Source organism: Conger conger, chromosome 1 (assembly GCF_963514075.1).
Source record: "Conger conger chromosome 1, fConCon1.1, whole genome shotgun sequence".
NCBI classification, from domain to species: Eukaryota; Metazoa; Chordata; class Actinopteri; order Anguilliformes; family Congridae; genus Conger; species Conger conger.
This window is the reverse complement of record NC_083760.1, coordinates 12,343,097-12,453,246: the sequence shown is the minus strand read 5'-3', so window position 1 is coordinate 12,453,246 and position 110,150 is coordinate 12,343,097. Positions and strand designations below refer to the sequence as shown.

The following is a 110,150-nucleotide window of genomic DNA, read 5'->3' as shown; positions in this document are numbered from 1 at the left end:
TGATAACATATAAGGCTTAAAGCCTTGTTAAGAGAGGGAAAAAAAAAAAAAAACTGGACTGGAATGGAAAACAATCAGGGATGAACATTGAGGAGAGATTTATATTCTACAAAGACATATTTGATCAATAAATTAATCCTGTTTCTGTATAGTGTTAAAGGTGACAAGGTTTACTCACAGTGTTGCACAATTGGCATTATCAACCTTGAATAAGGCAAATACTTATTGCATGAAATAATAGATTTAAAGAATCATACTTGTTCTAAATGAAATAATATACCAGGTCTGTGACTTCATACTTCAAATATCTTTTTTTCAGAAAAACTTAAATTAAATTCAGGAATTGAAATAATTTGCAACTACTGGTGAGCATTCTTGAGCATGCGAAATATACAGGAACCGATAGCGTTCCTTGTGTTGGAGGGGGGACATATCAAAGTGTGCACAGGAAGTGTATCGCAATGAACGCGTCGTTTGAACGCGAATGGTGTGTAGTAGCAAGCTGTTAGCTTTATACAGTTTTCATTGCATGCTTACCGCCAACAAGGCTATATGTAACTTTACGGGGAGAACTTGAGCTCGTCAGTGTAAGTTTCATTATCGCCATATTTGATTCGTTTGGCCTTTGAACAAACAATGTAAAACGATATGTAAAGTTATAACTACAGTACATAGTTAGCTAGCTAACTGGTTCTGATGTAGTTCACTTGCTTGCTAACTTCATTTCAATGTTTTGAAATTAGCCTGCTAACCTGCTACATAGCCAACAGGTGTGTGTAACGTTACTTCTATTGATGCAGCATAGCTATTTTCGTGAAATGTTAAAATTGTACACATGATAGGTTGGTACAGCTATAGCTAGCTACCCAGCATGTTAGCTAGCTGACCAACCAACCTATCGAGCACCGAGGATAGCACATGTAAACTACAGCAAAAGTGCATCTTGGACGCGTTAGCTAGTTAACTAGGAGATGTTGGAAAGTTGCTTCATAGCTATCTTGTCAGTAGATGGAATTTCACCATTAGTGTTTGAGTCTTCAGCACACATTTACTGAGTTTCTTTGATTTCAGAACGTCTGTTTCAGAAACATGGAGAAAGTCACTTACATGAAGAAGACGTCTGCGCCGTCGGTTTCCCAAATCAATGCAGAATATGTTACACAGGTAGCCCGGCTTGCAGAAGTTATTGGTGTTTAACTCTCTAGTTCCCTCCTTTGAGCGGTGTCTGTAGTGGTAATTGTCAGTGTTACCAAAGTGCCCAGTGTTTTACGGAGTTGCCATCTACTGTATTGACATTGATTAATCAGTCATTTGAGGCCTTGATTGCATTTGTGATGTATTAGAGAAACTTGTTTTCTTTTTTTCCCATTGCTGCTAATTTGTCATGGTTTTTCTTTTTTTAAAAGGGACGTGACACATTTATTCGTATATGTAGTTGAAGTTAGCTGCAAGTTCTTGATTGTGATGTAGGAAATTTAACAACCTGTAATTATTTTAATACAGCTGGCAAATAAATACTGGGCGCCTCATTCGAAGAATAAACTGCCCTTTGATCCAAAGGTAGGTTTATTCATTTATTTTATTTATGGTCTGTGAGTGTGTAATTGTTCCAACACTAATGCATGGTGATTTGTCCTTATGCAGGTCATGGAGGATATTTATCAGAAGGAAATCCTCCAGTCCAAGTGAGTGAGCCTTCAGAGAGATTTCCACACAGGGCATGAAAATAACCTTTGTCACCGACTGTCCAGAGTAATTTGTGGATTCTAAAACAGCCGCATTACCTTTTTACAATATGATACAATTTGAGTGTTTACCTGCCAAAATGGCTACTAGAGGGATTACTATTAGCCACAATCAAAATGCTTATAGTATTTGGCTGGTGGTGGGTATTCATTTTACACACTGTGCAGTAGTTATCTTCAATTTTGGGGCACTGTAATAATAGGCGGCATTAGCTCAGGAGGTAAGAGCAGTCGGAGGGTTGCTGGTTTGATCCCTGCCCTGGGTTCGTCAGTGTCCCTGAGCAAGATACCTAACCCCCAATTGCTCCTGACGAGCTGGTTAGTGACTTGCACGGGAGCCATTTGCTGTTGGCGTATGAGTGTGTGTCTGAATGGGTTAATGAAAGGCAGTCCATTTAATAGCCCTTCTATTCTGTCACTATTTCTGTTTTTGATTAATGTGGAAAAAGATATATTGCTCTTTCTGATATTGTTCCCAGGTTTGCAATTAGGAAAATCATGCTCCTAGAGTTCAGGTAAGTGTCTCCATCTTAAATGTGTTTTTGAATTCTTGCCTGCTAAATTACGACTGGAAAGCAGGGAATTGACATGGAGTCTGTGCTGTATCTTAGTCAGTACCTGGAGAGTTACCTGTGGGTGAACTACACTCCTGATGTGTCCAGCTGTGGCTATCTCATGTCCATCTGCTGCATCGTCAATGAGAAGTTCAGAGAGAATGTCCCGGCGTGGGAGGTAAGAGGTGGTGTTCTCTACGCGGTTTTGCTTGACTTATATGGCCATGTTCTAAGCTAACGACAAGGGAATATTTCATTGTAATGAATGCAATTCTGTATAGTGTTAACCTAATTTCTCCACTTACAATTACTGACTATAATACAATTAGATTTGTTACAATAGTAACGAAATTAATCAAGAAAATCAATTTTGATAGATCTCAGTGCTTTACAGTGAAGGTGGATGTCTCCAACTGCTGTGTGTGCGTTCGTGTGTGTTTTTTGTAACTGTTAAAAGTTGAAACCGTTAATATTGTTAAAGTATATATAGTTTTTAAATGGCTACTTAGACCTTTTTTTGTAATTGCCGTTTACCTACTTCTCCCAGCTCTTTTAATTCTTTTCTATTTAATGTATTTCTGTCCAACCATTTCCACCGTTTTTGGTTTCCCAGGTTTTTAAGAAGAAACCTGAGCACTTCCCGTACTTCTTCAAGTGTGTGATGGACGCGTCGCTGATGGAGGAAAACGTCAGCCTCTCGCTCCGAGAACAGACCGTGCTGCTGCTCTTCCTGGATCACTGCTTCAACAGTCTGGTGCGTACGGGAGCCAACTGCGGCACTGCGGCTGGGCCTGGGAGCTCGGCCTGTGCTCCTGAAAATGCCCAAAACTAAAATAGTCTTACGAGTTAAGGTCAAGGTTACCTGCATCTGTATGATCAGGTGGCTGCAGAGCACAAGCAGGATGCTGCTTTCCCGGTATTATCTACATTAGTTGAAGTAGTTTCTTCCATTAGAATAAAAATATGTTTTATGAGAGAATTAATTGGAATTATTTTCGATTTACTTCCATCATTTGTGAACGCATGTGCCCTTCTCTTATGTTGAGTTGAGAGATTTGAGTTTTTCACTTTATTCCAGGTGATGGCCAGATTTGGTTTAGCCTGTCTTTTTTAATGAGTGAAAATTACTGCATCTAATTAATTGCATTTTACATGTACCCATTACTTTCTCTGCAGTATCAGCCAAAATCCAAATGTCATTTGTGTCATACAGGACTCGACAGTGCTCCCATTTTAGGAGCATTTGCCCAAAATAATTGATGTGTGCTAATGGTGGAAATAATTTGGGAGCACATCTATTAACTAGGATGCATTAGTGTGTCCTCCTTGGAAAGAAATGTTAGCACAGAGCCCTGATAAATTTAGAAATCCCCATAATAATCATAAAATAACCTCATGAATTCTGCAGCCATCCCAAAAGACATTTAAGTCAAGCTATAAATAAGTCTCAGTGTCGCATGCTTTCTGAATCCTCCAAGTACAGCAGTTAGAGTTCTCATTAAAAGGAACCCAAGAATCGTGTTGTACCCATGGTGAAAATGTTTTCTTCCACAGGAAGTGGACTTGATCCGGGAGGAAGTGCTGAGGCTGTTCTCCCCGCGCATGTGGATATGTCTGATACCTGTAAGTGGGGCTGAGGTCTTAATAAATTTCAGTGACAAATATCTGCAATGTAATATTTGGTAAAGGAACCGATAGTGTTCCTTGTGTTGGAGGGGGGACATATCAAAGTGCACAGGAAGTGTATCGCAATGAACGCGTCGTTTGAATGCGAATGGTGTGTAGTAGCAAGCTGGCTGTTAGATTTATACAGTTTTCATTGCATGCTTACCGCCAACAAGGCTATATGTAACTTTACGGGGAGAACTTGAGCTCGTCAGTGTAAGTTTCATGGTCTTTAAAATTTTATATTCTGGGCATGTTGAACAACAATTTTAGGGTATAGTTATTTAAGTGTGTATCTGTGGCTTAAATATCTCACTTGGTGTCCCGTGTTTCATGTGTGCGGTGTGAAATGTGCAGTAAAGTTTTAAGAGTCCTCCTGCATTTCCCCCCTAGTCCCGACTCCAGCAGGAACTGAAGAAGGTTCCCAAGCTGCAGAAAGTGTGGAAGTCCATCAAGAAGAATTATGACAAGATGGACGAGAAGGCCGCAGCACAGTAAGGCCTGACCACCACGGCCCCTCCCGTGTGCCTTTTCATTCCTGTTAAACTCCAGTCCTGGAGGGCTGCAATGTCTGCTCCTTTCTGGTGTGTTTCACCACAAGGGATTAATTTCATTGGCTAAGTCCGCACTCTGTGTTCTGAACTTCTTATGATGATTTGAAAGGAAACGAATGTCTGCGGGCACTGAGGTCCTCCATTACTGGACTTTTGACACCCCTGGTTACTTGAGGGAAAGAACCCTTGATTATTAATTGCATATAATTTGTTTTCCAGGTCTAATAAGGAAAGGACGTTCCTTTCCTTACTCATTAAGAAATTCCTCGGAGTTCTGATGTCCATCTCGCCATCCGGTAGGTTTGCTGATTTAGGCTTTTATAACTGCTGAATAAGAGCATACGTGTCATAGGTGAGGGGAAGCTATCCATCACATCACATAAATACCAGCTCTTTCTGTACAACCGGGTGTCTAGTAATGGCTACTTCTGATTGGGATATCCGTAATTGCTCGTGCATTGTTTTGGTGCTGCCTGAACAATGTTTCAGCTTACACATTGAACCATGTGGTTACGCAGCCAACACAAAACAATCTCAGTATGTTGCTGCCCTGTAGTGGAAATGTTCTGACATTCACAAACATTCCAGTAATGGTGCAAGCATGTTTTGTCTTAGCTGGATTCCTACACGTCTTTCATTGTATGTTCATTTGGTAGTAAATCAGAAGACATTTGATTCTGTGCGTATGTACAAAATGTCATTCCCCCTTCAGGAATAACATTTTGTCACACTTGTGTCAGTGTGAGCATTTCCATCTTTGCTGCTCCTGTCTCCCCATACCCTTTGCGCTTTTAGTTTAGTATTTATTAGTGATGTGACGCACCTTCGAGAACCGTGGACACAGCCACAGGCGACCCACGGCTGTGGGTAACAAAGTGCGACATGGCCGCCCCCCTCCGCAGTGTAAGAATAGACCTGCGGTCTGACGCTCGGCGGGGGGAGGTTCTGCTGAGAGAACACTCTGATCCGTTCCGTCAGCGGGACACGAGACGCCCGGCGAGGACCGGTATCCCAGCATGCCTCTGCCCAGAGAGGGAGAGACAGGGCGGGGGTCTCGGTCCTGCGGTCGCTCCCCGGCTCAGCGGGAGTGCTCGGCAGGAGACCGGGTCCGTGTCTACACTTGTTTGTGTCACACGTCAAAGTTCAGACCGCCCACCTCCTGACCCTTGCCATTTCGTTTGGTGTCTGCTGTTGGTAAATGGGGGTGACATCAGCTCAGTAGGTGAGAGCGGTCATCCGGCAGTCGGAGGGTTGCCAGTTCGATCCCCTGCTCTGGGTGTGTCGAAGTGTCCGTGCGCTCCCGCCAGCTGGTTGGCGCCTTGCATGGCAGCCTTTCGCCGTGCGTGTGTGCGTGCGTGTGCGCGTGTGTGCGCCTGTGTGTGTGTGTGTGTGTACTCGTGCGTGCGTTTGTCCATTCACACAGTCCTGTGAAGCAGCAGGTCTGAGCTCTCCTCTCTCTCCTTCAGGGCCCGTCTCCATGGAGAAGGTGCATTACTGCGAGAGGTTCATCGAGCTCATGATTGACCTTGAGGTAGGGGAAAAACACATCCATATGTTTGTGTGTACGTGTTGAATGTGGAATATGTGTGCTGGTTTCGGAAGGTCAGATTAGATGTTACCCGTCTTTGTGAGTAATGGGTGTGAACTTTCAAGCGGCCCAGCTAAAATGATGACTGATTTGTATAGAATTACTTCACACAAACCTGATTTTTGCTTTAGACTTAATCCTGTTAATTAAGGGGATGTCGATTATTCTGGTGAGAAAGTGGCACCCTTCTGTCCTGCTTCACACCCTCCTGGATGTCCTGATGTGAAACCCTACACCAGGGGCCCCCAAGCCCCCACTGCCTGAGTCCAGGATGGGGTCGGATGAAATTGTTTGTGGAAAAAAAATATGTGAATAGTAGGCTACTAAATGTCAAACATCACAACAACCATTGTCTGTTTTTATGGTATTTGTTTTTCACTGCTGTAAAGCACTGTGCTTTATGCTCAAATAAAGCTGTGATATTATCACCCAAATATAATACAGCGATAGGGTGCAAGAGGTCATGGTATACCTCTAATATAGTCATGGCTAAGCAGTGTTGTTGGGCATGAGGTGTGTTTTTTGAACATTCATTTGGGATCCCATCAGAAAAAGGTTTGAGACCCTCTGCATTCTACTATTCCTATAGCATCTGAAAGGGGATGTAGTGTCACTGTTCTGCAGTAGTCAGAAGGGTCCTCATGTTCTCTGTCTGGTGTGGCAGCCTGGCCTTTCTTTGATTGCAGTATGCAGCCCCCTGAGAAATATGTGAGCCGTCTATGAAATGTCTTCTCGTCTTTTTATTCAGCTTGAAGCAGTTAATTCTTCCCTTTGCAATCTGAAATGTTTTTGTTGGGAAAGCTTTTCTTGGGTGTTAATGTGATTGCGTCAGCGGGTTTCGCACCTGGTAATCCATCCATAGCTGACTGAAGATCATTGAGAGTATCTCTTCTGGTTCCTTCTTTTTCAAGTTCAGGTTCTGTGGACTACTACTGTCTCTTTTTTTATCCCAGCACGAATCGGTCTAATGTCAAATGTGGGTTGTCCATAACAAATTAAGCTACCAAGTATTGGAAGGTGTGACATTTTCTGACTTAGCCAAAGTTGTTGCATAATACTTACTTGTACAAACATAAGTACACTCCATTTATAGTTATGGAGTGTGTGTATGGAGGTAGGGCAAGTCCCATCATTAACCAATAGTAATGTCATCATAAATTTAAAATGGGTGTTCAGGTCCAGGAGTTTACATGTTCTCCCCGTGTTTGCGTGGGTTTCCTCCGGGTACTCCGGTGTCCTCCCACAGTCCAAAGACATGCAGGTTAGGCTGATTGGAGAGTCTAAATTGCCCATAGGTATGAGTGTGTGAGTGAATGGTGTGTTTGCCCTGTGATGGACTGGTGACCTGTCCAGGGTGTATTCCTGCCTTTCGCCCACTGTATGCTGGGATAGGCTCCAGCCCCCCTGCGACCCTGTTCAGGATAAGCGGGTTAAGATAATGGATGGATGGATGGATGGATGTTCAGGTCCATCTGTGGTGTTGATTTCCACCCCTGTGTCCTGGCAGGCTCTCCTCCCAACACGCCGCTGGTTCAACGCCCTGCTGGACGACTCACACCTGGTGGTCAGCTGTCACCTGTCCAACCTCACCCAGAGAGAGAAGGAGGGGCATCTCTTCTGCCAGGTGAGAAACCATGACTCCGGGCTTTCATGTACATCTTTAATACGGCAGGGCTTAATGCATTGCAAATACTTGACGAATATGTGCTCACCTTGCAATTTCAAATTTGTAAAGGGAGTAAAGATTACATTCTGTGATACAGCTCGTGTGCATTTGCTCTAAGAATTGTCTGAGGTAACTAATGCGGTATCAGTAACAGACAGCACTGAAATGCCTGCATTGCAGCACCCTCATGCATCTCAACTAAGATCACTGCAGAGATCTACCTCGTTGCATACATATGTCCTGTTGTTTTAGACTGTTGTTTTAATTGAGTGCGTAGATGGCTATACAGATACACTAGGCTTTGGACGTGGAAGTAGTTTAGGCTGTGGGCTCTGGACCTCCCTGAAAAGCACAGCACAGTACCACACTGCCATGGCGTACACACACGCTTTGTACATTCACCTTACTTATGCCTATGCTAATGGTATGTGACGGGTACACTGGCTTTATCCATTCACCCTGCTTATGTCCGCGCTAACTAAGCGCTAACAGTATGTGACGTGTACACTGGCTTTATCCATTCACCCTGCTTATGCCTGCGCTAACTGAGCGCTAATGGTATGTGACGTGCACACTGGTTTTATCCATTCACACTGCTTATGTCCATGCTAACTGAGCGCTAATAGTATGTGAAGTGTACACTGGCTTTATCCATTCACCCTGCTTATGCCCGTGCTAACGGAGTGCTAACGGTATGTGACGTGCACACTGGCTTTATCCACGCGCCTTGCTTATGCCCGTGCTAACAGTATGTGACGTGCACACTGGCTTTATCCATTCGCCCTGCTTATGCCCGTGCTAACGGAGTGCTAACGGTATGTGACGCGCACACTGGCTTTATCAATGCGCCCTGCTTATGCCCGTGCTAACCGAACGCTAACTGCGCGTGTCGCGTCTCTGCAGCTGCTGGACATGCTGAAGTTCTACACGGGCTTCGAGATCAACGACCAGACCGGGATCGCCCTCACGGAGAACGAGATGACCTCGCTGCACTACGAGCAAATCACCTCCCTCCAGGTAAACACCTCCCTCCCTCCCCAGCTCAGGCTCGTTCCGGTCCCGAGCGCTCCGCTCCGCGTGTTTTAACTCCACCTCGCTGCGGTCTTTGGGGACCGCAGACGGCGTCCACGTTCATACCAGAATCGGTCTCTCATCAGATCCGCGGGCTGATTAAGACCCGCTCCGCTGGGCACGGGTGACCGCACAGGCAGGTGTCGGGTTGATAAATTCAATTACGGAAATGGAAAAGGTTGTTTGCGTCACGGCCGCCGTTGTGCAGCGAACGCGCTGCACCTGTCTGGGCTGACTGTAAGCCAAGTTTAAATGCAGATGAGCCGGAGGTAATGGGGGAAGGTGATGAATCGCTGGGTCGGCCGCTGGCACGCCTCTCTCCTCCCTGTCGCGTGTGTGTGATTTATCTGAGCGAGAAGAGTGCTGATGTGTTCATATCTAGGGCTGCCCCCCGCTAAGGATTTCTTTAGTCGCTAGTTTACTTCCATGTCCACTAACTAGCCTTAGTCGCTAGTTTGGAACGGCGATTCAACTTGCTGTTCAGATTTTCCATCCTATATTATTGACTTGTGTGGATATATTTGGCCAACAGAAAATGTACTGGTCAGCTATTTCAGCACACATTTCGGCACCAAGCCAGTGTTTTCCTCAGGAATATTAAACATGCTTTCATGCGGTAGTGTGTGTGATATATCTGAGAGAGGACAGCGTTGATGTGTGTCTGTGTGTTCCAGAGGGCCGCTTTCGCACACTTCCCAGAGCTGCAGGACTTCGCTCTGTCCAACGTGGCAGCGGTGGACACCCGGGAGTCCCTCAGCAAGCAGTTCGGCCACCTCAGGTACGTCCACGTCTCATACCCACACACACACACCTCAGGTATCTATACCTCTCATATGCACACACACCTCAGGTATCTATACCTCTCATATGCACACACCTCAATTATCTATACCTCTCATATGCACACACCTCAGGTATCTATACCTCTCATATGCACACACACCTCAGGTATCTATACCTCTCATATGCACACACACCTCAGGTATCTATACCTCTCATATGCACACACACCTCAGGTATCTATACCTCTCATATGCACACACACACACCTCAGGTATCTATACCTATCATATGCACACACACCTCAGGTATCTATACCTCTCATGTGCACACACACCTCAGGTATCTATACCTCTCATATGCACACACCTCAGGTATCTATACCTCTCATATGCACACACACATCAGGTATCTATACCTCTCATATGCACACACCTCAATTATCTATACCTCTCATATGCACACACACCTCAGGTATCTATACCTCTCATATGCACACACACCTCAGGTATCTATACCTCTCATATGCACACACACCTCAGGTATCTATACCTCTCATATGCACACACACCTCAGGTATCTATACCTCTCATATGCACACACACCTCAGGTATCTATACCTCTCATATGCACACACACCTCGGGTATCTATACCTCTCATATGCACACACACACACCTCAGGTATCTATACCTCTCATATGCACACACCTCAGGTATCTATACCTCTCATATTCACACACACCTCAGGTATCTACCTCTCATATGCACACACCTCAATTATCTATACCTCTCATATGCACACACCTCAGGTATCTATACCTCTCATATGAACACACCTCAGGATCTATACCTCTCATATGCACACACACCTCAGGTATCTTTACCTCTCATACCCACACACACACCTCAGGTATCTATACCTCTCATATGCACACACCTCAGGTATCTATACCTCTCATGCACACACCTCAGGTATCTATACCTCTCATATGCACACACACCTCAGGTATCTATACCTCTCATATGCACACACACCTCGGGTATCTATACCTCTCATATGCACACACACCTCAGGTATCTATACCTCTCATATGCACACACACCTCAGGTATCTATACCTCTCATATGCACACACACCTCAGGTATCTATACCTCTCATATGCTCACACACCTCGGGTATCTGTACCTCTCATGTGCACACACACACACACCTCAGGTATCTATACCTCTCATATGCACACACACACCTCTGTTATCTATACCTATCTCATGCGTACACACTGAGTATCTACCTTTCATATGTATGCACGCACCAGGTACGTCCACGTGTCGAACGCACACACACCTCAGGTATCTACACCTTTCATATGCACATCTTATATACAAACCCTGCCCTGCTGTATCCACGTGACATATACCTTCACAATTTGAGTGCGTCTTCATCTCACGCGCACACCAGCGTGGGTCTGTCCACGTGACGTGTAGGTGACGCAGCGTGTTTGTCCGTGTTCATTGTGGTTACTCAGCTCGGATGTGTCCAGGTCTCACGTGCGCGTCTCGCGTGGGCCCATGACTCAGGCAGGAGCTGTCTGTGTGGTACTCATCACCGCGTCACGAGTTCAGGCACGCTACGGAAGCGTGCGGCGTCACTGACCCGTTCCGCCCTCCCGCTGCTCCACCTTCACATCTGCTCTCCCGGTGTTGAGCAGATGTTTCGGCCCCTCTGTTTATCGCCGTTTCATAAGGGGTGAGGGGCGGGGAGGGCGTCTCTCAGAAAGCCCTCGCATTTCCACCTGGCCTGTCTTCACACGTCAGGGGCCTTTACACCCAGTATGACTGGTCCACTGTGGTTTGTGTTTCAAGTCCCGCACACAGTCGCATATCTGGAGGTTTTAAATGGTATTTGGATCTGGGCTCTCTGGAGTTGGAGTGGAAAGCCATGGCACCTGAGCTGAAATGTGGTTTCATGTTTGGTGTGTAGCTGTCATTAGTCGTGGTTTTGTGTTTGGCGTGTAGCTGTCATTAGCTGTGGTTTTGTGTTTGGCGTGTAGCTGTCATTAGTCGTGGTTTTGTGTTTGGTGTGTAGCTGCCATTAGCTGTGGTTTTGTGTTTGGTGTGTAGCTGTCACTAGCTGTGGTTTGGTGTTTGGTGTATAGCTCTCATTAGCTGTGGTTTGGTGTTTGGTGTGTAGCTCTCATTAGCTGTGTTTTGTGTTTGGTGTGTAGCTGTCATTAGCTGTGGTTTTGTGTTTGGTGTGTAGCTGTCACTAGCTGTGGTTTGGTGTTTGGTGTATAGCTCTCATTAGCTGTGGTTTGGTGTTTGGTGTGTAGCTCTCATTAGCTGTGTTTTGTGTTTGGTGTGTAGCTTTCATTAGCTGTGTTTTGTGTTTGGTGTGTAGCTGTCATTAGCTGTTGTTTTGTGTTTGGTGTGTAGCTGTCATTAGCTGTTGTTTTGTGTTTGGTGTGTAGCTGTCATTAGCTGTGGTTTTGTGTTTGGTGTGTAGCTGTCATTAGCTGTGGTTTTGTGTTTGGTGTGTAGCTGTCATTAGCTGACCTCAGATCAGCTCAGGTGACGGCCGGATGCCATCCCTTCCTTTATTTCGGCACTGCTTTTCAGGGCAGGGTGGAACCGGCCCTTTGACACTCACGCGGGGGCGCATTGTCCTCAGTGGCACTTTTACGGGCAGACACGAGGACAGCCACTCGCCCCGAACTCGAAGTCAGCTTTTTCGGGGCGGGGTAGGGCAGGGCGAACCCCGGCCCTCGGCCGTTGTGGGTCGTCCCGTCCGTGCACCGCAAGCATAAAACTGTGACACGAACATCAGTCACGACGGAGGCCACAGCTCACGACATCTGTCACGGAGGGGGCCCCCGTCAGAAGCACAAAGCGCTTGTGTCATCACGAGTCCGTTTGATTAGCCCGTGCCCCCGTGCGCGGCCGCCCGGCTCTGTGAGATGCAAACGGGGTTTGATTCCGTAATCCTGCTGCGCCCGTGCCTTTTGCCACCCTGCTGACGCCGCGCAAAACGCTGCATCAAAGCGGTCTTGACGGCTAATGAGCGGCGAGGGACAAATATCCCGGAGCCGGTTCGCATTTCGCAGACGTTAAAGTCGCCGTTGCCTCGCCGTCACGCCTGTTTGGACGCGAAAACATCCTGAAGATGTTTGGTGAGCTTCGGAAATCGAAAATCTTCTTTTCTCTCTCCCCTGCAGTCCCAACACCCTCCACCGGGTGGCATCGTACCTCTGTCTCTTACCAGAGCTGCCTGAAGGACAGGACACAACCCACGAGAAGGAGGTCCTCCTTGAACTTCTGGTAGGTGATGGAAAAAAGGTCCTCTGATTCAGCAATGCCATTTTCTCCTCCCGTAACGGCTAAATAAAGTGTGAAATCAGTGTTTAGTCGTATCGTTTGTACACAAAACGAGTGTACAGCGTAATGGGGTTAGGTTGTCTTATTAGCGACCGGTTGTTCGTGTCTTTGACCTTGAAATGTATCTACTGTTGAGGTTTGTCTGGTAGTGGACAGCAGCATTTAAAAGGACACCAGAGCAGGTCCCGGATTAAAGTCCGCTTAACCCCCGGTCCCCACTCCACCCACTGTCTGCCGGACCCTTGCCCTAATTCACAGGCCTTCCCACATTATCATCAGGAGTTAAAATGGCTGACCTCTTTTCGCTTCATGATGCACTTGGGCCCCTTTTGACCTGCTGAGGAGGAGTGCACAGTAATTAACTCAAGATATTATTTCATATTTCATGATGGTGGGGCCTGAATTTGTATGACCTGGGTTGCCCTGGGCAGCTGTCATTGTAAGGATTATGCTCTTGTGTGTGTGTAATGTGGCAAATATCACAGCAAAGCAGAATGCATACAACATTTATAATTAAGATTTCTAATTAATCTCCAGACAATAACTTCATGGACTGGTTGCTGACATTGTTTTCAGTTCCATATTCATTTCACTCGTTTTTTAAAATGAACCTTGGCAGATGGCAGTGTATATTTTAGTTTTGTGAAAGATCTTGCAGGTTACGGATACAATGGTACGATGATACTACAATGGTAAATGCAGTATATGCACTTGTCCAGGGCAACTATACTAGTGTACTTTGCATATCATGTAATTATACAGCTGGATATTTATTGCAGTTCAGGCTCCTTGTTGAAAGTACAGTGTGATTTGCAAGCCCAGGCTAAGTTGCCGGTTCTTCAAGGCCCTTTAAAAGATGTGTTTGAGGCTGAGTTCTCCTGGCTGTTGGGCACTGTGGAGGCCAGAGCTGGATAATCACAGACCCACCTCACATCCGGCTGGGCTCTGAAACTGACCCTCTGGTCACGAGCCGTCTGTCCTGAGCCCAGCCCAGTTCAGCAGTGTCTGAGGTCTGCCCCGGAGGTGTGAACGTGTGCGCTCTCTTTCTCCCTCCCTCCTCCCTCTCTTTCTCTGCCTCTGGCTCACTCTGCCTCTCACTCTCTCTGCCCCCCTCTCTTTGCCTCTCTGCCTCTCTTTCTCTCTCTCTCTCTCTCTCTCTCTTTCTCTCTCTCTCTCTCTCTCTCTCTGTACCCTGTCTTGCTCTCTCTCTTCTTCCTTCTGTCCCTCTCTTTCTCTCTGCTTCCCTCTCTCTGCTTTCCTCCCTCTCTCTGCTTCCCTCCCTCTCTCTGCTTCCCTCCCTCTCTCTCTCTCTCTCTCTCTCTCTCTGTACCCTGTCTTGCTCTCTCTTCTTCCTTCTGTCCCTCTCTTTCTCTCTGCTTCCCTCTCTGATTCTCTCTGCCTCTCTCTGCTTCTCTCTCTCTCTCTCTCTCTCTCTCTCTCTCTCTCTCTCTCTCTCTCTCTCTCTCTCTCTCTCTCTCTCTCTCTCTCTCTCTCTCTCTCTCTCTCTCTCTCCCTCCCTCCCTCCCTCCCCCCCCCTCTCTCCGCGAGAGGGATGATGGGACTGGGGAGGGGATTGGGCGCAGAACTCATTTGCGTAATTATGTAAATCTAAATGAAAATCGCTGTAAATGAAATATCTGTAATCTCTGCCTTTGCTTGAGAAATTCCAATTACAGTAATGGATGCGAGCGGGAGCTTTAGCGTGGCTACCTGAATCCCTCCACAGCCACGTGCTCACGCCGCCTCGCACTCTAACGTCGCCTTACCGTCCTCCTCTCCCATCCTGCTCTCCATGTTTACGTGGGAGTACAAATCTGTGGTTACTATTAGTTTTACTGATAGTAATGCTCCCCCATTTTACTGTAAGTGGATTGTCGTGAGCATCTGCGATTCCACTGACCGTAATTTGTGCATTTGTTTTCTCTGTCCTGGGCTAGTAACAGGGTATGTTCTCCAAATATCCCTTGGCCTGCTATTTAATCCTTTGATGAATAGGCTTTTTGGCATGTTTCTTCAAAATTCGAAGTGTTCTGGAGCCCCATTGCTTTGAATTATCAGTAGTGATTCTTGCATCAGCATTAGGATGTTCAATTAAGAACTTTCTAGCCACATATTTGTGCTCCCACTCACACTTGGTTAACCATCCCAGGAGACCTCTATTGACTGTGCCCTGCTGCAATCGAGTGGCCAGCAACAGCAGCACTGTTAGTTAAAGGCTTGCGACCTTCGGGCTTGTGAATTCGGGTTGGAGGAGCGGTCTGGTTGTGACACCACGCTGTTCAAAAAGTCAAACAGCTGTTTCACTGCGTGCACTCCCACCTCATATCTGTGCAGGGTAGGGTAGAGAGGAGTTCTGACTCGTCATGACTATCTTTTGTTTCAGGTGTCACGTCATGAGAGAAGAATCTCCCAGATTGAGCAACTTAACCAGATGCCCCTGTACCCTACGGAGAAGATTATCTGGGATGAGAACATTGTGCCCACTGAGTATTATTCTGGTGAAGGTAGGGATTCCTGGAACGTTCTCTCCTGATCCTTACTGAGCTCTTAAAGAAGCGCTTAATACACTGTTTATCTTATCCTGGAGAGTCTTGCCGCAGGACCACTTCGCAATGCTGAGTTGGATTCTTCCAAAGCACTTAAGGCTCCTCTTGTTGAGTTAAACATAATGTGGGGTTTTGGAAAGACTTGCAGCAACGCAAGTGGTAGGGCTGGACTCTTATTACTCAAAGTGTAACGTTCGGATATTGAGCAAATATTAATGCACGCTCTCGCATTAACCGTGGATCCACAGGTTGCCTGGCTCTGCCCAAGCTGAACCTGCAGTTCCTCACTCTGCACGACTACCTGCTGAGAAACTTCAACCTTTTCCGCCTGGAGTCCACCTACGAGATCAGGCAGGACATCGAGGACGTGGTCTCGCGTATGAAGCCCTGGTGAGCATTACGCACACTGTTGGGGATTTGTGTGGATTTTAAAGTGTGTAGTAGGCCTTCTCAACCGTGTTCCTGGAAATCTACCAACCTCTTGGTTTTCACTCCAACCCGAACAAAGCATACATCAATCAACAGCAAGAGATCTCAATGGTTGCCAATTTGTAGAACCAGGTGTGCTGAATTAGGTTTAAAATGAAAACCTGCAGGATGGTAGATCTCCAGGAACGGGGTTTGGCAGCGGTGTATAGTATTGGTGGGAGCTGTGGACATCAGGAGGCAGTACTTCTGGGAGTTTCACTGCTTTGCTCTCCCATGAGCCTGTGCAATGCCAGGCTGACATCAGTGTGACCGTGAGGAACCCAGACCCTGTGGAAGTCCTGTTTGCCCGGTAACATTAATACTGTACACACCACCCACAGCGACCAGCCCCTGCGGAGACTCCAGCCCGCGTTCTGAGTGTGTGTTGGTCTGTGTCCCGCAGGCAGTCGGAGTACGGGGGTGTAGTTTTCGGGGGCTGGGCCCGCATGGCACAGACCATCCTGTCCTTCTCCATCGTGGAAGTGGCCAAGCCCAACATCGGAGACAACTGGCCGGCCAGAGTCCGGGCGGACATCACCATCAACCTCAACGTGCGCGACCACATCAAGCACGAGTGGGAAGGTCGGTCGTCCGTCTTCTTCCAGGAGGCCCGTAAACGCCTCCCGCCCCGCAGTAAAACGCTTTAATCCCGCTCGCTTCATCCTTGACCTGTCCTATCCCGGCTTTATTTGCTGTGTCAAGAGCCGCGGCGGGTTTCAGCATGTGTTTATGTGCGTGTGTGCCTAGAAGTGTCGCTTATTCATGCATGTAGTTTTATGAAAACTGAAATAAGAATAATTTTGACTTGACTGTTGTTCATGGAAAGCGGCACGGATGGTGCAGTGGGTAGCACTGCCGCCTCACAGCAAGGAGGTCCTGGGTTCGAATCCCCGTCGCCCGGGGCCTCTCTGTGCGGAGTTTGCATGTTCCCCCCGTGTCTGCGTGGGTTTCCTCCGGGTACTCCGGTTTCCTCCCACAGTCCAAAGACATGCATGTTAGGCTGATTGGAGAGTCTAAATTGCCCGTAGGTATGTGTGTGTGTGAGTGAATGGTGTGTGTGCCCTGCGATGGACTGGCGACCTGTCCAGGGTGTATTCCTGCCTTTCGCCCAATGTATGCTGGGATAGGCTCCAGCCCCCCTGCGACCCTGTTCAGGATAAGCGGGTTCAGATAATGGATGGATGGATGGATGGATGTTGTTCATGGATGGTCCATGACGTGCTCGGAGTTCATAAACTGCACTGCCGAGCTTGCATAAGCTGAGTTGTAAGGCGTAAGGAAGGAAAAACACTGAAAGGAACCTTTTTATCTTTCCACGCCTTATGGAAACGCTGCCTTCATCCGGTCTGTATGTGGGAGGCTTTGCCAGACTGAGCGCAGTTCTCTGGCCGCCCAGCCCTGTTCCTGCATATTTACGGCCCTAGAGGGATCTTGGAAAAACGCTGGTCTCGATTGTGCCATTTTCAATGTACGTCTCGTTAGCATCGCTGACAGCTGGGCTGGAGGAACGCTACGCCGCAGACTTGATTAGTAGAACATATAAATTGCTGCTTAATGGATGGCTAAATTGGATAATGGATTTTAAATGTACCATGGCAATTTGCATATAAGGGATATTAACTCTTTCGGCATTTCCTTACGAACTTTCATGAAGTTGACGTCTGCGTGTCTCGTAATGCTAATTCCCCTGAGAGCTTCCAGTTCTGGGTGCAGTTCTGTTTATTGAAATGAGCTGCTTAGCTTCTGTACTACTTAGCTTAGCAAGTTGCATTTCTCCCACAAACGGTGGTGAGTTTAAGGTGCTTAACTCCCGCTCTCATTACACCGCCGGTTCAAGATATAAAATATGCTCATGAAAAGAGCCAGTTAATTCAAAAAGTACGAGGACTTTGCATTCTAATAAGTGCAAATGTTTCTGTTTTGTGAAAGACTTGAGCACAAATCTGGCTTAAAAAATTGTTCGGCTACATTTTAGCCCTTGAAATGTAAATTCATGCTAAGCAAAAAAAAATTCCAATAAATTAAAAGCATAAAAAGGTCAGATATGCCCTATGAATTGTGAACAGACCGCTCTGTGCTGAAGGACAGTTTTGTAACTGAAACTCATACTGTCCTGCATTCGTTAGCGTCTGTGTCTGGCGTGGCGGTGTTGCTGATGTACAGTAACCCCACAGTGTCCCAGTCACCCGCCGCAGAGAACCGCTTGTTCTTACCCGCATAATCATCCCCTCCTATGGTGGCTCCGCGCTCTCTCCCCTCTTTGTCTTTCAGTCCTGGAGGGGGCTGTAATCCCCTCCTCCCTGTATAATCACAGCCTCATGTTTTAAAGATCAGCGGCGCTGACTGGGCGCTGTTTTACCTCCCGCTCTCTCTCTCCCCCGCCCCCCAGGGCTGCGGAAACACGACGTCTGCTTTCTGGTCACGGTGCGGCCCACCCTGCCCTACGGCACGCGCTTCGACCGCCGCCAGCCCTTCGTGGGCCAGACGGGCCTGGTGTACGTGCGGGGCTGCGAGGTGCAGGGCATGCTGGACGAGAAGGGCCGCGTCATCGAGGAAGGTGAGGGAGATGACCCCTGTCCCCCTGTCCCCCTGTCCCCTGTCCCCTGGCCCCTGGCCCCTGGCCCCTGGCCCCTGGCCCCTGGCCCCTGTCTCCTGTCCCCCTGTCCCCCGCCCCCTGTCCCCCTGTCCCCCTGTCCCCCTGTCCCCTGTCTCCTGTCCCCTGTCCCCTGTCTCCTGTCTCCTGTCCCCTGGCCCCCTCCCCGCTGATGGATATCGCTACATTATCGCCAACATTCCATTATCGCTCGACTCTGTTGCTAATAAAAAGGATAAAAAGGAGCGCATCGCCGATGCGGTGTCATGGCAAGCTGAAGACATGGAAGCTAGTTGAGGAGACTGATTACAGATGGCAACGTATCATAAGCTTGTGATGACAATTGAGACTGGGATGGGGTCAAAGTTCAGTACAATTTATATCTCGGCAACGGGCACAACGAGGATAGCGACGACATGAAATCATCTGTCGTTCTAGAATGAACCATGAAATGTGATAATCGCTGGTGGCAACAATCATGCATTGCTAAAGCATAACTGGCCTTTATAGTAAGGCTGGGCTTATTGGAATGAGGGGTGCACCAGTCTGCTGGCGTGCTCGGTAACAGATTCTTTAATGTTAAATACGGGGCGGCCTGTAGCGTAGCGGTTAAGGTAAATGACTGGGACACGCAAGGTCGGTGGTTCTAATCCCGGTGTAGCCACAATAAGATCCGCATTCTGCAGTCTCCTGCTTAGTCTAATCAACTGTGCGTCGCTCTGGATAAGAGCATCTGCCAAATGCCAATAATAATAATAATAATAAATAAACATTTAATCATAAAATTGTATTTATTTTATTTGACTTTTTAATTGTCAGAGTAAGGTGTTAAAGTGTGTACGGCAGACTCTCGTACCTCCCTCTGGTCCTCATTCGCTCCCAGAAACAAAGCAGCTTTTATCTCCTCAGAGCCAAGCTGCACGAGCCGCTCTCCACCAGAGAAAGGGCTCTGAGACTCCTTAATTGGGTCTGCTGCTGTAAAGTGTGCTTTAAACACAGAGGAAGAGCGCAACTCTGCTTGTAATCATTCTGAGAAAATCGTTAACAGTCCCACCCTTGATCTGAATATGATAATCTCTTCCATTGGGACTTGCCTACACATGCAATAATCATAATCATAGATTGTGAATCTCAACAAAGGAATGTTACCATTTTAGTAATATTTACATTGCTGAATATATTTATACATATATATATTTAGCAATATATATATTTTGACGCCTTACCGTAGCTTATTCCCCACTCTGTGCTGTGTTGACGTGTGTGCACAGCGCTTTGTGCTGGGATGTTGTTCTTAAGAGTCCGCTGCGGTCCTGCAGTGTGCTTCAGATCCTCTGACTGGGCCTATCCCTGTCCCAGTATTGGCCTGTCAGCACATCAGGGACCTGCGGTGTTGGTGACGAGCATGTTGAGTTCACAGGGAGGGGCCCCTTGGCTGAGAGGGCTGGAGGCTCTCAGCAGGAGTCAGGTGGACATTCTCAACATCTCACTGCTTTAACCGTTGGTGGTGTCAGATCACTTGTACTAGAATGTTCTTACCTCCTGCATTCTAATGCTGATGTAACAATCACAAATGGTAATTGAACGCAATGGAATTCTAGAACACTGCCTTAGAATTTTGAACCTTTTTTTGTGTGTTCCTCAGTCTTCTAGAACACTTTTACATCAGTATTAGAATTTCCAGTTTAGAACATTCTAATGCTATATTTGTGATCTCACACCTTAAAGGGTTAAAATACAAGGGAGCTTGTTGTTTTTGACACTGTCTCATTGTCTCTTCATTCTTCACTTCCATCGATGGCCCGCATTATCGCTGCTATAGGGAGTTGGGCTCTCAGTCGGCCTGTCTGATAAAATGAAGGTGGCGTAAAATAAATGTTTAAAAATACCATAATGTTCTCTCCTTGGCTGGCCAGATTGTTGGGGCAGGGGGCAGCGCCTGGAGTCGGTCACATGGCAGTTTCCAGCAGGTTCAGGGCACTAGTAGTCAAAGTGCTTTCAAAGTCACCTCCAGTGCACGTTCATCCCTCCTTATGCAGCCGCTCAGAGATCACGTCGGTCCCCTCTGATCTCACGCCATTACGTTCCCCTCTGATCTAACGCCATTAAACCGCTGTCTGCTGGTGCTGCTCCAGCTCTACACAGGCTTTCTGAAACGCAACGAAAGCATCAAAACCTCTTTCAGACGCTTGGTAGTGCAGGCTACTAAGATGGAGGCCTATGCACCTGATGTGAGTGATTAGATGTGAGTAATGATGTGAGTCAGTTTCTGATTAGATGATGCATCAGATTTGAACTCATTTGGGTGTTGGTCGAACAGGCTCATGGTAACCCCAGTGTTGCTGTAAATCAGGCGTTCCCGAACGACGTGACCTCAGATAAATGTCCAGACATTTACGTGATCCCGACACCCCACCCATTCAACACGCCTCATGCCTAAAAACACCATATCGCATGGCCTCTCATGTCTTACTGCTTTGTTGTAGTTTGACTTTTTATTTTTATTTTTCCCCCCAAAGAAAACACTTCAGATGACCCCACATGGGGTTCCGAACCACAGTTTGGGAGTTCCACTGCTGTAAATGATTTTGGCAGTTTAACGGTGCTCCAGGAGGCACCCTAACAAAAACAACTGGCCCGGCCACTCGGACCCTGTCCCCGGTCTAACCACGCACCAGCCCAACCCTGTCCCCACCCCCCGGCCCAACCCTGTCCCCACCCCCCTGGCCCAACCCTGTCCCCACCCCCCCCCGCCCAACCCTATCCCCACCCCCCCGGCCCAACCCTGTCCCCGCCCCCCCGGCCCAACCCTGTCTCCGCCCCCCCGGCCCAACCCTGTCCCTGGCCCCCCGGCCCAACCGTGTCCGCGCACCCTGTGGCCCAACCCTGTCCCCGCCCCCTCCCTGGCCCGGCCCCGTCCCGGCCCAACCTTGTCCCCAGGCTCAACCCTGTCACTGCTCTGTCATCTGGGGAGATGGGTTTGCGGCGAGGTCACAGAGAGGCGTTCTCCCGTTTCGCTGCGAGACATTCCGCCAGGGCTCCGCAGGCTGTGGAGCGCAGGGAGGTCTGTCCTCAGGGGCCCGCTGACAGGCCGCTGAGTGGCACCCATGTCGCCGGCCTTCGCCCGTCCCTGAGGTATTAATAGAGGCTGATGTTCGTGCTGAGGTGGGAGTCTTACTCCCTGGGCCAGGAGAAGCCCACCGAGAATGTTTGGGGTTGGGGGTCGACACTTTGCTGATTTATATTGTCTTCCAAACTTGTTTGCGTTCTTGGCATGGCTGAATATGTCTCCGATGTCAAGGCCAGTTCCCTGTCACTTTGCTACGCCCACCGGTGTCTGAACGTGCCAACCTTGGGACCTCAGTCCAGACCTGATCTCCCAGCGGTCCTCTCTCAGCCCCTCGGGTTTGGTCTGGTTCTCAATGTTTTCACCACCCGTCACCGTTGGGATTTTCTCTCCACTGCGAGCCGTGGAGTGCCGTTTATTTTGAAGCCCGATGCAAATTTTTACCTTGAGAAGGGTCTGCTCAAAGAGTATTACAATGAGGACCTAATCAGGCTTAAGGACTCTAGTCTTGATGGGCTGCAGTCCTGCTGATTTCTTTGGTCTCCTCAATTGTCTAATCTGTGACCTCACAATCAGTTGTTCTATTTATAATGTTGTGCAAATGACCTGTGTGGCTGCAAAATATTTGAAATAATTAGTTGTCTTTTCAAATATCTAAAGAAATGGAAAGATTTAGCAGATGAATGAACAGCTCTGTGGATACTCATTCCTATATTGCTCTTATAGATGGCAACTATTTCAATTCCACGATTGATTAATACAAATGGGAAATGCGTATATGCTGTATATTTTTATTTTTCATCAATGTATGTTATGTTTCTTATGTTTTTATTTTGATAAAAATTTTGACTGGTCTTTTTCTTTTTTTCTTTTTTTTTTCCTCCCGTTGAGGTTTGATTGAGTCTGACTGGTCTTCTTTTTTTTTTTTTTGAGGTCCCGATCCCAAACCCAAACTGAAGGGTGACTCCAGAACCTTCCGTGTGTGGCTGGACCCCAACCAGTACCAGCAGGACATGACCAACAGCATCCAGCACGGCACGGAGGACCCCTACGAGACCTTCAACATCATCATGAGGCGGAAGCCCAAGGAGAACAACTTCAAGGTCGGTGGCAAAATCTCCCTTAAATCCGGGCCCTCCGGTGAACGCGGGGGAGGCCTTGAGTTATTCTCCCTGAGCCCCGGCGATCGATCACCCCGCTGACAGCGGCCAGGTGCCTGGAGCCCGGCCGGGGAGCGCTGGAGCTCCAGGCCATCCCCCCCCCCATCGGCCTGGCGCCCAGGACGGTGACCTTGTGTCGGGGCCGCTGGAAGCGTGCGAAGGCCTCCCGGTGTGACGGGATTAAGCCGCCGAGCTCCGAGCGCGGCGTCTGGCCTTCCCGGCCTCCTGAAAGTGCTGCGTCTTTTCATCCAAGAGAATCGGGTCCTCCGGGAATCCCTGTATGTGGCGGCAGGGCCAGCTTCGACAGACGGTGACAGATCGGTCCCGATCGATTCATTTCGGTTGCCGAATTGGTTCGAGTCCATCCGAATATTTCGCCGGTCACCGAAAAATATCTCGCGAACTCCAGATGAATCTAGCACGGGAACTTGTGCGCGGAGCGCCGCACCGTGTGCGGCTGGAGTTCTCTGAATCGCCCTCGTACGGTCTCCAGGTTACGGGAGCGTTTGTTTACTCCGCAGAGGTTGTTCAGGGTCTCGGCTCCTCCGAGCGCTTGGGTTTGGGCCGCGAGCCCGGAAGCGGGTCGTCACGTGCGCCGGTTTCCACGGCGATCCCGGTCGGACCCCAGCCCCCCCGCTCCGCTCTGTAGGGCGGACGCGCTGCGGTGTCTGCAGGTCCCCCCCGCCCGGCCCATGTGTGGCCTAAATATAAACCAGGAAAAAAAAAAAACGCCATTGATCCTCATCCAATCGGACAGGAAGGCCTTATCCAATCAGACAGGAAGTCCTCTCGCTGGAGATCTCCCTCCGTTTCTCCCCAGCACTGGGGCTGTGTTTGCTGCTCCTTCTCCTCCTCCTCCTCCTCCACCTCCTCTCTTCCAGCCCTTCTCCCTGCTGTTTAGGAGACCTGCTCCTTTTAACCCCTCCTCCGCTCCTGTTTCTTTGAAAATTTCCGATTTAAATCTTGTTTTGCTTTTTTGTTTTCGGCACAGCAAAATTCCTAATGACGAATGGCTCAAGGTTTCCTGTATGAAATGTGGAGGCTGTGTTTTTGTGTTTGTTCCCTGTTAATGAGATGTAAATGTTAATCAGTGGGTATGTTTGATCAGAAGGAGATGTGTAATTACGTTCAGCCGGCAGGCTGTATGACATGAAATGGGGCACAAATCATCCCAGACCAGTCCTGGAGAGTCCGCATAGCCTGGAGCATTCTGAAGCTGTGAATTCTTGCAACACGCTTTACATTTTACAATTAAGCCTGGTTTAATGAGGCTCCAAAATAATGTAGCCCTAGTTTTATGGATGTGTAAAACCTTAGTTTTAGAAAGCACTATCAATCTGCACTAAGTATGCACAAAATAATGAATTAAGAAAAGCCCATTGAAGACATAACTTACTAGAGGGGAAAAAAAGGTCACTTTATTCTAGTTTATTTCCGCACCAGCAATGCTACCCCTGATAATGTAGTACATAGGACTGGATATTGGTGAGAATCTGGTTGTGAGATCCACGTTTTGACTGGTGGAAAAGGTGCCATGAGGCTCCATTGTGTTAGCGGTCTGATCACAGCGACTAGTGATCGGTGCTCCTTCGCTCTGCCCTCGACAGGCTGTCCTGGAGACCATCAGGAACCTGATGAACACGGAGTGCGTCGTTCCGGACTGGCTGCACGACATCATCCTCGGCTACGGCAACCCGGGCAGCGCCCACTACTCCAAGATGCCCAACCCGATCAGCTCGCTGGACTTCAACGACACCTTCCTGTCCATTGACCACCTCAAGGCCTGTTTCCCCGGCTACAGTGTGAAGGTCACCGAAGAGAACCCCGCTCTCCAGGTCCCCCCCTTCAGGTAAGGGTCAAAGGTCATGTGGGAATGCGGGGCGGACCTCCCGTGGATGTTAAAGCCACTGTCTGGCGTAGTAATTAAGCACCTGGGCTTGTATTCGGACATGGTCGGTTTAATTCCCTGGTTGGGATCTTTACTTTAGTTCAGTCAGTGACTAGCCAGTGGGGTAATGGATGGATGGATGTTGATGGGGAGTAAAGGGTGGTGACTTTCTAACAAGTGCTGTTTCAGTCATCACTGGCAAAGTAGTATTAAACATTGCACAATTACAGTATTTCCAATTAAAACATAAACAAATTGTATGCACAATATATCTTTGCACCAGCTAGAGTTCGACAAAACGAAGTTTATGTAATAATGTGACTTTACGATGCTTGCCTGTCTGAACATAATTCGCTGTCCTGTACATAAAATCTGATGGGGCATAACAGTAATTACTCAACAGCTTGTTTTCGATTAGGATCTGAATATTGTGCTGTACCTGTTGGCTCCATGAACAGTAACGCCATTTCTCAAGGCTTCAATTATCCAACCCCATTTTCCAGTCCAATGTACTTCATAGACCCAATTAGGAAGGAATCGAATATCTACAGTATACGCATTTATTCAGGCCGGCGCAGTTACCTCTGGTTAACTGCTATGCTCCAGTAATGATCACCCGCAGCAAATAAAGATGCAAGAGGTTCACTCTGCATATTCTGCCAGGCAAAGCAGTTCATAATATGTCATGGACCCTGCTTTTCTTAATTAGAAGAGGCATTGTTTAATGAGTAATTAACTAAAATGGTCACAGTTTACAATTCCGTGCGCTCCCGCGAATGAAGAACAAGGTCTCTGTGCATGGGGCCATTTCGTCGAGACGCACGCTGGGTGCAATACGACCGCGTGTCTGTGTTTCTGCTGAATGTAGCCTCCTTCGTCTCTCCTCCAGGATCAAATTCCCCGAGCGAAGCGCGAAGGGGAAGAAACGCAAGGCGGACGAGGCCGAGGAAGAGGAGGGCGCGAAGGAGGACGAAGACCGCACCCTGGTGGTGGAGCCCCACGTGATCCCCAACAGGGGCCCGTACCCCTACAACCAGCCCAAGCGGTGAGAGGTCAGAGGTCACCAGGCGGGGTCAGGGGGCCCCCCGGGGCGTCTGACTCGCTGAGGCAGAATCGGACCCCCCTCCCCCCCGCTCCTCCACACAGCTGCGGTCGGGGCTTTGCCCTCGTTCCCACCAGTCAGGTCTCATATCCCTCCACCGTGTCCTCAGGCCCGCGATGAGCCACCTGCCCTGGGTTAAGATAAAACTGCCCCGTTTGGCCTTGAAAAGCCCCGGCGGACGCATTGGGACTTTACCTGCGAGGCCGTCTTAGCAAGCCCCTCGCGGCGCTGTGTGCACTTAGCCGAACACCGCGCCGAACGTGTTTACACGACATCCAGAGTGGCAGAGCTTGTACAGCCTTCCGAAGTTCTGTTAACCTTTCTTCCGCTATGTATTGTCCCATGTTCTCTGTTCCCGACAAAAAGCCGTATGATTTTTTAAAATCATTTTCTCGGTATGTTCTAGAGGATTCGCTTGGTTAAGAAGGTCCCCCTTCGTGTCTGGCCACATAGGCATTACATTACATTACATTACATTACATTACATTGCAGGCATTTAGCAGACGCTCTTATCCAGAGCAACGTACAACAAAGTGCAGGGACAAGTGTGATGAGGACCCTAGAGGACAGTACGGTTCCGCGTCCTAGTGACCATACAGATACAATTGGTACCCTTGACGAATACATCAACTTATGCACTAGCATACCACGGTTGGCAGCTAGAATACCCTGAGTACAACACATAAAGTAGGGTACATGGCACTGTCAGACGTTGCTGTTGCAGAATTTTTAACTTCTCCCTTATATGAGAGATAATTTATTTTGAAGTGGTCTTTTGTCATCATATATTTGTTACACCTGTTATTTCACGCTTGCATAAGTCTGGCTCTCTTTGATATTTAAATGAAGCTACACACAGCAACCTCTTTTGGTCCCAGCGGGTGGAACTTTCTTCACTGAATTTTGAAAAGTGCATGTCAGCTTAACTGTTTTACAAATTGTCTTTTTTGCTAAGACAATTGTTTTTGTCCCCCTGTGTGTTACATATTTTCTTCAGTCACTTCGTGTTAATTCTCCTTTTATCTTAACAGCAATACGATCCAGTTCACCCCGACACAGATTGAAGCTATCCGTGCAGGAATGCAGCCTGGGCTTACAATGGTATGGATTACTTTTTTATTTTGATTGTTTGTTGTTTTTTAAGCTAAGCAGACCAAACGTTATGTCTATGCCATATTATCTGACATCAGTTTAAAGGTACAATAGGTATGTTTTTTGAGTTAAAACATTGTTACAAGACCATTATAAACCCCTTCCTATCATTGGAAAAAGGACTCACTAACATGTTGACTGACCCTCTTCCTGTCTTTATAGACCTTAAATCCGGGTTTCAAAATATAAAGTTGACGACCTGACACTGCACCAAAACATAGTATAGCTGTACAATAATTCAAGCTCATTGTTTGAAAATAGGTTCTAATTGGCACAGCCAGTGGTGTGTGGCAGGGGGTTTTATCTTTAAATGTGCTTAGTTCACCACTGTTTTTCATTTCTGGGTCTCGCAAATTCAATAAATCTTTAATTCTTGTCCCTTTCAGAAGAAATGAGTTATTTGTGGTAAAATGTATGTGCAAAAAATGTCTGCAGGTCTTTGAATGCCTAGAATTCTGTGCTATATATTCTCATGCCAATTTGCTGGCGACTTGAGTGATAAATGTCTGGGCTCTGGGCAGTGGTGACCTTGTGCATACAGGAGGAGTGAGTAAAGTGGGATAAAACAGAGACCAGCTGCAGCAGTAAAACAGAGTGTGCCGTTATCCATTACAGGGAGAGGACAGTAACCGGTCACCTGTGTCCCTCAGTGAAGCTGGGACAGATTTCACAGGGAAACACATTTATTGGAGATTGGTAGCTGGCCAAAAAGTACTGTCTGCTATTAAACGTTTGAAGAGCAACTTTCTTGGAATATTTTGCTCAAAATTCTAAGTCAGTCTTTTAGAACACACTAGATGTGTGTCAAGACTGCCAATGTTAGCTATTGCGAGCTAACATTCGGCAAAATATTCAAACTTTTGTTTGTTTGCCACAAATGTTCGCTAACGGTAGCTTATGGTATTGTGTTGTGCGGCAAATAAAAATGCCTGCTGACGAGGGAAAGGCAGAGACAACAAAAGTTGACAGTTTTTTGGCTGTTACAATACACTTTAATCAATGTAATATTTGTTCTTGCCTTTCAAAATAAATCACAGGTAAGCAGCTAATCAGCTAGCTGGCATTGTCAGACCCATCCATCCAAGTCTCATCCATTTGTATTAAAAAGGCTTTGGTGGCAAATTAAATGGAATATTTAAATAAAAAATTATTCGACAGTAACTGTTCGCTGCAAGCATAGCTTCGCCGTGAACATTCGTCATCTTGATCAAGTAATCGTTACATCAAAACTAAAATGTTTAGTTCAGACAGTTAAGTCAGGCGGTAAGTGTCGTCATCTGGCAGTCGGAGGGGTTGCCAGTCCGATTCCACCCTGGGTTTGTGTCTGTCCCTGAGCAAGATACCTAACCCCTAAGTGCACCTGACGAGCTAGTTGGTGTGTTGGCTAGTTAGCATTTGTGTGTGTGTGTGTATGAATGGGTGAATGAGAATCATCAATTGTAGAGCGCTTTGGATAAAGTCCAAAGCGCTCTACAACCATTTACCATTCACACCTTAAAGGGTTAAGCAGCTGCTTCAGAGTAAATATGGCAAGTCTATCAGCAGCCATGGAATTCATTTTCCTCGTGCTTGTGATCGTTCGAGGCCCAGAGAAGACTCGGTAGATTCCTCGGCCCCTGTGGGTGTCTGCTCACGGTAATTAAAGAGCTGGGGTGGGTGTGGGGTCGGGGGTGGAATTTGGGGCGACGCGGGGCGGTGTGATTCACGGAGACGCTCTCCCTCCAGTGCTGTACAAATGAGGAAGAAGGGCTAGGGGAGGCATCGTTCATCCTCCGTGCGTCCTGCCCCTCGGTGGCCCCGCACACGGGCCCTCGGCCCCTGGGATTTAGTGCTGCTGTAGCAGCGGTCCGCTGGCACGGCTTCACCTGAAACACACTGGCCCTGCAGCGTTATTTCACTTTTATTACCCACCACCTCTCCCATAAATACTGCTGCTGCTCCTCCGATGGCCATCTGGATGAAGGCTGCAGAATAGAAACTATTTTTTACCTTTTTTTTTTTAAATCTTTTTTTATGTACTTTACAACTTTACCACAAAGCATCCTCACAGTGTTGCAGCCATGTCGTGGCGTTGTTATAACGTTCACAGAACATTCCAATAACATTGTGAGAACATTTTGGGTTGGCTTGGGTAGGAAACGGTAGTAAACGACTCATCCAGGGGTGGCCAACTCCTGGGGAGCCTCAGGGTTTGCTGTTTTTTTTCTTTTCACTTTAAACACAACAACAACTTTAGACCCAAGAACCTGGTGTGGGGAGTCAGCTGTGTAATCAACTGCTTTAGTTCATCAAGCGCTGAGTAACAGCAAAAGCCAGCAGGCTCTGCGGCTCACCAGGACTGGCCACCCCTGAACTAGTCCAAGTAAGGAGCAGAAAGATATTTCACTGGCCCATTCGGTCTCCAGTGTTGTTATCCATCCTCCCTGTCCTGGTGTTCATTATGTCTGGATCTGGATGTCCTCGCAGCTCTCCTTCCGCTCTCACAGTTGTATGGAGGAAATAAATCCCAGCTGAGTGGACACACAGTCTGCCAGGCCTAGGGCTGTGTTGTCAGAAGCAGTATGTTCTACAGCTGTGCAATGTTGTTGCCTAACCCCGTGCTTTTCCTCTTCTTCCTCTTCCTCCTCCTCCTCCCCCTCCCCCTCCTCTTCCTCTTCCTCCTCCTCTTCCTCTTCTTCTTCCTCCTCTTCCTCTTCCTCCTCCTCTTCCTCCTCCTCCTCCTCTTCCCCCTCCTCTTCCTCTTCTTCCTCCTCCTCCTCGTCCTCTTCTTTTTCCTCCTCCTCTTCCCCCTCCTACCCTCTTCCTCTTCCTCCTCCTCCCCCTCCCCCTCCTCTTCCTCCTCCTCCTCCAGGTTGTGGGTCCTCCAGGCACAGGGAAGACGGACGTGGCCGTGCAGATCATCTCCAACCTCTACCACAACTTCCCCGAGCAGAGGACGCTCATCGTCACGCATTCCAACCAGGTACGCAGCCCCGTCCAATCAGGAGCGCCGTCTGACCTCCGCTTCAGGCCAGCTGGCCGCTGCTCTGCCCGTGACAGGTTATACCTGTCCGCGGCCCGTTCAGGAATGCAGCGAGCGTTTCCATTTGCATGGTCAAAGGCATTTCTTTTGAAGGGGCTGAAAATATTGGCCCAATCATATCTGGTCTCTGAAAAGCACAAATAAAAACTATCAGTGAGGATCGTGGGATTAATTTAGATTAAATGTGCGAGTGGGGCTTAAAAATGGATCAACACAGACAAACAAATACTACGTTGTTGCGTAAATTGCTACGTCGTTTCGGCGCGGTCCACGGAACACGTTTTGGACGTCTGGCTCCTCATATTCTGGCAAACATCTCTGCCTGACGATGACCCGATTGTGTTTGGAAAGATTCTGCATATTGCACTTAGCCAATACTGAGTACTGCTTGTGCATTAAATGTTATGCCTCTAGATGGCTTAACTCAGAGTGAAATCCCTGGTCAGTCATGTTGTTTGCCCTTCTCTATCTTATGGTTTCCAATTTTTTAGTCTGGTATTAAGTGCCTCCACATCACCATTTTGAGGTCATTTTCAGGCCAAGTGTCGGATTTGAAGCCCAAGTCACACCGACCATTGAAGGCACGCCTCATGAGAACTGACAATTATGTAATAATAAACTTCTCCAAGATCTCTAATTAAATTTACGGCCCAAGTAGTTCATTAAAAAGTAATATCCTAAAATTAATGTTTGCATATAAATGAGATTTCTGCAGTGAAATTTATTTAGGGGGGGCTACACACAAACTGCGTACGCGATTTGAATTCCAAAAAGGCACAGCATGGGACGAAGAACAACGCCTCAAATTGCATTTCCAGAAATTTACCTTGTTGCGTTAACAAATGCAAATGAGTAATTTATTTGGCAAAATGTATCTCTTTACACCACACACACACACACACACACAATTGAATCACCTGAAAGTAGCGCGTGTGCCTTTAAGTCACCTCGCTGACGAGCTGGGGTGTGCAGGCAGCCGTTATTCCTCTCTGCCGTTTCATTAGGCCTCGGTCTGCCTCTCATTAATGATTCAGGAGCGGGAAGGGGATGCCATCAGCCAGCACTGCTTTATTTGTTCAGGCTGCTCAGCAGAATCCTCCATTTTGAGAAGCCTGTCCTGTATACGGTCAGAATCTATCCGTCCCTCCCCCGTCCAAGGACAGGCGAGGAATGATAAATATGCTCTGAGGCTTTTTGACAGAAATAGCTTCCTTTCCCTTCCTGTTTTTAAGGGCTAAAGGAAACTGTATATTGTGACACATGGTGAATTTCAGAGGAGAGCACTTTTTGGGATGTAAAATTGAACTCTCGTTAATGTAGCAATGAAATAAATGCCAATGAAATATGTCTCTTTGAAATTCAGAAAACCTTTGGAGTATTTGGGGAAACTTTATATCTTTAGCGCACCTTTGCCATAAAAGCTCTTAGGTGCGAGGTGCTTATTTGAAGCACTGATGAGTAAGTGCATGCTATCGCTCCCACCCCCGCTCCGTTTTTATGGAAATCCTCTGATGGCCTAATTTGGGAAAGGCCTTCGACAGCACTGCCCGACAGGACCCCTCCTGCGTGTAAAGCCACCCCGGGTGGTGTTGAAAGGGGCTGTGTGGAGTGGTATCAGCAGGGCTGTAAACCATGAACCCCCCCTTTGTCCCTGTCCCTCCCCCCCAGGCCCTGAACCAGCTGTTTGAGAAGATCATGGCGCTGGACATCGACGAGCGGCACCTCCTGCGTCTGGGACACGGGGAGGAGGAGCTGGAGACGGAGAAGGACTTCAGCAGGTGAGAGGGACAGGTGTTCCCCAAAAACTCTCACACAGAGAGACTGGCTCACACACCCTACCCCCACACACACACACACACACGCGCACGCACACACACACGCGCGCACACACACACACACACACACACACACACATACACACACACCACACACACACCCAACACGTGCTAGCGCCCCACCCACACACACACACCATACACACCCCACCCATGCACACACACACACATGCGCACGCACACGCACGCACACACACACACACACACACACACACACACACCATACACACACAACATGCGCTAGCACCCCACCCACACACACGCACCATACACACCCCACCCATGCACACGCACGCACGCACGCACACGCACGCACACACACACACACACCATACACACACAACACGCGCTAGCACCCCACCCACACACACGCACCATACACACCCCACCCATGCACACACACACATGCACACCCCACCCATGCACACACACACATGCACCCACACCACACACACCACACACACACACCACGCACTCCACGCACTCCACGCACGCGCGTATAATTAGTCAAAGCAAACGGTGTGACAGGGCTACTCGATACCCCTGTTTTTGGCCCGCTCCCTGGAAGTGTTTATCTTCATTAAAGCCTGTATTCCTTAGACCGCCTGTGGCAGCGGCCTGTCCTGCCATTCGATCCAGCGCTCTCAGGGTCTGCGTTCACACGAACGGGGGGGCTGGGTATTAGGAGCCTATTAGGAGCTCCATCTGCACAGACGCGCCGTGACGGGGAATTGCTTCAGTTTTAAAAGTTTGGGGTTCAAAGGTAATGTGGTTTGTCACATTTCCTCCAGGTGTTGTTTCTTGTTTCGCGGTGGGAATGGGAATTTCCTGCGACTCTTAAATGGCAATTAGCTGTGTGGCTGCCTGTGTACACTTTAGACTGAACACTTCCAGGAAGTGAGATTGAACCCTCCCTCCCTGCCAGGATAAACTAAAAGTATTAAAGTACTTCAAAGTTTACTGTGAATGCGAAATTCAGTAAACACATTTCATTGTGCTTACTAGTGATGCAGCAACTGTTGCTACAAAGCGTTGTGTTCTCAGATTTCGTTTTCTGCAAAATGGTGAAATTGTTTGTGGTTCTTTTCAGTGGTTTAATGGCCGCTAATACGTTGAAACTCCCCGTCACTCATTCCGGCGTAAGTTGTTCAGCAGCAGCCGGGCCGATTATTCATATTTGAGCAACATCGTTAGCGACCGATTCAGGCGCGACGCCGAAAAGCGTTTCATCGCGGGTGCGGGAATCCGTTCTCCCACTTCATCTATCGCATGGGGCGCGACTCATTCCGCCACGCGTTCCCGCCTAACGGGAGAGCCGGCCGTTTGAAGGGGCGCAGATTAGCGGTGATGAATGGCTGTGACGGGACGTGCGTTTCGGGGGGGGAACGCGATCGCATTATGCAGATGGAGCGGGGTTAGCGCAGCCGGGAGCCCGAGATGCTAACGATATTCGGATCCGTCGAAACTTCAGCCCGAATGGGGAATGGCTGCGATTTAATTACTGCAACGCGGAGTGAAAAATGAAAGCCCTTTCCAATCTCAGAGAGGGGAGTTTACCGCAGTGTGAATCTCTATCTTCTACCCCTCTGAAACTGAATGATGTTTTTTTTTTTTTTTTAAGATATTTTTTAGGCCTTTTTCAGCTTTATTGGACAGTTTATAGTATAGAGAGTCAGGAAGAAGGGGAGCGAGAGAGGGGGGAAGACATGCGACAAATGTCGGACGGTCGGATTCGAACCGCCGACGTCGCGGCTCGCAATGAGCATGCGGTCAGTGCTCTACAGGCTGCGCCACCGAGACACCCCCTGAATAAGGTTTAACCGATGTTTCCTAAAGACAAATACACAAACCGAAAGAAAGGACGGGCGGGGGAAGTCGGGTTTGAGTTTGTGTGTTCCAGGGTAACTCCGGGCGTGCCGGTTAGCGCTCTTGTTTCTTGGCCGGGGCAAGGTCACAGCTTTTAATTTTGACACGTGCTTAGTTGTGTTTATGAGTCATAAACCGTGAGGCTTAGAACAATCTTTAAATAACTACCTCAAGTTAATGCTCCCTGCTGGCATTGTGTGACTCCGCATGTCCTGAGTGACACACGCATTGTGTGACACACACTGTCCGTCTCACTGGCGGTAAGAGCTGCCAGGAACCCTTACTGTCAAAGGTAGCTTGCAAACCTGCTCATGTTTTAACATGTTGCGCAAACTTTACATTAAATATGACGCAACAAGGGGTGTGTATCTTGGGTGTTGAGGGATCAGCTGACACGTATTGTCCTCGCGGTGTTCCTGGGATGTTTTATCCGTGTCATAACATTCAGATGTCGGATCGAAGCTCATGGGTCTCCTGTCTGGCTCATGGCACGAGGTGTCCACTGTCCAGGGAATGAACTGGTGACACGGACTGCCTCTGGCCCTGGTCAAAGCTCCAGTCCAGTCCAGTCCAGTCCAGTCCAGTCCAGTCCAGTCCAGTCCAGTCCAGTCCAGTCCAGTCCAGTCCAGTCCAGTCCAGTCCAGTCCAGTCCAGTCCAGTCCAGTCCAGTCCACCGCTAGCCTAGCTGTGTGCGAGTAGCAGCATTAATGGGATAGCATGCATTTGTAGAAGTGCCTAGTCATGGCTGTCTGATTCCCACTTACTAATTGTTATATGGCATTTTGACATACGGATGATTGTTCCAGTTTTATTCTGTTGATTTTATCTGTACATTCGAGATTCAATTCAAGACCTTTATTGACATATGCACCGTGAACTCGTTCTCATGTATTGTTAAATTCTTCGTTTGAAGTTCTCTCTGATGTTACACTTGCTACGCTTGGCATCTGCATTTATGCCCGTATACTAGTTATTCATGTACACTTGGATTTATTATAAAATTTTGAGACTCATGTTGGTGAAAATGAACTTCAAAGTTGGAGTTTGACTTTGAGTGACCAATCCCATCGCCTTTGTGAGCAGATCTGTGGTCTCACTGTAGTCCAGGGACTGAGACTGCGGTCTCAACGCTTCTGTGCAGCCCCCTCCCAAAAGGAAACGGAGATGATCTCCAGTCTCGCTGCCTCCCAGATATGGTCATCCTGACCGTGTCGGTGTCTCAGTGCGAGTTCTCACTACCTGTCCGTGCCACCTGTCTGGACCCAAAAGACTCAAAGCTCATCTCCCATCTCAGTGTCTCTAGTGTGAGAGGAATGAGTGCTTGCAGAAAGTAGTTGGCATGCACTCGCAGAAAGTAGTGTTCAGTGTCAGTGCCTCAGCATGCCCTCGCAGAAAGTAGTGTTCAGTGTCAGTGCCTCAGCATGCCCTCGCAGAAAGTAGTGTTCAGTGTCAGTGCCTCAGCATGCACTCACAGAAAGTAGTGTTCAGTGTCGGTGCCTCAGCATGCACTCACAGAAAGTAGTGTTCAGTGTCGGTGCCTCAGCATGCACTCAGACAGTAGTGTTCAATGTCAGTGCCTCAGCATGTACTCAGACAGTAGTGTTCAGTGTCAGTGCCTCAGCATGCACTCAGACTGTAGTGTTCAGTGTCGGTGCCTCAGCATGCACTCAGACAGTAGTGTTCAGTGTCAGTGCCTCAGCATGCACTCACAGACAGTAGTGTTCAGTGTCGGTGCTTCAGCATGCACTCAGACAGTAGTGTTCAGTGTCGGTGCCTCAGCATGCACTCAGACAGTAGTGTTCAGTGTCAGTGCCTCAGCATGCACTCAGACAGTAGTGTTCAGTTTCAGTGCCTCAGCATGCACTCACAGAAAGTAGTGTTCAATGTCAAGTGTCTTAGCAAGCCATCACAGAAAGTAGTATTCACGGTGTGTGTCTCAGCAAGCCATCACAGAAAGTAGTGTTCACAGTGAAGTGTCTCCGTGCAGAACTTGAAGAAAGTAGCGTTCACTGGGTCCGTGTCTCAGTACGATCGCTCGCAGAAAGTAGTGTGCAGTGTCGATTTCTCTGAGCATCTGCAGAAATGAGTGTTCACAGGGTTGCTGTCTCGGTGCGAGCGCTCACAAAAATTAGCGTTCACAGCGTCGGTGTCTCACCCCCTGTCCGTGCTCCGTTGTGCAGGTACGGGAGAGTGAACTACGTGCTGGCGCGCAGACTGGAGCTGCTGCGGGAGGTGGGCCGGCTGCAGGAGAGCCTGGGCGTGCCGGGAGACGTGTCGTACACCTGCGAGACCGCCGGACACTTCTACCTGTACCAGGTAAGAGCCTGCTCTGAACCTGCATTACGTTACACTGTCCACAGACACTTACTGTTGATTAGACTAAGCAGGGGCCAGTCCGTCCCCCCTGGTGCACTGTTGGGTCAAGGGCCTTGCTCAAGGACCCAGCAGCTGTGTGGATCGTATATTATATCGTACTATACTTGGCCTTGAATCATCAACCCTCCAGGACCCAGTCAAGTCAAGCAACTTAGCCACAAGGCTATAGGGTGCCAATGCCTACAAAATCATCACACCTTACTCTGAACAGTTAATTCAAGCTTAATTTGCATTATCTCACACTCTATAATGATCCTTTCTCAGGCAAAAGTGTAGTTTCCAAATTCACTTTTGACGATTAAGTATTAGTTTGAGATTCCCCCCGTGCGGACGTGCAGAAGCAGATGATTTTCTGCCTGGCATTAGAGAGAGGGATTAAAATGGAGGAGCTTCTTGGGAGAGTGCAGGGCTGATAGGTTTACAGTGCCTGGGCTTTGGGAGAGGGGGAGAATCTGAGCTGTCAGTAAGGGAAGACGGAGAGCCGCACGGGAGTGTTGGCACCTCACACACTCGGCTGGGATACCAGACATTCTCCGTCTGACGGAGTATCTGGGCTGTTTATGGGGACCTCCCGGTGGGCTCCTGCCAGCTCGGGTGTGTGTGTGCGTGTGTGTGTGCGTGTGTGTGTGCGTGTGTGTGTGCGTGTGTGTGTGCGTGTGTGTGCGCGTGTGTGTGCGTGTGTGTGTGCGTGTGTGTGTGCGTGTGTGTGTGCGTGTGTGTGTGCGTGTGTGTGCGCGTGTGTGTGCGCGTGTGTGCGTGCGTGTGTGCGTGTGTGTGCGTGCGTGTGTGCGTGTGTGTGTGCGTGTGTGTGTGCGTGTGTGTGTGTGCGTGTGTGTGTGCGTGCGTGTGTGTGCGTGTGTGTGTGTGCGTGCGTGCGCGCGTGCCTGTGCGTGTGCGTGTGCGTGCGTGCGTGTGTGTGTGCGTGCGTGTGATGTCTCCAGGGTTCCTTGTAAGGGTTTTTTGTGATTAGCATTTTATTAAAACATGGTCTCGCTGGTCGCTTTCAGCAGCACAATGCTGCAGTGAATAGCTCTGTCACTTTACAGGAAGTACCAAGGTACGAGGTCCAAATCCCGAGTGAGTTCCTTTCTGTGTGGAGTTCTCCCTGTGTCTGTGTCGGAATTCTTCCGGGTACTCCGATTTCCTCCCTCAGTCCAAAGACATGCCATTAGGCTCATTAGAGACTCTAGGTTTTACATGGGCATGAATGTTTGAGCGAATGTTGTGTGGGCCCTGTGATGGGTTTGGTGACCTGTCCCAGGTGTATTCCTACCTTTCACCCAATGCATGCTGGGATAAGACCCCAACCCCCTTGCCTGCAAGCCTGACCAGGAATACAGGCAGTTTACAAAATGGTTGGATGGAAGTCATGCCATCAAGGGAAGCTGATACACTTGTGAACTTTATATCACGCACCATAAATATCACGGCTGTTTTGAACAAGATGGCCGGAGGCCCAGCTGGGGTGCATGAAACCCCACAGGTGATGTTGGTCACATAGGGCTCATTCCATCACTTTATTATTCACCTCCTTCTTTCCCTTCCTAGCGTCTTTAACGTGCTCCTAGCTCCAACCATTAAGGGAGGCCAGCAAGACGGCAAGAAAGGAGGTGAACACGAATGAATCAAAAAAATGTATTAGGCACTCCTTCATATGTCCGTTTTAACCCACATCAGATAGTGGCATACAGAGAGAGGTTGTTCACTTACAAGTCACGCTTTCCAAAAACATACTTCCTTAAAAAGGTTGCGCTCATGTTTTCTTGCTCAAGAAATCTTCAGGAGCTTCCCAGCTCCTAGCATCTAGGAACATGTAGCCATTTGATTGGAGGACCTTGATCGATTTCCGGGTCAGGCTAGGAGCAGTGAGACGGGAGGTGAGGAATAAGCGCATGGTTCTCCCCTCCAGGTTGTGTCCCGCTGGGAGGAGTACACCAGCAGGGTGAAGCCCAAGCCCAGCCGGGCCGTGAGCGCGGAGGACGTGTCCGCCTGCTTCCCCTTCCATAAGTACTTCTCCAACGCCCCCCAGCCCGTCTTCAAGGGCCTGTCCTACGAGGAGGACATGGACATCGCCGAGGGCTGCTACCGCCACATCCGCAAGATCTTCACCCAGCTGGAGGTAAACGCACACACACACACACACACACTCACACACGTACTCACACACACACGTACTCACACACACACGTACTCACACACACATGTACTCACACACACATACTCACACACACACCACACACACACATACTCACACACACACTCACACACACACACACACACACACACACACACACGTACTCACACACACACATACTCACACACACACGTACTCACACACACACCACACACACACGTACTCACACACACACACGTACTCACACACACACGTACTCACACACACACGTACTCACACACACACATACTCACACACACACGTACTCACACTCACACCACACACACACATACTCACACACACACATACTCACACACACACATACTCACACACACACATACTCACACACACACTCACACACACACGTACTCACACACACACCACACACACACACGTACTCGCATACACACACACACACACCACACACACACCACACACACCCATACTCACACGCACACACACCACACACACACACACACACACACAAACACACAAACACACACACACTCACACACACACACACACACACACACACTCACACACACACTCACACACACACATACTCATACACACACACACACACACTCACACTCAGTGGAGTCTTCATTCCCTCTATTCTGTATTCATACGCTTTGCCAACACTCAGTAATTTATTCATCTTAGTTTGGGTATCTTCTCTTTCTCCCTCCCTCCCTCCCTCTGGAAGTTCCTGGCTCCTCCCTTAGGGGTGGTCTCCACAGCTGTTCATCTCTTCTCCTTATTCTCTCCCTCTCCTCCACTTCCAGTCTGTGCAGTCTCTCCTCAGCAACGCTGCAATCCCATTCTCTTCCTCTGGGGGCAGGGTATTTTTCAGCTCCTGTGAGCGTCTGCCCCTCCCTCTCTGCTTTTGCCCACTGCAGCACTTCAACTTCTTGCACTGTTTTAGCCAATTCCTCGTATTCTTTCTCTATTTGTTCTTTGGTCAGTTTAAAATTTTCCAACAACAATTGTTCCTCTTTTAAATCAGCTCTTTTTGTTTGTGCCTTTCCTTCAGCATCTTCGCTATCTACTGTTCCTGATATTTCACCAATGCCCTTAATTACTGGGTACAGGCCTTTTCCTGGAGCGTAAGGTGGAGGCCTCTCCCTCGCTTGTACATTAGGGTCTGAAAGGGGCTCTCTCTCTCTCTCTCAACAGCCTCTCTGTTCTTTCCTTGCCTCTTTACGCAGCTCTTGCCTTCTGTCCCTCCAACCTAAACAATTTCAACACTTCCAACTCTTTTTCCCTTTTTCTCCTCTCTTCTTCTCACCTTTGTTTCCCGATTTGTAATTTTTCACTACTCCTTCCATTTCATCACTTATGTTTACATTAAATGTACCACCTTTTGGCCACACCGTTACCAATTTCTTTGTTCTGCTCTCCCATTTTTCTGATATGCGTTCAATATCTTTTTTAAAGGCGGGGAACTTTTTCCCTAATATCTCAGCAGCTGACCCCTGTTTGGTCGCCATGCCGACAACTGCGTGTACTCTAGATGTAATCTTTAATCGGTATTATTACGTAATGAAATTCAAGATTTCCTGTTAACACCTCAAATGTTTTCTTTGACATAAAACACTGGAAAGAATGTTTTCTTTAAGGAGAAACAGAAATAATACAATTCAGTGCCGTGTACTTCAGTGTACTTCAGTGTTGTGTTAGTGCAAATTAGTACAGATACTGATACGTAGAATAACATAAGATAATCATACTGATTCATAAAATAGACATAGAATAACTAGGGAAAATATTCTGTAACACACACACGCAAGATCTTCACCCAGCTGGAGGTAAACACACACCGCACACACTCACACAAACACGCAAGATCTTCACCCAGCTGGAGGTAAACACACACCACACATACTCATGCACGCACACGCACACACACACACACACACACACACACACACACACACATACGCATGCGCACGCACACACCTCAAACACACACACACACACACACACATACTCACGCACTCACGCATGCACGCACACACCCACATGCACACAAACCAATACTCATTAACTCACTCACAGACCTGGGTCAAATACTTACTTGTTTTGGATTCAAATACTTTTCTAAGTTTGTCTGGTGTATTGGAACTTATGATATACTCTCAAGAAATGTAAAATTCTGGCCATCTTGGCAGGCTCAGTTATACCTGGCAAGATCAGTAGAGCACCGAAGCACATTTGAATAGACAAAAACAAGATATTTAGATATTTGATACATAGATATTTGACCCTGGTGTGATCCCACCGCACAGCTGTTGGGTTTGGTGGGAGCAACAGTGATAATTGAACAGACTTTGACCTCCTCACACTTAGCACCACCCCCCACAGTGTGTGTGTGTGTGTGTGTGTGTGGGTGTGTCTATCACTTGTCATTGAAAACATCACAAGTGCATTTTCTCACTTCAATTCGATAGCGTTCTCCAGTAGTGAAGACCGTCACCAAGCGGTGTTCATTTTTACGTGCCGCTCAGCTGCGTTTTTATTGTGATGTGCAGCGCCAATAAAGAAACCACTCCATTATCCAGAAACAGCTCAGTGGCTGCTGGTCTTTATGGTGAGAGCAGGTGGTCCTCTCTCTGTGCGCTTCTCCTTTTCTTCTCTTCTCCTCTTTCTCTCTCTCCCTCCACCCTCATTTCTCCTTTCCCCCTGTTCACTCCACACCCTTCCTATATCTGATATATTTTCAACTCATCCTCTTTCCTCCTCACTCTCACTTCTCTCTTCCCCTTTTCTGTCCATTCTTTCTCTGTTCCGTTCTCTTCCTCTTCTGTTCATTCTCTTTTCCTTCCCTTCTCTCTCTCTCTCCCTCCCTCCCTCTATCTCGGTCTCTCACTTTCTCTCACATTCTCCCTCCCTACTCCTATCTCTCACTCAAACACTGGGACATTTACACAGTCTCTCACGTGCACACGCACACATACGGACATGCGCACACACACAGACACACACAGACACACACACACGCACGGACACACACATACGCACAGACACACACACATACGCACACACACGGACACACACATACAGGCATACACACACGCACACATATAGGCACACACGGACGCACACACACACGGACGCACACACACATACGCACACACACACACACACACACACACACACACACACACACACCCGGACGCACACACACGCACACACTTTGAGCCCTGTTACTGGTCTCCTGGTGCAGATGTAGGATTATCCTCCTGCCACACACTCTGCGTTCTGCAAATACCCACACCGTGCGCCCCGCCCCCTCCCCCTCCCCCCGGCCCGCCCTGTCTTTATATAGAGATAACAATAACATTACAGATTTATGCCATGAATCTGAAGGCCTCAGAAAGCAATAAAGAAGGCATTGCTTTGAGGTAATATCACAACACGCATGATAGCCGTGGTATATCTCATATATCTTCCGTCCTGATATAGCTGTGTCAGGGGGCTGCCTCGTGTTACAACATTTCCCGTGGATATCAATTCTACAATGGTTAAAATTCCCGAGGTTAAAATTGTATGCATGTAGCATATTTTATGGACAGTGACTTTGGTATTGGTTTACTGGAATCGGTGCAGTCACAAAGCAGCCAGCTTGCATTTGTTTTGTTCGGGGACAAAACGGAGCAGACGCCGTCCCCTCTCGAGTTTCCCGGAGCGGAGCCGCGGCGTATTTCTTTCAGTCCTCCGGTCCTCCCGGGAGGCCTCCGGGCCTCGTCTCACCCTTTAACCACCGAGGAACCGGGGTTAAAAATAACCTCATAAATGCTGCATGTTTCTCGGCGGTTAATATTAATGTTAGAATAGTAACCGGTGAAATATTAATGCGCCAGCGCCCTCGGTGTTCTCCGGCACCGCAGCCCGGTCGTGCGACACCATTAGCTCGCTGGTTGGCCGCGGTCGCGCAACACCATTAGCGCGCTGGTTAGCCGCGGTCGCGCGACACCATTAGCGCGCTGGTTGGCCGCGGTCGCGCGACACCATTAGCTCGCTGGTTGGCCGCGGTTGCGCAACACCATTAGCGCGCTGGTTAGCCACAGTCGCGCGACACCATTAGCGCGCTGTTTGGCCACGGTCGCGCGACACCATTAGCTCGCTCGCTGGTTGGCCGCGGTCGCGCAACACCATTAGCGCGCTGGTTAGCCGCGGTCGCGCAACACCATTAGCGCGCTGGTTAGCCGCGGTCGCGCAACACCATTAGCGCGCTGGTTAGCCGCGGTCGCGCAACACCATTAGCGCGCTGGTTAGCCGCGGTCGCGCGACACCATTAGCGCGCTGGTTAGCCGCGGTCGCGCGACACCATTAGCGCGCTGGTTGGCCGCGGTCGCGCGGATCCATTAGCGCGGCGGCTATGATGAAAGCTCTGCCTCTATTAGAGCCATGATACCCCCGCGCGCCGCTATCCTCCCGCGGATATCCTCCGCCGCGTCTCGCTTTCTAATTCAGGAGCTGAATGGAGGGGAATCTGCACACTAAGGGCCTATTGAGCGAAAGCCAACACCGCTAATGCCAGGTCGTGTGGCCCGTAAGAGCCAAAATGGCGGGGTGACTGTCTTTTTTTAAATGTGAGGGTTAGCTTAATGAATCGGAAAACAGTTCTGCTGAGCAGAAACCCAAGCCTTGGAATTCCCAAAGGGGGCAGAGTGTTTCATTTGAGGAGTTTCAGTTACTCTCATAGATAATTAGCTGTTTTTGAGAAAAGAACAGCTCAACCTTGCTGCCTGTGTTTATTATGTCAGCACACAAATCGTGACTAAATTTGGTATTAAAAATTTTAGTGGAAGGCTGTTATGTTGGCTTATGTTTATCGAGGAGCTTAATGTGTCAATGCGATCGTGATGTCAGGCTGGTAATTGTTAAACCGATACTCTGTCCTCTCTTCCTGTGTTTGTAATGTTTTTATTTTCGTTCAGCACATATGTGAACTGGATTTCTTATTTTATTTTATACACACACACACACACACAGCTACACACACACAGATACACAGACGCAGGTGGTCATTGACATAACGGATTTGTTTTTGCTTTTTTTGGTAAGTGTCCGTGTGACCGTGGTGGTGGTAGAGAGCCGATATGATACTGGACCTCTGGGTTGTGTCCCTCAGGAGTTCCGGGCCTTCGAGCTGCTCCGCAGCGGTCTGGACCGATCCAAGTACCTGCTGGTGAAGGAGGCCAAGATCATCGCCATGACCTGCACCCACGCCGCCCTCAAGCGCCACGACCTGGTGGAGCTGGGCTTCAAGGTCAGTCAGCCTGGCCCTCTCTCAAGCTCTCTATCCGCTCTCCCTTCTCCTCTCTCTGTCATCTCTCTCTCTCAAATTGGAATATGCTTTATTTGCATGACAAGTATGTGTTGCCAAAGCATTCAGATTACATTACTGCTCACTCTCAGATTCAGATTCAAAGCATTGAGATGCATTACTTCCTCTCGCTCTGAAACTCAAAAGCATTGAGATGCATGTGACAGTCTGTGTGTCTCTCTCCCTCTCTCTCAAACTGACATGCCCACACCGCGTGAATGCTTATCTCTCACACGCATGCATATTAGCACACACACAAATAAAATGTCCATTTTGTGCTCAAAATCACCTCTTGAGAATGGCAGTAATGGTTGAGCACCAGTCCTGGGGTCCACCTTTGATTGACAGGACCAGGACTGCAGCACACAGTCACAGCTGCTCTGTGTGTACACAGACCCCCCCAACAACTCGCTACGATAGGGTGCAGCTGTCCCGCCCGTGATGTCACTGTGCCTTTGTCTCTTCCAGTATGATAACATCCTAATGGAGGAGTCCGCCCAGATCCTGGAGATCGAGACCTTCATCCCCCTCTTACTGCAGGTAAACCTCACTGTCACGGCTTCTGGCCAATCACATCTAGTCAGGTCAGGCTTAAAGACACCACGGAACATAAGTTACAGCGGCACTGGCTTCCTCGATATAATGTGCACGTGAAACGAATCTTTCAGTGGGTTTGCTTTTACAATTGTATTAATTTTATGGAATATATACATGGTAAATGGGAGGCATTTATATAGTGCCTTTATCCAAAACACTGTACAATTGATGCTTCTCATTCACCCATTCATACACACACACACACACACACACACACACACACACGCACATACACACACACACACACACACACACCAACGGCGATTGGCTGCCATGCAAGGCACCAACCAGCTCATCAGGAGCATTTGGGGGTTAGGTGTCTTGCTCAGGGACACTTCGACACAGCCCGGGCGGGGGATCGAACCGGCAACCCTCCGACTGCCAGACGACTGCTCTTACTGCCTGAGCCATTTCGCCCCCTTGAACACGTGTCCGTGTGGTTAGGAATTGATTGAATTGAGGAAAAAAAAAGGAATATTACAAGGATTGTTACAGACGTGTGTTGCTCTAAGGCTGGGCCCTGTTTAGCAGAGCAGGATAATGTAGTTAACTTGATGTCTCTGCTGAGTAAAACCCGGAACCCTCCTAAATCTGGAACGTGGACCGAAGTAAAAAGAACCATTCCGGGTTTTGCGTGCCCCAGTTGTCCAGCTAGCTCCGTAATCCTGCTTTGTAAAATACCCCCCCCCCCCCCCCCGGGCTCCCTGGCCATCATTTATGTAATTGTCAGCTTCTTTGTGTGAAAGATAGCTTGGCCGATGCCAGCCACCGCGCCCCAGAGTACATTACCATTAGGGAACAAGCCCTCCTCGTTCCCCTCCATTAACTCCCCGTGGAACCACAGGTGATTTGTGGGTAAAGCGTGACCGGGGGTCGGGTCCCGGCGTCGCCACGGCGACCCGTTCTCCGTATCCCCCCGCGGTGACGGAGCGTGGCGGAAAAGCCGTTTCGCGCGCCTCAGAACGGCGGTATTTGATTAGACGCTATCGGAGAGTTCACCGGCCGGCTAATGAAGAGGAAAGAGGACGTAATAAGAGTCGGAAAGCAGATGGCGTGCGACTCGGGCTGGTGAGAGATGTCTGAAATGTGAGTCGGGGCTAATGTCCCGCCCGCTCGCGGAGAGGGAGAGAGCGCTTCTTCAGGGATTACCGGCTGAGAACGTTGAAAGTTCCAACGGCCACCGGAATGTAGCGTCTGAATGGGGAGAGGAGCGGGGCTACGGCTATGGAAGAGAAGGGCGCCTGTCTCATACACACGCACGCAAACACACACACACACACACACACACACGCATGACCATACACACGCATACCCATGCGTAAGCATACATTCGGCCATGCATAAACATTCACACACACATTCATTGGCAACCACACATATATGCGCACACACACACACACACAGACACACACACATTCATCGGCAACCATGCACACACACACACATTCGTAGGCAACCACACACATACATGCCCACACACCCACACACATGCACACACACACACACACACGCACAATATACACACCACATGCATAAACATATACACACACTCCCACACACACACACACACACACACACACACACAGTCCCTGCTGTCTCCTCTAAAACACACAGTGTGCTTCTGCTCTTTGCCTTTGAGAGTTCAGGGCTGAGCGTTATTCATTTGACACTGCCAGAATGCTGTATCATGCACATCTACCAAACTATATCTGTGTATGTCCATGTCTGTACCGATCTGTGTTATACACACATACACGCGCATCTAAATTTATCTGTACATGTGTATATCTGTGTATGTCTGTGTCTGTACAGATCTGTATCCACACATACACGCATATCTTAATATATCTCTCCATGTCTATATATGTGTATGTCTATGTCTGTACGGATCTGTGTTATACACACATACACACAAATCTAAATATATCTGTACATGTCTATATCTGTGTATGTCTGTCTGTACATATCTGTGTATGCACGCATATCTGAGTAATTGTATATGACCACTAAGGCTCAGTGTAATTGGTGTCAGTATAATTAAGACATTCATTAATGAGGTCTTGCTGCAAGCCTAAAATACTTAGTGGACCAGTATTTATTGTCCTCTTGGTGCCCCCGCTCCCCAGAACCCGGCGGACGGCTTCAGCCGCCTGAAGCGCTGGATCATGATCGGCGACCACCACCAGCTCCCGCCCGTCATCAAGAACATGGCCTTCCAGAAGTACTCCAACATGGAGCAGTCTCTGTTCACCCGCTTCGTGCGTCTGGGCGTGCCCACGGTGGACCTGGACGCCCAGGGCCGGGCCCGCGCCAGGTGGGGCCCCGCCTCTTTCCCCCCCGTCACACCCAGGGGAGTTTGTGGGAGGTTCTGTGTGGCACTGGGTTCAGGCTAACCCTTTGGTCAAGGGATCGTCAAATTGCGTCCCCCGATGGCTGAGAATTGCTGGTTTTCCAACCTCCCTTTACCTGGGAGTCAGGTGTGAAGACAGTCAGTCTGGCCAATCAGTAGCACCAATTGCTCAGTTACCAGGAGAAAACAAAACCAGGGCTGGATTTGGATTTGAGGGCCAGGCTTGATCCCTCTTTTAAGGTGTTAAATATGTGATTGGAATGTTCATGGCTGAGCATTCTCATGCTGATGTCACAATCACTACTGGTAAGTGAAAGCAACGGAGTTCTAGAACACTGACTTAGAATCTTCAAAAAACATTCCAAAAAGCCTGCTCTTCAAAGGGTTAATGTAGCTGACCTGCCTGTGTCCGTCCCCCAGCCTCTGTAACCTGTACAACTGGCGCTACAAGCAGCTGGGGAACCTCCCTCACGTCCAGCTGCTGCCCGAGTTCCGCGCCCCCAACCCGGGCCTGGCCTACGACTTCCAGCTCGTCAACGTGGAGGACTTCAACGGAGTGGGCGAGTCGGAGCCCAACCCCTACTTCTACCAGGTACGCCTCACGCAGCGCGCGTCATGTATGCATTCATTCGCATTTAACTATAATGGATTCCTGACACGTTTATACGATGTCTTAACTAGCTGGCTTTTTTACAGCACTGAGTGAATGGGGGTGAGGGTCTGTGTGTCATGGGAACGCATTGAGCCTGTCCCTCCTCGGTTTTTGTGACTTTTCTGAAGCTGCTCTTTGTCCTAAGTGGGAGCATGTTCGTCATGCGTCTCTGCCCAGGTCACATGAGACCCGACACACCGCTTCTTGGCGGCCGGCAGGCGCCCTCGGGGGAACAATCGCACGTCTCCCGAATTCCTTCTCCCTCCGAAACGCTCCCTGGCACAGCGAACGGGTCCCTGTAGAGGAAGGGAGTGTTATAAATGCTAGCGGCAGCTGTGGCTACCAGGGCCGGGCGGTGTATCACTGCTGTCTGCTGCACAAAGGGAGGGGGGGGGGGGGATATCACCGCCACTTTGTCACCCCACGTCGCATTCAGCCCTGCTCTCTTTAATCTTCATCTGGGCTTTATTTAAAAAGAGCTCTAAAGGGAACAGCTCCACTCAAAACGCCATTTATTAACCCTGTGTAGAGTAGGTTTTTCAGGGATCACTCCACCGTTAGTCGCTGAGTGGGTGTGCTTCTCTCTCCCTGTTAAAGGATTTCAAGAGTAGGATTTCGGAATGTTTATTTCACAATTCTAAGTCGGTGTTCCAGAACTCCACTGCTTAACAAGTACTGATTGTTACATCAGCATTGGAATGCTCTGTTCAGAACATTCTAATTACAAATGTGATTGCATACAATGCAATACAATTGCATATTTGTGATTGCATCTTAAAGGGTTAAATGCATCCATGCAGTTAATTTATAGACTCTTGTGTAGTTTCCTAATAGGGATAGGGGTTGTGTTTGTAGACGGAGTGGGCTGTGCATGTGCACTCACCCGGGTCCAGTAATGAGCTCACTGTTGATTCAGGCTCTCGTGTGGCGCTGGGCACCGATTAACCCCTTCTTCCCTGTGGAAGGACACAGGGCTTCCCCCCCCGCCCCCCAAACCTTGGCCTGTGTGTTGCCCATCACATGCCAGTCCTCTGTCGTTACGCTCAAAGTGACACGATGCTTTAAGACGGCGCCGTCTCCATGGTTACCAGGATGTCTTCTACCGCGTCTCCACACGCTGGGTCCGATTTGTATAAGACAACGTGAAACAGAGGCCAAAAAGGCATCGGGATGTCAGCTCTGGTGTGCGTGTGCGCACGTGTGCGTGTGTGCGACGGGGGCATGTTTAGTGGCTGTTAGGCCATTACATAAGCTTTGAGAATGCGGAAAGACTGAATGGCTGATTTGCGCTGTGGTTAAAGCAGGTTTAATATGTGACCGTACACATTAACCGCGCACATTATTGGCCATGACCTTCATTGCCACTGTGACAGAAGCGGTTGTCTCTCGCTGGGTACTGAACTAAGTGTACAGATTCTGCCTTCTGGCAACTTATAACATTAACCGTATGTAAATCATTTTCTTTGCGTTTACATATTCCCAAGGAATTTTCTCAACATTTTCTGCCTAATTGGTGGATTATTAACTAAATTATTTCAAATTCATACAGGTAAAGTAGTGGGTATAAAACTCCCCCCACCCCCCCAGTGCTGTTTCTGACGCATCTGGCCATAAAGCACAGAGATTGTTTCTGTAAATTATTACTGCAAGAATTAATGAGAAGCTTTACTGGGGTTTAATTGAGGAGCTCATGAATAAAACATGGTGTTTGGGCCTTTTTTGTGACATTTGGAGGGCAGGCGGCTCTGAAGTGTGACTGTAGCTCCAGTGGGGGGTTCTGGGAAGGAGGCGGCTGAGGCACGGCCTCTGGCCTTAAACCAGGGCAGAGCACTCCAGCCAGACGCACAGAGAAGAGCCCGGTCTGGAGAGGGCACTGGATGGGTGGAGATGGGTAGAGATGGGTAGAGATGAGTAGAGATGAGTAGAGATGGGTGGATGGATTGGGATGGGTAGAGATGGGTAGAGATGGGTGGGGATGGGTAGAGATTGGTAGAGGTGGGTGGGGATGGCTGGGAATGGGTAGAGATGGGTAGAGATGGGTGGGGATGGGTAGAGATGGTAGGGATGGGTGGAGATGGGTAGAGATGGGTAGAGATGGGTGGAGATGGGTGGGGATGGGTGGAGATGGGTGGGGATGGATATGGATGGAGGTGGATGGAGGTGGATCGACCATGGTTACAGTAAAACAAGCAGTTGCACAATCCAGGCCAAAAAAAACAACAACCCAGTACTGACAATATAGGCTCAGACAACATGGGCCACAAATAACCCAGGACGTAGATGACACGACATTATTTTCTCACAATGCGCACTGAGGAATTAGGTGTTGGCTGGGTGGGTTATTCATTTATGAGGTGAAAGTGAAGCCTTTGTCGCAGGCGCAGAACGTCTTCGCCCCGGCCCGTCGGCCATTTTGTCCGAAGCACTCGAGCGCTTCCGAGAGGCGGCCGTGCGATCTTTATTCGTTCAGAAGTGACACCAGACCCCACTTTCCTCTCCCGTTATTGTCCCAGTCACCGTGGAATAGACGGTTACGCGGTTCAGCTGCAGGCCGGCTGAGCGTCGGGGTGTAGCCGCGAAAGGCGTCAAGAAGGCCCGCCTCCTCGCATTCACCCGTGCTCATTCGCTGAAATTAACGCGCAGGAAACGCGCATAATGCCATTCATGCGCTCCCCCCCTCCTCGCCGCGTCTATGGGCCGGGGAGCTCGTGCGGCTGGAAGACCCATCTCTCAGCTCCCGGAGTAGAGCGCCGTAACGGGAGTTCGTGAATGTCCTTTTTGTGCCTGTAATTACTCCTCTCAGCGGTTAGCCAGATGGAATCCCTGTTTGTTCCCACGCTGATGGAAAGCCGTAATATTCGCTCCCCCGGATGTGCGCGGTCTTAAAGCGGCGTGCCGGAGAATTCGAAGCTCCGTTCAGCCGGGGCGCGATCGGAACCCCCCGGGAAGTGTTGGGTTTTGTTGGCGCCCGGCCCTGCGGAAAGTGGGTTTGCGTTTCGGAGGAAACGGTTTTCCTAGCCCGCGGGCCTGGAGCCTAGTTAATGTGTCTAGGAGCCCAGTTAATGTGTCTCAGAGCCAAGCCGGGTTTTACAGGACAAAGGAGCGGCTCCATATGCCTCATTGCCCGCTGTGCTGTATTAACCCCTTAATTAGTTTGGGTTTTTTTTTTAATAAATATATTTTAACCTCAAACTACCACACTGGAAAAACAAGCGGAAAACGTTTTACAGTATACCTTTAGACAACCGACACACTTATCTATGGTCTCCAAATTCACTTAATTATTATATGATATACAATTGACCGCCGTTTTATATCTTAGGTCTTAAAACATGATTCCTGTATGTCTAAAAACAAATGTCTGCACATTTATTGTGTGAAATAGCCTTTGTGTTGTTGAATGTGATGTGGATGTGACCCATGGTGTGCTCTCTCCTTTGACTGCAGAACCTGGGCGAGGCTGAGTATGCCGTTGCCCTCTACATGTACATGCGTTTGCTGGGGTACCCCTCCGATAGGATCAGCATCCTCACCACCTACAACGGGCAGAAGCACCTGATCCGAGACGTCATCAACCAGCGCTGTGCCAACAACCCCTTCTTTGGCCAACCCAACAAGGTGAGCTCCATCCTCATGCTAAATCTATCCACCCCAACATGGTAATCCCCCTCCTCGCACTAAATCTATCCACTCCAACATGGTGAAATCCCTCCTCAAACTAAATCTATCCACCCCGACATGGTGAACTCCCCTCCTCAAACTAAATCTATCCACCCCAACATGGTAATCCCCCTCCTCACACTAAATCTATCCACCCCAACATGGTGAAATCCCTCCTCAAACTAAATCTATCCACCCCAACATGGTAATCCCCCTCCTCACACTAAATCTATCCACCCCAACATGGTGAAATCCCTCCTCAAACTAAATCTATCCACCCCGACATGGTGAACTCCCCTCCTCACACTAAATCTATCCACCCCAACATGGTGAAATCCCTCCTCAAACTAAATCTATCCACCCCAACATGGTACACTCCCCACCTAAAACCAAATGCTATGACCCCAATAAGGTAAGCCCCCTTCCTCAAACCTGCATTCAGCATACTGATTTGTTTGAAAGATGCCTCAACTCGGATAAAAATTTAAATGAGAAGTTCATCCATATTAAATAGTCAGAAAGGCAGAAGGGGATTTGGTGAAGTCTTGAATGTCTCTACAGCTCTCTATATAGCTTTCTCCTTTCCCCTGAAGCACATATACTGCACTAATACTGTAGGCTGGCTTTGAAACCTCAGCCACAATTTGTAAAAAAAGCTGAGCTGCATTCTGTGTGATCTACACTGCTCAGCCCTTTTTATGGTGTTCAGATGAGGCTGCAGAAATTTCATCGCAGATTACAACAGCGTTCTGTTAAATATAAATATTTTATGCGGGTGTACAGTATATATCATACTGTACATGCATATGTATGTGTGGGTGAGTGTTTCATTGGCCACATTTTGTGTCTCGGTGTGTCATCTGCTGGTCTAATAGATTCTTTATGTACCATTATGATTAGTCTTGTAGAAATCGAAGTGAGGCTTACTTGTAGGCAAATAGGTTTACTTGTGAACCCTCGCTGTGTTCCTTGTACTTGTGAAGAAAACTGAAATGTCTTCTGCACGCGAAATAAGAGATTTTCATCTATTCATGCAGGTAAACACGCCAGCACAAACAGTGGCACTCCACAAGTCATTGGTCTAAACGTGGCATGTTATTTCATCACCGTGACTGACATCACTATTTTCGTCAGCATCACCATACAGTTGGGGTTTGCAGCAATTAAATGATCTGTTCATTATCGGTCCGCGATGCTAATTCATAGCTGATAAATGAACAAAATGGAGTGTTTCATTTTTCTACAATGGCATACTCTTCCGTTTCCTTGAATATTATCCCTTATTGTCTGTCTTCTCTATTTACGTTGAGTTCCATGCGTTCCACATCGAGGTGAGTAGGTGTAGTTTTTCCTCTCTGAATCGAATTCTCTCTTAAGTAGAGCACTCGCTGTCTTTGAAGTGTAGCCAGCTGAAGGAGGATAACAGCAGTGTAGAAACGGAGAACACCAGTGTGGAAACAGAGAATAACACCAGTGTGGAAATAGAGAGTAACACCAGTGTGGAAACAGAGAGTGACACCAGTGTGGAAACAGAGAGTGACACCAGTGTGGAGACAGAGATTAACACCAGTGTGGAAACAGAGAGTGACACCAGTGTAGAAACAGAGATTAACACCAGTGTGGAGACAGAGAATAACACCAGTGTGGAAACAGACAGAGAATAACACCAGTGTGGAAACAGACAGAGAATAACACCAGTGTGGAAACAAACAGAGAGAAACGCCAGTGTGGAAACAGAGATTAACACCAGTGTGGAAACAGAGATTAACACCAGTGTGGAAACAGAGAGAAACACCAGTGTAGAAACAGATTAACACCAGTGTGGAGACAGAGAATAACACCAGTGTGGAAACAGAATGACACCAGTGTGGAAACAGGTGGGGTGTTTATCCGCCGGCTCGTTTTCCCCCGCCGTTCCCGGGTAAATGAGGTTAGCGGTAAAGACGGCGTCGTGCCGGGGAGTTTGGGTGAAAGGAGAGCGCCCTGTGGCACAGAGACCCAGGCGCTCACAGTAGAGCCGGCCCTCATGGCTGACACCTGCTGTCCGCTCCACCTGTCCTAGGTGAAGAGCTCCAGGGGCAGTGTCTCTAATCCGCTGAGCTGGAGAAAGGTCACGCTACGCTAGCGTTAGCCGGGTAGGCCTCATCCCACAGCCTATGATAACGGGCCCTGCTGCACTCCTCCTCCTCTCCCAGGTGAAGGGCAGATAGACTCTGCAGTGAGAGAGGCTCTGGTGACCTTTGAGCTGGAGGAAGGGCAGTCTAGTGTACGCTGGCTAGGCCTCATCCAACAAGCAGTCATACCTACTGAAACTAAATGTTCTAAAAAAATTATTCTAATGTAAACTATGTTAGTAACTGGGCCTCTCATCGAAATGAAAAACTAAATATTGATGCATAATGGTATGGAGCACATAAGATAACATGTTCTTCAGTTACATTTGTGAAGAATAATAGTCTAGATTAAAACGCAAATGCTCTTGTGGCACTAAATATAGCCTTTAACAGGCTCTTTAAGAAATGCGGAATCACATTACCGCTCAATTTGTGGCGATGATCCCTGCATGGTTCTGGGGGAAATTAAATTGACATTGATAGAACCCTGAATGAATGTGATAAGGCTAATCAATCTCACCTGTTTCATATTCACAACAAAGCCACGGGCAGATGGGATCGGGCTTCTGGAGCCGGGCTGGAAATCAATGGTCTCGTTTCCCGGAGGGGTGGCCTGGTTTCCTGGAAGCCAGTGCACTGCCCTGAGCGAGGGGGGCAGAGATGTGTTGCCGGTTTCCCTGACAGTACAGAGCGAGAGACGAGGGGCAGGGACCTCGGCTTAACCCTTTAGCGCGTGAGATCGCGAGCATGTGATTAGAATGTACTTTACTGCATTCTAATGCTCATGTAACGATCACTACTGGTGATTTTAAGCAGCAGAGTTCTAGAACATCGACATAGAACCTTTAACCCTTGAAGGTGTGAGGTCACAAATGTTTTTAGAATGTTCTTAAGTGAGAATTCTAATGCTGATGTACCAATAACCGGTGATAATTGTATGCGGTGTAGTTCTAGAACACTGAATTAGAATTTTTTTTAAATAAAACATTCCAAAAAAAAGCCTACGCTTCAAAGGGCTAAGTGAAACCTTTTAAAATGGGGGGAGAAGTGCACTGGCTCAGTGGCCAACGGTGGAGCGATCCCGGGCCCTGGAGTGCGGGGGATCATGGGACACAGGGCGTCTCAGTGACAGGGTCTCCATACACACAGGCTCAAGAGCCCAGTGAAAAATGTGGCAGTTAGCGGCTTGGGTGCCTTAAGGCGTACGCGCATCATAAATTAGGCAGGGAGAACGGCCTAGTCGCTCAACGAGCAGAGATCCAACCATAAATATTTAAAAATGGTGACCATCTGCCGAGACACAACATGTCAGGTTTGTTAGCCGGGCTATGAGAGAAGAGGCAGAGAGGGAAGCGATGTAATGAATAGCGAGTCTATGTTTCTCCGTCTCTCCTTTATAGTGGTGTGCTGCATTCAAGGGGACTGTTGTGTTGTGTTGTAGTTTCCCTGGCTTAGTTATTATCCAGTTTCCCCGTGCAGATGTGTGGGCGTAGCACAGTGGGAATAAGCACTCAGTTTTACTCCTTATCGTATGGTATTTGCTCCGAAAGGGTATAATCAATAGTGCGTCTTTAACGCTCATGAATATATGCAGGGAGATATCGCGCCACATCACCTATACCCTGACTCAATGCAAATGAGCGGCTTATCAGCATGCTGAAGACGCGGTACTGCGATCGCTCTTCCCCAATGCTAAAAATAAGAACGTGACCGTCTTGCCGTGATGGAGAAACAAAGCGACGTGCGGAAATGGCGCTCCATATTCTCCTGCGGAGTTGAGGAGTCTGCAACGGAGCCTCGTGTCGGGAGAGGATGGGGTGGGGGGAGGGGAGGGGGGGCGATGTCGGAACGCATCGCTGAGGTATCCGTGCCGACAGATCCAGGCGCCTCACGCTATGTAAAGGACATATTGCTTCTGGTGCTGCACCTGTTCCATATAGCAACAGGGGAGCGTCAAATAAGCGCTGTTCTACTTCTTCTCATCTCCTCTCCGCTCTATAAGAGATGCGGGAGGCCTGCTTGCGGGACTTAATGTCAATGAACAGCGCATTGCACCGGTGGAAATTGCCGGCGATGATTTATTTAAAGCGATGGGCACTTCGTCTTAGACGAATGTCCCTCACGAGCGGTGAAAACGTATTGATCCCAATCACAAATCTCGTTTCATATACGCTTCTCCGTTCAGCTTCTCAGCAGGCCATTTTCTCTTGAGAAGGAGTTGCAAAAATATAGGTTACGTTTGCAGCTTTATTTGTCCGCCGGAATCTAGCTAAGTAGTGCAGTCTTGCCATTTTTTCTTTATCCAAAATGCAAGCAGTGGGATTTAATTCAGTATTCCCCAATGGTGTAGAAGTGGCCTGATCTGTCCCCACTGTATCCTGATCCTGGAAGACTCAGGTAAACAGCTGGATAAATATCCTTAAGCCTTATCCCCTCCAGGCAATGTGGCCCGCCATGATAACGGCAACAACAAGCCCGATCCGCTGACGGAGGATACGCGAGAGTAACACGGTCTTAAACATTTAAACTAAATCCCCTTCAGCACACACGCGAGCAAGACACACTGGGGCTTTGGTGGCTGTGGGTCTAAGTAACCTGCCTTCTCATAGGTCACCATAGTGAGTCTGAGTAACCTGCCTTCTCATAGGTCACCATAGTGGGTCTGAGTAACCTGCCTTCTCCCTGGTCACCATAATGGTTCTGAGTAACCTGCCTTCTCAGAGGTGACCACTGTGGGTCTGAGTAACCTGCCTTCTGATAGGTCTCCATAGTGGGTCTGTGTAACCTGCCTTCTGATAGGTCTCCATAGTGGGTCTGTGTAACCTGCCTTCTCAGAGGTGACCACTGTGGGTCTGAGTAACCTGCCTTCTGATAGGTCACCATAGTGGGTCTGAGTAACCTGCCTTCTCCTAGGTCACCACAGTGGGTCTGAGTAACCTGCCTTCTCCTAGGTCACCACAATGGGTCTGAGTAACCTGCCTTCTCTTAGGTCTCCACAGTGGGTCTGAGTAACCTGCCTTCTCATAGGTGACCACTGTGGGTCTGAGTAACCTGCCTTCTGATGGGTCACCACAGTGGGTCTGAGTAACCTGCCTTCTCATAGGTGACCACTGTGGGTCTGAGTAACCTGCCTTCTGATAGGTCACCACAGTGGGTCTGAGTAACCTGCCTTCTCTTAGGTGACCACAGTGTCTTCTCCATCCTAGGTGACCACTGTGGACAGGTTCCAGGGCCAGCAGAACGACTACATCATCCTGTCGCTGGTGCGTACCAAGGCCGTAGGACACCTGAGGTAAGCAGTTGCATTAACAGCAGTTTTTTTTTTTCACTGCCAACACACACTTGAATATTCAGGGCCCTTTGTCAGTGTCACACTTGAAAGGATTTTAAAAAAAAAATTAAAAAAAATAAAAAATAAAAAAAAAATAAAAAAAATATTTAATAAAAATAATTAAGACATCTTCAGAAGTTAACTCATAGTCATAGAACCAGAGGCTTCCATTTCGAGACAAGAATGATAATTCAAGTGAGTGATGTCCTTGGTGGACATGTGCAACAGAGAGGAAGTAATATCAGTTTGTTTTTATGATTTTTTTCCTTCCGTCTGTCTTCTAGTGATGCTTTGCAAGGAAATATTGTGCTGAAATACCGAACGAAGAATAAAAATCAAAGCGGATTCATATAAAACGCACAATGTGGATGGAAGTTTTTGCTTATGCACTCTGAAGGCTGTCAGAAAGGCTATTATTCATTCGCTAAGTTGATACCGATAGGTTTTTTTTTTAAAAACACAATGCATTTTTAAATACCAAGCTAAACACGGCCGCCGTATTTCAGTGTGCTTAATACAGCCCGATGTATTGCGCACGCCTGAGTAAATGTGTTTATGAAAGCCCTGACAATGTCCCCAGCCCGGCTTAAATACTCAGGCTCAAAACAAAGTCTGGAAACGTTCAACTTTATGAATACTCGATGCGTTTCGTGTCCGCGCTCTATTAGCCTAATGTCGCTAAAGCGCCCGGGAACCGTCCCCCGGACGCTAAGCCCTTCCTGAAACCCCCCCCCGAGCGGGCGGGGTTCCGCGGATACGGCTCTGTCCCCCGGTTACCGGCGCGTCTTGCCGAACAGCTGTCGCGCCGTTCGGCGGTCTGCCGCGTTTCCGTTACGAGTCCCGCCGCATTAATCATCCCGGCCCCCGCTCTTCGTTTGGCGGATTACGTTTCTCCTCCGCCCCGGTATCGCGCGGCACGTTTTCGCTCTGTGAAGACCGCGTCTGTTTAATCCCTCAGGTTGTTTTTCTGCGGTGGACAGGTGGGGCCGTTCGCTCCGGGTTAGAGGAGACGAGTCGTGACACACTTTCTGCTCCGGCCACACATGCGGCTACTGACTAAAATCCTCCCCTCCCGCCAAACTAGAAACTAGGCGCAAGGGCAGTTTGTGAGAACGTTTAGTCCTCTTCTCCTCTAAAACTTAAGTACAAGGGTAATGTTCCTCAGAATCACTATTCTCTACTCTTGTTGGCCGTCCTCAACTTGGTCGAGACCCCAAAATGCGTTCAAATATGGGCATGCAAGTCTCCACTTTGTGTGTGAGAGTCCTCACCCACCCCCCCCACTTAGACTGCATTCAGTCCTCCTGGGCTGTGTTTACACTGCAGAAATACAGCAGTATGGGAACAGAACCCTCAGTCTTGGGGTGGGGGGGGGGTTATTTATGGGTGTGAGAGAGAAAGTGAAATGCCCTGTTGACTGCGTCGGCCTCAACCGAATTAGCATAGAAATTTTGTTGTGATGCACACAGTGATGTAAACTATGCTTTTCCCATACGGTTTTATGTCCGAATTCTATCATGTTAATCTTCAGACTGCAGTTATCACGACCTCCGGGAGATGTTTTTCCTTTTATTATTGTTTATTTTGTCATTTTTTTCTTGTAAAACTTGCAAAATGTCATGACTGGTATAGTTGTGATTGCATTCATCAAGTCCTTATGAGATGAAAGCAGCTGACTCATCAGATTCTGTCAGCGTTCCCCTCTCTATCACTCCCTCGTTCAGTTTCTTTATTGGCGCGATAAAAACATTTCTGCATTCGCTGTCTCCTTTGATTTCTCTCTCTCTCTCTCTCTCTCTCTCTCTCCCTCTCTCTCACACACACACACACACACACACACACACACACACACACACACACACACACACACACACACGCACACAGAGCTTCCTCTCATACACAACACCCCATCATCCAACACTTCTACTGATGGCATCCAACGGCACTATCTCCACAGATATTTGATGTAAGTGCCAAACTGTGGTTTGTTTCCCCTCCCGTCCCTGTCCTAAGAGCCCATTTGTGGCCCCGTGTGGCCCCAGTGCAGTCTCCCTGCAATGCTGAATACATAGTGGTGCACAGAACTGTTGACTGTTACATTACATTACATTACATTAATGGCATTTAGCAGACGCTCTTATCCAGAGCGACGTACAACAAAGTGCAAAGTGCATACCCATAACTGTCAGGAATGTGCATGTGACCACAGCGCCAACTTCTTTCAGTCATTTATTTATTTTTAAATAAGAGAAACAAGCTTCACGTGTTCTCTGTGTGGCTACAACAAGAACTTGTCCTTGCAAACGCAGCCTCTTTTTATAAGTGTAATAGCCGCAGATCAGTTTATTGTGTAATTAAATCAAGTCTGAATGCGCTGTCTTTAGAATGTGTTCATCAGATTAAGGATTGTAGCTGAAACCCCAGCATCCTTTGCTGTGTAACAGAAGCGGCCTGGTTACGGGCCTGTTATTCTCAGGGGGTGGGATTTAGCGAGCAGTTCTATTGCAGATGTAGCAGGGTTAGCTCAGCTAGTAAGCACGCTGAAGTGCGGCAAAAGCTCGTAGCAGGTTACCGCGACGACGCTCTCTGATGCCATAACCCTCAAATTTAAAATAATGTCATTGCCCTTGGCTCACCTCGGACTCCAGCAAATCTCGAACTCTCATATAGCGTGCCAGAGAGTACTATTTTGCAGCATCACAATTTGGAATTATTTCCTTTTGCAAAGGTTCCCACTTAACGGGTTCTGTGAATGCTGTTGTCAGGAGTGTGTGAAAGAGTGGACTCCCATTACCCATAAGTCTCCTGGTGACTGAGCTCCTTTCAGCTCACCTGCACGGAGGCAGGTGTGTGCTTGTCATTTTTCAGCGCATGGGTTTGTGGGTAAGCTGTTCGGCGCATGGGTTTGTGGGTAAGCTGTTGGGCACATGGGTTTGTGGGTAAGCTCTTCAGCACATGGGTTTGTGGGTAAGCTGCTGGGCACATGGGTTTGTGGGTAAGCTGCTGGGCACATGGGTTTGTGGGTAAGCTGTTGGGCACATGGGTTTGTGGGTAAGCTGTTGGGCACATGGGTTTGTGGGTAAGCTGTTGGGTGCATGGGTTTGTGGGTAAGCTGTTGGGTGCATGGGTTTGTGGGTAAGCTGCTGGGCACATGGGGGTTGTGGGTAAGCTGTTGGGCACATGGGTTTGTGGGTAAACTGTTGGGCACATGGGGGTTGTGGGTAAGCTGTTGGGCACATGGGGGTTGTGGGTAAGCTGTTGGGCACATGGGGGCTGTGGGTATGCTGTTGGGCACATGGGTTTGTGGGTAAGCTGTTGGGCACATGGGTTTGTGGGTAAGCTGTTGGGCACATGGGTTTGTGGGTAAGCTGTTGGGCACATGGGTTTTTGGGTAAGCTGTTGGGCACATGGGGGTTGTGGGTAAGCTGTTGGGCACATGGGGGTTGTGGGTTTGCTTTGTCGAGTGTTGTGCAGGTTTTCTGCCGCTCCAATAAAGACACAGGTTTCTTTACGCCTTTCTTCCGAGGAGCCCGGTCGGAAAACATCTGTTTCGCGTCTATTTTTAAACGCCGGGCAACATATGGGTCATATCAAAGTGCAAGGGAAAGTCGTGTGAAGAGGGGAATGACCGCGTGAAGGACCGCGTGAAGGACCGCGTGAAGGACCGCGTGAAGGACCGCGTGAAGGACCGCGTGAAGGACCGCGTGAAGGACCGCGTGAAGGACCGCGTGAGGCGGGAGCAGGTCGAATCTCCGTGTGCGTGGAGGAGCCTGCCCGCCGTCGGGTTTAAAATTAGACCTGGATTGGGTTCAGTCTCGCGGTCTTATCAGCCGGGCTGGTTAGAGGAAACGGATTGCCTCCATTAATGTGCATATCCCCGGGGGCCTGCGGGACCAGTGAAATCCCTTATTTAAGCAGCGGGTTATAAATGCTAAACGCACAGTATTCCTGACTGCGGAAAAACCCGCCGCTAATCCCTTAATTCCCGAGGATGAAGACGGAAAATAACTTGACTCCTTTCCCCTCTTCTCTCATTTCCCCCTCACCTTCCTGCACGCCTCCCTCTCTCCTTCCCCCCCCCCCCCCCCCCCCCTCCCTCAGGGACGTTCGCAGGCTGGTGGTGGCCATGTCGAGGGCCAGGCTCGGCCTGTACATCTTCGCCCGCGTCTCGCTCTTCCAGAACTGCTTCGAGCTGACGCCCGCCTTCGCCCAGCTCACCGCCCGGCCCCTGCAGCTGCACATCCGGCCTGATGAGTACTACACCCCGGGGAGACCGGTGAGGGACCCCCCTGCCCTCATCCTGGAGCCACAGTGCTGAGGGCCACTCTCACTAAAACACACAGTGACATGTTCAGTGATAAATCAACTCTTTGTGGGCTATATGTACTTACATTACATTACATTAATGGCATTTGACAGACGCTCTTATCCAGAGCGACGTACAGTTGATTAGACTAAGCAGGAGACAATCCTCCCCTGGAGCAATGCAGGGTTAAGGGCCTTGCTCAAGGGCCCCACAGCTGTGCGGATGTTATTGTGGCTACACCAGGGATCGAACCACCGACCTTACGGGTCCCGGTCATGTACCTTAACCACTACGCTACAGGCCGTCGGCTCAAAGACCTGATTGTTTCAGGTTCAAATCCTTCTCTGTGATCGATTTGATCTTGGCTGGTGCTATTGAGCCAACCAAGAGGACTGGAAGGGTTTTTTGTGTATTTCATTGCTTCCGATACAAAGAGATTAATTCATTAACATTGGACATTTTACGGTGCATGATTGTGTTTATTTTGATGGCAAGAAAGCTATTGCACAACCATATTATTGTGTTTAAAGGCAAAAAGAAGAACCCCGATTGTGAAATTGCGCGTTGCCATGAGTCGTGTGATGAAATGGCCTATGACAAGCTTGTGCAGGTCATATGACCGCTGTCCCCTGCGGCAGGCAGCCATGTGACCTTCTGCCACTCACCGTGTGTTGTAAGATAATGATGAGATGCCCGACTCACGAACATTTGAGCTTCATATGCCATTTTGTTTCGGCTGTAGAGCCATTTAAAGTTGTTAACAGAGATTTAGGGCTTTTTTAAATTAAGATATGGACACAATTCCTGCCGTGGTGTGTTTTTCATCACTGCAGCAAGGGAAAAGGCTCTACCGCCAAAACTAAATTGGGAGTATGAACATTTTCAGGCAGTTTCTCATCCTCGACTACCAACACACAGAAAAAGAAAAAGGTTCCGTCTCTTGGGGAAAGACCTGTAAATATAATTGTATGCAGGATGTATTTTCTTTAGACTAAGCTCTGCACTTTCCCCAGTCTTCTCTGCGCCCTCGGCAGGCTGTGGGTTAGGCTCGTCTTGGCTGTGTCTCTGTAAGACCGGCGTGTCCTCACCCTGCCTCCCCTAGCCTAATACACTGGAGCCCTTTTCCTCAAGGGCCAAGAACTGCTGCTTCTCCACCCTCCCTCAACCTGGGAGTCAGGTGTGATGACAGTCTGGCCAATCAGCAGCACCAATTGTTCGGTTAATTGCCCGGCAGGAAAGAAAACCAGGGCCGGATTTGGATTGGAGGTTTCCAGTTACCTAATTCACATTTTGACTTATTTATTTTTATTTATTTTTTCGTCGTTTCCTAACCTCTCCCGATGGGTGGAGCTAGGGGCGAGAAAAGCGGATAAGAAAAGGAAACGGGAGAAAAATAATGGATTGGAATGAGCCCAGTGTAATTTTCCCCAATGGCTTCTGTTTAGGGAGCATTAACTCAGCCCAGCGAACATGACGTCTCATTTCCTCTCTGCTCGTGCTGTAAAGCTGGATAAAGACCCAATACTGTCGTTTTCTCGAACCCGGGCCAAGTGCACCAGTGCGTGTGCTGTTTCTCCCACCAGAGTAGAGCTCATGTAATTGGATTTGAATACCTGACTGGGTTTTATAGCACTTAGCAAGAATCAGTTCTTTATCTCTGACATTTATGATAAATGTGTTTCTGCGAGTGCTGTAAGTTATGCTGCTATTCATTTGAGCCTGTTTAAGGAATTGTGAATGGAGGACGCTATTTGGCGTTATTGAAGAACGGTAATTTGATGTTCGGCGGTAGAACGGTAATTTGATGTTCGGCGGTGCCTAGAACAAGTATTTTAGCAATTAGTTACGCTCAATTGAGAAGCACTGTAAATTTAAGGGGCAGGTAATAAAACTTCTCTTTTTTTTTTATCCTCTCTTGGCACAAATTCACTGGCCACAGTATTTCTTTCACTAAGAATTTATAGTGAATTGAAGGCAAGTCAATGATGTCAAATAAAGATTTGTATTCAATTCACATCTATCAAAAGCTCATTAGCTGACAGCAGAGCTGCTGTCGATGGTGGTTTGGTCATGTGACCGGGAGCAAGGCCTAATGGGATTGCTCATTCTCCCCTGTCTGTAGTTGGAAACACGCTCCGCCCACCCCAGTCAGGTGATCAAGAACATGCCGGAGATGGCCAACCTGGCATACAACATGTACATGCACATGATGCAGAGTTCTCAGCAGTACAGACAGGTAAGCCTTCACCACACACAAAATCACCCACTAGCCCTGACTACAACACCACTCACAAAATCACCCGCTAGCCCTCACTACAACACCGCTCACAAAATCACCCGCTAGCCCTCACTACAACACCACTCACAAAATCACCCGCTAGCCCTGACTACAACACCGCTCACAAAATCACCCGCTAGCCCTGACTACAACACCACTCACAAAATCACCCGCTAGCCCTGACTACAACACCACTCACAAAATCACCCGCTAGCCCTCACTACAACACCACTCACAAAATCACCCGCTAGCCCTCACTACAACACCACTCACAAAATCACCCGCTAGCCCTGACTACAACACCGCTCACAAAATCACCCCCTAGCCCTCCACCACATCACTGCTCACAAAATCACCCCCTAGCCCTCCACCACATCACTGCTCACGAAATCACCCAAGCTTGCCCACTCATCACAACACCACGCACAAGATCACCCAAGCTAGCCTATTCACCACAACACCGCTCAACGTCCTCCAAGCTCCCCCAAAATTCCTCCATTATTAACCTGTCAAAGTGCACTCGGTTTATTCTTGCCATCTTTAAAGTTTAATTCCGGGCTGTAAATAGGTCCGAATTTTTGGTTCTGCATTCTGGAACTTGACTGGCCATGAACTTGTGATTTTACATGAGAAGGTTGTTTTATTCAAGGTGGCTGTGCTGGAGTAAAGCATTGAGGGTCAGGGTGGGGGTGAAATGTTAGAGGTATAGCACAGTTCCCTTGCCGTTCCCTTCGCAGCATTGTCTGTCTGTCTGTCTGTCTGTCTGTCTGTCTGTCTGTCTGTCTCTCTCTCTGTCTCTCTGTCTGTCTCTCTCTCTCTCTCTCTCTCTCTCTCTCTCTCTGTCTCTCTCTGTCTCTCTCTGTCTCTGTCTGTGTCTGTCTCTCTGTCTGTCTCTCTCTCTCTCTCTCTCTCTCTCTCTCTCTCTCTGTCTGTCTGTCTGTCTGTCTGTCTGTCTGTCTGTCTGTCTGTCTGTCTGTCTGTCTGTCTGTCTGTCTGTCTGTCTGCGTGCGTGCGTGCGTGTGTGTGTGCACATCTGTTTGTGCGTGCGTGTGCTCATTTGCGCATGCATTCACAGGGACTTGATTAAATTGTGAATGAAATGGGTCTGCTTGACGGGGTCTCATTTAGGGGCCAGAGGTCCTGGCTGCACAACGGCAGTGTGGCACCTCACTCAGCTGGGCCTGCAGGCTGGAGCTCCTGCTTCTTAATCACTCACCTGAGATGCTTCTGCCTTGAGAATTCCTCCAGAGTTTAGGGTCATGCTCAGCTTCTGTTTCTTGTTTAAATGAACTTCTACTGGTAACATAACCCTCCCCCTCTCCCTCTCCCCCTCCCCCGTCTCCCTCTCTCCCTCCCTCCCTCTCTCACCTCTCCCTCCTACTTTCTCCCACTCTTTCTACCTCTCCCTTTCTTCCCCTCTTTTACCATCCCTCCCTCCTTTCCTCTACAGCAGCAGCAGCAGAAGTTGCTCCCGCCCCCAGCCCAAGTGAAGGCTGCAGCCGGTGCAGCCGGTGCAGACGCTGCAGACGCTGCAGCCGGTGCAGCCGGTGCAGCCGGTGCAGACGCTGCAGCCGGTGCAGACGCTGTGGACAGAGCTGCCGGCGCATCCAGCACACCCAGCGCAGCCAATGCAGTGGCCGCATCCAGCGCAGACGGAGCAGCCGGGGATGCGCAGACGCAGCCAGAGCCGATGGAGCAGACGCCCAGCGCAGATCAGGAGCCGCAGAAGAGCGCAGAGCAGCCGGCTGAAGAGCCGATGGAGCAGCAGCAGGAGCAGCAGCAGCAGAAGGAGCAGGAGCAGCCTGAGGAGGATCAGCAGGAGCACTCAAAGATGCCTGAGCACCCGGGCAGAGACAGTGACAGTGACGACAGTGGAGAGGAGGAGGGGCCTTAGGCTGTGAAACCCTGCCCTCTGCTGCCCCGCCCCCGCCCCAGAGAGAGAGTGTGCTGCCCCAAACCATGTACCCTCACCCCCCTCCACCCCCCCGCCCTCAGGCCTAATGGAACCGCCCTGCTTCGTCAGGATTCTTTTATTTTTATATTTGGTGTCTCTGCGGTAATTATCAGAGATCAACTGCCTTGGAAAATGAAACTATGAATATTTCCTGTTCCGTTTTTTTTGTTGCGTTTCTGCTGTAATTGTCAAAAAGGAGATCAGCAGCCTATGAAAATGAAACCATGAGTATGTCCGGTTCTTATTTGTAGAACGTCTTTTTCTGTACTTTTTTTAAGTAAAAAAAAAAAATGCTAAAATACTTCCCGAGTACGAAACCTTTCATTTCTGCACAAAAAGAGAGAACACGAGATCCGTCGGCTGCGTGGGCCTATCGGCCGATTGAGCGGTGTTGTCATGCACGCGAGGGGCCGGAACCACCGCGTCTCCGGCTTCGGCTCCCTGTCGCCTCTGCGTTCCTGCGCTAGGTGAAATGAGTTTCCATGAAAGGAGGTGAAGCAGGCCTTGGCTGCCAGCCCTGGCCTGGGGCCATCTATAAATACCTTTTTATGACACGCGCATACATCCAGGTCCCTCCCGCCGTTTTTTAACTTTGATCTGCTGATCCGGTCCGGGAGCCCCGGAGGGCCCGGCGCCGCTGAGCTACTCAGGCTAGCGCGTTTGTAGGTCACAGTGCCAGCCACAGGGGGTATGACCATTCAATAATTACATTACCCCCAAAAAATATTCAGCGCAGTGTTCAGTGAAATAATCACGTACGTCGATGTGATGCTGTCTGGCACTAATTGATGGTAGAGCTACGTTTTAGACGCTTCCTTCCGCGTTCAGACACCGATACTAACGCAGTGAAGTGCATTTCTCAAAACGCTAATCGTAGATGCCTCTCGGTCCGCGCGACTTTGATAAAATTGGCCGAGTGTGATTTTGTGAGGATAAACGTTAATTCATTGACTGACGTGAACTGTGAAAACCGACACCCGTCCGTTTATATCACGGGAAAGTAGGCTGCCGTTTATCAACTTCCAGAACTGTCAACGCGTGGTCGGTACATTGCGTCTGTGTGTGTCAGTGCGTGTCGGTGTAGTCGGCACGCTAAACATCAGCCAATGACCCGTCAGACGGGGTAAGATGAGGGTCATAAGACATATTTTAGGCTGTGTGGTGTGGTTGAAACATGCGGTGGGATGCCTAACAGAGCTCATAATACTCCACACACAGACAGAAGCAGCATTGCATACCACTGACATTAGTCCCCTGTGTGACACACAGCACAGCGGGGATTAGACTCTGGGCTGACCGGGCAGGGGGAGGTGGGGATTTCCCCCGCAAATGTAGCCGGTTTTTAAAAATCCATAGAGTAGGGTTTGGATGTGAAACATATTGAAGGCTATGATGGACGCGCAATTTTAAAATGGATATGAGGGACATTGGCCAGTCTGTGTGGGGGAAAAAAAGACTTCCTAATGTGCAGAATTGATCTTTTCTTAATTTCCATTGACCGTATTCCCACCTCGTCTTGCTCACGGAACTCAAGCGGGAGAAACCGCTGTAGTTCATTTTGAGGCCAGTCGGACATTGATACTTTGCAAAATGGCGCTTGCTTCTCGCATCTGCTAAATCTATAATGGATAACTGCACTGTGTTTCTTCAATTATTAATTTTCTGCTGTCTGGGTGCACATTAATGGGGCACTGGTATTTGTTGAAATTTCCCAGCAGCAGAGATTTTTTACAGTATGTAGAGTTCACCTGCAGTTCAGACTCATCCACTGTGCTGTACACTCACCGAGCATTTTATTAGGTATTTATTACACCTATTTTTTAGACTTCTACTGCTGTAGCTTGTCCACTTAGTTGTGACGCATTGTGTGTTTAGAGATTCTCATCTACATACAACTGTTGTAATGTGTGGTTATTGAGTTACTGTCACCTTCCTGTCATCTTTGACTAGTCTGGCCCTTCTCCTCTGACCTCTCTCATTACCAAGGCGTTTCTGACTGCTGCTCACTGGATTTTTGTTTTTTGTTTTTTGCACCATTCTTTGCAAACTCTAGAGCAGGGATCTCCAACCCTGGTCCTGGAGGGCTACTGGGTCTGCTGGTTTTTCTTGTTACCCTGCACTTAACTGTGATCAACTGCTCTAATTTAATTAATTAACTCACCTCACCTGGTTACCTGGGTCTCAAAGGGTGCTGATTTTAAGGTGAAAACAAAAACCAGCAGACCCAGTAGCCCTCCAGGGCCAGGGTTGGAGACCCCTGCTCTAGAGACTAGTGTGCATGAAAATCAGCAGTTTCTGAAATACTGAAACCACCCTGTCTGCCACCAACAATCATTCCATGGTCAAAGTCACTTAAATCACATTTTTCCCCCCATCCTGATGGTTGATGTGAACATTAACTGAGGCTTCTGACTCGTATCTACATGATCGTATGCATTGCACTGCTGCCACACAATTGGCTGATTAGATAATTAAATACGTAGGTGTCATAAAGTAAACATTTTCCTAATAAACTGCTCAGTTAGTCTACATACACAGAAGAAACATGGAGAATAAAAATAAATTGAGGATGCGTATTTACACTGATGCTTATAACCCTGAACAAACAAGTGCTCAATTGATACGCGTGCTCCCGAGGGACTCACTTCCTGGACCTCCCCCCTCACCCGTGCTACGCTGCTGCTCATTCACACCCATACTACACCGCTGCAGTGAATCAAGAGCAGCGGAGGGGAAGTCACTGGTCACTGACTGACTGATACAGTGCGTGTGAGGTTCAGCCAGCAGTGAGGGAAGAGAATCACCGTTCCCAGAGCCAGGCGGATCAGATTCTGACACACACCGCTCGCAAACATCATTTTAACCTCCTAAGACCCGCACTCTTTTTCGGTATGCATTTTTAATTTCTTTTTGCTCTTTGGGCTTATTGGGACCTGATAAGTATAAAAACTAAGCATCATCTTTTGACATGATGTAATTTTTGAGGAAAATGATGTCCACATGTGTGGACTCTCGGTCTTAAGAAAGAAGTATTGTGGTTGTACAGCCCAAAATGTGGAGTCCACGCATGTGTACGCCAGGTCTTAGGAGGTTAAGGTGAACCTTGGTGTACTAGAGCTTTCTATTGACTAGCAATTCACTTATTTCCCCTCCACAGGTTACTTTGTTATGAACACTGTTTGACTTAAAGACCTAAGGCATAACTTAAGTGGATTTAGCTTTGAGTTAGTCAGGCGCTGTTTACTTTTACAGTGAGGCTGTAGTCAGTGTTCATGGGTTGCTTTTTGTCAACAGAAGGTCTAAATGGAGCAAAGCGTCTCAAGCAGCTGTTTAAAAAAAAACATTATGCTTTGATTTGGTCTGGGTTTTGTTTTTCTTCCTGGTTCAGGACTGATTCTTAAATACATTTCCCCGCCGTTCATGAGAAGATTTTTATTTTTATTTTTTTATTTTTTTTGGTGGTGTAGAGGGACGGGCGTCTGAGATGTTGCTGTGAATGTACGTTCTGTTTGGGAGGGAGTTGCCTGAAGCACGAGATGCTCTCAAGATTAGCAGCATGCTGGAGATTATAAACCCTGCTGATGTAACAGGAAGTGGTTGAAAAGAGGAAAGAGTTGCTGAGAAGAGGAACGAGAGAGTGTAATAAACAATGGCTCATACTGTCAGGTCAGCCTCTGACTGTATCACTACAATAAACGGCTCCGTTATGTCATGAAACCCAACTATGTTAAATGTAGTCGCTGATTTATAAAAGCAAATGCCACAAACATTGCTGGGCTGAATGGCCTGTTCGCTTGCCATTATGTTACGCTATGTTGTGTTAAGACAAGTGGCTCTCTGCAGTGTAAATAATTAAAGCAGTTGACTGGTGAGAAAAGGCAATAAAAGATTCCCAGGGAGACAAAAAATCACTTCAACAGCACTTGAGGGATTTGCAACAAATTCATCCAAATAACCAGTCAAAGTGCAGACATTTGGATTTTAATTTAGGGGAGCCCATGATGTGTGACAAGCACCGCTTCTGTCAGCCTCTCGTCTGTACGAATCCATCCAGACAGATACTCACTGTCTGTTTGAAAACTATCATACTATATTTGTGGTTCATCAGTAACAAGACGGCGGCAGCCATTTTGTTTTTGAGTTCGCAAACCTTCACGTTCCCCTTGCTGCCATTATTTCTGACATGTACATCTGAGATGATAGCCGGTTCAGTCTGATGATCTGCAACCGCAGGGGAAATATAAACAATTTAATTTCCTCTAGCTGTATCATTAGGTTTCTATACATTCTGACAGTCTGCGCTGCCTCCTCTTCCCACACTGCTTTCCCCTCAAGCAAACCCAGCCCTCCTCCGAGAGACACTTTCTTATTGAGGAATTGATCTAGTTTAATAATCTGAAGAGCAGCCTGAAGACAAAAAGAAAGTATATCTGAGCAGCCAGGACAAAAGTGAACTTGAAAGTACGGTGAGGCATTAACGGAATACCCTGGAGGACGTGACAGAGACATCAACAGGAGGAGATCTGATCTTTCTGAAGTAAATAGGCTGTTTTATGCTAGCCATATTAAAATGCAGTATGTTTCCTAAATGGAAAGAAAAAAAACCTTCCATGTGTCTTTGGTGTGATGTAGGTTTGTTGTATAGCTTTTTAGTCTTCACAAGCATGTTTTAGTTAAAAAGAATGAAATGGGTTTACACTGATCCTACAGTGTGAAAATCTAAAGCTTATGCTGCTAATTATATACATTTTAAGTCAACATTTATTTCATTTTTAAAATGTACCTGTCAAACAGAATCTACAAAACCCATTTCAAATCATTTTCATATTTCAATGTTGTGCCAACTATAACATTCTTTTAGAGCTTTGATTATAACCAGATGTGTAACTACTGATTAGCATGGCTGTATGTGGTTTTATTATTATTATTATTATTTTAAATAAACCCACTCCAAATCGGCACCGCAGCACAGTGGCTAATTCTAAGCTATAGCTGCAGATGTAGGGGAGAATGGGGTCTGTTGTGACACAGGGTCAATGGTTACAGTATGTTTTCTGAGCACGAAATTGGCACGAAACTGATCCGTTGCAATCCGAGGTGAAAGAGGACGTGTGGGTGTGTGCAATGTGATTTAAAGCAGTTCACAGCAAGTTTGTTACTGATCAGACAAAAAACATTGGGTAACAATGGACCCTGTGTCACAACTGACCCTGATCTCCCCTATATGAATAATATTTACCCAGTACTTAGTATGAAAACAAAACACTGTGCCTCAGACGTTAGAGCTGGTGTGAAAATGTGATGTTTTTTCTTGAACTGCCGGAGCTAACTGCTGTGATCCTCTTCCTCAAGTCTGTTCCTTAGGGTCTGTCCCCCGTCAGAATGTCCAGCTGTGGCTCCTGCCTCTACTCCATCATATGGCTCATCATTCTGCTGATGTTGGCCTGGCCCCTCAGCATGTTCCTGGGGGGTGTGTACGGGTTTGTCGCCCCCCTGACCACCTGCGTGGGCCTGGACCGCCTCACTGACCTGCTCCTGGAGGGCGCCAACCTGGGCCGGACCTGCGCCCTTAACATTCGGCACGGGAAGCCCCTGTGCTGAGCCAGAACCATGGAAACGATTTCCCCCGGCACAGACGCCCGTGAAGACGAATGGGTGGTCACCAAAGTGTTTGTCTAAAATTCCAAACCACCACAAACACGCCTTTTCAATATTAATGCCGTGAAACAACGGTGTCCCCAAGTCTTTTTACCACTTTGAAATAGTTTACTTGTACTTTTTGTTTTAAATTGAAATGTACCTTGGTTCATTCACCTATTGCCCAAAATGGACTTCTGGCTGGGGTTGAATTCTGATGTTTTTTAGAACAATAGAAGTGGCATAGCTACTAAAAATGGGCGATGCACTTTATACAAATGTCTCTCTTACATTTTACTTTTACTTATGGTGTACATGAGTATACAGCACCTTCCCAAAACATTCCAGTTACTTATAAAGTGCAAGTTAATAAAAACTGTATTGAGTGAAATGACATACATTACCCTACTGTATTTCTAACTGAGAAACTGTAGAAGTTTTGTAAAACAATTAAAAAAGTTCTCACTGAACTGTTTGCTCTCTTTCTCTCCTGGGGCTGTGTTGTTTTCCACCCCTATTTTGCTGGCAATGGGGAGCAAAGATACAATACTGTTTCTCATCTAAGTTGTGCATTTCTTTACAACATTTATGCATTTAAAAAGGCAGTCTAATGTAGTATAAGTCTGCTTGGGTATCCTCATCTGAACATTCACCCGTTCTTATAAATATGTGATTAGTCACACTCAAATCTGAAAGAAGCTGACAAAAATGTGACAAGTTCTGAATTTCTTTCCCTTGGTAAGTATAATTCCTTAGTAACATTATTTTTATATTAATGAGCTCTTAAAAATTTGATGTGGGCTCATTTTACCCCAAAAATCTTATAAATAACATTTTAACTATTTAAACATGATGGCTCAATTGCAATGAATTGAGCAGGAGTTTAAGCCGATTTAAACCAGGAAAAAAAACTGGATCAGTCACTGAGACCCTTGACTGAGTCCTGCTGCAAAAACACAGCATCAGTAACACCATGACCAGCCCTGCTGAAAAAAACCGGCCCAAGCTAGGTTTTGAAACAGCTGGTAGCTGGTTGACCAGTTTGACCAGCTCCCTACTCCCTACGCATCTGGAAGCGGGTATTTCAAGCTGCTCACAGCTGGATTTTGCACCAGGGTGGAAAAAAGAAAATGACTGTAGATGTCAATAAAACACCAAAGTTGCTGTATAACATCTCTGAGAGCTTTTGCCTTTCATCTCTGCTTATTCTTCAGGGGGGAGAGGGGTCTGCCACCTCCAGACATGAAACAGGTTTGCAGGTCAAATGTAAGGGATAATGTAAAGGGGGATTTTCACATTACTGCCATCGACAGCTTACCTGGGCACCAGGGAAGAATGTGGCCAGACCGTCTTCCAGCTCTCTACTGGGCGGCCTGTAGCGTAGTGGTTAAGGTAAATGACTGGGACACACAAGGGTGGTGGTTCTAATCCCAGTGTAGCCACAATATGACCCGCACAGCCGTTGGGCCCTTGAGCAAGGCCCTTAACCCTGCATTGCTCCAGGGGAGGAATGTCTCCTGCTTAGTCTAATTAACTGTACGTCGCTCTGGATAAGAGAGTCTGCCAAATGCCAATAATGTAATGTAATGTACTGTGCAATAAAATGGGAAAAGAGTCCAGTGACCATCTTAGAAAAGTCTCTGAAGGACAAAGGCAAGGTTCTACCCCCTCAATTAGAAAATGGTAATGAGCATGCCCACTGGAAAATGTCCACTGTGGACATAGGTCCGACATTAGCTCCGGAGGTAAGAGCAGTTGTCTGGCAGTCAGACTCGGAAGGTTGCCTGTTCAAACCCCAACCCTGTGTGTGTCAAAGAGTCCTTGAGCAGGACGCCGTGTGTGTTTGAATGGGTGAATGTGAGGCATCAAATAAAAAGCGTTTTGGATCAAAGCACTATATAAATGCAGTCCATTTACATGCAGTAATTTATTTATTTATTTATTTATTTTAAGTGGTTTCATTTCTATTTATATGGGGGGTGTTGTCACATCTCTGTCAAGTAACTCTGAAAACAGGGGCACACTTACTACCTATCGCTTACTCCAAAACATATTCCAGATTTAAGCGCTGTAAAATCCCCTGTGGGATTTACCCAAAACAGCTCACTCACCCAGTCACGGAGGAAGCTATGTATTAGCAGATTAAACTATTCAAATATGTTTCATGAATATTTCATTTCAATTTCAAAGCTCTGTTTAACCTAATTTTCCCTCACTCCTGCTACTGATTGATACACAGAATGACAATGATTCTCTCATGGCTTGAAATGCTGTGTCTAGAGCATTCAAAATGTGTCTGTGGGTATTTTGCAAAGCAGGATTACTGAGTTTGCTGGGTAACTGCACTGATTAAAACCAAGAGCAGCTCATTTTACTTCAGTCCATGCTCCAGATTTCCGGGGTTCCAGGTTTAATTGAGTGCAGTTATCCCGCAAACTCAATAGTCCTGCTTTGTGAAACCGGGCCCTGATAAAATAGGTTTGTCTCAAATCCTCAAATGCGGTATTTTATGTGATTCTCATTGGAGATCTAGTTCGATTACTTTTTGTTGTTGACCCAAAGATCCTGAGGGCAAAATCAACAAGCCAATATTACCTGGCTTCATTTTTCATTTTAATGTATTATTTTATTATTATGGGTGTTTTATTTTATCTTTCGTCGATTCCTGGTTTGGGCCAAACAGGCATACAGACAGAGTGACAGAAGGTGATCGAGGCTGAAATTCAGCAGTGGTGGTGACTATCTCATTTTGACTCAGGACTGGAGCCCTGAAAAAGGCCAGATCCTCATACTGTGCTGCCACACGGGGGGGTTCTGAGAGAAGGTGTGTGGAGCCCAGGATCCAATTAACTTCCCACAGCTTCTTAATTCAGCTCTCCGCCAGGCCTGGAGGACCCGCCCCAGCCCTGCTCGCCCGGGAAGAGGAACGGTTAGTCTCTGTCTGAAGAGAAATCCCCACGGCCGTGAGGTACCATCTTACATTTTAAGTTCTGCCTTTATGTGTATTAGACTGGCTGATTCATTGATTGTATTGATTAAATGCAATTATTAGCGACACTGTTGTGTAAAATATACATTATTATTTGCAGCTTAGTGTGTAACAGGAATAAATTGTTTTATATAGAGATGTACCTCCAATTGTTGGAGGTAATGTAGAACATTGATATGAGCATGCGTGTAATTTTATATACTTCAATTATGCTTTTAAAAAATTGATTTGTTGGAGCAATTTGAACTCTAAAATCAATAAAACAAATGCTGACACATTCTCAATACACCTTACATTAGATCTAAATGCAGCCTGTACAATGAGAGGCCATCCCTACAGCAACATGTAAACAGCCAAAGTTGCACCAAAGAGAAACTGGGGCAATGCATAATGAAATCATCTCTCACAGTGCTCTGATTCTGAGTCCAACCTCTTACATCACATGAATAATTTGGAGATTCCACGGGGGTTATGAATGATCACGTACATAAGCTGAGTGTGAGCTGCTGGTAATCGTAATCGTTCCTGATCTGTACAAGCCGCTGGGGTGCTCCTGTTTTGGATCATAGAGTCTTCCATAGCTTCTGAGGTTCACGTTACAGAAGTAATACAGAAGATACAGCGAAGCGTGCGGCGACTGAACACTTGAGGCGATCCATGCCCTGTTCGTGAGAAATTATCAGCAGCACCGCCAAATGGGTCCAATTACCGCCCAGAGCGCCTTCAGATTTCATTCCTTTAAGCTAGAGCACATTCATGATAACTCTGGCATTACGGTATTACATTAACTAGTCGTGTTCCTGATTAGACTATACATATTCTCATTATGTTTCCATCGATATATTTATACTAGGAAAGATAAGGCACTGTTAAAGGCAAATACAGTTACATACTACATGGCTCCCAGGGTGGAGAAAGATAAATTACATTACATTACATACATGTTTGTTTTGCCTTCTAGTGTCTGCACTGAAATTAAGAAAAGGGGTCCTGAAGGACGAGGATGTGTTCTTTGGTTATGTTTCCATAATAGACACTGTACCACTGTACTGTATAAAATCATTCATAATTCATAATAATGCCCTGCATCCACTTGGCATAGCTCTCATTTTAATCTTAAACCACAAACATTCTCGTGGTGGTAGATGTTTCCACCATTTGTAATGAATGAGAAAGAAATGTTATTTTATTAATATTTTCTTTTATTTGTATTATCTATCAGAGCTATATCACATTTTACATTACAGCGACTAAATCTGTTAGAAATGCCCTTTGTCATTCCGTGCTGAGTCAGATAAAGTCGCGTTTGCCAAAAACATGATCCTGTCATTTCTGTCTGACTTGAGACGGTATTCCTTGCGTGGGAGTCGCAGCATGATACTCTTTGAACTGCTCCCAATTTTTTTCTGCGCCTTGGCAAAGCCCGGAGTCTTTCACACCACTGAGTGATTCACACACGTCTCTCTCTCTCTCTCTCTCTCTCTCTCTCTCTCTCTCTCTCTCTCTCTCTCTCTCTCTCTCTCTCTACGAGCAAGCCAAGCCCAATGACTTACCTTCTCCTTCCAATTATAGATATCAGCCAAACACACTCACCCCCCAGGAATTCAAAACATATGCACACATGGCAGACGTCCTATCACAAACAAATAAATAACTGCTTATGACATCCGCCAGTTCCTTCGACAATGACCGAACCTCACATGTAATGATTTAAATTTGAATTTGGTGGCCATCTTGAAAATCCTATTTCATTTGTTTATATTTGATGTCTTTAGTCTCTTTTTTGTTTTGAGTAGGCCATTGAAATTCACAAAACAACAATAATTCAACGTAGGCCTGGTCATAACAACATGAAAGTAATCAGGCTAAATTCTTTAAATCGCCAACACATCCGAACGATCAATAAAAAGGGCTTAATTCGTTAAACACACTCATTGTGCGACGAAATGAGTTACAGTAAGATTGTCTAAATTGTTGTCTAAATCAGGCTTGTCCAATCTTATCCAAAAAGGGTCAGTGCTGATGCAGGTTTTTGTTCTAGCCCAACACTAAGACACCGAAGTCTGCTTATCAAGGTCTTGTTTGGAGACTAGTTTGGTGATTAGTTAATTGAATCAGGTGTCGCAGTACTGTGTTAAAACAAAAACAAAAAAATGATAATCTGCAACACACCGTCCCTTTTCGGATAATATTGGACACCCCTGTTCTAAATATATATGCTGTCAGGAACATTTACAATTTCCTTGGATATATGAGCATAAATACTTTAAACATATAAATAGGAAAGCACCGAACAGAGATTATTCACTATAGGACAGAAATGTTCTAGGTGAGTGGCTATATTAGACTTTATAAAATAAGTGTACAGAAACGCGTAAAGCGCTGCAGAAAAACTTCCTCCCACTGTTTTGCTCCAAAGTAATAAAAGACAATTTGGGGCAGAGTAGAATGTCTACAGTAACGGGCAGCTGCTGAAGCCAGCTGTAATGCGCAAGTGTTATTTCCATTTGGCAAAGCTTAACACTCCATCTCGTTATAAACTGCGTTTGTCCCGGACAGCCTAGAACATGGCATAGTTCTTTATGTGAGAGCCGTCTTCCCAGGCGCTTTATATATGAAAAATAGTATAGGCTACATATAGGCTACTGCTTAAGTGGATATTTACGTATATTGATTAAGTAGCTTTTGAATACGACATAGAAACAATGAAAAATGACATCCCCCAGTACATACATTATTTTATCCACTACCCCATATACTTTATTATCCCTTTGACAAAAAAATGCAAAAAAAAAATGAAAAATAGTCTGCATGTTCAAAAAGTGTTTGAAATGGACACGGTGACTTGCGCTCGCTCAACAAATGATAACCAAAACACCAAAAGGTGTTCCCCTGATCTCTCGCTTTCCAATTTCATCAGCGCCTCCTGTCAAGTATTTACTATGAACAATTAAAATGAATGAGATAAGGAAACTATGCGGGACATACACGTGGATCTCTCGAACTAAACCGATTTCACTCATTCTTTCGTTCATGATGTAATTAATTCCCTGATATTCCTATCCGATGCATAACTTGCAGATTATTGTTCAGTTGTAAAAAGTCCATTGCTAGAGAACAATGTGGTAATAATTATTCGCGCAAAACACCAGATATATTCTGCCAAAAAATCTGTAGGCTACTAATAAACAAGGAAACGGTATTATAATATGATGCTTTGAAAATCTGCATCTTAATACAAAATGCACATCGTTACGGGTCATATCAGTTCCGATTTTAAGTAGCCGACGCTTTGCCTAATTAAAATTGCCGTGCAAAACGTGTCACGTTCCACATTGCCCCTTGCTCTGTCAATACTATATATTATTTTACTTTTGTATTTCTTCCTCTACCTATGCAGAAACAGTTCTATACGGCCCGGGCTGTTCGTGGGGGGCCCCCCTCCCATACATGGGCCGCTCTCTCGTAAACCTCGGGCTGGACTCTCCTCTACACACCATTCCATTAATGGCCTCGCCGCTCTCAATGGCGCTAGGGCTACCAAATAAGGAGACAGTGGTCTGTATCACCCCCCGAGACGTTCCCTTCCACACTGTCGCTTGTCAGGGTATAAATTGGCGTTTGCTCTCCAGTCAGCTACCCCGGCTTTTAACTCAGGACGCGCGGCTACAGGTGCTGATCTGGTGAGTACACAGCGGCGCATCAAAGTTTACTTTTTCAGACTTCAGCCAAGACTAAGAAGTCACTATACAACCACAAGGAGAGGAACATAAGGGAATGAGTCGTGCCACTTTCAAGATTCACAATGGACTATCGTAGCCTACATTGCAATTATATCCACTCATCGCTTCTAAATGGATCTCCTTCAAAGACAAATTGTTTTATACAACTACTTCACTTTCATTTATTTTATTGAGAACCGAGTGAAGGTCTTAGGCATTGCATTATACCTGATTAGCAACTTTTCTACTTTTTTTATTGGATCACGTAGAACAATAATGGAAAAAAAGAAAAGAGAAACGCTAACGGCAAGATTATAGATCTTGTACACACTGATCAATTCACAGAGTTATGATTCTAGGAAATAATGATATTTCAGTTGTAATACTTTGGGTATGCTGTAATGAACGACACATTGATGACACAATAGCCTCCAATTAATCATACTGCAACAAGCACTACTTTTGCTTTTTAGAAGGGCCTCTGTGTAATGTATTGTAATATTAATACAAAGATATGATTTATTATAATTTCCCGGTAGTGATAATACAGTGGATTGAGCTTTTGCCATGGACGCAGAAATCTAGCGTTTTAACTATATTACATCACGTCTGCATGCTGTCTATAAGTTCTCCATGGCAACATTTACTGTTGTCAGTTAATAGGAGGCACTTTAAGCCCCTCAGTTTATGTTTTAAGTCAATGAGAGATTGACTATGTCTAGAAAGTGTCTATTTTAATCATTGTATAGGCTACGTGATGTCTGCACTCAGAAAAAAAAACTGATTTACTTTGCAATTATGTACAGTGGTTGCAAACAATATTATGACATTTTTACTTCAACTGTTTAAGTAGCTAAAATGAACTGTACAAGTACTTAATCAGCTGAAGTCCCATATACTGAATAATACTGTGTGCAACCACTATCCATAATTTTATCAGTTTTTGAGTGTGTCATTTTTGCTTCATCAGATCTCCATTTGACACCATGTGTGACGACGAGGAAACCACCGCTTTGGTATGCGACAACGGCTCTGGTCTGGTGAAGGCCGGGTTCGCCGGAGATGACGCACCTCGTGCTGTCTTTCCATCTATCGTCGGCCGCCCACGTCACCAGGTACAGTGAGGAAGACTTCATATAGGTGATAGAGGGGCTAACGTGTTTGTGTTTTGCGTAATACAAAGGACCGTATTAGCAGTGCAGCCCAAATCAGAGGCGATTCTAGAAACATGATGGGGGAGGCCCTAGGCAGAAAATCTCAAGGGACCCTTCTGACCGACTTTCACTGTTATCATGTTATCCAAAACTCCGAAAAATAAGCCCAGTTGCCTGCCTTCTCTGTTCATGAGATTTAACTCTGACTCCATTGAATCTGTAATAATACATTTTTAACTCATCAAGTGTCACTGCAGCAGTATAATGTATTTTTGTATTTTATGTTTCACTTTTCATTCACAGTGCAATATAATTACGTTTTTATTGTATGGACACAGCACACTGTAAATGGTTCCAGTAGAATTCCGTAGAATAACCATATCTAGTTAAAGGCTTCTTTGTCGGGAAAAACAGTTCTTTGCATGGGAGCTTTCACACTTCTTACCTATGAGAGGTGTTTCCATAAAGAACTAAAAACAGTTTATCTGTAGATTGAAGTCAAAGAACCCTTACAGAACAGTTTTTTCAAAGAGTGTACACAAAAGAGTGTTTGTCACAAAAACATACTGAAAAGTGTTTTTTTACTTCCTGTCTCCCAGGGTGTCATGGTAGGGATGGGACAGAAAGACTCCTATGTTGGGGATGAGGCTCAGAGCAAGAGGGGTATTCTGACTCTTAAGTATCCCATCGAGCACGGCATAATTACCAACTGGGACGACATGGAGAAGATCTGGCACCACACCTTCTACAATGAGCTTCGCGTGGCTCCTGAAGAGCACCCAACCCTGCTTACGGAAGCCCCTCTCAACCCCAAAGCTAACCGCGAAAAGATGACTCAGATCATGTTTGAGACCTTCAACGTCCCCGCCATGTACGTTGCTATCCAGGCAGTTCTGTCCCTGTACGCTTCTGGACGTACCACAGGTGAGATACTGCGAAATTATTTTTTTTAACAAATACAGTTTAAACGTTGATTGTCATTGGATACAACAGTAATTGTATGCCCGTATGAAGTTTGCATCGAATTAATCCAAAACCACATTTTTAGGTATTGTGTTGGACTCTGGTGATGGTGTGACCCATAACGTGCCCATCTATGAGGGTTACGCTCTCCCCCACGCCATCATGCGTCTGGACCTGGCTGGTCGGGACCTGACAGACTACCTTATGAAAATCCTGACAGAGCGCGGCTATTCTTTCGTCACCACGGGTAAGGGGGGCGCTGGTTTCCTGAGAACTGAGCCGTAAAAAGAACGGGGTTTACACATTTTAACAGTCAATTTAAATCTGTATTTTTTTAATAAAACAATATTACATATGTTCAATCGTAACAGCTGAGCGTGAGATCGTTCGTGACATCAAGGAAAAGCTCTGCTACGTGGCCCTGGACTTTGAGAACGAGATGGCCACAGCTGCTTCCTCGTCCTCCCTGGAGAAGAGTTACGAGTTGCCTGACGGCCAGGTCATCACCATTGGCAACGAGCGTTTCCGTTGCCCCGAGACCCTCTTCCAGCCGTCTTTCATTGGTGAGTATAGCCAATAATCACGACTAAATGCGTAACGCCTTCACTCAGTTGTGCGCAACAGCAGAATAGACCAAGATTTCAGTGCACTCATTAGATATAGTCCTAATAAAAACCCATCGACTGAAATAGAACACATTTGGGCATGTATCAAGTTTCAATGGATTTTACATGACGCGGAGCCTGCTGTGACGGTGTGTACTCAGCTGCCAGGGAGCTGTCCACTTCAGCACCTGTTAGCTCTCCTCGCGCCTGGCCACCTGTTCTAACAGTTGAATAACTTTTGTGTATTTATGCGGGGGGTAAGTGTAAATTGACAGCCTGCGTTCCTGTCCCTTGCCACAGGTATGGAGTCTGCCGGTATTCACGAAACGACCTACAACAGCATCATGAAGTGTGACATTGACATCAGGAAGGATCTGTACGCTAATAACGTCTTGTCTGGCGGTACCACCATGTACCCCGGTATTGCTGACCGCATGCAGAAGGAAATCACCGCCCTGGCCCCCAGCACCATGAAAATCAAGGTAACGCTCTTTTTCCCTCTCTCTCATCATAGAGACCGGATACGATATTAAACCATGCTGTTTTGCAGAAATAGAGAAAGCTAATTTTATTGAAGAATTAGCTGCTTTTGAATTCTAACGCTATTTCGTCATTTTAGATCATTGCCCCTCCTGAGCGCAAGTACTCTGTCTGGATTGGTGGCTCCATCCTGGCCTCCCTGTCCACCTTCCAGCAGATGTGGATCAGCAAGCAAGAATACGACGAGGCTGGCCCTTCCATTGTCCACAGGAAGTGTTTCTAAGCGAAAATTCCCCCATGCCAACGTCAGGCTTCTGGCGAACCCAGACAGCTTCCTTTGGATTATTGTCATGTACAGTTTGTTTACACACAAGTGCAATTTATATATGGATATTTATTGGTTTATAAATAAATAAGACCCGGGACTTGCAACACACTTTGTCTGGTAGTCTAATTTCCTTGCTTTACAGAGTGTCTGACAAATGTGGAAGCGCACACGCGATTCCAAAATAAGTATCTTCGATTTTTAGTGTTGAACAGGTTGGTAATCCCTCAAGAAAGAGCAGCATAAAGTCTCAAATCTTGGGCAGGCTCTTTGCAAGTACACAGTCCTTTATTCTTGTTTCATCGATGAATGACCAATGGCTTTCCACGTTTTCCATTCCAGACATTTTGTATAAGGCAATATGTACGATAGGTGAATGTCCCCAATTTAATTATTTGGTTATTTTACCGAATGGGCTGGTCAACGGACGGAAGCTATCAAATGTGAAATTAATAAAAATCAATTTCCTTGCACAACAAACGATATTCTGGATATCCAGCAAAGATTGGGACTCCTGCGAGATCAGTCTAACACAACCGTTCCTTAGCTATACTAACGTTTGCACGTTTTATTCTCTGAATAGGCTACACGATGTTGTCGGTGATCCCATGGAGGGTTCAGCTAGAAAAGAGAGTAGCTAATGTATGTAAACGTCCCTGGCGAACGGCGTGCAGTAACAATGCAACAGAACCGTATTAATTAGCCTGGGTGTGTGTTAATCTGGATATTTTATGTTAACGCAATTATTATTATTATTATTTTTTTTTTTAAACATTATAAATCAAACCCTCAACGCACAGATTAATATAACTGTATATAATGTTGTTCAAAATCACAGCGACTACGTCAACGAAGTAGAAGATAACGTTATCACAGCGAGTCATCGAGTTGAAGGTTATAAAAAAATCACATCTGAGATTATTAAATGCTACTGCTGTGAGATAATTCTGTGTACGATCCAATACCATAAACTTTCATTTCAGTGACATTAATAGGCAGACGTTTAAACGCATTTGTTTGCACAGCATGACAAGCATTAAATAAATCGTTCTATGGGAGGAAGGTGGTCACGTGACAGACATAGCACGCTTCATCCACAAGTAGGCCTATTTTGTGTGTTACTAGGGCCTGCATTGTTCGGTGAAATGCCAGGAAGGGAGTTGAGTTCAACTACTCGAATGTGTTTATCCACATTTTTTCAGAACGCTACTTTTATCTATCCAGGGGGGAATTATTTGGGTCATTGGAAAACGTGGCTTTGTAAACTGAAAGTGAAACGGTAAATATTTTGCACTTTATTTTTTTGTTATCTGAGCGGAAGTTTAAAAAAAAAAATCAATTAGGCGTCCATACTTGTGGGTGCAGTTCATTTTGCTAATTTGGTGATTATTCTAATACCCTCAAAACGATCTCAAAGCACATAAGCTAATAAACTTACCTCTGCCTGAAGATACTCCAATTAGTCTACACGCCATGTGAGCAGGCTCCATACTCTGTGGTAGAGTTGATCGGATCGAAAGGCGAAATGCAAGGCGGAGCCAGATCATTTGTTTCTATTTTTGAATATTCACAGGCAACCCCGTAAAGCGATTAGTAACTCAGGATAGCACTTTCCACTTTGTCAGAGCACACCTATTACGATACGGGTGCTTGCTAATACAGCGATAGCATGATACCATGCACAAGTCAGGTAATCTCACGCGTAGTCAAGGACATGCGAAAGGTGCACTGTAATCATATAGCTAGGCAACAAGTAACTATCTGAGAAGTCTCCAAATAAATTCAGGACACCATACCGTGACCCCACAGCCTTAGGACACATCGCGCGTGCAACCACACTTACAAACTGAGTTTAATCGGTTTCATCGAAATCGGGCATAATTCTGCCTGACTCAGTAATTTCTGTGTGTTGTAAACGAGAAACACCCGCGGCGCATTGAGCTTAACACCAATCATTTTATTACAGATTAATCTGGGTTCGCGTATATTTGGAGAATAATGAAAATGAGAAATCCTGGTACTTTGGCCGCTCTCCACCAACCTGTCTGTGCGTGACGCAAGAGGAGACTACTTAAAGGGGGATTAGCGCTGGCAAGACATTAAATCCAACCTCCCTCCACCCAGACACCGCGCGACCCGTCAACCTGATCTGAAGATCGAAAATAGGAGGGCTTATACTAATCAGCACTTCAGACTCGAAGACAAGCAAAAGTGTTGGATCGTCGAGTGAGCTTTCGGCAGAGACGCGCAGCAGAAGGAGGCAACTGCGGCTCGTGATCAATGCATTTGCCAGATAAAATCGGAACCTCTGGAGAGTAAAACAGGAAATAATAACATTTCATAGGAATTCGCGCAGAGTGCTGTGTTGCTCTCGTCTCCGGATGAACAGAAATGGGGGAATGGACCATCCTAGAGAGGCTCCTGGAGGCTGCTGTCCAGCAGCACTCCACTATGATAGGAAGGTAAGCGGAAAAGTGAGCTATATTTACATAAAGTACAAACTACATTTATTTATTAAGTGCTCATGTAGAAAGTCAAAACTATGCTGCATATTGTGTTGGAAAACGGCTAACACAGCCGTAGACGGGGTTCTTGCTTGATTTATCCATTTATGTGAATTCAATTTTATTCAGGTTCTCTGAATCCACATAGACAAAGCGAGTTTCAACATAATTCGGACAAACATGGTTCCCAAAACTGCCTGCTCCTTGTTGATAACATTCGCATTTCAACCATAATAACAGTTAACATTTAACATTGGAATATTGAAAATGATAACATTTTAATATCGTGCTGGAAAGAAGTAGCCTACAACCATGCAATGTAAACTCGAGCTGTTGTGTTTCAGCACCGGACAGCTCCCAAAACACTCGGGGACTGAAATGTTTAAATTGTCTCTAGTTTATGAGGTGTCAAACCAAATCAAACCAAAACGCAAATCTAATACACAATTATTTATCGTATGTTTGTTTGTTTGTTTGCTTTTAGGATCCTATTAACAGTGGTGGTGATCTTCCGGATTCTAATCGTAGCGATAGTTGGAGAGACAGTCTATGATGATGAGCAAACCATGTTTGTGTGCAATACATTACAACCTGGTTGTAACCAGGCATGCTACGACAAGGCATTCCCGATTTCCCACATCCGATACTGGGTGTTTCAGATCATTATGGTTTGCACCCCAAGTCTCTGTTTTATTACTTACTCTGTCCATCAGTCTGCAAAAAAGGAGCGCAGATATTCCACTGTGTTTCTAACGTTGGATAAGGAGGATCCATTGAAGCGCGACGACAGCAAAAAGATTAAAAACACAATTGTTAATGGAGTACTTCAGAACACAGAAAACTCAACCAAAGAAGCCGAGCCCGAGTGTTTGGAAGTCAAAGAGATACCAAATCCGGCCATGAGAACTACTAAATCGAAAATGAGGCGGCAAGAAGGCATCGGCAGATTTTACATAATCCAAGTGGTTTTCAGAAACGCTCTGGAGATTGGGTTTTTAGTGGGTCAATATTTCCTTTACGGATTCAACGTGCCCTCAGTGTACGAGTGTGATCGATACCCCTGCATAAAAGATGTCGAGTGCTATGTTTCCAGACCAACGGAGAAGACCGTGTTTTTGGTCTTCATGTTTGCGGTCAGTGGGTTTTGCGTGGTGCTGAATTTAGCAGAACTCAATCATTTGGGATGGAGGAAAATCAAAACGGCGGTGAGAGGCGTTCAGGCCAGGAGGAAGTCAATTTATGAAATTAGGAATAAAGACTTGCCGAGAATGGGTGTACCGAATTTCGGTCGCACTCAGTCAAGTGACTCCGCGTATGTGTAGCACAAAGCCGCAAATGGGACTGTGTATGATGTACAAAGATAAGACGAAGATTATAATGTAATGGACAATATCACTCGCCAGATACGTTTCATGAATTAGGCGAGTGGATGTATTTTTATCCATTCGTTTTTTTGTTTTTGTTTTTTTATTTATTTTGTTTGTTTTGTTATTTTTATTTCTTTTTTATTTTTAGACTATAAACAAACGTGCATTACACGTTTGACGAATAATTTATTATATTGCACTGATGCAACTTTTTAGTAACATTTATACTCTGGAAAACGCTAAAAAGTACGCACATGAAGGTGTTCACGTACTTACTCGTTGTAGGCTGCACAGCCGATCTAGGAACTTGAAGAGTAAATAGGCCTACAGATTGCACTAAGTTGTGAACACCGGGAGCCATACGTCCCCAATATGTGCTGTTGACGGTGTTTTTTAGACCTTTTCCACCGATTTTACACATCATTCTATTCAAGAGACACAATACACATTAGTTATGTCTGAAATACAATCTGTACTTCAGATTTATAAATAAATATATGAATCAATTCTAACTATGGATCGACCTAGTTCAAATACATTAGCATTCTACATGTTTTTGTTGCCTGTTTTCGCACCACTGACCTTAACGTATGTAATCATTCCATTGCTATATAGCCGAATTGCAAAACAGTATCGGGTGGATTTGCTGCAAACGCTAACGTCTGTGACATCCTTAATTTATTATACACCAAAGCGTCCACTGCTCTCATTTGTGAAAAGTGTTTTCTTGCTTTCGTGTAATCAAGTGCCATACTTGTACATAAACATATATATATAAATATATACGAACATATAAATATATAAATATAATATAATCTTCATCATTAAGCGAATTCCCTGCTTGGATTATGCTAAATGCTGCCCTATTTTTGCTTTAATTGTATTTGTTGTGATTTAAAGGAAAATGCTATCTTAATAATTCTCTCTCTCTCTCTCTCTCTCTCTCTCTCTCTCTCTCTCTCTCTCTCTCTCTCTCTCTCTCTCTCTCTCTCTCTCACTCTTTCTCTATATTTCTCTCATACACACTCTCTCTATTTCTCTCTTTCTCTCTCTCTCACACTCTCTATCTCTCTCTCACACACTGTCTCTCTCTCACACACACGCACACACACACACACATACACCTCTGTTTTGCAGATATACGAGGGAATAATCTTTTTATACACTTGCGGGAAATCTGTTTATTCACACCAAATATGGAAAACAATTCCTGATAGCACAAGTTTTGACTTTAAATTAAAGTATGAGCAGTAACTGCTCACTCTGGTGCTATAGTTTTTCCAATGTCAATGTAATCAAGACAACACTAAAACATTTTTCTTTCCAAAAATAAAAATGGAATTCATGTACACTAGAGCTGTGTGAAGTGCAATACTTTTAGTTTAATTGAAGTGCAAGTTCTTTACAGTAACTGAAGTGCTTTTGGTAAAGAAGGAAATGCCATATTAATGTAGCCTTTTTAAAGTTCAATGTTATAATCCAGGCCACTGTACACAGTAAAATACACTGTGCAAAGTAAAATGTATTATGTTAAATCAACTCTTGCAGAGAGTCCTTTTTGGACCTGCATGCATTCTGTTAGAGCTGAATTAACACAGGATATTTTGCTTTCCATCCACTTTGTCTGACCTAATGAAAAACAATCCACCGCAAACTCAAGTAATGATTTCTGGTCTTGTTAGTGTCAAGAGAAATATAGCTATGCACATTAAATGAAAGGGTGTTTCACTGTTGCTTACATCCATGTGCTTCAGGCGAAATTGACTGCCCCGATACGAATGATGTGAAATTATTTTTTAAAAATCACATCCAGTGATCGGGACATTTCTATCAAATTGTGGGTGTCTGTTTTGCTGAGACTGAAGATTTGCAACACTGCCATGCGCTGCTGTAACCGATACTGGACGGGTTGTTCCGGAAGCCCAACTTGATGCCGCATCTATCGGGGAGTTGGCCTTTTTCCCCGTGCCCCCCGTCCTGTGCTCTGAAACGTGTGCAGAGCATCACCGGTGGAGGGGAACGGCGTCCGCACTCTGTGAAGGTCACCGAAAACCTGCAGAGCACTCCGCCCACGCAGAAAAAAGCAGGCCTGGGGGGCTGCCCATCCCACGCTCCTCTGGGGGAGGGCTAGGAGGAGCGTTTGCCAAGATGACTCGGCAACCTGCAAGAAAATCAAATAGCGAGACTAACACATCAATCTCCAATTCAGCTGGGACACGAAAGTTCTCCTGAACGCAAAAAAAGAGCTGCTCGTCTGCTTTCTCCAATGGCGCGGTGCAACGCTCTCTCTTTCTCTCTCTCCCCTCTCTTTTTTTCTCTCTCTCTTCCCTCTATCTCTCGCTTTCTCTCTCTCTCCCTCTCTCTATCTCCTTTTCTCTCACTCGCTCTCAATCCCCCTCCCTCTCTCTATCTATTTCTCTCTCGCTCGCTCTCTTGCCCCCTCCCTCCCTCTCTCTCTATCTCTTTCTCCCTCTCTCCCTCCCTCCCTCTATCTCTTTCTCTCACTCTCTCTCTCTTGCGCTCTCTCTCCCCCCTCTCTCTATTTCTTTCTCTCTGTCCGTCCCTCCCTCCCCCTCTCCCTTCTCTCTCTCTCTCTCGCTCTGTCTGACATTTGCGGGCCCTGACCATTCCTATACCTGTTCAGTGGGCTCTGCCCATAAAACCTTATGGATTTCATGAGAACTGAAATGAGGTCTGGATGCAATTACATCCCCCACTGTTCAACATATACCGCACCTGAGCAAAAACGCAGAGAGTATTACAAGAGCCCCAACAAGTTTTTTTATTTATTATAATACAATTTACTACATGTTCCTGAATGCACAAAGGGTGTACATGGTTTCTTGTGCGAGACAGCCTTTTATTTCTGTGCTGTTCTCGTAATTCTCCTGCAATATTCATTTCCGTATTTCCATGGCTACTTTTAAATGCCAAAATTATTGGGTTATGTATGAATGCAATTATGCATGCTGTGGTGCATTTTACATCATTTCAGCGTTAGCAGGCCTGGTTAAATATTACATAGTACCTGTATTATCTCTCTCTTTCTCTCTCTCTCTCCCTCTCTCTATCGCTTTCCCTCAGTTTTTGAATCAAAACTAATTAAATAACCAAAAGATAAGACACTCAGGCTGTATCGTAATCATTAATACAGTAGATTACAGTGACAACACTGTAAATAAACATAATGGATGAGCACAGCTATTTGTCAGGATACAGTAAAGCTGGAAGTCTTTATGATAACCAGTCATAAAATGTAACTTTTATTTAGACATTGTGGCCTGTTCATTGATTGCCTATCCATTTTTTGTATTTGTACTTCTTTAAAAAAACCTGAAACTCTGTGAGAGGTGGACAATAACATTTGCAATAATGAACATCACTGAACATATTTCAATTTTTTCTATGATTGCAACTCAATACTCAGTTATATTCACACTGGGTCAGGGCTACTGGATACTGTGAAGAAGCGCTGTGAATTAAACTAATCCTCTCAACCCTATTTCTTCTCAAAGAATCTATTTGTGGAGCCACTGCAGTCATTTTTTAATAGTTCTCTGCCAATACATATATATTTCTTGCTATTTGTGAAATTGTTAATGAACCTGAATAATGAGAGGGATTTCAACTGGTTTGTAATATTGAGCCACTTGTATCTTCATTTGTATTTGAGAAGAAATACATATTACAAAGTTCCAGAGGCTAAAATATGAATGTGATTCATTTGTAAAATGTGACTATCACTAGCCTAATACCTTAAAGGTAAATTATTGAGCATTAAATTATCTTCTGCTACCACAGACCAAAACATGGATCAAAATATCATGTACAATAATAAAGACAAAAAGCTTAAACAATAAAATTGTCTCACTATTTAGTGTGAACATCTACAATTCAATATATAGAGGTTTGCATTAAGCCTCATTTCAACTTAAAACAAGAGTATATTTGTCCCAATGCTCCATGGATTAACAGATATACTGCAAATTAAAATTATGTGTTGCTTGTTTTATCTGTACAGCCTAATAGATACATTTTCACAGTTGTAGATGACAAAACTGATATAACAAATGACAGAAATAACAATACGTGAAATTGCATTTGATATACAGTACTGTGCAAAAGTCTTAGGTGCCTGTATAACATTCTGCACAGATAAGATTCTTTCAAAAATAATTCAATGAAAGGTCCTAAATAAACGTATTATACATTTTACATTACATTTTAGTAATCAAATCAATATTTTTTGTGACCACCCTTCGGCGTTAAAACTGCATCACTTCTCTGAGATAGCCAATGCTGGCTGTCCTGCAGTTCTATAAGACAATCAGCAGGGAGGTCGTTCCAAGCATGTTAGAGAACTTCTCACAATTCTTCTGCAGATTTTGGTTGACTCCTTGCTCCTGATCTCAGACAGCCTTGATCAAGTTTTTATGTAAAAAGTAATCAATTGCTTACAGAAATATGCTACTTTTTAAAAATGAAATACAAAAATGTCTCTGTAAAATCTTTTGGAAAATGAATATTTGTATATAGTGTTCTTTTATACTAACACACACAAAACAAAACAAAAAACATAGATATAATAAAGTCTAAGGTGCCTAAGACTAAGATTTTCATTAAACAAAATGACCAGACCAGTCTGATATTTCTGATATGATTTCTGTCCCGATATTATTCTGTAGGACGGAAACCACATAAATATAATATTTTAAAAACACCACCTGGACAATGTTTTACTACAGATACATGATTTTGTAATTTTTTAATAACCAAACTATTCTGTGAAATATGCAGATTTTTTGGTGCAGTAAAATTAATCTGAGTAGAACCAGAAGATAATCAATTGTATTGGTTTTATTACTTGATTATGACTCAAAACCATGCAGTATGCTATGTTGGTGTTAAACAGTAAGGAGGATTGTTGCCCACCGTGCCTTGTCCCTGGACTAATGCCTGCCAAGGCTGATAGTAAACAAGTGAAATAACAAGATGGCAGCCAGTGAGGGTGATGCCAATAAGATCATTATCTTGTTAACTGGTTTGGAATGGTCTCAGTTGTCTCCCAAGCACATAATAATTCATAATTATAAAGCGATTATAAATGAAAAGCTTGCACGTGCAGATAATGTCGGAACTGTTATTGATCTGGTCGTACTTCACCGGCGAAATCAAATCCACGTTCCTTACACTTTTCTTTTTTTTCTTTTTGACTTTTTCACTGGCTTTGCTTAGACCCCAGATGCTCCAGGGCTGGTGGTGCGGTGGGGGTGTCACCTGTTGTCAGAAGGGCAGGCACGAGCCACGCTAGCAGTGCTGAAAACTGCAGGCGGCTGCTTCTGCATTATTAATGAGCCTCTGGCTGCAGCGAGTCTGAAATATGAAGCCGTGGAAGGTTGAGCTGAGGATGTTCGCCGGAAATATCATATCCGCACTGAAGACAGATCCCTTTGTGGGTGCGCAGGCCTGCTTGGAACTCGATTTGCCGAGTGTTGTTGGAAGAGAGGCTGGGAAAAAGAGGCTGAGGTCAGGCTTATCCCACGTGCTGACCTTTCTGCTGAGATCCCGGGGCCCCATGGGAACGCAGTGGCTGCAGTGCTTCTGCACATCCCTTACACAGGCAAATACCTGCATCTCCAGAGAACACCACAAGCAGGGCTAATTTTATTATCAGTATAGGTGCGGGGTACAAGTTCCTCATAATAGAATCTTAATAATGTCAATATGAAAAATATATATACAAATGATTAACATAATTAGAAAAAAATATTCCGTATAATCTATAAAGCTTTGTAAAAAATTGAGTGTTTAAGAAAAAAAAAAAACTTTCCATATTTTATTTGTAGGTTTAATTTTATTCTGGATTCTTACTCATACTTGAAAATATGCAGAAAATCCAATATCAGTAATTATAGGCAATTAATGTACTGGACAATGTGTGAGTGTGATGACCATAGCTTTGGTCTGTGTACTTGCAGGAGTGCATCATGTGATAGTGTTATTTAAACTGTTAAAAATACAGGACTATATTTACACAAATCCAGCTTTGTGTTTGGGTTAAAATGTGTGATGGGTGAATTGTTTTGGCCCTGGGATAAGTGCATAGGTAAAGTGGGACCATTTTTTCCTCATGAGATTTCTGAGTGTTATGTGTGTAGCCTATTTGTGGTGCAAAGTGACTCGTATATTAGTCATATATAGTAACACAACAGCAGAATGAAATACTCTAAAGCTATTATTGGTCCTCTCTCTCCTGACTATGACAATCTATCTTCCTTGGTTTTAACAGTCTGCGGGGAAAAGATTTTCTACACGGTAATAAATGTTTAATTCTGTTTTTGTAGCACTAAAGAGTGAAAGCAAATATTTAAAAAAATACATACGCTCTTGATCTTGTGAGCCAGAGGCAAAGGAATTAGTCTGGTTGCATCGTGTGGAGCATTCTTACTTACATTCACAATATTATATCTTCTGAAACAAAAATGTAAAAATTGATTTTTATAAGTGATGATAGATAAATGCATAAATGCATGCGCAGTGCTCCCCCAGAGGAGATCTGGGTTCCAGGCCATCCACTCTTCTCAAAATACCCCGCGCCTGTCCTCAGTCGACTCCGCAGTTATGCAGTACCTGCATCAGACAACTTACAGTGCAGTCCCTAATTATGTGCACAGTGGTACATTCTCTGTTCTTTCGGCTCTGTACTTGCTAATTGGATACAATACTTTTTTTTGGAAAGCCTATTGTTTAGCCTATGTCTATGACTGTTTTTTTCTTATTTCTCAGCCTCATAATGACTTCCTTGACTGTCATTGACACAGCTCTGGCTCTCAGGCTGACAAATGGCGATAACAGACTCCAAAGGCAATCAAAAGCCTAGAATCAAGACTGGATACTGAAAGCTTTCTCATAACTGCACTAAGGAAGCGACTGAATACACCTGACTAATCAGAAACAGCAGAGAACCCAACTGTCCAATCACTTTTAGTCCCTTACAATGGATTATACGGATGTAATTCCTACACAGATATGAATGTAAATATCCTCAAATTAAAGGTGACAGTCTGCAATCTTAACCTCATTATTCACTGCTTAATTTCAAATCCAATGTGCTGGAGTAATTGGACCAGTGTCCAAAAACTTATGCACTGCACTGTAGTACAGGGAGAAAGGGTCATTGTGATGTGACAATCACCGGGGTGGGTGAGTCAGCCATAGTCAGTAATCACCACTGAGGTCCGGCCAGATTAATTCTTGAGACCAATTTTAATACAGTGCTGGATTATGAGCCTCTGAGGTTATGATTGCATTTCTCCTGGCAGGCCTGCTACCATGGGACTGAATTATTATTGTTGCACCTTACTTGAGTGGTTTTGCATCAACCCAAATCCAATCATCCAATCTCAAACTGATTTGCTCAAGATAAACAAAGTAATCAAGAAATAATCCTCATTAATTGCAGCGAAAAAGTGATTTTTCGTTTTTTCTGTATTAAAATCAGACCTGGTCAACTGGGTCAAATACGTAATTGTTTTGGATTCGAGTAATTTTCTATGCTTTACCAAGCTTGTCTGGTGTATTGGAAGCTATGAAACACAAAGTGCAAACCGCACCTTCTGGTCCTCTTGGTTGGCTCAATTGCACCAGGCAAGACCAATCAAGCGCAGGAAGGTATTTGAATACAAAACAATGACATATTTGACCCAGGTCTGATTAAAATGAATCTCTTTGGGAATGATGCTTTACTGAAAGCATTTCACTCTTTGGGTTTCTATAAATGTCAAGTCAAGTCTCAGACCGTTGACACTCAAGGAGGAGTCTGCCACATGCTATAATATTTCACACATAATTTACACATTAAAAAAGATACATCTTTCAGTCGGTGGATGGTAACTAAATATAATCCATTAGAGGAGTAGTTTCTACCCTGAAAATTGAGTGTGAAGAGTATTCTTTCATGTTTTGCCTGGGTGAAGATAAAATGATCTTTGGCTGTGGCCTTATTGGAAAAGTCAACAGAGAATATCTCACACTGAATACAGCACAAAACATCTTTTTCTGAGATACCTACAATGTACATCGCTTCAAGATTGCAAACTGTTGCGTAATCCGCATCTCAGTTTGGGACAGGAGCTACATCGCTGTTGTGAGGTAGCATAGATACGCTATCATGTCATCATGCCATGACAAGACACAGGGCTTCAATTCCACATGACACTTTCCTAGAAGGAGGATGGGGTCACAGGAAATGAGACGAGCCTGTAGCCATAATAGCTTCTTGAGAAAGATGTGTTCAAGATGAAATGATCGATAACAGGAAATAAGTTTCAGAATTCATCATGTTCAGTATCTGGTCTTCAGTGGAAACAACAAGGTTGCCCATCCCCTTTGTCAGGAACATACTCTTTCATGGCCTTCTGGGGTCATGCGACCTCGGCCTGAAGACAATAAGTAGCTTTGAAGGTGGGCAGCTCTCCTGTATGCTAGTTCAGGTTGATTTAGCAGGAAAGTTTAACGGAAACGATCTGTTAGCGCTCACCTTGTTCAACACGTTCGCGTATCATTTCAGTAATTTCACCTACACGCTGCTCCGCTGTTATCTCTGGCAAGAGGACAAGACGGGTCGATCTTGTTCGGTCTTGATAAACATGTACGTTCCGCACCATTTGGTAGCAGATAAAATCAACGGCCGACGTGCCTTAATCAGCCACAAAAGGTGATGGGTGTCTAATGGGATTAGAGCCAGCTCATAAGACACAGCGCACTCTCGAGGACCGTAATCACCTGCAGACGACTCGAGCAGAACTAACTTCTACACGCTTTAAATTTAATCAGATGGAGGGGAGAGGAGGAGGAAAAATGATATTGCATATACAGTATATATGTGTTCCTCAGACACATTATTGTTATTTATAATAAAACAATGTCTCTAGAGAACCTTGACGGGCTACAGAGCCTGGATTTTTATCTATTTCTTATTGTGCTTTAATAGCCATGGTTGAGTATATTATCCAAAATGTACAGCTACGTACAGACATTTTCTTTCTCCCAGACCTGTGACCATATCTACTGTATGGTGATCTGATATGTAAGCTTTTGCCAAGTCTGCCATCCATGAATTGCATGAATGATGTTTAAGATACAGTATCTTAAACAGAAATGTATTTTATCTGCTGCTATGTCTTTGATTTTCCTTTATTCGCCAGCAAACCCTCTCCCTCTCTGTCTCTGTCTTTCTCTAGCAACATCTATCTCCGAAGGTAAAGTTAAACTTGTGAATCACACTGCCTCTTGTGCAGTGCAAGTCTTAACTATAATACCACAGAACAAGAATGCATCCTCAAAGGGATTGTTCTCTTAACAATCATTTCTCCAGTCGAATACAAAGTCCAGAAACAGATATGTTGAATTGAAGATTTATGTTAGTAGCTGATCTGGTGGTCTATGTGTTTATATTTCTTTTGAATCGACAGTCTGCTCCGCTCAGTAATGTGTTAGCGATGAGGTCTGTGATGTAATCAGGTCAAATGAGGTTTAATTTCATCTGCCACCATATTTCTTTGGCCCTCGGTAAATTTCCGTCTGTGACTCGGGCGAGCAGACAAATGTCATACAGTTGGCACACGCCCTGACGCACAACAGACGGAGTCCGCGGTCAGGAGATCATGTGTGGAGCACGGGCACATGTATGTGCAGAGGAAATTAGGCATGCACAATACAGTACTGTGACCTACTCTTTTCATAATACATTCCCAGTACGTGTCTATGTAAAAACATACTGCTGAGTAGTGGTTCTTAACCTGCAAATTTGCAAAAGCCCAATTTGCTTATTTATGAAATGTATTCATTTTCCTATCAATAAAAAAAAGTGGCCCTGGTGCTTTTTGGTGCAGTGTCAACAGATTATTTTTTCAAATTGACAAGACCATAAACAAGCTTTATTACTCTGGAAATTGAGCCACACACACATATGCAAACTGGCTGCTAGATGAGAACTGTATGTCTTCAGTCAGGTAATGCATACATTAAATACTTTGCTCCAAGCTTTAATTGACTTTCTTTGAACTATAATTAAAAGAGCTCAACCCAAGTAGGAAGAATATGATAAATGCCTGTGGAGCTGAACACTTAAGGGTACGCCATATATCAGCTGTGAAATAGGCCCAAACTAGGCCAGCCTAATGTTTTGTAGCATTAATACATTCTGTCTAAGGAATGCCTGGCATTAGCAACTGTAATAAGACAGTTAAAAAACCCTAGTGCTAATGCCCCATATAAGTTGTTAATTAGACTGAGAAATCTGAGAGCATACCACCAGCTGGGTCAACCACAAGATGCTTTGCACAGTAAGCTTCTTGAAATTTGCATCAAATTCAGTTGATCAAAAGACTCGAATTAATCCACCTAAGTATGATCTAAAATCTTCTCAAATGCTCAGATTATGGCCAGGCAAAGTCTTTAGGCAGGCAGGCACTTGTGGCCTGAGCCAAGAGAGTCTCCTGTCCTCAGCGATACCCCACTTACCACCGCGATTAGAGGGAACAAGCATCAACGGTATGAAACCCAGTGCATTGTGGGTGAAGCAGAAGCCAACCAAGGTGGATGCTGATGTTGGGGAAAGCTTCGAGAAGCAGCCTAATGATATTCCGGGATCAATGCGCTCCTTGAAAACATATGAGCAAAACTTGCTGAATGGCTGCTTCTTGGGCTGTTTCCTCATTTATATTCCTAGGTGCTGAACAGGACAAAACCTTGGCCCAAAATGTTAATCAGTCAGATCTTTATGCTTAATTCAAGTTGGACGCTTTACAAGTATTTGTAATGGTAAGAAAACTGTGTTCTCCCTTATAATTCTGCTGTAAGTCTATGTTATAGAGAGGGCACTGTAACGAGGCAGCACTGTAATTGTGTTGAATTTTTTTGACAAAAATCATCATTCAAATATCATAGTAAGAACAATAATGTCAATAAAAACATTAATTCTCATAATTGTTTTATATTCACTGTGCACCTCCGAAAAGGGCTTTGACATAAAGTCTGTTTTGGGAATTGTATCTGGCCTTAGGAGTCCCAACTGTAGGCAAGCTGCTCTCCCTCCAAAGAGGGCTTTATGGTCACATGACCAGAGAGAACAGCTGCTAAGCTGCTGTAGCCAAGGCAGGGTGGGGGAGGTCCTTAACAAGGCAGCGGTGTGTGTGTGTGCGTGTGCGTGCGTGTGTGTGTGTGTGTGTGTGCGACTGTGTTTCAGTTTCTGTGTGCAAAGTGCATAATGTGTGAAAAATATGAATGAATGCATATGCATTTGTCTGTTGTAATTAATGCTTGAAATTCAACCAAACAACTTGGCTTCTCATGCTAAGAAAAGGCAGTCGCACCAGTCCAATCTCTCATCTCAGATCATTGAGGATAATGAAGTGTTCTGTGCAGCCCACTGCCTGGAGTGCACGCGTGTTGCATGTATTTAGCGTGTATGCAACATGTCTGAAACAACCTTATGTATCTACTCCCTCAATCAAAACAAACCAGAATTCACATGCACATATGCATGTATATTATGTTTATTTTACGTTATATCTAGATAACGTTATATTTAGTGATATACATTATGTGATCTGGTGTCCCATTAGAATCCATGTTGTGGTGCTGTTGAAGCATGGTCTGAAGGTAAGAGAGTAACAGCTTGCGGTTTTATATATGCCGTACGCCACACAGGCAGCTGGTAAAAGGGTAAGGAAAGACACATGGGGCTTGCTTTATGGCCCGCCTGGTCATTACTGGGAGTAGATTGGGCCCCCTTCATTTGTCTTGTAGAATCCCGCACTGCGCTATAAGTGCATAATTAATCTCCGGGAGACCTTGGGCTGGAGAAGTCAATCAGGGCGGCCGACCGGGAGATTGGAAACGACAGCGCGGCAGAAAGGTCCCCCGCAAAACCAACGGCTTCGATCACGAAACACACTGCAGCGCCCGCACTGGAGATAATAGAACGATCTCTTTATTCCCCCGGCATATGCTTCACAATCCCAGCACCTCTCACGTTCTCGGGGGCGAGGGGGTGCCAAGGCGTGAGGAGACCCCCCCCCCCCTCGCTCCACCCCCTCCCATCGAATTCCATTTACGCCGGTGATTCATGTGCAGCCGGGCTCCGCCGTCCCGTGCCAGTTTTCGGATCGGCGGCGAAATTTATTCCGGAAGCGTTTAGGAAGGAGGGCCATCAATCGCGGCGTGGGCGCGGGAGCAGACGGGGGGAGAGAGAGAGAGGGCCCGCTCCCGTTCTCACACGCCTCCAATTATCCATCACCACGGTCGTCTCTGATGGCTTTACCCGGGCCTGTTTTAATTATGATTTTCCCTTTATGGAAATGATTCATCTCGGCGAGCCCGGAGACCCTCGGGGGGATGGGTACACATCTGTCGACGGGCCCACACCTTCCCCCCGAATGAGCAGCCGGGAGGATCCCCGCCGTCTTGCCTTTCTCTACCGCCCGGGCCCCTTTGAAGCGATGGTTTCATTGGCTTTTCTTTTGTCAAATATCCAGAGCGGATCCACCCACACTCTCCAGCGCATCCTTGTGTTTGAAGGGCTTGTCTACAATACCAATTTAGTGCAGACCCTCTGTGTTATTGCATGCTTTCTGTTAAATCTGAAATATGACGTGACTGTTCAGTCATTTCTGTTTTACTTTTGCCACATAGAAAAGCAAATACCTAGGTTCAATGTTTATTTTCAGAAATGTATGGCTTCATTTCTGGTGATCATAATTACATGAACTTTATCAAGGCTACTGCCCCTGGTTAATACTGCTACTATCCTAAACCTCATCAAGTGTCAATTCTGTTGCCTAGAAACACCAAACCCTCCCCCCAGTTCTGTCTTTCTCTCACACACAAACACACACACACAAACACAAGCCCACTTCACTTTCTCACATTGACACGAATACCTTCACACATACAGTACACACATACACACACAGTATATATTGCAGACATACAAATGCATAAGCATTGTCTCTCTCTCTCTCTCTCTATCTCTCTCTCTCACTCTTACACACACACACACACACACACACACATACACAAAGACTCACACAAACACACACTCCAAGTCAAAATGTAGTCCAAATCCTTTCCTCGGCTGTCTTTCTGTCGGTTTGTGTTACCGGGCTGGATTTAGGTCTTTGCACAGTGGCCCAGGGCCTCCTTTTAATCCCCTGTTTCAGTCGCCAACGCGGCTGAAATAGACTGTGAAATTCCTGCTCAAACATTCATGAGTGTGAACCTGCGCCGCACCACCTATAGCGTGTTCGGCAGCTCATGAATAAAGGACGTCACCGGGCCACGGACGGAGGGAGCTGTGTCACACGCGAGACGGAGCTGAAGACGTGACTTCATCTGCTGTCATTTCCCTAATATGACCCCCCCCGGGGCTCAGGCATCCTCAGTCACGCTGAGGAAAGAGATTGCACGCCGGTGATGGTGGGTGCTGTATAAAAATGCCGTTCAATAAACGCGGGTAGCTGTGCTGAGTGAAACCCGGAAGAGCTATTTTTATTTCAGTCCATGTTCCAGATTTAGGCAGAGTCTTGGTTTTACAGGGTCAGTTATCAAGCTAACGCAGTCATCCTGCTTTTTGGAACAGGCCCCAGATCCACCAGGCTGTGTTTACAGCACAAATAATGAGCAGATACCTAGGCCGGGGTCCAATATGCTGGCTCATCATCCTGCCTTTGTAAAGTGTATTCATTGCAACATACTACAATTTTTATAAATGGTGTATTTTCAGTCATAACAATCTGTCTCTTCAATACGCTCAGGGAATATACAAAATAATAAAACATAATTTCCTGTGTAATTGTTTTCTTCTTGATTTCTCAGTGATTATTACTTTAAATGTGTATTTGAACATCATATACAATAATACAAGACTATTCATTTTGGGCATATAAATCTAATCAAAATAACACTACAGTAAAACCAGCTCACTGCTGAATATAAGTATTGGTTGTATGGGTATGTTCTACCTGACCTCACTGACTGAATGTTCAGCATTGTTCTCCAGTATGTTAATAATGGCTTTTAAAAATAGGTCCACCGCTCATTAGGATTCCACAGTAGGCCTCACAATGTAAATAAAAAGCAGAACCATCGCATTCTTTACAGTCAGTTGTATTACATTACATCAAAATCACTGAGCAGACATGTTTATCTAGAGCAACCGACAAAAGTAAATATCCCTTTGCATTCTTCCTCTCTGACAGGAGATTTCAAGTGAATCGCAAACAATCTACTTTTCTATAATTACACACACAGCACATTGTAGGTATTTAGCAGTGGCTGTTGTCAGGAGCGACATACACAACATTCTCTACATGCAATCAATACCTGCAGCGCCTTGTTTACTGAAGCAGTTCCGGCTAAGTACCCGGCTCAATGCTGCAACTGCAGTACCTCACCTGGGAATAAAATCCATAACCCTGGAGTTACAGTCCCAGTTCCGTAACCATTAAACTACACTGCTGCACAGCACTGCAAAATAAGTTACGCGGACAACTTATGTATGCATGTACTATGCATGTGTGTGTGTGCGTGTGTGTGTGTGTGTATGTATGTATTTATGTATGCATGTACTATAAGGAAATGAACTGGGATCTTCATTAAGGGTGCTGCTTCAGCACTGACAATAATTAGAAATCTCTTATTTTTTCCCATTTTGTGTCTTAAAATAAAATCTCCCAATGTATGCTGAGTCATGACAACCATATCTATCCAGCTAAAATAGAGATTTTGACACAATGTTCCACTTTGGGCGCTGAAACACGTTTACAACCGAAGACAACATAGAACACGCTGTCAAGCCAGTTCGTCCCATCAGAAAAGCTCAAAACAACAGCCACAAAGTGCAACAGATGTCATGAAATGCTACGCTAGCGCTACGGAATGGTGTTACATTGTACTTGCTCTGCTGATTTTACTGTACTGTATTTCTGCTTTGGAAGACCTTGTTTCACATGGGCCATTTTATGTTTTCAGTGGTTCAGAGTCCACCAAGCAGAGGTTAAACTTTGCCTCGACTATCCGCTCTTGCAAGTCCCTCGCCGACTCACAGTATTCCAGCAAATCTGTCTGTCACTGTTCCGGACAGTTCCATTCTAAAACCCCCCAGATACTCCTGCCAGAGGAATGACTACTTACTGTCTGTCTGCTACCTCTCAGCAAGCTGAAAGTAAACCCACAGGACTGGTTATTTCAGTCCAGAATCTCTATTCACCAGACACCGTTGAATATTTAAGAACATAAACAAATAAGTGAAGAAGTGAACGGGAGTGGAGTGGCCTTGGGGCCATTGAGAGACACTAGCAGGGCAGCGGTCAGCCCACCTCCGGGGACTGTCATTGGTCAGCGGTTTGCAAGGCCTCGGAGATCTGATTTATCCACACACCTGCACTGCCCAGCTCCGTCAGATACAGCTGATAAAAGCATGACACACAACCCTCTAAATCAGGGACATGCTCACCAATAGTTAACATCATTCTGAACCCTGCAGTACCTGCCATTTCTGCTTTTTTGAACTGCATTTGCATTTTTTTTACAATAGCATTGGAGATAAAAATCACAAAAATGTTTTATCTTTATATTATTAACATTGTAAACCTCTGTAAATTGCTTTAATGAGAAATATTATGCTATCTAAACAAAGACCTCTTGTTGTCAAAGACAGCATATATACAGCAATAGATATTTCTTAAAAAATAAATAAAATGTACATTTATTTCTAAACAATTGCCAAAAGACAAGACTGTAGTATCACATTTTCTTACAGAATTTATTAACAGATCTACTAAGGTGGGGAAACCAGAAAAATGCACTAATAAACCTTTAGATTCTCAAGCTAAGTTTTAGTACTGTATTCAGTCTGTTTTCTGAAAGTTGTCTTATTACATTTTTAGCATTTAGCAGATCGTCTTTTTCAAAGCAAATTACACAGCTTTCATTTTTTATTTACACATAATGCATTTACAGTTCATAGCTGGATAATTACTGAACAATCTCTGTTCAAGGACATTGCTCAAGAGTGTATTGTTGTCAAGCCGACAACATCACATTTATAAGTCAGGCTCAATAAACATTATGCAGCAAAAAGACGCAACAACAAGCATTACCTGGCCTTTCTCCCTAGGTTTTATAATCAGAATTACTGAGTTAGCTGGAAAACTACACAGCGTAAAACCCAGGACCCTCCCAAATCTGGAACATGGGCTGAGGTAAAAAGAGCTCTTTACTCCACAAGAGGGGTTTACTCCACACAGTTACCCAGCTCAGTAATCCTGCTTTGTGAAACAGGGCCCTGGTTAAGCACCAGTGAAATGCAGCCTCTGTTCTGTTCGGAATAAAATGATTCACCAGCTCCAGATCACAGAGCGCAGGTGCAGAGAGACGAAGGTGTAGAACTAACAGGAGCACAGCCAGACCCCCTAACCTGAGAGCTAAGGGCTGTACCTGAAATAACATGTGCTCTGCTCACGCTCGCATTGATTTCTGTTGTATACCTCACATGTTAAAGTTAGGAACAACATCAGTCTGCCCCAGTGTGTTCACGGGTCAAGTTTATTTCCTGGCCCCAGTCTAGAAGAAGTTGTAAATCACACAGTATAAAAGTTACCGAATGCACGGGAGGACAATTTATACTGTGTTCTCTTGGACAGAGATCCACATTTCAAACAAGGGTTTTATAGGTTCCATTCAATCAGAAGCTTCCTGAGAGCATCGGGTGATTCACACCCCAATGAAGGACCCTGGAGACCTGAGCGAGTCGCTGGTGGCTTTATGGGGGGCACCGCTCAGGCACCGCAATGCTGTCGCGTTGTTATTGACTCTCGGAAGTGCAGCACAGGGGCTCTTAAACAAACCATCCAGCTACACCAGCGACTCTCAGCGCAGCAATGCATCGCATAGTCTACGATCTAATTCTGACCGCACCAGTCAGGGCTGCGGCTGGGAGCTCTGCAAACCCACAGCACCAGCTGGGGGGAGAGAGAGAGGGAGGGAGAGCTACAGTCAGGAGAGGAATCGTTCCCAAAGAAAACTAGTGTGACTTAAGGCTGTGTCGTGCTGCCTGACTGTACTCTGTTCTGTCCAAACTGATAAAGGACATGACACTGAACACAGCAAGTCTAAGTCATTTTGTTTTCATATCCAATCAGATCAATTAGTGTCCAAATTTTCATCCAAGACCCCACTACCTGTGCATCAATACCCTGCAGAAAAGTTCAAGCTAGGTTTTGAAACAGCTGGTAGCTGGTTGACTAGTTCAACCAGATCCATACTCAGCATGGTTTGACCAGCTCAACCTATGATTTGAAACAGCTGGTAGTTGGTATTTCAAGCTGGTCATAGCTGGATTTTAAAACCAGGGCACACACTCACACACATACACTCACACACAGGTTCTGGGCATAGGAAGACAATCCGTGATCTGCTTGGTTTTATATGAGACAGATTGCAGAGCTACCTCTTCCACTATTATGGTTGGCATTTATATAGCACCTTTATCCAAAGCGCTGTACAATTGATGCTTCTCATTCACCCATTCATACACACACTCACACACTGACAGCGATTGGCTGCCATGCAAGGCGCCAACCAGCTCGTCAGGAGCATTTGGGGGTTAGATGTCTTGCTCAGGGACACTTCGACACAGCCCGGGCGGGGGATCGAACCGGCAACCCTCCAACTGCTCTTACTGCCTGAGCCATGTCGCCCCACCACTATTATGTTAATAACCTCAATCACAGCACCAGGTTATTGCAAAGGCTTTAAAATCATCCCTTTGTAATGTACAATATCATATTCTGAGCCATCCTGGTGTATGTATCCCATAATTCCTAATGCCCTAACACCATTAATGCTGAAATATAACTGAAACTCCTTGGCCAATATTCTGCAATGAAAATGTTTCAATTGCATATTTAGAACAGTGATCAAAAAAATAAGTGAATAAAAGGCAGATTTAATCAAGGGCCCCAATTAATTATCTTGTTTTAATTAGAGACACATACATTAAGTCTACACTGGGGAAAGACACATCCTCTAGGGATTTAAATGAAATTAAAAATCACATCTTTCATATCTTTCAGTGTGCTGTTATAATATTCATATAAAGCAGAAATTAAATTTATATTAAACCATTATACTACATTATATTATACCATACTACATTTTACCACATTATACTACAATATACTACATTATACTAAATCTTTTTGCAGTAATGCAACCCGGGTGTGTGGGTTACCTTAACCAGTTGGTCCTCAGACTCTCTCTCAGGCAGAGCCCTGCTACAGAAGGTAAATAAATAAACACTTTCAAATGCATGGCTACACCTATCATGTGTCTGAACAAAATATTTTTCAAATAATATGACAATACATTTGATATGGCAAAATTAACCATATTTTCCATATTTTCCTGTAAGCTGCAATATTCAGAACTATCTATGAGCATTAGAATGGAAAGTCATTCAGTATCATTTAGAATTTCAGCCACCAAGAGCATCATTATGTGTCCTATACATACTTTTTACATTACATGACATTACATTACGTGGCATTTAGCAGACGCTCTTATCCAGAGCGACGTACAACAAAGTGCAAATCAAACACAAGAACAAGTGCAAAAGTAGACCTGAGAGGACAGTACAGTTCTTATTATTATTGGTCTTGTCCAATTACAGTACAATCTGTATATTATCAGTTTATTATCGCCCAGGCATACAGCATGAACAGTAATATTGGGCTTGAGATTGACTTATGTGTTTTATTTTCCCGGTATTTGCATAACTGCATGGAGCGAATACGATGCGTGAATAGCCCAGCTCCTGCATCGTTCTTAAGTAGGCCTTATAAACCTCGGATCATAACACCACCGCTCACCACAGGCCTGTTTGTCCTGGTTTTTGGGTCTCGCAGGGAGAGCGACTTGAGCCCACAGCAGCTGGCCTCTTTAACATCATTTCCCAGCATCCCCTCATCAATATCCATGGAATGACAGCGAGTGTTTCGATTATCATCCGCAAGGTTACAAAACGTGAGGTGGAGCCTCACAGTCGGCAGAAACAGAATTGATGCTTTGCATTCTGCCACCATTCTATCACTTTCAGAATCGAAATAAAATCCAGTAAACTAAAATGGACTCCATTGATTCCGGAAGCCACGTGCTTCATTAAAGATCTTCTCCCAGCTCCCAAAGAAATCATGCGTATTCACACCTGACAGAGGGGGGATAAGCAGTTTGGGGATTAGAGTTTTTCACACTGTCTATCATGACTGATTAAGTGGGAATTGCCGCAGATTATATTCACATAATTGAGGATCACAAACACTGTACCTCTCTGGGTATCTGCAGCTGTTCGGAGCACGGTAAAGCTCCACATTGATTACATTGAAGCGGTAATACAAAGCATTTTATTCTATATTTTCCAATCTTATTGAGGAAAAGATTAGCGTGCTGCAAGGTCAGAGAGTGCTTCCCCATCTTCCCACAAAGAACCCACATCACAGGAATCTCCATCTCCCACAATGCACATTTTTTATCCTCTATCAACATTCAGTCATACGCCAGAGTGTTTATTTTATAAGCGCATGCTAACTTTATAAATGAAATGCGGTGACAGTTGAACTCTACACCCACAGGAATGTAGAAACAATTCCCAAAGTGCTGCCTCAAAGCCACAAAGCCACAATGGCATCGCACAGACAGATCCGCTCTGAGTTAATGTGGGTGAGAAGGGAGCGGGAGAGGGGGACTGCTCGCGCTGTGAGTGCAGGGTTCCTCCCGGGCCTGAGGCAAGACCGGGCCGCGGCGTGCAGGGAGCTAGCTCTACGCCATCACGCGTGACACGAGGAGCCCAGCGGCGCCGCGCAATCCCGCCGCCGCTCCCGGTCACCCGGGGGGCCCCCGCTCCTCTCCTCTCCTCTCCTCACTCCCGACTTCCTGAGCGGGCGAGACCGCCCGCACCCCTAGGTCTCGGCTTCTAGAAACACTTCGCCACGTCTCTGTCGGGGCTCCCTTCGCAACGGACTGAACGAAGCCTTCCGCCGGGGTCCTCCTTACTGCCTGCCAACATAAACTAGTCTCCGTACCCTGTGTTACTGGCATGCTGTTTTCAGTTTGAAGAGCTAAAAAAAAGTGTTATTTCGGATTTTTTAAAAGAAACGTTACATGGTGACTGAGGGCACAGTACTGTAAGATGGAGGAAGACGTCCCTGAGGTAAGATGTACTGCCTTGCTTCATTTTTCCTGACCAATGGATTTTGGCAAATTAAATTTTGGCACATTGACTGAATGCCTCTTCTCTTTTCAGTTTCTACATTTCAACTGGCTCTCCATATTTAATTAGCTCTATTACACTGGAACCTTTTTGAGGTAAATTGATCAATTTCTTGTCATTGGAACTTGATGTTCTGTGTGTTTGAATATCTTCTGGGTAAATAATTAAGATCAGGGTTGGAATTAGAGGTAGGGCCAGTACTAGGGTGTTAGGGCAGAGGCAAGATTAGGATTATGTCTAGGAAAGTGGTTAGTGCAAGGGTTAGTCCTTGATTTGGACAACCACAATATTTTCAATATTGGGGCCAATCACCACTATATCCATATATTTTTTCTATTTGAGATGTCTCTTGGGGCAGGAATTAGGGTTAGATTTTGAGTTAGGGTTATAGTTACAAAAAGTGTATGCATCAGTGTTTAGGCAAGATTAGAGTGTTTTTTGAGCGAGAGAAAGGGTCAGCACATGGGTTAGAGATGTTTATTTTCGCAACCACAATATGAATGACACACAAATGCAATAATTCATATAACATTGTCCTTTTATCCTATATGTAGAGAATCCCTGCTCTGAAAGTGTGCTCCTCATTTAAACAAGCCGGTATTTTTCTCTCCCTCGTGTGCCTGCCTTGCATTTCAATCCTTTTTCTCTGCTATTGCCAATAGTGACAACATAGCGTCCCCCATAACAACAGACATTTCATTCCTTTCTGACATCCTCTGTGAGCTGCATCTATCTACATCTAACATCTATCCCCTTCATGTTTTGCTTATTGTATACTACATCTCTTCTTTTTATTTAGATTTTTTTCCCAACCCATGTTAACACTCCGAGCCCATTTAAGCTAAGCGAATTACTATTGAAGCCTCAGTGAGCACCATGATGGATAATATAATGTTTTTGCTCCACCACTGCTGACACCTAATTTACCATTCATTGAGCACTTAGACATCAATTTTACAAGTGATATGACATCTGCATGCACCAGAAATAACATCCCCGGCGATAATAACTAAATATAATATCCAAATAATTTGAACGCCTGTAGATGTTTGTTGTGACTGAGTGTTGCCATGGTGATATCATGTGGCTGAGTCACACCTGTTCTGCAGTGCAATTCCTGACGGGTGATGTTGTCTGACGGTTGGTTTGCATGTTCTCGAGTTTCTCCTGCACTAATAAGCACCTTGTACTTCCTCACTGCGAAAACCACCAGTGAAGCCCTTTCAGATCAAGCTCCAGCACACTTCTTCGTGTCAACACACCTGGATGAATAGATGAATAGCCATCCGGATATGAAATATTTAAACCGCCTGATGTTAGTATCAAGCACACTACATTTAAGGCAAAGTGTTCACAGTTTAAAGTCTAAAGCAAAAAAAAAGAAAAAAGAAATCCAGATGGGTTGTTGTACAGGTATCTGTGTCTTCACACAATGTTCTTTAAGCGAACCTAATACCTCATTCATGGTAGCAACAACAAGGGTTTAATCCATTAGCTGGCAGATAAAGTAGTTCAGAGCACTGTTGTTGAGCTTCAGTAATCCCATCAATGTATTTCACAGTTTTTCTTTCCATCAGGCGACATGATCATGGAGAAAGGGCCTATTTATAGCCGTCACACAGAAACATCTCCATTATGATTCTGATGCACTGTGAAGGCTGGTCAGCCCAGTGGAAGTGTGATATGCCCAGGATTTCTGCTGTCAATGCCCATAGGTTTCCCTAGCACTTGGGATGGGCCACATTACACACATAAGGGACCGTGCTGACAGAGTGATATACTGTCTATTTGTGTTTTTCACTCTGAGGAGGTGCATTAACCAGTTGGTAAAGGCTATATTTTTTCCCCATAGTCTGTTATTAACCCTTTAATGTCCTCGCCAAGTAAAGAGCCATGGAAAACATGATGATGTGCTCCACCAAACGGTCAAGCAGAACATAATTAATGGTGTTTTGTCTATTTTGTGGTTTTTAAAGAGCTGGTCCAGTTTGGCCTAATTTCTCTGTGTTCACCAATTTAGGATGCCAATCCAGGCTTAGAGGTGCTGCAGCCATTTTGGGAGGGCTTAGAGGGGCACCCTGTCCTGCTGCTGAGCTGTCACTCAGGTTGTGTCTGAGGCCAGCACATCCTGTGCAGGTAGAGCACAGGTGCCCAGCTGACCAGAACACAGCTGGGCATTATAAATAACAGCCAAATGATTGTCAACATTTGTTCTCTTGGCATCTTGCCCGTCTGCAGCCATTTTTGTTCCCCACAAACCTTTTCAAACTGTTAGCTAATGTTAGCTAATGTTCGTAACAGACCCCTTGAACATGTGGCTGTTCTGCAGCAAGGGGTTAAGAGTCCCTGCCCACAATTTCTCCCTCCCAGCCTCAGCCGGTAGCATTCCGGTCAGGACAGGCTGGACTGCGGGGTGGATCACTGCACCAAACCCAGCGCTGTAGCTGGATTTCACCCACAATCCACCCCTCCAGAGACCCATTAGTATTTTATTCTAAGGCCTCAGCAGATTCAAAAGCCAAAATATGTGTTATAATGGAGGAGGGGGCTAGATTCTCACCCATCTGGATTAATGGAGGAGAGAACTGTGAACTGAGAACCAGAACATGTGAGTTCCTGGGCGGTAGCACCCAGCAGATTGCTGACTGAGCAGAGTCCTGATGAAGAGGTCTGGTGCCAGGGCCCTCTCCCTCTCCTCTCCCTAACATGTGACCTTGGGATGGCCGATGTGCAGGAAGTGCCTTCCTCTGGGGGAAACTGAACACACACATACAATACATACACACACACCCACAGTACATACACGCACACACACACACACACACACACACACACACACATAGAGTACATACACACACACTCACACGTATACATAATACACGCATAATACGCACACATAATATGGGCGCACACACACACAACACACCCACAGGCACACATAAAAACTCACACACATATAACACATGCACACATGCACACAGACCTAGCATGGGCATGCACACACACACACACACACGCACACACATAGAGTACATACACACACACTCACACACATACATAATACACGCATTATACGCACACATAATATGGGCACACACACACAACACACCCACAGGCACACATACAAACTCATACACATATCACACATGCACACATGCACATAGACCTAGCATGGGCATGCACACACACACACACACACACACACATAGAGTACATACACACACACTCACACACATACATAATACATGCATAATACGCACACATAATATGGGCACACACACACAACACACCCACAGGCACACATACAAACTCACACACATATAACACATGCACACATGCACACAGACCTAGCATGGGCATGCACACACACACACACACACACACACACACAGGAAGTGGGGGTTGTGAGCTTGTGGCGAGGGAGGCTTAAGCGGGGCAGTTTCCAGGCAGGCCCATTTCTCCTGAAAGCCCAAAATAGAATGCCTCCCCCACCCAACCACCCCAACCCCCTTCTTCCCCTGCAGGGGTTAATCCCTGAGCGCAGATTAGTGACTACCGCTTCATGGCAACCGCACTACGCTCACACTCACACACACTGCAGCCTCACACCCCTCACTCTCCACAGGAAGAAGGCATCCCCGACCGGGGACCTCATTATAAAAATGTACCTCGGATTTAGACTTAAAATGTAATCCTAAAATAATTTCCCAAGTTGTGCTTATGCTGGATTTATAAAAAATAACTGATCCGGGTGAAGTTCCCTGCATTGGTTTAAAGTGGCATATTGGTATAAAGTGTCAATTTCAACTCAAGTGAACGTGCTTTACAATTACCTTGTGAATGTGACAAATGACAGCCATTTTCCTCTAAATAAAGTTGCATTTCAACACTTTGTGCACTCTTCATTGATTATCAATTAAATGTTTTTATTCCAGCATGACTTGTGTGTGTTCTTGTATTTGATTTGCACTTTGTTGTACGTCGCTCTGGAGAAGAACGTCTGCTAAATGCCATGTAATGTCATGTAATGTAATGACTACAGCTCACTTCAGGGATCCCTGTACAGCCCTGAAACATGTAGCTCTCCACATAACCAACAAGCAATGACCTTACATACAGTACGTAAAAATATAAACTTTACATACAGATACAATCATATCCACGTCAAAGTGGGATTTTATAAACAACTACTCGGCCACGGTTTTCTGTGTAAGCCACTATTTAAGATACAATTTCACCGCAAGACCATTTTATCAATGAGGCTGTCTATCCCTGACCATATTTCACTGGACCAAGAGAGGGCTACTGCTGTACAGAATGCTAATCCCACCAGGGTCATGCCAATCCTGCTTTCCTCGCGGCTTAATGCCTCCTAATGATAATCAACCGGGCGTGCCTGACCCAAAGCAGGCCCTGCCACCCAGCCCTGCCCCGGCCTGGTCTCTCCTGTTAGGTCATTCTGAAGGAGGCTCTACATTCAGGGGAGTGGCGGTGTGCGCGTGTGTGGTGTTATTCTGTGGAGTATGTGGAATATACGCTTATATTCCACATACTCCACAGAATAACACCACACACGCGCACACTGCCACTCCCCTGAATGTAGAGCCTGTTGGCTCTGTCACATGGCTCTGGATCTGCAGAGCTGGCTGTTGGGGGGGGAGAGAGACTCAGAGCTGCTTCTTCATCGCCCTTTCTCACACTGTTTGTTCCTGAAACGCGGAGGTGACAGTCAGGGGACAATTTATTCCAGGCTTTGAGTTCCAAGCGATTCAAAATCCTTTCAACTGAAAAACATGTATTCTTATAAACATCTTATACTTATTCTTATTCGTATTCTGATTATGAGTATTATTATGATGTTGATGAAGATGAAGATGATGATGATAATCACAGACAGATCACCAAACAGCGAAAAAGGAACATCTCCCACTCAATCTACCTCCATACGTTTTGTTGCACGTTCACAGCTAGTTCAAATTCACATCACGGAGCTGAAAGAAAATGGACCATACTGGTTGTCAATAATTGGGAAAGACACTTTTATTTGTTCTGGAAAGTGAATCAATACTGTTTCTAATCTTCAAACAGTGTTACAATGCATGTCATAGTACTCTTTTACTTCAATATAAAAAAATATATAATATAATAACCAAACAATAAAATATAAAATAAACTGGTTAAAGTTAACAATTCATATCTAAAAGACAGATGTTAACATCTATAGCGAACCATTGTTGATATTTAATGAGTGGACATA

At 45.9% G+C, this 110,150-nt stretch overlaps 3 protein-coding genes and 1 long non-coding RNA gene across 4 annotated transcripts; all 4 read left to right on the top strand.

Moving 5' to 3' along the window:
* Positions 1-431: 431 nt before the first annotated feature.
* aqr (aquarius intron-binding spliceosomal factor) lies at positions 432-65,119 on the top strand. The gene is made up of 36 exons (XM_061243144.1): positions 432-587; positions 1,072-1,164; positions 1,504-1,560; positions 1,645-1,685; positions 2,225-2,260; positions 2,357-2,477; positions 2,913-3,053; positions 3,854-3,922; positions 4,358-4,458; positions 4,738-4,814; positions 5,985-6,049; positions 7,614-7,730; positions 8,676-8,789; positions 9,518-9,621; positions 12,837-12,939; positions 15,380-15,500; positions 15,791-15,932; positions 16,414-16,592; positions 18,400-18,567; positions 22,604-22,773; positions 24,438-24,679; positions 25,608-25,763; positions 26,852-26,921; positions 29,824-29,934; positions 31,663-31,772; positions 35,876-36,011; positions 37,981-38,190; positions 43,382-43,519; positions 44,045-44,116; positions 46,300-46,487; positions 46,944-47,115; positions 50,623-50,793; positions 56,156-56,241; positions 60,382-60,556; positions 62,709-62,822; positions 64,315-65,119. The coding sequence occupies exons 2-36, from the start codon at positions 1,090-1,092 to the stop codon at positions 64,756-64,758; spliced, it is 4,596 nt and encodes a 1,531-aa protein (XP_061099128.1). The 5' UTR covers positions 432-587; positions 1,072-1,089; the 3' UTR covers positions 64,759-65,119.
* A 2,416-nt stretch (positions 65,120-67,535) lies between these two features.
* On the top strand, positions 67,536-70,925 carry LOC133108974 (uncharacterized). Its single transcript, XR_009704712.1, has 2 exons — positions 67,536-67,707; positions 70,171-70,925. It is a non-coding gene; the product is annotated as an uncharacterized LOC133108974 (long non-coding RNA).
* A 6,121-nt stretch (positions 70,926-77,046) lies between these two features.
* On the top strand, positions 77,047-80,770 carry LOC133122114 (actin, alpha cardiac muscle 1). The gene is made up of 7 exons (XM_061231852.1): positions 77,047-77,127; positions 78,137-78,281; positions 78,920-79,244; positions 79,369-79,530; positions 79,655-79,846; positions 80,189-80,370; positions 80,508-80,770. The coding sequence occupies exons 2-7, from the start codon at positions 78,153-78,155 to the stop codon at positions 80,649-80,651; spliced, it is 1,134 nt and encodes a 377-aa protein (XP_061087836.1). The 5' UTR covers positions 77,047-77,127; positions 78,137-78,152; the 3' UTR covers positions 80,652-80,770.
* A 2,275-nt stretch (positions 80,771-83,045) lies between these two features.
* Positions 83,046-85,711, top strand: LOC133141777 (gap junction delta-2 protein-like). Its single transcript, XM_061262505.1, has 2 exons — positions 83,046-83,155; positions 83,682-85,711. The coding sequence occupies exons 1-2, from the start codon at positions 83,085-83,087 to the stop codon at positions 84,517-84,519; spliced, it is 909 nt and encodes a 302-aa protein (XP_061118489.1). The 5' UTR covers positions 83,046-83,084; the 3' UTR covers positions 84,520-85,711.
* The last annotated feature ends 24,439 nt before the right edge of the window (positions 85,712-110,150 follow it).

Coding starts and splice junctions, on each gene's coding strand:
- aqr (XM_061243144.1), top strand. CDS start 1,090: ATGGAGAAAGTCACTTACATGAAGAAGACGTCTGCGCCGTCGGTTTCC. Junction 44,117..46,299: donor TCATCCCCCTCTTACTGCAG/GTAAACCTCACT, acceptor CCCGCTCCCCAG/AACCCGGCGGACGGCTTCAG. Junction 62,823..64,314: donor GTTCTCAGCAGTACAGACAG/GTAAGCCTTCAC, acceptor TTTCCTCTACAG/CAGCAGCAGCAGAAGTTGCT.
- LOC133122114 (XM_061231852.1), top strand. CDS start 78,153: ATGTGTGACGACGAGGAAACCACCGCTTTGGTATGCGACAACGGCTCT. Junction 78,282..78,919: donor TCGGCCGCCCACGTCACCAG/GTACAGTGAGGA, acceptor CCTGTCTCCCAG/GGTGTCATGGTAGGGATGGG. Junction 79,245..79,368: donor CGCTTCTGGACGTACCACAG/GTGAGATACTGC, acceptor CCACATTTTTAG/GTATTGTGTTGGACTCTGGT.
- LOC133141777 (XM_061262505.1), top strand. CDS start 83,085: ATGGGGGAATGGACCATCCTAGAGAGGCTCCTGGAGGCTGCTGTCCAG. Junction 83,156..83,681: donor CACTCCACTATGATAGGAAG/GTAAGCGGAAAA, acceptor GTTTGCTTTTAG/GATCCTATTAACAGTGGTGG.